Source organism: Rattus rattus, chromosome 2 (assembly GCF_011064425.1).
Source record: "Rattus rattus isolate New Zealand chromosome 2, Rrattus_CSIRO_v1, whole genome shotgun sequence".
In the NCBI taxonomy this organism is placed as follows: domain Eukaryota; kingdom Metazoa; phylum Chordata; class Mammalia; order Rodentia; family Muridae; genus Rattus; species Rattus rattus.
In genome coordinates this window covers 131,959,916-132,103,775 of record NC_046155.1, presented here as the reverse complement: position 1 = coordinate 132,103,775, position 143,860 = coordinate 131,959,916, and the positions used below count along the sequence as shown (strand labels likewise).

At 46.5% G+C, this 143,860-nt stretch overlaps 2 protein-coding genes and 1 pseudogene across 2 annotated transcripts in view; 1 reads left to right on the top strand and 2 right to left on the bottom strand.

Moving 5' to 3' along the window:
* Positions 1–5,394, bottom strand: part of Pgpep1l (pyroglutamyl-peptidase I like) — a 5,676-nt gene extending 282 nt beyond the window's left edge. The window contains exons 1-3 of the mRNA XM_032895114.1: positions 5,308–5,394; positions 2,283–2,399; positions 400–626 (exon numbers count right to left, since the gene is read on the bottom strand). Coding sequence (XP_032751005.1) covers positions 400–626; positions 2,283–2,399; positions 5,308–5,394 — 431 coding nt within the window. The remainder of the gene's footprint in view (positions 1–399; positions 627–2,282; positions 2,400–5,307) is intronic.
* Positions 5,395–11,356: 5,962 nt separating this feature from the next.
* Positions 11,357–33,177, bottom strand: LOC116893251 (annotated as a pseudogene).
* A 30,961-nt stretch (positions 33,178–64,138) lies between these two features.
* Positions 64,139–120,433, top strand: Fam169b (family with sequence similarity 169 member B). Its single transcript, XM_032895113.1, has 9 exons — positions 64,139–64,208; positions 65,773–65,903; positions 69,537–69,636; positions 87,853–87,938; positions 94,140–94,317; positions 113,925–114,107; positions 115,023–115,154; positions 120,194–120,296; positions 120,361–120,433. The coding sequence occupies exons 1-9, from the start codon at positions 64,139–64,141 to the stop codon at positions 120,431–120,433; spliced, it is 1,056 nt and encodes a 351-aa protein (XP_032751004.1).
* The last annotated feature ends 23,427 nt before the right edge of the window (positions 120,434–143,860 follow it).

The window sequence follows — 143,860 nt, the reverse complement described above, 5'->3', positions numbered from 1 at the left end:
CCACATGCCCACAACCACTTGAGTTTCGTTCTTCTGATAGAGAAAGGACATGGCCTAAGAATACGCCAGACAGACATTGGTTCTTGGGCTCATAGTCTAGTGACCAGCAAGTGGTCAGGACAGTATGGAGCCAGCCTTTCAAATACCTTCAGCACAGTGGCTCCCTTACTGCCATCTTCCCTCGGGTATGTCCTTATCCCTGGAGGAGGGGAGAAGGTGCTTGGTGGGGAGGGGCTGTCAGCGTTTGGAGAAGAGGGTAAATTAATTTGTAGTGCCTGTGACAAATAAGGGGAATTTTGGAGTTGCCCAGCCACATGGACAGCGTCTCGAGGAGAGAGAAGGGACTCTGAAGGGCAATCCCTCTCTCACACCTGCTGGCCACACGGACACCTGAAGTACCTGCCCGCATCTCGGGAAAAGGCCACTTCGACATCCTCAACAGCCACACGCCGGCAGACCTCCTTCATGTTGATAACCGACAGCATCACTTCCGGGCCCCCTGGGAGGCACACTCCATCCTCAGGCTGGAAGCCTCTTACATCGCAGTCCCGATAGCCTCGGTTCTTACCACACTGTTCCAGAAAGATGGCCTTGGTGGAGGTGTCCATGCCCACATGCACAGCAAGCTGTATGAACAAACATATCAGAAATCCCAGACACCAGATCACTAGATGTGCAGAAAGGCCCAGGGATGGTGATGGTAGAGCCCTGCTCCCAGATACAAAACCTATCAAGCTCCAAGTCCTCTAGGAGATCCCAGCATCCCTGCCTAGGCCCCCAGTTAATGGTGCTGACACAAAAAGAGCATATCTTTGGGTTGAATTAGGCATGCTACAGCAACTTTTAAGGACTTTTCTATTTCAAATGGCTCGTATGAAGCTGTGTGCTCTCTTTCCCCATGGGTGTGTAGGGGCAAGCAGGTATCTAAGATGACCCTGGGAGACACTGGCTTTTAGCGGAATCATTTATCTTTTTAATGAAACTTCCATAAAGGAAGCTAGCAACCGTCTGATTGAATTTTACTGGACTCTGTTTTTCCTCTTTTGAAAACAGTTGCAGAGGATTTTGTCGTAGTGTTTGGTCAGTGTCTCACCACACTGTGCTGTGTCTGATTTCCTTCATCCTTTGGATGAAGATATCTCATACACACACACACACACACACACACACACACACACACAACACACACAGACACACCACACACACACACAGAGACACACACACACACACACACACAGACACACACACACACACACACACACACACAGACACACACACACACCACACACACACACACACACACACACACACACCACACACACACACACCACACACACACACCACACACACACACACACACACACACACACACCACACACAGACACACACACACACACACACACACACACACACACACAGACACACACACACACACATACACCACACGCACACACACACACACACACACACACATACACACACACACACACACACACACACACACACACACACACACACACACACACACACACTTTTTTTTTTTCGAGACAGGGTTTCTCTAACAGCCCTGGCTGTCCCGGAACTCTGTAGAGCAGACTGGCTTTGAACTCATAGAGATCCACCTGCCTCTGCCTCCCAAGTGTTGGGATAAAGGTATGCGCCACCACACTCAGCACTGTCCCCCTGCTTCCTCAGTGCTTATATTCAGTTACTATCTAGGCAGAGGACTTTTTTGTTTTGTTGAAATGGGGTTTTGAACTCAGGATGTAAACCAGGCTGACCTTAAACTCACAGAGATCTGCCTGCCTCTCCCTCCTGAGTGCCAAGATTAAAGGTGTGCACCACACCAGGCCCCTGGCAGGATGCTTTGAGGGTGGGCAGACCCTGAGTGGACCACCATCAGACCTTCTTGGGCCCAAAGCTCTTTACCTTAAACCCCTCAGAACAGCCAGAATTAGCCATACACAGGGCTTAAATTCAGGACCTCTCTTTTAGGTGTGAGCTATCCTTGAGTCCTGGCTTGAATACAAGATTCCCATTTTGTACACACACACACCCACACACCCCGCCCCCAGTCATCTTTTAAGATCTACCTCATGTGTCAGCATAAACTTATACACAGACCCAGAATCTTATGACAGAAGCTTGTAGTTCACATTCTTGATCGGGCCCCAGGGGAAAGGTGCACTCCAGCCTTCAAACCTAGATCAAGGTCCAGAAAGTTTTAGGCCCTGGGCCCATCATCAGTTTCTCAGACCACAGCCTCTCCAGGCATCACTTACTTGTGGTTGAAATTCTTCCCAGATTGCGGTGAGCCTCTGTTTTACCTCCCTGTAATCCACAGGCAGCTGCAGAGTTTGAAGTTCTATGTCCACCCCTAAGCCCAGCTTGGAGAGTTCCTGCAAAACACGCAGTGGGGTGGGGGGTGGGGGCGTTGCCTCAGTTGCCTGGGCACTCGGACTGTATGCCCAGGTCTTTTCTTAGCCCCAACCCACCCTTCCCGGTATGGAGGGACTCAAAGTGACCACGAACCAGGAAACAGCCACAGCCTCACTGAGCTGTACTCCCTGAAATGGGGGCACCTAGGGAGACACATCTGAACAAACCATGTTTGCAGCACTGAGGTCTGTCGACAGATGAAAATGAGCCAAAGCGAGAGGCTGGGAACACACGTGGCAGCAGCGGTGGCTAGGGTAGCAGAAGGAAGCACAAGAGCCTGAGGCCTTTGGGAAATTGGTATGACGTGCCATTCTCAACAGCTGACAGGTGTCTTGCAGGCCACAAGGCACATAAATCATCTAGCCTTGCACCCTGCTGCTAATCCAAACACCAACTGTGCAGTGTAATCTGATGAGTCCCTAGTCATCCCTACCGAAGGTAAAACAGGGACACTCCACCCCAGGAAGGATGGGGATTGAAACTTGAGAAGACTCCAGAGGCTGGGTGGAGTGCTTAGTCAGGTGTGGACTTCTCCGGGACAATAGGAAGCCATGGAAGGATTGTAGCCAGGAAACAAAGAGTTTAGAGCAATCTCTTAAGCAAACGGAGGAGGTGCAGTGGGGCAGGGCTATCCTGGGGTCAGTTTGAAGTATCCAAAGGGAGCTGGTCCCTCAGCTCTGTGTGCCTGGAATTGGCAGAGAGGTCACAGTGCAGATAAGATTTTAGAAGCAAAAGCCATGGATTTTTTTTTTGTTTTTGTTTTTTTGTTTTTTTGTTTTTTGTTTTAAAGAGAGAACAGGAGAGGGAGGGCAGAGGAAAAGAAGGAAGGAAGGAATGAGGAAGAGGAAGAGGGGAGGGAAAAGCAGGAGAAGGGGAGGGGAAGGGAGGGGAGGGGCAGGAGGTAATGGAAGGCTAGGTGAGGCAGAGAAGGATGTAGGCATTCTCCTTCCAGGCAGAGTAGAAATAGCAAATGGGTTGGAAGAAAGAAAACCAGGAGCCTGAGATCTTAGAAGTGTGTGCATGCCGTTGGTCCCAGTTCAGCCAGGAATGTGAGGGCCATCTTGTGCTTCCATTGCTGCCTGAGCTGTACCTGACTTCCTTCCCTGGCATTTCCTGGCACCCGACCCGTATGTATGCCTTCTGGGTAAGATGATTTGCCCTCGGATCCAAGGCAGGAGAGCCCAGGTACTTCTCAGGGCTCTGGGGAGGTGGTCCTCAGAGGCAGGTGGGTGACCTCTCTCTGTGCTGATCTTCCTGGAGGATGAGGTGCTTCTAGACAAAGGTTGGAACCTCCCAAGCCTCGGCTTCCCTACCTTGTGCAATGCAGACGTAAGTGCCCATGGGAGTCAGGCAAGGCCGTGCAGCTGGAGGGCCACTTGGAGGAGATGTCCTTTGGATCTTGAAGGGTTAGTTTGGAAGTATACAAAGGTCTCCTCCCTGCCTCCTTTCTCTCTCCTTCCCGCTTTCTCTTCCTTCTTTTCTTCCTTCCTTTCTTTTTTTTGCATAATTCTTGTCTCTCCTTCCCCTCCCCTCTTCTCCTCCCCCATCTATTCATCTTTCCCCCAACTTATCACGTGGTCACCGTTCATGAGTCTAAAATAGTTCAGTGATCATTTTCTCTGCTTGACTCCACAAGCAAGAGTAACAATGCGGGTAGGGAGAGAGAGTGTTCCCTTGCCCTGAGGGGGAAAGAAGAGGTGGGGCGGGGGAGGGGGGGATCAGGTATACAGAGATCCTGGCCTGGGTTCCAACACCATCCAGGCTGGAGGCTTGTGAAGAGAGCAGTGAAAGCCATACCTGGGAGAGCTCACCAGGCCTATGGAGAAGTATTACAGAGTCAAGAATAAGGCTAGGCTGAGTGTTGGAGCAAATTGCCTGGCCTAGCATGAACCAAGTCTTGGGTTCCATCTCCAACGCTGAAGAAAGGAAAGGACTGGTAGAGGGAGGAGGCAGGACAGAGGGTGGCCACCAGTGGAGGATGATGTAGCCATTAAGACAAAACGATGGGGTTGGGGATTTAGCTCAGTGGTAGAGCGCTTGCCTAGCAAACGCAAGGCCCTGGGTTCGGTCCCCAGCTCCAAAAAAAAAAAGAAAAAAAAAAAAAAAAAAAAAAAAGACAAAACGACAAAAACCAAGTCCACAGACATTACAAAGACCACTGAAAACCCAACTCCTCTGCGAAGGGAAGCACAGCAACAGGCCCAGTCCCGAGCTCAGAACCGCTTTACTTGGTAAGATGATTCCAGGAATATAATGTACCATCTTTCTGAGTTAATGAAGAGGCCAGTCGTCATCCTAGGCTGCCCCTGAAGGACCCCTGGCACTGCACTAACCACCTCCTCCCTGCAGCCTTGGGAACGGTAGATGCCAGCCCCATCCTACACAGGGGACAACCAAAGTCCACAGGGACACAATTAAATGGAAGACATTTCAGGAAGCAGTGTCAAAAGAGGGATCTCTTGAGAAATCCTGAGGTGCTGGTTAAAGGCGACTCTGCCTGAGCACTGTCAAGTTCTGTCCTCCACAGAGGGGGCTTGCCCCAGCCCCCCCACTATCCTTTATGTGATTCTTTCAAACTGATGTGCCAGTCTAGGCTGAATGACAGGGATCCTCTATCCTGTCACCATCTCCAAATATTCTTGATCATGTGTCCCATTAATAAAAACATTTGACAGGGCATGCTACCCCATTAGCTGGTGTCTGGATGACACAGGGCACGATGCTCACTTCAATATCTCTTCCCTAGTGCTCCGTGGTTAGGATACATGGCACTCGCTCAGGACTCATGCACTGGAGTGGGCTTTGTTGGACAGACGTAAATCTTTAAGGGCCTCTTTCCTTCCTTAACTGCTTTCCCTAATTCTTTACTCTTGTTTGGACCAACATGTCAGCTCCTTTTTGTTTCTGTAGCAGATAAGGGCCTTCGGGAAGGTCGCAGGAATTGTCACTCCTCATTTCCGTGTGGTTCACACTAATTCATTTTATCTACTATGTGTGATGTTGTTACAGATCATTTTTATGAGATTTCTTGATCATAATGTGAGGATTAGTTTAATTAAGGTGGAATAGCCTGACCCAGGAACCCATTAACAGGTTGAAATGCTTTATAATGCACTGAGAGTGAGTAGATGAAGACAGGCTTTTAAAGCACTGTTGCATCCCTTCCCGAGAAGGATCTCTAGATCCTGGGCCTGTCTGAGGACCTGTATAGACACCAAGGAAGGCAGAAGGCCATGCTCTGGCCATTCACCAAGGTGAAGCTCATATTTTTGGTATTTCTGAAGATGTGGAAAACTTGGTAGTTCCTAAACTACCTCTGACTGGTCATATGACCCAGTACCCCACTTCTGAGTATATACCCCAAACTGCAAGTTTGTAGCTCTGTTCACAGTGGTGTAGAAGACGCCAACCAAGTGTCCACAGAAGATGAGCAGGTAAGAAACACAGGCACGATAGGGAATTAGACCGCCTTTGAGAAGATCCTGTCTCAGCTGGGTGGTGGTGCATGCCTTAAATCACTAGAGCAAGTTTCAGGACAGCCAGAGCTACACAGAGAAACCTCGTCTCAAATACACACACACACACACACACACACACACACACACACACACACACACACATAAACAGAAATGCACACACACAAAAACAGAGAAACAAAAGACCCTGTCTCCTTCCTTCTCCTTTCTGCCCCCTCTATTTTTTTTAAAGATTTATTTGTTTATCATATATGATTACACTGTAGCTGTCTTCAGACACACCAGAAGAGGGCATCAGATCTCATTACAGGTGGTTGTGAGCCACCATGTGGTTGCTGGGAGTTGAACTCAGGACCCCTGGAAGAGCAGTCAGTGCTCTTAACCATTGGGTCATCTCTCCAGCCCTGCCCCCTCTATTTTTAATTTAAAACATTTGAAGTATTTATTGATTTTGTCTGTATGCATGTGGATACCTACACACCCTGGCTCACAGTGTGGAGGTCCCACGGCCACGCAGGAACTGGTTTTCTCCTTCCACCATGTGGGTTCTGTGGACCCAACACGTGTTGGCAGCTTTGGTCCCAAACACTTTTACCCACGAAGATGGCCCTCTATTTTGTTTTTAAAGGCAGGGTCTCATGTATCTCAGGCTGGCCTCAAATTCCCTGTGTAGCTGGAGTGGGATGACCATGTACTACAGCCCTCCTGCTTCCACCTCACAGTGAGCTGCAGGGAGATGCACCACACCCAGCCTTGTCTCCCTTCCTTCCTTCCTTCCTTCCTTCCTTCCTTCCTTCCTTCCTTCCTTCCTTCCTTCCTTTCTTTTCCTTTCTTTCAAATTACGAAATGAAGAGATAGGCTCTCACTGTATAATTTGGCCTGAACTAAAGGTCTAAATAAGAAGTTCTTAACCTTGTGGGTTGAGACCCCTTTGGCAGTCCTCTATCTCCAAAGATATTTATATTATGATTCATAAGATTAGCAAAATTACAGCTATGAAGTAAGAACAAAAACAATCTTATGGTTGGGGGTCACCACAACATAAGAAAGGTTGAGAACCATTGGTCTAGGTTTTAGGAATGTACCAGTACGCTCAACGGCATGGATGAATCTTGAATCTTGAAAACAGTATCCTAAGCAAAGCAAGCCAGTCACAAAACTCAATATAGTTCCACTTTCACGAAATAACTAACAGCCAATATCAGAGAGACAGGAAGTAGAATGGTAGGCATCAGAAGCCAAATGGAAGGGGAGGTGGGGACCATGGTTAAATCAGCAGAGTCAGAAGTTCTAGACATATGCTGCTCAACAATATGAGTACAAAAGAATACTAGTCACCAGGTCCTGGGGAGGCAGGAGTGGGATGGAGAAGTACCAGAAACAAGATAGTGTTGAAAGTCAAATAACGATGTGAATGGATTCGCTGAACTTAATGATATATATATATTTAACACCATTTAAAAAACTATGGCCTTGGGGCTGGAGAGATGGCTCAGAGGTTAAGAGCACTGACTGCTCTTTCAAAGATCCTGAGTTCAATTCCCAGCAACCACATGGTGGCTCACAACCATCTGTAATGGAATCCGACGCCCTCTTCTGGTGTGTTTGAGGACAGCTACAGTGTACTTACATACATAAAATAAATAAAACTTAAAAAAAAAAAAAAAACAAAAAAAAACTATGGCCTTTACCAACACCTTCCCACAAAATGTGTTGTTGCTGTTGTTGTTGTTTTGCTGTTGGGATGTTTTTACCTCACTAGTAGAGGTCTGGTCTGGAGAGAGACTATCCTGACAGCACAAGGTTTAACTCAGCAGAGATTCCCATCTTTTACACAGGCCAGTAGTGGAGCTGGGATTTTGAACTAAGCCCATCCACTTCTGTATCTGAAAGCCTGCTACAGGTCTCTCAAGTCATCGGGACAGGTGACAACCAAGAGGAAACAGTCACGTGTGCGCTCACATCTGTGCATATGTCTGTAATGCATGTGGAGGCCAGAGGACAGCCTCGGATGTCTTCAAACATACTCTTTTTTCTTTTTTTTTTCTTCTTTAAGACAGGGTCTCTCACTGGCCCGGAGCTCACCTGGGGTAAGCGGGGCCAGCTTGTCAGTAAGCACCAGGGAAGTCCGTCTCCTCCTCCCCATTCATTGCTGGGATCACAGGCACCCACTACCATGCCCAGCTCTTCCCACTTCGGTTCTGGAGTCTTAAAAATGAGAAAAGAGAGGGAGGTTCCAGCAAAAACACACAAAACAAAAATTTGTGGGTTGTGATTGGCTCATTGGTTGGCTGGTTGGTTGGTTTAAAGACAGGTCTTTCTGTGTAACCTGAACTCTATAAACCAGGCTGGCCTCGAACTCAGAGATCCACTTGTCTCTGCCTCCTGAATACTGGGATTAAAGGAGAGCACCACCACCACCACCCAGAGACAAGATAAACATTTTAATGGACAGAAGACTGGTAAGGACTGTTCCTTAGTCCCCCACACACATACCCTGAGTTAGGGTCCTTTAAGGTCCCATCTAGGGCATCGCAAACACATTAATTGTTACATCTCTTACAGCCTTTCTTGTTTTTAATGACTTTGACAGTTCTGTGGAACACTGGCTGGCCACTGTGTAGCTCGTGCCTCACCTGGAATCAGTCTCCCGCTCCTCTCATAGCAGACTGGGGCCCCAGGGTTGGAGGAGGAAGACTAGAGGCACAGAGTGCCCTTCTGGTGATGATATTTCAAGGGCACAGACTATCAACAAGATTTGTCACTATAGCTGTTGACTTTGATCACCTGGCTGGGAAGTCTCTAAGCCATCTTCAATATAAAATGCTCTTTCCTGCACTTCACAGCCTGGATTCCATGCCAGGAAGTCCTGGTGCAGTCAGCATCTCAAGAGGAGGATTAAGTTCTCCACAGGGCCGGAAGTATCTGCATAATTTATGCACCTGCGGAAGCAACTTAAAGCTCCCTCTCCCACTCGCTAATTTGCATAGAAAATCTATATAATTTTCTTTAGAGTAGTATAGGCTCCTGGATATTCTTTCCTTTTATACTTTAGGCTAGGGTTTGATTTTTGCATTCTTTTCTACCTGCCTCCTATGTGGGGCCTAACTACTAAGGCCCCTCTGTTCTGGGAATACTTCAGAATACTAATAAATCTGTGATTTATTAGCTGTACTAAAAGGTGGACTTAAGGCGGGCGCATTTTAAGTAACCGCCCTTCCTCTGTACATCGATGTACATATTCTTCAGTGGAATTTAACTGAAAACTTAGGCGGACGTTGGTCACCTGACTCGGGCAGTGTGTCCAGTCTCTTCACCGTCAAGTTCCATTCTTGTTTATTTCTGGGAATTTCCACGTACTGCTCTTTGGATCGTGGTTGACCTCTGTTCACTGGAACCACAGATGAGAAGGGACTATTGCAGAAGGCTATACGTGTCCTCCTGCCCCTCACCCTCAGCACATGTGGTATTTCATTGACTTGATGAACTGCTAAAGAAATGCTTTGGTCTCCTGACAGTGGGTGACAGTCACAGTCAAGTTCATCCTACTCTTCGTGCATATGGGGCAGTTCTTATATATTTCAGCTGCTATGAACAATAATGCTTGGCACTAGGTCTCTGGGGTTGAGCTATGGAGAGCCCCCATGTGCTCTTAAGTGGGCCCAGCATGGGAAGCTCTCTGCTCGAGCTGTCTTAACTGAATATAAGAGCAGAGTGCATAGCAGCTGAATAAGAGTGACCCCGGAAATAAGCCCCCAAAATGTCTGGTCTGAACTCAGATTCCAAAGACAGTTCTAGAAAGCTACCTGAGCCTCACCTCTACACTCACGTCCACTCTTGTCCACTCTTATTATAAACATGGCACAAATCACCTCACTGGGATTGTCATACCTGGGGCTCCAACATTTGTAGGGGCCCTCCCAGCCTGGGGTTGCCAGCCAGATACCAGTTGGAAGCTTAGCACTGGACTTGACTCCATTACAGTCCTCTGGGTTCCTTTTCTCCTCAAACTGTATATTTTGTAGTTTTCCTTGGTTAGCTTGGTGCTCTTCATTACAGATCTGCGTAACTATGGTCACTAATAACCAAGCAACAAAGTCAGTGCTAGACTTTTTGGAAATCTCCTAGAGACAAATCTACTAAAGATGTTAATTCATAACTTTTCTATTTAAGCTCAAGTAGATTTTTTGGGGAGAACAAGGGCAGAATGTACCCACAGTCTTTGCCAAAATATCACAAAAATGGTCTCTAAGTTGCATACTGATATTCTGTGTTTTGGAAATTTCTGGTTTCTTCAGAGACTTGCTTGTGTCATGTGATTTTTTCTTTCCTGGAAACTGTCTTGTGAGAGGATGTTTTTGCTGAAGCAGACATGTGGGAGGGTGTTTTGCTAAGAACAGACACATGGTGATTTTCCAGAAGCAGCCTGGGGAAAGGGCATGCGATGTTCTGCTAGAGCGGACCCTCGAGAGAGCAAGAGTGTGAGGTTTGGAAAAGGTATAAATATAGTCCCTCAGACAGTGAACGATGCTGTGTGGTATCGGTTCACCTTGCCATCTTTTGCTGGTCCTCATTTGTTGTGACTCCATAGACAGGAACACAACAAAAGAACTTCCGGGGTGTTCTGGCAGCTTCCTGCCACTGCCTCAGACTTGGGCTGATTGGCTGAGCCTCAAGGTTTCTCCTGGATCAACCTGCCTTTGCTGATTCGTGAATGGTGTTTACAAGTGGATTGAGCTGTCCCTGTTGTTTCGAGTGATCTGTACTGCTAATATTCTGGCAACACAGATTGGATTTGCTCCAAAGAACTATTTCTAAACACATCCTCCTTTGTCCTATTAACCTTTCCTTTCCACTCCCTCTGGTGGGTGTAGGCTAGAAGGGAGGTTAAAGCACTTAAGAATCCTTAGAAAAGTAGGTTTTGAAAAATCTAGGCCTACAATTCTTCTTCTCTAAAACCAGTGTCCCCCGTAATTCAAATCACCCTCAGCACCATCTTCCATGGTCCTATTGGTACTGCCTGTGATGCTCCACTTGAACCACTCAACTATTTTCCTAATCCAAAGTCCACATTCCACCACCAAGAAACTTGGTCAGGCCTAGCACAGCAAAATCGAAGTCCTTGGACTAACTTCTCTAATATTAGCCCACCCTCAGTGACACACTTCCTCCCACAAGGACATACCTCCTAATGCCACTCCCTAAGCATCCAAATATGAGTCTATGGGAGCCATTCTTTTTTCTTATTTAGTTTTTATCCATAATCATAAACTTAACTTTGCAATCTAGCTAGACTTGAAGAGGAATGAGGAAAATATGGAGCCCAAAGAACTTCAGTGAGAGCAGAGATTACAGGATGTGTGAGCAGTTGGTGTAAGGGCACTCTCCTGAGCTACAGAAGGAATGGTTTGATGGGTAAAATGCCCACAAGTCAAAAGAAATTAGAGCTGTCCACAGTCTTCTTGTTGGGTTTGCCCTTCCTGGACCCATGGACGCTCCATGGCTTCCACAATGTTTGTGCCTTCTTTCACCTTCCCAAAGGCCACACACTTGTTATCGAGCCACTCAGTCTTGTCAGTGCAGATAAAAAACCTGGAACCATTTGTGTTTGGTCCAACATTTGCCATGGACAAGATGCCAGGACCTGTATGCTTCAGGATGAAGTTCTCACCCTCCAATTTCTCTCCCTAGATGGACCTGCCACCAGTGCCATTATGGCCTGTGACCTCACCACCCTGCCACATGAATCCTGGCATAATTCTGTGACAGGAGGAACCCTTATAGCCAAATCCTTTCTCTCCAGTGCTCAGAGCACAAAAGTTTTCTGCTGTCTTTGGAACGTTGTCTGCAAACAGCTCCAAGGAGACATGGCCCAAGGACTTGCCATCAGCCATGATGTTGAAGTACACGGTGGGGTTGACTGTGTCTACAGCATGTGGCAAAAAGCGTCTGCAGTGTCTGCAAAGCCTATGGGAGCTATTCTTATTCAAATCACCACACCTAGAACCTGAAACTTAGATCCTGGGCAATGATGATGCAGCTGCTGCATATGTCACTGCAGAAACCTTGGGCTTGCAGAGGGGAGATGGGGTGGCTCAGTGTTAAACACCTGGGCTCATAATCAACAGCATAGAGTCACTCTCTTGGGAACTTCAGAAAATGCCTCTTTTACTGTGAACTTTTAGACTTCATGCTATTTTGCTGCATTTTCTTTTCCTTCCAACATTCTTCTCCCACTTATGAGTGGCCACAACAACAAAAAACAACTTCCCGTGATGGTTTGTCACTAGCTCACCCCATTCTGAAGAGGTGAGATGCTATGGAAATAAACACTTTTTTCCCCTTTCCCATCTGTAACCCACGTGTTCTCAGTCACAAAGCTTTGTACAGATCATTAAACATTGCCTGGGAATGTACACGATAGCGATAAACTTTAATTTTACTGGAAGAATACAAGAGGATAGAAAGAAAGTTACTCACTCCCGCCCTCAGTGACTCAGGCCCTGGAACACATGTTCCAGGCCAGGCCCTCTATGGGGTAAAGATACACTGATGTTGGTCATCACAGAAAACGTGTAGCTTGTACACACTCAGATTGTTTAGGGCATCTCAGTCTGTTTGTCTATCTTTCCGATAGTCAGGGTATGTTATGAAATAGCTCAGCTCTTTACATAGTATGGTCCCTTAGATGGCCATTCCTACTGTGGACACTGTTGGCTGCTTGCCAGCATTTTTGGTGGCTATCAAAAACCAAATACGAAGATGCTAAACCAAAAGAAGAGTCCATTGACATGTTAGGGAGGACACAGCATAACCCAAGTTGACCCATGGGGGTGGAACCACCCTGCACATTGGCAGCAAAGAGTTTGTAACCAACTCTAGCCAAAGGAAGAACACAAGGAAGGGAGAATGGAAGCAAGACCCAGACTCGAGGGCCAAAAAGGAAGGCAAACTGTGGTACCAGGATACTGGGCATGGCCCAGCCACCCTCAGGAACCTCGATTTCCAGATGTCAATGCAGGTGTGTTGCCGGCTGTCACCTAGGTTCCTGTTCTGGTTGCCAACCTTTGGTTCTATTAGAAGCAAGAAGATCAAGCAGACTCTGCTCCAGAATCTGTCCTGAGGAGATCATGGATATGGGCTTCTGTTTGAAGGCCACCATGACGATAGGCATGGGAGAGAGAAGACACCTTTCACTGTTGTGCATTTTAGTTCCTTCCTTTCGTTAGGCCTGGAATTATGAACTACTACTATGACATGTTACAAACAATGCCGATATGGATCTTTGTTTGCTGTTTTGATTTTCAAGACGGGTTTTTCTGTGTAGTCCTGGCTGATCTGGAACTCACTCTGTATACAAGGCTGCCCTTGAACTCAGAGATCTACCTGCCTCTCTACCTCTTGAGTACTAGGATTAAAAGTGTGTCATTGCTGCCTGGTGCTGGTGCAGAGTTTTACCCTCAGACCCACCATTTTCCCTGAGTTTTGTACCATCTGTGGTGGTTTGAATAGGAATGGATAGAGACTCATGTGTTTGAATGCTTGGCCTATAGGGAATAGCACTATTAAGAGGTGTGGCCTTCTTGGAGTAGGTGTGGCTTTACCGGAGAAATTGGATCACTATGGGGGCAGGCTTGGAGGTCTCCTGTGCTCAAGGTAGCACACAGTCTCCTTCTGCTGCCTGTGGATCAAGATGCAGAACCCTCAGCTCCTTCTCTAGCACCAGGTCAGCCAGCCTGTCCACGCTCCCTGTCATGATGAGAATGGACCAAACCTCTGACACCACAAGCCACCCCCAATCTGTGGTCATGGTTTCTCTTCACAGCAATAAAACCCTGACTAAGACCCCTTTTCGTGATAATTTTCTTCTCTTCTGACAAGTGTCCTTTATGCACTCCCCTTGTATTGTCCTTCTGAGAGTAAACCTGGCATTTATGTTTGTGAAAATGTCTTTACTTCAGCCTTATTCTTTTTCTTTTAAAGATTTATTTTTTATTTTAATTATGTACATATGTGTATGGAGGTACGGGGCACATGAATGTAAGTGCTCACAGAGGTCAGAGATCCCCTTTGGAGCTGGGATGACAGGGAACTACCTGACCTGGGTGCTGGAAATTGACTCAGGTCCTTAACGAAAGCAGTCAGTGCTCATAACCACTAAGCCATCTCTCCAGCCCCAGCTTTATTCTTGAGGAATGATCTCCTAGGTACACAATTTCTGTTCAGCAGTTATAATTTTGGCATTTTGTAGGTTATTACTGTACTGCTTTTGAGAGTGTATTGCTATTTTTGAGAAAGTTAGCCTTAGACTAGTTAGAGTATCCATTTTTGTAAGTGAACCATCTTCTCTCTCTGGCTACTTTAAAGCCTTAATCAGTCTTTTGCAGTCTGCAGCTCAACTATGTTTAGGTGTGGATTTTCTCTGTTTTTATGTCTGTGGATTCAAGTATTTCATCAGTTCTGGAATATTCTTTCTTAAAAAAGATTTATTTATTTTATGTATACGAGTACACTGTAGCTGTCTTCAGACACACCAGAAGAGGGCATCAGATCCCATTCCAGATGGTTGTGAGCCACCATGTGGTTGCTGGGAATTGAACTCAGGACCTCTGGAAGAGCAGCCAGTGCTCTAACCACTGAGCCATCTCTCCAGCCCCCAGCCAGTGCTCTTAACCACGGAGCCATCTCTCCGGCCCCCAGCCAGTGCTCTTAACCACGGAGCCATCTCTCCTATCCCTCTGGAACATTCTTAGCCATTGTGTCTTTGTTAGGATTTCCATTTTTGTGAAGAGACACCATGACCAAGGCAATTTTCAGAAAGGAAAACATTGAATTGAGGGCTGGCTGGCTTACAGGCTCAGAGGTTTAGCCTATTATTGTCATGGCAGGAAGCACGGCAGCATCCAGGCAGACATGGTGCTGGAAGAGGAACTGAGAGTTCCACATCTTGATCCACAGGCAACAGAAGGAGACTGTGCGCCCCACTGGGTGTAGCTTGAGCATAGGAGACCTCAAAGCCTGCCCCTACAGTGTTATGTTTCCTCCACCAAGGCCAAACATCCAACAAGGCCACACCTCCTAACAGTGCATTCCATGTAGGCCAAGCCTTCAAACACAGGAGTCTATGGGACCAAAGCTATTCCAAACCCTACACGTTGTATATTTGAATATCGCTTCCTTCCAGTTTCATTTTCATCTGGATTTCTACTTAAAAAGAAATTCCCTTTACTATTTACATTATCTCCCCTACACTTGTTTGCCCACCTTTATGTTGCCCTTTGAATAATATCTTCATATCTATAGTCTAGTTTACTAATTTTTTTCTTCATCTGTTTCTGAACTGCTATGTATGTGTGCATATGGGTAAAGTCTAACATCTGTCTATCTATCTATCTATCTATCTATCTATCTATCTATCTATCTATCTCTATCTAATATAGCTATCTAATTTATCTATCATCTACCTCCTAAGAGATAGCTTATTCACCTGCCATTTACTTAACCTATTTAAATTTTACCATTCCATACCTTTCAGTATGTTCAGAGTTATATATCCATCACCATCAAGAGTTATATAATCAACTATCACCACAATCAGTGTCAGAGCCTTTGAATTACAACCTAAAGAATCCCAAAGAAGTATGTGAGAGGCTCAGTGGGTAAAGGTTTGTGATACCTAAACCTGATGACTGGAGTGAGTTCCATCCCTAGGTCCTACACAGGGGAAGAAGGGCTCTAACTCCTACATATTGTCCTTTGACCTCCATAGGCAAGAGATGGTATGCATATACACAGTCAGAAAGACAGACAGACAGGTAGACAGATACACACACACACACACACACACACACACACACACACACACACACACGAGCTGAGGGAAGTAAACAAAGTAAGCAAACACAGGAAGGGCAGGTAAGGGCAAAGTCTGTGTTCAGGGCTGGGGATGTGGCTTAGTTAGCAGAGCACTTGGCTAGCATGCATGTGGGCTTGTATTCCCAGGACTAGGGAGGTAAAGGCAGTAGAATCAGAAGTTCAAGGTTATGCTCAGCTATAGGGTGAGTATGAAACCTCACTCTAGGTTAGCTTATATGAAAACCTGTCTCACAAAGAAAAAGAAAACAACATTGTAAGTAACAAGGGGCTAGAGATGCAGTCTAGGCTCCACCTTTAGGCCAGACCATTGCAAAGGATCTTGGGCCTAAACCTCTGACTGCTGCCGAATCTTAGGAAGTTCTTTTGTTTTTTAACTATATTTTATTTATATGAGTACACTGTACAGCTGTCTTCAGACACACCAGAAGAGGGCATCCGATCCCATTACGGATGGTTGTGAGCCACGATGTGGTTGCTGGGAATTGAACTCAGGATCTCTGGAAGAGCAGCCAATTTACTCTTAATGGCTGAGCCACCTCTTCAGCCCATGAAGTTTCTTGTGAGAATTTAAAATTCAAACTTCTGGGTCAGCTTCAAGAGTCAGAGGCAGGCAGATCTCTCAGTTCCAGGACAGCCAGGGCTACCTAGAGAAATCCTGTCTTGAAAAACCAAACCACTGTAATGAGATCTGATGCCCTCTTCTGGTGTGACTGAAGACAGGTACAGTGTGCTTATATATAATAAATATTAAAAAAAGAGAGAGAGAGAGAAAGAAAAAAAAGAAAAGTAAAAAGAAAATGTATGAGTGTGTGTGTGTGTGTGTGTGTTTGTGTGTGTGTGTGTGTGTGTGTGTAAGTCTTAGAACCATCCTCGGCTGTCTGCATGTCTGACTATATGCCTTCTGAGAATCCCTAGCCCATGTCTTTCTGTTTTGTTTCACCAACTTAGCCTTGAGCCTCCTTAGCTACTTTTCTTTGCTGCACAAACGGGAGAAGCACCCAGTCAAGACAAACCTTTCTTCCAGGGATCACTGGCTTGTCTCCCCTCCAACATGACTTTGTTTACTAGGAGTCCCATGTACTGGGGTTTCTGAACCGCCACAAGTAATGCTCTCTCTTCTTCCACTTCCTGTGCTGATCTGACTCTCATCCCATGTGCCTGCAGTTGTGAATCTAACAGAAAAACCCCTTGGTGGGAATGGATTACCTGTGAGCATGCCCAACCAGTCCTTGAGACATCACGTGGTCACGTGACTTCCTTAACCATCACATTTGCATATATATAAATTAAATATACATACACACATATAAACACACACACACACACACACACACACACACGGAAACAGAAAACTTGGGCAAGCTTGTTTGCATGCTACTACTTGCAACTGTGGAAACTGAGAGGCAAACCGAAAGCAATCTGGCTCTTTTCCATTGTTCATGGCTGCAGAAAGAAACAAAAGGGTCTGGGACCACTGGGGACACAGCAGAAGTCCTGCTGATCAGAGACTGGCTGCAGAAAGCCAGGAGCTCATGAAAGTCCACTACTGGCCTCTCTGTTACTTCGTGTGCTACAGCAAGGCCTGGCAGTAAGTCCAAGGGTCCCTGGGCTTTTTCATGATTGGAAAAGCAAAAGTCCAAATGCTAACTCAAGGATCAGGAGTCTCTTGCCTGCCTTTGTGTTGTCAGACCACAAAGTCAGTGCCCCAGTGGCCTTCAGTGCAGGACACTAGTGGCCTTGCTGCATTTTTCAGCTAGACAAGGAAACCCTGAGAATAGACTCCAGGCCCCATATTTGGCTTGATCCAACAGAGTGTGGGGTTGAAAGTGAAATGTCAACAGGCAGCTTTCAATACCCTGGGCCTCTAGGTGACACCCACAGGAGGACTGATGGCCGGCAATTGGCCTAGGGAGGTGGGGGCAGGTCAGGGACAGTGTGTGGTCAGAGGACTTTCTCCTGGTCAGCTCCTCCTTAAAAGCAACTGTGCTGTTGACGGTAATGGCTATTGACCCTGTGTTCACCCATGCCCCATGCCATGCTCACACAGGGCAGCGATCCCATCTTAGGAGTGTCCCTTAGGGAGAAGTGTAGAAGTGTAAAATTAAAAATTAATACCAAAAGGAGAAGTAAGGGTCCAGCTACCCAGAAAGAAAAAGTGGGGCCTGTGAGAACCTGAACTTTTCACCCTCCCTTGCTATACAATGGTTCCCGAAACAGTTTTACATGAAAGGTTTCTTTGAATAGCCATAATGGCCCATAGCTTTCGGCCACAATGTTCTACTGGCCGTGTAGAATGTCCCAATCCCTAATCACAATGTCACAATGCTTTGGGAGTGTGTAGTACATGATTAATATGATTTAGCTGTATGGGCAGATTATAGTTTTAGAATTTCCCTCCTATCCCCCTTGTTCCCCCTGGTTTGTGGTTTTTTCCTTTAAAAGCTCTGTAAAAAGTCAGGTCAGGGTCGAACTCCTCTACTCCCTGTGTGGTGTATGAGTCTCGACCCCAGCATGCTGGCCTGAGCTCTCGTTTCATTTTGCTTACAATTAAAACTTCCTCGTGTGATTACAGCAAGTCGGTGTCTGTGTCCTACTGGGTGCTGCGTTCCTCCCGAGACTTGAGTGAGGGTCTCCCTTCTGGGGTCCAACATTTATGGGGGCTCGTCCGGGATCTGCGTGACCACCCAGGGGTCCTAGACCCACTTGGAGGTAAGATTCTCTGTTTTGTCTCAGCGCTGTGTCTGTGTCCTGTCTGGGAATCTGGTGCGATCGCAATTTCAGTTTTGCGGACGCTCAGTGAGACCGCACTCCAGGGAGGAGAGCGGGGTGGATAAGGATAGACGTGTCCAGGTGTCCACCGTCCGTTCGCCCTGGGAGACGTCCCAGGAGGACACGGGGGAGGACCAGGGACGCCTGGTGAACCCCTTCTGGTAGGTCCAGAGGAGACTTTACTCCTTGACGACCGATTTGTTAGGCAAGGTCTGGGACCTGCCGATCAGTTTCAGTGCCTCTGGTCGACACGAGGTCGACGTCGGTTTTGTTTTCTGTTGTCTTTTTTGTTTGTGTTCGTGTGGGTGGTGTGTGTTGTCGAGCTCGACATGGGACAGACGATTGGACGTGTTGGTGTCTGTTAGTGTCTTTTTGACTTTCGTTTCGTGTTTGAATTTAGACTGACGACTGTGTTTAAAATCATGGACCGACAACTGTGTTTGAAATCATAAAACTGTTTGCTTTGTTCGTCGAAGAGTTTTACTTGGTCTCCTTAATGCTTAGTGAGTAAGAAACTTAATCTTGTGGACCCTGCTCTAGTGGCGGTGTGTTGGTTGATAGCCAAAGTTAATTTTTAATACCAGCACCTGTGGGGGTTGGGGATTTAGCTCAGTGGTAGAGCTCTTGCCTAGCAGGCGCAAAGAAAAAATACAAAATAAAAACATAGTGTTTTATCTGTGCTTGTGCTCACAGCCAGCTGTGAAGAACTGGAAAAGATTTAAATTTTGCTTGAGAGTAAAGAATCTTAAAAACAGAGTTTCAGTCGGTATGACACTTAGTGCGTAGCTGCCTAAAAGATCAAAAATGCTGTCAACAGGCTATAAAAAAGGGACAGGCTGTGTTAAAAATGTTACAGGAGGAACTATCTAAAAAGGCTGAGAGCGAGGTGGGAGAGGACCATGAAGAAGACAAGAACAAGAAAAGAATTTTTGACATTTGCTCACAGAAGGAGAGCGCTCATTTAGAGAAGTTCTTTAAGGGAGCCTGCCTTGTCAGGCGGTGGCCAAGGTTAAGATTAATGTTTTTTTTTTTTTTTTTTCCCATGGGCCTTTAAACCCAGTGAGACAGTTTGATAAAGGGCTGCTACTGAGATCCTGATAGCCCCCGGTGAACCGGTTACGATTTTTTTGTCAGCCGCTTATTCTAACAACCAGGTTCTAAACCATCTCTCCATCCTTTTGTTATTAGTTGTTACTAGAAGCTTAGTGTCATTTAGAGGCTGGTTCTCTTGAGAGACAAAGCCACGGAGCTGATACTCCGTGAGGGAAAAATCTAAGTCTAAGAGAGATAGTCGATAACAGATCTGCTGCCTCTCTGCTCACCTTTCCGTTTCATAGACAAAAGCTTGTGCTTATTTATACTGAAGGCCTCCTGGTTTAGCTGTGTGACTAAATGCTGTTTGCCCTCTTCTATTCTCAAGATTCTCTTGAGATGCTTGTTAGTAACTGTTACAGGACTCCTATACCCCGAAGAAAACCTGGTGTCTTCAGACGCCTGAAGGTAGGGAGTGCTCCAGGTCGGCCGCCAGGCTCCAAGGGTGGGTCTCTGAGGGGTTGGAAAGTGCCCCACCAATCTGGCCAAGATAAGGAAAGGGTATAAAGAAAATGTTACAGAAACTTAAAGGGTTAAGTTAAGTTGCTGAGAGTTAATATAAGTTAAAAAGAACAGAAAGCTAGAGAAAAAAGGAGACAAAAAAAAAAAGAAAAAGTTAGAGAGCTAAAGAGAGATAAAAGATGAGAGAAGAACATATACTGGCCACAGTAGTTAGAGAACCTAGGAAGATAGTACCTGGCAACAGAAGAGAATTACTGGCTAAAGATCAGTGTGCCTAATGCAAAGAAAAAGGACACTGGGTCAAGGACTGTCCAAGAAAGAACAAGAGGGGCCACTGGAGAGCTTCTTGGTCCTAGAGTGCTGGCTATGTAAGGGAAGTGTGGATACAGGGACCCAATGCTCTGTGCTCCTATGCCCCCCAGTGGGCCAATATCCAAAGACCTTGAGTACAAGGGGCTACTGACAACGAACAATACTTATGGACTGCCCAAGAACAGTGGACCTTGGCGTGGGGGTAACCCACTAGTTCATAGTCATCCCTGACTGCCCCCATCCCTTGCTCATGAGAAAATTGCTCCCCAAAATGGCTGGGTGAGGCCATGTGTATACATATCTACAGACTATGTATGTGGAGCTTAAGACCTGTCTCAGTGCACCAGAACCTGATGCTGGGAGATGAATGGCTTAGTGCTTTTCTGCCTGAAACACACCGTTCCTGCCAGCCGGACACTAACAATTATCGCCCAATCCAGGACTTAAACTGTGATAGAGTGGCTGATGTTTGCCTTTAAATAGAGTGTCCCAAAAGATGGGACCACTGGTCAGCTGCCATGGACTAGATTCTCCACCGGGTGGGGATAATCTGGTCACCTTGCTGCCCAGTCCGGACCTGGAGCCACCACAGCACGAGTGTCAAGCACTGGCAGAAGCCCATGGGTGGAAGAAAGACCTCTGCGACTGGCTGATTGACGGCTGCTGAAAGCCGAGGACCTTGTCACAGATGGGAACAGTTCTCTTCATGAATGAAGATCAGAGATAAGTGGGTGCTGCCATGGTGGACAAACCGATGTCATCTGGGATGGCTGAACTTTACGCCCCTATAACACATCAGCACTGCAGATGCCTTTGCCATCTCTTGGATGCCCTGGTGAAGCCAACAACTGTGAGTACTATTCATTGCCCAGGAAAACAGGAAGAAAGAGATTCAGTGACATGGGGCAGTAACAAAGCAGATAAAGTGGCTCAGAAAATGGCTATACAGGAGCCTATCCTGGTTACAGGCCTACAAGAGACAGCCACTAGAAACTGGGATTGGACTAAGGGATGGCCTCACTTAGAAAAGGCCCAAATTGCTTAAAAGATAAAGGACAATGACATACTTGAGGGAAAAGCTATATACTTTTTCAGAAATAGATAGAAGCTTTCCTCACCAAACGAGAGACGGCCTCTACAATCATCAAGAAGATACTGGAAGAAATCTTCCCCCGATTTAAAATGCCCAAGGTAATCTGGTCAGACAACAGCCCTACTTTCGTTGCCAAGGTAAGCCAGGGTGTGGCTAAGTATTTAGAGGTCAATTAGAAATTACATTGTATCTACAGACCTCAAAGTTCAGGATAGGTAAAAAGAATAAATAGAACTTTAAAAGAGACCCTGACTAAATTGGCCATGGAGACTGGCGCAGACTGGGTGACACTCCTTCCCTCTTGCTCTCTTCAGAGCAAGAAATACCCCTTCCAGATTCAGCCTTACCCCTTTGATATGGGGCCTCAGCTCCTCTGACTGTATTAGGTGATATTACTGAATCAACATGTCATAATAATAATGATTTGTGTGCCAGGCTAAAAGACCTACAGGTGATACAGAAAGAAATCTGCTCACAGCTGACAACAGCCTATGCCCCGGAGACCCTGAGTTCCAGGTCGGAGACTGCAGCTACACTGAGCCCAGACATTCGAGCCTCGCTGAAAAGGACTGTACCTGGTGCTGCTGACCACCCTGACAGCTGTCAATTCTCAGCCCTCACTAGCCGTGTATTAGCTGTTGGGGCTGAGAGCTGGGACCTAGAGGGAGAGTCAGTCATGTTTGTCCTGGGTTCTATCAAGATAGGTGTGGGATAGGCTTGATTTCCATTACAAATGATGTAACGCTACATACGTTTGTACTCCTAACACTTCTTGGGACTGTGCCTCAGAGATCACAATCTATATAAGTTTAGAAGTTCTAAAAGCTAGTCATGACCTTGGTGTGCAGGTTTAAATAGTGTCCAGATTAGAATCCTGATGCTAACGACTTAGTAAGACACAAAAAAAGGAGTTGAGAATTACTTAGGGCTAAGGCTATCTAGGTGCTACAAGGGCAGCACAAGGACATCTGCTGTTACAATACAAGGCTTATAGAGAATTCAGAATTGCCATTCAGGAGTAATCAAAGACTCCATAAATAAACTTAAAAGCTGTTCAGGTACTGGTCCTGCGACAACAGTACCAAGAGTTACAATGAGATAAACAATCGCTCTAAGGTTAGAGCGATAATAAAAAAGAAAAAGTGGGGAATGTAGAAGTGTAAAATTAAAAATTAATACCAAAAGGAGAAGTAAGGGTCCAGCTACCCAGAAAGAAAAAGTGGGGCCTGTGAGAACCTGAACTTTTCACCCTCCTTGCTATACAATGGTTCCCAAACAGTTTTACATGAAAGGTTTCTTTGAATAGCCATAATGGCCCATAGCTTTTCGGGCCACAATGTTCTACTGGCCGTGTAGAATGTCCCAATCCCTAATCACAATGTCACAATGCTTTGGGAGTGTGTAGTACATGATTAATATGATTTAGCTGTATGGGCAGATTATAGTTTTAGAATTTCCTCCTATCCCCTTTTGTTCCCCCTGGTTTGTGGTTTTTTCCTTTAAAAGCTCTGTAAAAAGTCAGGTCAGGGTCGAACTCCTCTACTCCCTGTGTGGTGTATGAGTCTCGACCCCAGCATGCTGGCCTGAGCTCTCGTTTCATTTTGCTTACAATTAAAACTTCCTCGTGTGATTACAGCAAGTCGGTGTCTGTGTCCTACTGGGTGCGCGTTCCTCCCGAGACTTGAGTGAGGGTCTCCCTTCTGGGGTCCAACAGAAGTACCTGAGCAGACAAGTCACATCACTCAGGACAAAAAACAAGCCTTTCTGCCAGAGGTCGCCTGCCTGCCTTCCCTCCAAGGCAACTCTGGTTTCTTTGGAGTCCCATGCACGGGGGGGGGTGGTGGTGGTGGGTGGTGGTGGGGTGGTGGTGGGTGTTTTCTCAAGAGCCACAGAAGGAACCAGGTTGGCCCTGGTCAGGATTTACCTTCACCGCTTCCCAGCTGGAATTCACCAGGTGCTGCCGGAAGGGCCCAAAACCTGAAACCAAAGATACCCAGGGTTGCTCAAACCAGCCCACAACACCCAGTTACAAGTTCTGCCACCCAGTAACAAGTTCCCATAGGCCCCAGAGAACCACAACCTCGATAAACTGGGGGCTTCCTCAGAATTGTCTGTACGAAACATAGTCAGGGATCCCAAAAGGGAGTGTGTGGGAGAAATGACTCAGAAGTTAAAAGTACCTCCTGCTGGCCGTGGCTGCCATGCTGTGATAAACTGCCCCAAACCATCCTGGGTAGGGTGGGGTTGGTTTGGTTTATGTTATTTCCTGTCAACAAGGAAAGCCAAGGAGGAACCCGGAGGCAGGGGGCGCAGAAGGATGCTACTTACCGGCTTGCTCATACAACTCAGGACCGCCTTCCCCAGGGGTGGCTCTTAGCTTGCCTACCCCTTCTTTATGAATCAGCAAATAAATAAATTAAATAAATGCCCCCACAGGCAGGTATTTAGTTTGAATCTGATGGAGGCAATTCAGTTGAAGTTCCCCCTCTCTTTGGGTGTGTCAAATTGACAACAAAGATAAGCCACCATGCTGCTCTTCCAGAGGACTTGAGTTCAGTTCCCAGCACCCATGTTCAGAACTGCACAACTATCTGAAACTCCAGCTCCAGGAGATCTGTTTTCTTCTGACCTATACAGGCACCCAAACATGGCTCAGGCATAAAAACACAGGCACACATGTTCAAGAGCATGTGTGTGTGCACACACACACACACACACACACACACACACACACACACAGAGTAACAGATCCATAATTGAAAGACTGGTCTGGGGGCTAGAGAGATGGCTCAGTGGTTAAGAGCACTGACTGCTCTTCCAAAGGCCCTGAGTTCAATTCCCAGCACCCACATGGTGGCTCACAACCATCTATCATTGTTGCGATGACCATTTCTGGTGTGTCTAAAGACAGCTACAGTGTATTCATATACATAAAATAAATAGATTTAAAAAAAAAAAAAAAGAAAAGAAAGACTGGTCTGATCCACTTTCATAAGTCCTCACAAGTCCCCACAAGCGCTGGAATGAAATCTAGACTGTATTAGTTGGCTTTTCTCACAGTTGTTACAGAATACCTAACGGAAACAGCTTCAGGGCAGGGAGGATTTATTCTGACTCATGGTTCAGAGGGCCAAGTCCATCACAGTAGGACAAGGTTGTTTGGCTATGAGAAGAAGAGCCAGGCTGTGGGTTGTTCATAAATAGCAGCAGTCAGAAGTGAGTGCTTCTGCTGAATGGGAAGTGGAGCTACAGATGCCAAGGTTTGTTTCCAAGCCACTTCCTCTTTAAGGAGACTCTACTCCTTAAAGACTCCACAGGCCTCTCCAGGACCGCAACCCCAGCTAGTGGCCAACAATTCAAGTACATGAATTTCACATTCAAACTGTAATACAAGCCTTGTGGAGGACCAGAAATAAACCCTTGTGAGCATCCCCAGCGGCTTGTTGACAAAGGCACCAAAGCAATTCCATGGGAGAAGACCCTATTTTCAATAAATGGTATTGTAGCAACGGGACACTTGGGATGACTATTGTTGACTGTTAACAGGATCTAGAATTGCCCGGGAGCCAGGCCTCTCTGCATACAAAAGGAAGTATATTTAGATAGTGTTCACTGAAATGGGAAGACTTGTCCACTGTGGGTGGTGTCATTCCCTGGCTGGGGATCTTGGCCTGTGTAAGTAGAGAAGAGGACTGCATTCATCTCTCTGCTTCCTGATCGGAGACTTCCCTGATACAGTAGACTGCCATTGAACTATGGGCCAGAGTAAACCCTTTCTCTCCTAAGTTGCCTTTGTCAGGGTATTTTCTCACAGCACCAGAAAAGTAATTAAGACAGAAACCAAGAGGCAAAATCCTGCTCTCTTATGGCCGACAGCTGAGACATACACAAATTCAAAATGGAGAGCAAGGCCTTAGATGCAAGAAGACTGAAACTTTTAGAGGAAAGAAAAGTGGGTGGGGGGAGGGTCTCAGGATCCTTGATCCAAAAAGAAAACATGGACTCATAATAATCACAGACGTTGAGGTCGCTGTGGGTACGGCTCATAGGGTGATAGGGGTACAGGTAATATGCACAGGGCCTTGGGGTCAACCCTAAGCACGAAAAAGAAAAGAAAGCACAGACTTAGCAGGTAAAGCGTTTGCCCAGCCTGGGGTTCAAACCTAACCATAAAAGCAGCCATGATGGGGTTGGGGATTTAGCTCAGTGGTAGAGCGCTTGCCTAGCAAGCACAAGGCCCTGGGTTCGGTCCCCAGCTCCGAAAAAAAGAAAAAAGAAAAAAAAAAAAAAAAAGCAGCCATGATAGAGCACATGTGTAACCCGAGATCAGACGTCTGAGGTCATCCTCTGCTACACAGTAAGTGTATCAAGTTGGAGGCTAACCAGAGCTTCAGGAGGTCTTTGTGGGAAGTTGGTTTTGGATTTAAGGTTGTGGTATGAGTTTTGGGAGGTCCAGCTGTGGTTCTGGACCCTCTGCTTCCTCCCTCTCAAGGTTTTCAGACGCCGCTGCACACTGGGTGGGAAGGATGAGACAGAGTCCAGAATGGATGGGGTCTACAGGATCAGGGTGAAGCTGGGAGTGCTGTGTGTGTGTGTGTGTGTGTGTGTGTGTGTGTGTGTGTGTGTGTGTGTGTGTGTGTGTGTGAGAGAGAGAGAGAGAGAGAGAGAGAGAGAGAGAGAGAGAGAGAGAGAGACTTCTCCAACCATCTTCAAAGAAACAGCTCTCTTACACAATCTTGGCTTCTGAGCCTACCTCTACTGCAGTGGTGTGATGGTTTGCATATGCTTGGCCCAGGGAGTGGCACTATTAGAAGGCATGGCCTTGTTGTAGGAAGTGTGTCACTGGGGGTGGGCTTGGAGACCCTCCTCCTAGTTGCCTGAGGATGCTCAGTCTGTTCCTGGCTTCCTTCAGGTGAAGATGTAGAACTCAGTTCCTCCTGCACCATGCCTGCCTGCTCCCGCCTTGATGATAATGGGCTGAACCTCTGAACCTGTAAGCCAGCCCCAATTAAATATTGTCCTTTATAAAACTTGCATTGGTCATGGTATCTGTTCACAGCAATAAAACCCTAACTAAGACAGGTGGGCTTGTATGAATACACTTTATTTGGGGTGAGCCAGGGTTATATATGGACCTTGGAGAGTTGGAAGTTGTTTTCAAGGTAAATGGACAACCTTGGTTGGAGTTTAAAGTTCTGTGAACACCTTCGCTGTAATAAAGAAGCATTCCAGGAATCCCAGGTACTGGCTGGTTTGGTTCTTATCAGGAAAAAGAGGAAGTCTGTAAGTCTGCACAAGGATTCCCACACAAGGTCAGAGAAGGGGAAGACCAGCTGGTAAACAGGCCTCCATGTTGCAACAAGTTAGAGGAGCCACCTGGACATGGTAGATTTCAACCTTACTTAGCAGGGTTTCTCCACAACAGGGTTTCTCTGTGTAACCTTGACTTTCCTGGAACTCACACTACAGACCAGTTCATAGGGATCTGCCTGTCTGCTGGGACTAAAGGTGTGTGCACCACCATCACCACTGAAGAGTCTGTCTTAAAACAAAACAAGACAAACAAACAAACAAAAAATAAAACAACAGAGTTTAAGAGTGTCTGCTCTTTTTAAAAACTCCGTTAAGAGGGAGAAAAGTGATTACAGGGAATAGTCTAAAAGCATATATTTATTGTAGGAAAACTATTTGGGATATATTTAAAAGGTCTAATTAAAGACTAGGCAAGAGAAATGAGGAGTTTGTCACTTCAGGGAACTTACACAGTCACCACAGAAGCACATGAGAGAATGTTTTAACTTCATAGTTCAGAGCCTCAGAGGCTGGTCATGCTGGTAAATGCCCTGCACCTGGGAGGCTGAGGTAGGAGAATCAAAAGTTCCGGGCTAGCCTGGGCTACATAGCAAAATCCTGCATCGAAATAAAATAAATTGTTGTATCTTATCACAGCAACAGTACAAGTAGAACAGTTATTAACAACTTGTGGAAGACATATAGATGGGTTACAGTTAGGGTATTACAAAGAACACTACTGTGAACAATAGTTTCCAGTTCTGAGATTAATGTTCAATTAATAATATTAATTAGTAGTAATAAATAGTAATGTCCATGTAATAATAAGACATTAAAAGGAAATATGACCACAGTGAAATGTGGCAACCATCTATAAAAGCTGGGAGGAATGAGAAACTGGGTCTCACATATTGATGGGAATGAGAGACACCACTTTGCATATGATGATAGATTTTTTTTTTTAAGAACTGATAGTGGACTAATCAACAAACACATCTACACCTGGACAGTGTAAACTATCTATATGTTCTTCCACAGGTTGTTAATAACTGTCCTACCTTTACTGTTGCTGTGATAAAGACAACAACAACAACGACGACGAAAAGCAACTTAGAGGAGAAGGGAATTCATTTTAGCTTATAATTATGTTATAATCCATCACTATGGGGAAGTCAAGGCAGGGAGTTCAAACAACTAGTCATAAAGCATCCACGTCAAAGAGGAGAGAAATGCATTCATGTTCACTTGCTTGTGCTCAGCTTGATTTCTCCACTCTCCTACAGCTCAAGGATCCCCAGTCTATGGAATGATACCACCCACAGTGGGCTGGGCCTTATCAATATCAATCAGTTAATTGTCTTAATTGTGGGCACAGACATACCCACAGGCCAACCATTCCTAGGGAATGTTGACAAGCCCACAAGCCAACCATTGCCTAGGGAATGGTACTGCCTACAGTAAACTGAGTCTTCTTACATCAATTAGCTTGACTAAGATAATCCCCAAAAGACATACCCACAAGTCAACCTAATTCCTCAGCAGTTCTTCAATGGGACTCTCTTCAGGTGATTTTATCAAGTTGACAATTAAAGCTAACCATCAAAACAACTTAACAAGCTATGGAGCGATCCATATTGTAGAATATTATTCTGCCATGAAGAGGGGCCAGAAAGTAGAAACAACCTACAAGTTTATAAATTGATGAGTGAAAACAAATGAGGAGGAATCCATACAGTGAAATACTTTGTGGCAAAAGGACCTGAAGTATTGATACATACTGTAACATGGATGAAATAAACTGTTTCAAAAGACAACATCTTCTAAATCCATGTGTGCTAGATGTCCTGAATAGGAATGGTTATAAAGAGAGAAAGTGAATTTGCCATTCCCCGGGGCTGTACTTATTGAATATGGGCTGTGACATTGATGGGCTCTCTTTTAGCATCTATTTCTCTGTATCTATACTAAGAGGCATCGAAATGAAAACTTTAAATGAGTGCGGTGTACAGCATGAGAAGTGTGAGTATGTATGTGTGCTACACGACAGGCATGTATGCAGGTGTGCACACGGGTGCATGTATGGAGGCTAAAGGAGGACATCAAATGTGCTTTACTATCACTTTTCGTCTTATTGCTGAGACACAGATCCTCCTGTCTCTCCCCCTCTCTCTGCTGGCATCATAGGTTACATGCACGGATATAACTGACTTTTTAGAAATCAGGCTTAGGCAGCAAACATTCTTACCACTGTGCCAGCCAAGCGCTACATCCTAATGAATTCACTCACATTTTAAGATAACGTACCTAGGAACGCATTCCCAAACTTGGATGAGCCTCAGAGGGATCACACTGAAAAAGAATTCCCGCAGCAGATGGCCACATACTACCTGATTCCGTGGTCATAATATTTTTCATTATAAAAATAACTGGAAAAATAGCAAAGAGATTAATGGCTGTCAGGTGAAAAGGTTAATAAAGACTTGACTGTATCAAGAGATGGCCAGGATACTGCTAGGTGTGTCTGGGAGAGAGGATGATGTTATAAGGGCTTGACCTAATGAATGCTTTGGTTTAATCGACTTTTCAAAAAGACATTTATTTTTAATCATGTGCACAGGCCAGAAGAGGGTGTCAGATCCTTTAGAACTGAAGTTTTTTTTTTTTTTTTTTTTTTTTGGTTCTTTTTTTTTCCGAAGCTGGGGACCAACCCAGGGCCTTGCGCTTCCTAGGTAAGGGCTCTACCACTGAGCTAAATCCCCAGCCCCAGAACTGAAGTTTTATGGTTGGTTATGAGCCAACCATGGGTGGGTGCTGGGAATCAAACCCTGGTCCTCTGGAAGAACAGCCAGTGCTCTTAACCACTGAGCTATCTCTCCAGCCTCCACAAATGGTCATCATTCTTTGATGATTTAAAATTTGAGTAAACTACTTTGAGGTGGTAGAACTGTGGGTTGTGGGGCCAGGTTGGAGGGAGTGGGTCACTGGGAACACTTCCTTGGGCTATCCTGGATTCCTGTCAGTGTTACAATCTGCTTCCTGTCTGCCATCAGACGAAACCTTCTTCTCTACTTTTCTCTGTCACCATGATGTTCTCAATCATCAAGTCTCAGATACAATGGTATCTGAATGGAAATTTCTGATGAGATTTATAAAGTAAGCCTCTCCTCATGTTACAACATCACGACCAACATGAAAATTAACTCTGTGGTGGTCGGCTTTGTCAATCTGACGTAACCTAGAATCTCTGAGGAGAGTCTCCATGAAGGATCATCTGCATTGGGTTATCTGGTGGTCATTTCTGTTGGAGACTGTCTTGTTCATTGATGTGGGGGTGGGTAGTTCACTATAGGCAGTGCCATTCCCTAGGCATTGGGCCCTGAACTATAAAAAGAATGGAGAAATCGAGTTGAACATGAGGAAGCAAACAAGAGAGAAAGTACCTATGCATTTCTCTCTGCTCTTGGCTGTGAAGATGATGACGCCACTAGCTGTAAGTTCCTGTGCTGACTTTCTCACAACGATGGACTGCAACCTGGAATGGTAAACACAGATGAACTCCTTCACCCTGTGTCATCTGTTTGTTTTCTGGATATTTTATTACAGCCAAATGAATCTGAAAAGCACACCAAGTGTTAAAATGTGGGAAGGAGGTGTGGAAGAAGCTATAAAGGAGTAGCATGGGAGGGCGTTTTGAGGCGGAGGCAACTCCAGGAAGACTCACACTGGCTGAAGTTGTGTAAGGCTATCTGTGTGCTAATGCACATATGCTCATTCCTCAAGCCCCCGCCCCTTTCTCCTTCCCTTCCTTCTCCCTCTCTCTCTGCTTCTTTCTTTCTTAATAGTACTGAGGTCAGTATGTTGGCCTTAACATTGAAGATGCCAGCATTGGGCAACTCTAGTGAGAGTCGTAAGAAGTTCTCTATACATTTCTTTACAATGTCTTCTTGATCTATATTTCTAAAATGAAAAACGTGTGACTTCCTACTGCAGGGAGGCTAGCCCGTCAGACTAGCCTCATCTCAGGTTGGGCTGCAGGAAGAGTTGAGCATCGTCCTACTTGGTTTCAGCTGGAGTTATGACTGAGGGTTTGAGTTCCTTGCCTGGCTCTCAGTGTATACTTCTCAATTTCCACACATCGAGACTGCAAGAGGTCAGGATACTACATCAGTCTCTGGATCCCTGGGCCTCTGGAGTAGATGGCAGCACTGGAAGGGGATCCAGCTGTGCCTGGCAACTGCTGAGGGTATGGGTCATGGCCCATCAACAGGATTGGTTCACACGGAGAAAAACCTCAGGGGATAGGAAGTGTTTCAACAGAAGCGTCCACCATCTCAGGACTACCATCTGGCTTTGACTGATAGGACACAGTCTTGCAGCTGCTGTGGGAACCTTCAGCCGTAAAGAATGGCGTAGAAAATGTTAAGATAGAGTAGAAAGACTGAGAAGCCAGCTTCCTCTAGGATCATGAAAACCCCATCAACACACATATCACGTGCCTTAGAACCATAATTCAGCTTTGAGAAAACCATCCTTGTTTGTTTTGAATCAGGAAAGACAACTCAGGGAGCAAGGTTAGAAGGTCTTGTTTTGCTGGGCTAAGCCTCATTCACCATCAAGTCTGCCTTGGAGGGGCTGGAGAGATGGCTCAGTGGTTAAGAGCACTGACTGCTCTTCCAGAGGTCCTGAGTTCAAATCCCAGCACCCACATGGTGGCTCACAACCATCTGTAATGGGATCTGATGTGTGTCTCTTCTGGTGTGTCTGAAGACAGCTACAATGTACTCATATATAATAAATAAATTAAAAAAAAAAAAAAAGACTGCCTTGGAGTGGCGTTGGGGAGTCAGCCAGAGAAGTCTGGTAGAATCAGGGAACCAGTGGGAGGACCGCAGGCTTGCCTGGTCTCTCATTTTACTGTTGGTACCGGCCGATACCTTGATCTTAAGGCTGTGTGTTAGAATCCTTGTATACCACCATCTGTCTACATGCCAGTTGTCAAGACAAGATTTACACACCCAGCAGATCCAAGAAAAATGAAGCCCCCCCCCCAATTCAAAACATTGCTAATAAAGGCAGGCCACACTCTGGGACCCAGAGGGCATTTCCTGATGGCACCTCACTCCCAGCCACTACAGGCTGATGAGAGAAATGTAGGGTAAGACGTGAGTCCAAGAGGGGTCAGCACACTTCCATATTTCATTTGAGACAGGCACTGCTTTTACCAAGGGTATGATTTCCTGAGAATGTCAACTGTAATTTGAGCCATTTAATCTCTGGACCCGAAATTTAAAAAAAAAAAAAATTAAAAAGCACAAGGGTGTCTCAAAAGAATGTTCTGTTTTCTCCTTCTGGAAGGCTGATAGTGTGACTCACTGTCCGAAAGCATTTGTCAGAGAAGCTTTCGATTAAAACAGGTGACGGGAATCCTTTATGTTCCCTTTATCGAATACAAGTTGGGAGACTTGAAATGTGCCAAATGTGTCTAACTAAAAATAAATAAAGCTCTTTGGTGTCTGACTAAAAATAAGAGCCTCGTGAGGAAAGAGTAAGCCCGTAGGGACCAGCTGTGACAATGACAGGTGCATGTGGCTGGGGTGACTTCAGATGTGCGCTGAGATGGAGGACAGAACAGTCACCGTTCCTTCCAGGCTAACCTTTTGGGGTTCGGAGGCATTAACCAGAGAGCACGTGTGCGTGTGCGTGTGCGTGTGCGTGTGTGTGTGTGAAGCGGTTCAGCACCGGTGTGTGTGTGTGTTGGTTCAGTGTTTCCATAGTAGCAAAAGCACCACGGGGGTGGGGGACTGCAGTCTCCAAGCCGTGGTCCTTGTAGGATGGTGAGGGTCTGTTCAGTCTGAATCTGCAATTCTACCCTCTTCACTGGGTCCTAGGCTTAGGGACAGCAGGTCACAGCCTAGGCTCCTCCCCAAGGGGCTGAAGGATAAACAAGGTCTGAGTGAACCCAAGTCACAAGTGGGCACCGCCGTGCATGGCACTCAAGTTATTTGTGGCGAAGGGGCTCTGAGGCAGGAAAGCCTGTGTTTTTTTAATAGGGCAGAGCAGGAAGTCAGCTTCCATCTGGAATTCCTACCAACACCAGTTGCCACTCATGTTCCCCTGGGAGAGCTGTTTACAAGCAGTGTCGAGCAAGTGCGCATTCCAGGCCCCAGCAGAAAGCAGCCAAAACCCGGAACGCCGGGAGAGGTGGGCTTACCGGTCACCACCACACAGCGGGACTGCGAATCCATGAGACCCAGCTGCGCTGGGCTGGTCCAGCCAGGATCCAGGACGGAAAAGACCACGTGGGGAGTGTGGCAAGGCCACGCCCTTGGGAGCAGAGCTAGCGGCTTCTGGACACTCGAGTGTCATAGCGCCGCCAGAACTTCTGTGGTCTCAGCTTAGTTGGCTCTGTAGGATATATGACAACAAGGTGCTCGACCTTGTAGCGACCAACTGTCCCAAGACAGCGCGGTTACTAGGACCCACGACTGAAATCGCTCAAGCTAGGACTGCGCGGGTCACCCGCTCGCTCTGTTGTTTGCACATACCTTCTTGATTACCTTGATTTTTTTTTTTTTCGTTTTTCTTTTTCCTCTCGGTGGAAACCCTTGCTGCCCAGAATATTCCCCTGTGTTTGGAAAGTGTGATTTGGTTTGTGATCGCTCTTGAATTCTGCAAAGCATTTAAACAAGCAACCAAACTGACGGTGGGCGGTGGTTGCAAGCACCTGCTGCCTAGACCCGGTGGGTCCACCGTCAAATTGATCTCAGTTTTCTTGTTCTTTGGAGTGGGGCTCACCCCCGCCCGCTTATACGAGAACATACTGCCTCCCACGCATGTCCCCAGCTGCATCTGCCTGGAGCGACAGGGGCTCACCAGCTGGCTGATGTCTGCTGGCTTCAGACTGGTTCATCCTGTCTGTGAAGTGCTTCCTACTGCGCTCTCCGGCAAAAGTGCCATCCGATGTCACCCACGGTCTTGGCATTTCTCTGAGTTCTGGATTCATTTGGGCTCTTTTAAAATGTGCCAGAGAAACAACAAAGAGAAACCGTACTTTGCAGACAGTTCCTCTATTGATGTCTTATGTAGCATGCTGGCCTTTCAAAATTACTGAGCTTTGGTTTTGTTTTTTGTTGTTGTCATTTTTAACTAAAATGCAAGAGAGGAGAGAGAGAGAGAGAGAGAGAGAGAGAGAGAGAGAGAGAGAGAGAGAGAGAGAGAGAGAGAGAGAGAGAACTCATTCTTCTCTAATCTGGGTGAGGCCAGGAAAGCCAGCCTCAGGTGATCTGAAGAGCCCCAGTAGACGTTAACTACTTAATTGGACACTTGAGACCTTCCCTTTAATTGGCGCTGGAGGTGGGTGGGATCCTGGCTTCTTTTGTTACCCGGGGAACAGGTGAAAGCCAGCTCTCTTGCTACCACTCTCCCAGGAGGCTGAGACAGATTCGAAACCCTGGGGGCTTTGTACTGGACCTGGCTGCAGGTGAGGTAGAAATGGGGAAAGAGGTGTGTCTTAGTCTCTCACACTCCTGTGGGTAATTTGTAGACATTTGTCCAACTCCCACTGCTGAACTGTCCCTCCCTGGTCAGTGGCCTTTATCTATTTCCGGTTAGGAGGAATTTGCTTCCTTCCCTGCCACAGTTAAAGCAGCTGACAGACAAAATGTCCCTATTTGTAAAGGTGGTTGCTGGTGGTGCTGAAGCTCCCAGTGCTCCGGAGGAAGAGGCAGGCAGATCTTTGAGAGTTTGAGGCCAGCCTGGGCTACAGAGGAAGTTCCAGGATAGCCAAGGCTACACAGAGAAATTCTGTCTCAAATAAAATGAACAAATGTCACGATGTCATGTGACCCTGTTTACGAATGCTTACTTGCTGAGAGAAAGGAGTCTCTTAACTGCGATTACCAGTTGTGAACAATGCTACTACTCTTTTGATAATGGAGCTATAATGGCTATTGCTGCTGTTATCATCATCATCATCATCATCGTCATCATCATCTAGAAAGGGTCTTGAAGTGTTTCACAAGCTAGCCCAAAACACTTGGGCTCATGTGATACTTCTGTTCCACTTCTCATAAAAGAACTTCTCAAGCTGTGAGAAGGAATTATGGGTATGTGCCGCCATGCCGGGATGATATTATCATTTTTTTGTTTGTTTGGTTGGTTTGCTTGTATTTGGATTTGACGCAGGCCGTTTATATTTTTCCCTTAAACTGGCAAGCGTCCGGGAGTTTCCACTTTCCCAAAATCCATTCATTTTTCTTCTGCCCTAATGTCTTCTCTAACTTCGTGATGAAGTTTTTAAAAATTCCCAACGGATGTAAAACGTTTTCCTTAGTCGCAATGACGCATCCACGGCTGCGTCCATCCTGACCTGCAAACAAACCACAGCGGAAAGCCCGCCATCTTCCTCTAAGAAGCTCTGAGAGGCTTCGATTTCCAGGTCTGGCATTTGCTCTTTCATTTCTCTTTCCACGGCAAAAACAAATGTTCTTGAACAATTGCTGATGTCAAACCCTGCCTTGAGGCTGATGAAATACAGTAAGCCTGAGAGTTTGTAAGGCAAGGACAGGAGAGGTCTGATTTAACAGAAAGCGTGGTAATCTTCCTTACAAGATACTCCCCGGAGGGGAATGTTTGCAATTATATTTGACTCGAGGGCAAGGTGCGACCCTCTCGCTGAACCGGAAAGCAGCCACGTGTTCTCACTGGGGACCTCCGAGACGACATTATCCCCAGACTTCAAATATTTCACATTTTATACCAAACGCAGAACTTTGTGGGATCGGTTTTAAATTCCTGACTGCTGAGTGGCGACTTCCTGCTTAAGCAGGAGAAAGGATTACACGGGCTGTTTATTGTCTTGGAGGCAAACAGCTCTCATGGCAGGACTCAGACAGCGGCGTATAGTTGACATCAAGGAGGTTTCATCAAACCGATCAAATTCCTGCAGGGGGGAGGGGAAACGAAATCAATCATCAGGAAGTGGTTTCCGACAGGGATGCAAACGTAGCCCTCCCCTACTACTTCCGTCTCTCAGACTTACCACTTATGGCTACTGTCAGTCACACAGCCCATAGCCAAATTGCTTCTTGTCAGAGCACTAAATGATTCTCCAAAAAGAACGTCACCTCATATTCAGGAGTCATCTCTCCTACTCCCTTGTACCCCAACGGTGGGTAGCGATAAAGTTTCTGTAAAGGGATTCGCATGAAGTGCTTCTAGCTTTGTGTAGCACATGGCCTCTGGTGCAGTTCTCCAGTTGGTCCTGCTGCAGTGGGCATGTGCTGTAGATGCTGTGTAAATCAGCCCTGGCCCTGCTCCCGTGATCGTGGATGCTGAATTTAAATTGTCCTATAATACTGCCATGTCGTAAAATAGTCTTCTTTTCCTATATTTTTTAACTATCGACAAGTGGAGAGACCATTTTGGGGTCTTGGGGTATACAAAAATAGGAGACTGGATGAATCGGGCTATGGGTTTGTACCACGTGAAATTCGCTAGAATTCAATATTTCTCTTACGGGAACTTTTACGGTATAAAGTGTTGAGATAAATTTTCAGTAAGCTGAATAAATTGGTTATACTAGTACCTCTTTGCAAACAGCTTTGCTCCATGGTTGCTGGCGGCCCCTGGAAATATTCAATGAAAAGTCCCAGTTATAAATAATGTATAAGTTTAAATCACGCGCTGTACGGAGTAGTGGGAGAGAATCTCGCAGTGCCGGGCTCTGTCCTGCCTGGATGTGACCCATCACTGTGTTCAGTGTGGCTACTTTATATATGCTGTCACCCCTTTATCGCTCAGCAGCTCTCTTGGTTATCAGACGGACTGTGGGTATCCTGATACTGGTGTTCATGTAGCTCTTACCTCACTTAATAATGGCTAGACTATTACAGCATATTGTTAGAACTGCCCTATTGTGTGTTGCTAGTTAATGCTGATGACTGTTCACCATGTCTAATTCATAAATTAGTTGCTAGCATAGGTTTATACATATAAGGGAAACACAGAGAATAATACAGGGGTGGGTCAATCCTACTGAGCGCTTTTCCCAGAGGCGTCTCTACAGTAGGGGGCAAGTAAGGCCCTGAGGGAATAATGTATGCTGTCTGTTGACATGGGTACAGCCATGTCAAAGGCCCCAAGGCCTTAGTCCATGGAAGTGGCAGAGTCTTCCCCTGGTAAGGCTGAGAGGGATCCAGAGCCTTCCCAGGGGAAACTCAGAGGGAGGGAAAAGGCTTCCTCTGCTCTCCGTGTAGATGCTGATGGCGTGTGCAGAAAATGTCCCGGATGATCTCAAGACTGCTCTCCTACAGAGATTGTGCCTACCCAGATCAGCTAACCCTGTCTCCTGGATTGTGCTGTACACCATACATACATTCTGCCTCCTAGCTCAGCTGTATGCACGGCCTAAGCATTGCATATAATAAATAAGCTGAGCTTCCACAACGCTGTCACTTCTACCACAGCGAGCCTGGTCCGCCCAATCCCAGCTTCCCTGTGTATCCTTCTGTCTGTCTTTTTCTCATTGCCTTGCTCTCCTAGTTAGGGTTCTGGGACCTAAAGATTAAGTGACTTAGGAGCTTGGAGTCACAGCTCACTCAATAAAGTGCTCATCTGAGAAGCATGAGAACCCAAGTTCAGTCCTCAGTTACCACGTAAAAATTCTAGGCATCATGGAGGTGTGTGCCTGTCATCTCACCACTGAGGGAGGTGAAGCCCAGGGGCTCACTGGCCAGCCAGGCTGGCTGAATTCGTGAGCTCCAAGCCAAAAAAGCTCTCAAAGGAAGTAGGCGGTCTTTTTTGAAGATGATACCCACAAGGTAATCCACTGGCCTCTATATGTGTGCACCACTTGTAAGTGCATTTGAACCCCTGTACATATTTGTGTACACACACACATACACATGCTCACAATTAAACAAAGATTAAGTGACACAGAATAGTTTATCAAAAGCCCACTGCTTTACTCTTTTTGTTAGGTTCATGCAGAAAAGCACTCTGAGTAAATCCAGCAAACACTGTCGCTTTTAAATTATAGTAATGGTCTTTACAGGGAATTAACCAACTCGATGATCAATGTTTTTTTTTTTTTTTTTCCATGTTTATCGAGAGGCAATGATGCTGGCTGGTTGTACAGTACAAGGTGGGGTTTGGCTTCAACACCCCCCTAGGGAAGACCCCAAAGTTCTACTCTACGTTGATAAGAGATACCAGATCCGCACATTGATGGATTTGTGTCTGGGTCCGCCGCTCTGAATGTACCTGATCTTGTCCGGTAGCTTCTCCGCCTCACTTAACTTCTTGTTTTCAAACTCCACACTTAAAAGGGCTTCCCTCTCAGCCCTTTCTTATTTAAGAATTAGTACTTAGGGACTTTTTATAACGTTCTGGAACGACCATTTAAAACTTTTAAAGCAGCCATAAAACTGAGATATTAGGGACTTTATTACAGTAATGGGATGGTTGTCAGCATTCCATAGGAAACTGGTATAGAAGACAATGACTTTCTTTTCTTTTTGACATGGAGTCTCCATATGCTGTCAAAGATGGCCTAGTAAACTCAGATGACTCCCCTGTCTCAGCACCGTCAGTCCTATAGGATCACCATGTCTGGTTAAGATAATGTATCTTCCAATTTCTTCTACGAATTATAATGTAGTTGTTCTTTATTCCATGTTTTAAAACTCTTGCAAGTTTTCTAGAAAATAATGCTCTTCTACCACAAGCTGCAGCACAAAGCTTTAGCTGTGGTCTTTTTAGATTTATTTATTTATTATATATAAGTGCACTGTAGCTGTTTTCAGACACACCAGAGGAGGGCATGGGATCTCTTTACAGATGGTCATGAGTCACCATGTGGTTGCTGGGATTTGAACTCAGGACCTCTGGAAGAGCAGACAGTGCTCTTAACAGCTGAGCCATCTCTCCAGCCCCTTAGCTGTGGTTTTTGTCACATTTTTGGGGTTTATATTAATCCTCATTTTATCACTTTTTATTTTTAATATATTTAAAATTTGTGTGTGTGTGTGTGCATTGATGTTTTGCCTGAATGTATGTGTGAGGGTGTGTGATCTTGGAGTTATAGACAGTTATGAGCTGCCATGTGGGCACTGGGATTTGAACCTGGGTCCTCTGAAAGCTCAGTACTCTCCAGGCCCCTCCTCCCTCTTTTTTTTTTTTTTTTTTTTTTTTTTTTTTTAGGAAGCACATCTCCTTCACTAAATAGTAACAACTGTTACAACAGGAATTTGGAATTTGTTTATTTATTAAAAATCCAGGAGCTGGCAGGGCCAGTTATTTGCGTGCTGAAATTTTACTGTTTAATTTCCCTAATACCTTGGGAACGACTCAACAGCTGTATTTTTAACACAGAGGAAATTCTTGTGTTGATAAGTAAGGCCAGTTGAAGGATGTAGGGATGTTAAGGGTCCTCTTGGGACAGAGGCCATATCAAACACATGGCTAGGTCTTTGCCGAGCTCCTGCTCTTAACACAGATATAAATGGCATTTTTTTTCTTTTATGTTGGCTTAGGGCCCAGGGCAATTTTGGTGTCAGTAGTGATTGTTAAGTGGCTGAGTCTGTTTTAAGAAGATTTAGAAATATAACGTCTCATTTGCGGACAATCTGATCATCTGTCTAGGAAATCTGTGATAATTTCTGAGCCCGTCAGACCTAAGGAGCGGTTGGATGTGAGACTAGCTTGTGCCCTAAGCTCAAAGTTTTGTTAATTCTAATGTAATTAGTAAAGGGGACGAGCCTTTTGTGAAAGCCATCCAGTGTCAACGAGTATCTCAGGGTAAATCTGTCAAGGAATGTATGCAAGGCATTTGAAGGAAAGAAACCAACCAATTAGAGCCTCTTTAACAGCTACTGGGTTTCGATGATTCCGACAGTGCTAACCTACAAAGCATAGGATGAAATATCTATCGTTGCCTAAGTTCATTCGAGGCACCTGTGGCCAGAAGGCGTTTCTGGAAACTTCAGTTGTTTCTTACAATTCAGCCTAGTACAAAATGGAGACCATATACAAGATGGGGGGCTCTGAGATGAAAGTGGTCTCTAATATATACACACACATATATGTTTAGGGAGATAATTCACCTTATAAAGGAAAATATACCTTTTATTTTTTTTAAATTACTATCTGCGTAGGTACCTATGCCGTGGTGCAAGTGTGAAGGTCAGAGGACAATTTTATCAATTCAGTTCTCTCCTTCCGTAGGTTTTTACATAGGTTCTGGAAATTGAGTTTAATTCACCAGGATTGGCTGGAAGCACCTTTACCCATGGGCCCAGCTCTCTCAGGACTGTTACATAAGCAACCTTCTACACATCCCAGACTGGAAACTGACAACAGACCAAAGGACAAAGTACAACCCCTAGCAAACTCCAACTTGGAATCAGTGAGTTTTTTGGGGTTACTTACAGGATTATGGGTGAGGGATTACTAACAGAGCAGAAATGAAGACAGCTGTATCATCACCAAAGCCCACCCCAGCAGGGGTGACAGCTCACAAATGCTGGAAACCTGGAGCACACAGCACAGCCTGCTGGCAGTTGATAGGCTGGAGAGTGGCCTTTCCAGGTGGTTCCATAGGTCTGAGTCTTTTTCTAGGCATTTTAGTCGTTCTCTACTCTTTCCAGGCAATCTGAGGCTAACTTTTTTTTTTTTTTTTTTTTTCGAGCTGGGGACCAAGGGCCTTGTGGTTAGGGGAGGCTACCACTGAGCCAAATCCCCAACCCCTGAGGCTTAGCGGGTTTTACTGTTTATACATTCTTGGGGGAGGCGGGTAGTGAATCTGTTCCTTTTCTGGGATTTCCTGAAGCGATTCTGTGTTGTTTACTTCCTGTCTTTCCGAAGTATTTCACCTGTTTTCTCATTGTTTCCCTTTTCTGTAAACATTTGGATTTAAGAAGTTTCCTTCGAGGCAGGGTGCGGTGGCTCAAGTCTTTAATCCCAGCACTCCAGAGGTAGAGATAGTCAGATATCAGTGAGTTTGAGGCCAGTCTGGTCTACAGAGTGAGTTCCAGGTCAGCCAGGGCTACAAGAGAAACTGTGTCAAAAAGGCTGACCAAAAAAAAAAAAAAAAAAAAAAAAAAAAAAAAAAGAAGAAGAAAGAAAGTTTCTCTCGGGCTGGAGAGATGGCTCAGTGGTTAAGAGCACTGACTGCTCTTCCAGAGGTCCTGAGTTCAAATCCCAGCAACCATATGGTGGCTCACAACCATCTGTAATGGGATCTGATGCCCTCTTCTGGTGTGTCTGAAGACAGATATAGTGTACTCATATACATAAAATAAATAAATCTTTAAAAAAAAGAAAGTTTCTCTCAAAAAAATGGAACGTTTTATTCTAGAGGAAGCTGCTACACAGCGGAAGGGGAGACTATACCATTTCATGTATGGAAAGAAATGGCTGCCGATGTCTCAGTAAATGCTGGCTGTGTTAAACAGTCTAGCCTAGCAAGTTGTGTATGGGAGGCTGAGGGCAGGAGGATGGAGATTTTTTTTTTTTTTTTTATTAACTTGAGTATTTCTTATTTACATTTGGAGTGTTATTCCCTTTCTCGGTTTCCAGGCAAACATCCCCTCCCCCCCCTTCTTTATGGGTATGCGAGGATGGAGATTTTAAGCCTGACTATGGTAAGACACTAATCCGAAGGTTCAAGACCAAGTTCTTAGCATAAAGGAGATTTATTTGCCCTAGGGGGGCAAAGGGCAGAGAATCAGAGACAAAGACGGGAGATAGAGGATGAGGGAGAAAGGGACAAGGGAGAAGGGGAAGGGATATTTATCCTGGAGGGACACAGGACTGTCTCCTGATAGAGGGACAGACGTGGCTCATAGAAAAAAAAAAAGGTAGTTTGTTAAGGTAAAAGGGGAAGCCAGTGTTAGGGCGAGGTGCTCAGTTTTCATTGTGAATGTTAATTAGGTGAGCCAAAGGGGACATTAGATTGCTGGACTTCAATACTTTGATAGCTGGACCTTGGTGGTCAGTCTCAGGAGGAGGGAGTGGCCAAATAGGTGACTGGACCTTGGTGGCTGGCTTTAGGAAGGTAATCTAATGGCTTTTAGCAAGGCAGAGGGAATGGGGAGAAGGGCAAGGCCTTCCAGAGCCACCTTTGTCTTCCCCGGGCTGGCTAGAACCCCTCCTCATTTGTTTGTTCAAATTTAAAGCAGAGCAATATTAATTAATACAAGCATCAGAAGCAAGTTTAGAATTGATTAATAATAAACTTTTGACCTACATGGGAATAGTTTGCGTAAAACCCATTATTATCTCAACACACACACACACACACACACACACACACACACACACACACACACACATGATGGTTACATTATAAAGACACTTATGGCTACTGTTTGGTTTTGGACATGGGACAAGAGACTAGGTACACATTTTGCGTATTATCAAAGCAGCCTGGTCTCCAGGTTCCCCCAGCATCTCCATCTCTTAGTCCCTACCTGGCATACCCTGCCCCAACCTTGAACTTTCCTCTCCAGGGGCTGGGCTGCCCTTCCCTCAGAGGATCTTCCCTGTATGACATTTTGGTGTCTCAAGTCCCTTCTCTTCTCTCTCTGCGCCTTTCTTTCTCTCTCCCTCCTCTGGCCTCTCCTTTCCCTATGGCGACTTCCCTGGTCTTGCTCCTTGGGGGTCAGTGAACTCATCCCAGCAGCTTCCCAAACCTGCCTTTTATATAATCTAATCTGGTTGAAATTGGCTCATTTCTCCAGCGTAGGAAAAAAGAACCTATCAGTTACTGAGAGACACAAACAAATACGGCTACATTGTAAAGACACTTTAAGAGCTCTCTTGAGAAGCCCCCCCATGTGTCTCATTTCCACCCCTTCCCCCTACGCCGATCTTTCTACTACGAACCTTAAATCTAGGTTTAAAAATCTAATAAACTGAGACTCTTCGACACAGAGACTTACTCTGAAATTCCTTCTGGCACCGAAGTAAAAAATCCTGGCGTCACCAGAGCGGAATAAGAATTCCCTGCTACACACAGCGCAGAACTGTGTTGTGTCTCCAGTTACCAAGGCCCCAAGGCCGAGCCTTAAGTATCCCAGATTATTCTCCAGCCTTCTTCCTCTCTCGGAGTCCCCAGTAGTTGGGATCTTAGGTGTATCTCCACTGTAATCGGGTGAAAAGTGAAAATTGAAATCGTTCACCTCGGCATCCTCCCAAAGCAACATTTTGAAACACCTATGTATACTGGAGAAAAATTGTTGACATTGAATACTGCTTTGTTAAAAAGGGTTAATGCAAAGGATTTTTGCACACAGAAGGGAGCCTGGTGGAAAATCTGTCCAGTACAGGCTTGAGGCAATGGAGAGGAGGGTGCTTGCCTGTGTTTATGGTAGTTCAAGAACAGCAACAAACTCACTTTGGGCTCAAAAAACGTTGTTTTTGTGGATTGAACTTTGTGGCGTCGAGGTTTAAGTAAAGAAACCACTGGGCGGTGGTCCTGAGGTGGAGGTAGGGGTGGAGATAAGTGGCCGCAGCAGGAAGCAATGGAGTGAGGTGAAAGCCCCGGGGGAGGTGGCAGGGCGGGGCAGCCCCTGGGGAACTCGAGGTAGAAAGGTGGTGGCACTGGGGGATGGGGGTGGAGAGGTAGAGGCTGACTGGGGTGGCAGACTCTGTACAGGCTGAGCAGGAGCATGGAGGCTGAGGCCGCCCGCGGAGCCACAGGTAAGGGGTGCTGCGGTCCCCACGGAGCCAGTCGAGGGTGAAGGACACGCGGCGGCTGGGGACCCTGGACTTCAGAGTGCCACACACCTGTCGCCACCGCAGCTTGGGGTGCAGTGCGGAGCTGACGGCCTCTGTCTCTCTGTCTCTCCTGTCTCTCTCTGTCTCTCTCTCTCTCTCTCTCTCTCTCTCTCTCTCTCTCTCTCTCTCTCTCTCTCTCTCTCTCTCTCTCTCTCTCTCTCTCTCTTCTGTCTCTCTCTCTGTCCCCCGCCCCTGGATTCATATAAGTCCCAGGCCAGCGGAAGCTGGAGGAGGAACCTCCGAAGCTGATACCCTCGAGGGCCCTGGGCTGGGTCCTCACCCGGATTTCCGCTTCTGTGCACCCCCACCCCCATCCCCCTACCCGCAACACCGGCCTTGGGGACCTTGGACTTGGGGCTTGCTGGCCAGGCTGGGGAACGAGCTCCGAGGTGCTAGATTCCCAGTGGCTGTCTGGAAAATGGGAACCTCAACGGTGGGGAGAAGTTCTCACAGCAACTCACTCCTGCTGTCCAGCAAGGACTACCCGGGAGGGGCCTGGGCTAAGGGGAGAAGTCACGGGAGCCCACGCTCTGGGCCAGAGTCTGCTGGCTCTAGGCACACAACCCACATGCCTCTTCCCGCCCATTTTCAGGGGAAACTGGATTTGAAGACACTTTCTTGAGTGTCTTCTCTGAGGCCTCAGGCATCTTGGTCATAGGAGGCTGGCTGGCTGTGTCGCACAGACAGACACTGCACACAGACCACTTCTTCTACAGTAACGTAAATCAGCCCGGGCTCAGCCTTCAGAGGCCGGCGGGGTGGCCACTGGTTCTAATGACCTACTTTAAATGTCGCAATTGAGTTGTTTTTCTTTTTTCAGGTGCGTGAGATAAGGAGCGAATGTAGCCACTAGCTAATTATATGGATTAGTAAGGATTTAGTTGATCTAGAGATTAAGAAAATGCTTGTCTTTAATTTTGGAAGGGGAACTATTTCTCTTTTGTTTTAGTTTTGTGCGTTTTTTTTTTTTTTTTTCCTCTAGAAAGTTAGTGTTAAAGACTTGGATAGCGAGTGCTGTTTCCAGTTTACAGGCTGGAAAACTAGAATAAAAGGCGCGCGTGGGTGCGGGGCCGGGGGGTGTCTCTGCTTTTTGGATCTTCCTCGTCTACAAAACAGGAGAAGCCCCCCGAGGGCTTATTAGGCACTGCAGCCTCTCATTACACTCGCATCTCTACTAGACGGTCTCCCTCCCCTTCCCAAGAGTGAGCAGGCCCTTCCCCATCTTTGCTTCGGAGAGCTTCCCCTCCCAGGCCCATTTAATGGGGAAAAAAGAATAGTAGTCTCATCTTCTGGAAAAGTATCGTTGGCCTAAGAGAGTTTATGGATTTTCCTGTATTCGCTTCGACCTTTGCTGTGGTTTTGATGGCCACCGATGGCTCAGATGACACACAGCAGTCTCCCATTTATCATTTCCACAGGTGTTCGATCCTAATGGATTGGAGGCTTGCATAGTTGAACTGCTGCCTAAGCTTTGATAGCGGTTTCCAGAAACAGCTTGAGCAAATCTCGTCTATTGGGGAATCCCTTTCTTTTTAGTAGAGGAGCATGAAAGGAAAACTTAGGCTTTCAGGTAAGGCCACATGCCAGCCTCTACTTAGCTTCACCGTTGAAAAAAAGAAATGAGGAAGGACATTTCCCCCGTAGCTGTGTTCTGTGTTCCCAGGAGGGGGCCCAGGAGGCTTGGTTTGGGGGCAAAGGAGATTTGGGGGTATCCACAATAATTTACATCCTAACATCCCCCTCCCCCACCCGTCTCCTCCGTCCCTCCCTCCCACCCTCACTCTCTCTACATGTTTTTAGTTTCCCTGATGCCAAAAACCTTCTTAGGTTCCACTTGGCCATCTGTTGCTGTCATTTTAGCTTAGAACAGAATGGAAAGGAAAGAGAAAGCCAGACACAGCCCCGTCTCATTTTTTTTTTTTTTTTTTTTTTTTTTTTTTTACCTTGAACTTCTTCCCTTAGCTATGAACTAAGGACTGAGTTGCCTCAGAAAGGATTAGTTGAGGCCCTGAGTACGTGGGAACTCACTGCTGGGCCCTGTGTCATATTAACAGTGAGCATAGAGAAAGCCATTTATTTTGCCCTTTGAAAAGTTGGGTTTTCTGATAATCCGTGCTGCTAATAAAGCTGAGGGGGTTGGCAGATAACAGAACTAGCAAGCAGGTGGGACAATTCAAGGGACCTGTGTCGTTTGCAGGGCTTTCTCTGGAAGGGGACAAGAGGGTCAAGGAACAGGGGAGAAGCGAGTGGGGCCTTGTTTTAGAGGCCTTCCAGTGTTGTTTTCAAAGAATTGAGCATGCCAAAGGCCTTATGTGTTCGTTTGTTTTATTTGCTTATTTTGAGCCCTTTACAGACCCTGAGGAACAATACGAGGAAGTAAAGACCTAAGTAAAGGCAGAGCCCTGAAGTGGGGCTGGGGGTAGGGAGGGGACATGTCACAGGACTCTAAAGGGGCCAGACACAGCTACAGTTTGAAAGGCATTTGCAGAGGCAAGAAAAGGAAGAATACTTAGCATTGGTTGAAGGTCTCTCACCTCATCATCCTCAGGTGACCAGGTTTGGTGGCAACCTGCTGCTGCTGAGCCATCTCATTGGCCCCGCCTGTGTGTACTTTTGTGCGTGTGCATGTGTGCTTGCTTGTGTGTGTGTGTGTGTGTGTGTGTGTGTGTGTGTTCAGTTTTAGGAATGCTTTATGTCCACTATAGTCCTGAGACCTTCCCAACCATTACTGTAACTGATCTTTTTGCATCAGACTGAAAGTTTACTGGTGAGGAAACTGAGGCCCAGAGGTAGACCAGGGTAACCTGGTCACTAAGTGGCAACACTGGCATTGAAATGGAGGTTTCTGGTGGGGCTCGGGTGAGTGTGTGTGTGTGTGTGTGACTCAGGGCGTTGGGCTTCCTCAGATAGTGGGAACTCTCCTCTCCAGTTCAAGAATGGGGGTTGAGGAGGGAGGGGAGAGTCCATGTAGTTGGCACAGTCAGTTCGTAAAGGTATTTCAGAGATGACCTCATGTTAACACAAACTTAAGTCACCATTAGTTAGTTCGGATCTTTTGTAGTCCGTGGTGACTGAATGTCCTTGGAGGGGAATGTGGGTTTGGCAGGTTTGGGATCTCAGTGTCTGGGAAACAGGACCTCAATGAGGTCAGGGTGGAGAGGGGCTTTGCTCACAGCTGTCCTGGAGCACCACACTAGGGTCTCCAGTGAGAAAGGAAAGGGAGGGGGCGGAAGTGGTGGGCGGTGTCTAACCGTGTACTTGGCTGTGAAGGTTGTCGGTTGTTTTCTACTCAAGCAGACTTTTGTCTTTGAAAGCAGAGCCCCTGTGGATCCTTCTGCTCAGTGCCCTGAACTCCCTTAGAGGAAGTGGGGGCAGCAGTTCCTCTTAGATGTTGGCAGAAGCCCTCGATGGCTCTGCACCTAAGGAAGGATTGCTGGGAGGGAGGCTCTGCAATCAGGTGTATCAAGCTAGCATGCTTTGGGCAGAGTGTCCTGGCCAGGGCTCTGGCTCTGGGTAGCTTGACCCCTAGAAGGGCCAGTCCTCCCGGTAGCTGAGTTTCTGTGTATTCTCCCTTCTGTGATTCTTAGTGCACCGTGGTGTCTATACTATAGCCGGTTCTTGCTCACAAAGCACTAGGTTCCTGCACTAAACCAGGACCGATGTTTCATGATGCTGGGCTGGATATGGCTGGGCTCCCAAACCCCATCTAAGCATCTTGTTGTGGACTAGTCGGATGGGGTGTATGACCAACTGGCCAGGAGTCAGACTGAGCCCCGGGACAGAGGGCTAACTGGTCTTCACTCTATCCAGGCTCCGCTAATGGCATTTGTCGCGCAGCCCTGAAAAGTTCTGTGTTGAAGGACTGTGGGAAATGAATGGGCTTTGTGGTGGAGGAAAAAGGGTTTGTGGCTAAAGTTGAAGCACTTGATCAAAGGAGGGCAGTCATCTTTTAAGGGTAGTGCAGGTGATGTCATTGCTGCTCAGTGCCTACTGGTAGCCTCCGAAGGTCTGGGTCTCAGAGTACAGTTAATCAGGGCGGGACAGCTGTGATTCTGAAATGTTATGCACACCTATAATCACAGTACCCTGTAGGCTGAAACAGGAGAATTATAAGATCAAGGTCAGCCTGGGCGCTGCACAGTGAGACTTTGTCCTTCCCCCCCCCCTCACCCACACACACACACACACACACACACACACACACACACACACACACACACACGAAGGAGGAGAAGGGGGAGGAAGAGGAGGAGGAGGGGGAGGAAGGGGGAGGAGGAGGATAAAAAACCTAGGCTGCATGCTTGTCTTGACATGTCACCCCCTAACCTACCTTTCCAGAGTTAGTCATCAGCTAGCTTGGATAAGGGACCCAAAGCCCTGTGAATTTAAGGCCATTTCCATCCCTGCTATTCTTGTTCTTCTCCCTGGTCTTTAGAACACTCTCGCTTTGAAACCATTGCACCCACTCATTCAGTACCCCAAAGCTGTGGCCTCACTTTTAAGAGAAAACGGAGGAGCTGGAGAGATGGCTCAGCTGTTAAGAGCACTAACTGCTCTTCCAGAGGTCCTGAGATCAGTTCCCAGCAACCACATGGTGGCTCACAACTGTCAGTAATGGGATCTGATGCCCTCTTCTGGTGTGTCTGAAGACAGTGACAGTGTACTCACGTTAAATAAATAAATAAATCTTTAAACAAAGGAGAGAGATAGCAGATATACATGATGCCTATTGGTTCTCAGGACATCCAAGACCACCATAGGTGTTCATGCCTTCAAGACAGGACAGCCACTAGGCGTTGAGTATCCAGAATGAGCATTATGGGGCCGAGCTCTCTGTGCTATGCGTGCGTTGCCAGGAAGGGATGCCATGTCTCCACCTAGACAACTTGACTTGCTGAAATGAAGATAAATGTGTTGTTCTTGGAAACCAAGTCTGTAACCACGGCTTGAACATTCCACTAACGGGGAGAAAGCTTCGTTTACTTCTTCCCAGCCTTTGCTGAAACAAACTCTAATCTGAATATTACATTCAGTGGTAAGTCCTCGAGAAGTTAGTTAGCATTGTAGAGTCTTCAAGTCACAGAACTCTCGACTGCACAGGACAGACGGCTGTCTGTGTGTACTCTGTAATTCTGCTCCCCGGGGGATGCTTTTTGGTGTATATAGGGGGTACAGCTGTATTAGGTTCAGAGCGAGTGCTATAATGGTTTGTCGTTCACTTGACCTTCCTGTTTCCTATAAGTGCTTTGTGTAATACGGGTGTGCTGTTCACATTTGGACAGAGCCTGTTGGACAAAAAAATAGCTAGGTGGGGGTGGGGGTGGGGGTGGGATAGGATGCTGGCACAGCATGCACAAATCCCTGTGATCCAGGGGGAATTACTTCCATAGCAAGCTTGGAGCCAGGCTGGCATACAGGAGATCCTGTCTGAAGAAAAGAAGCTATACAGATGTGAAGACATTGCTTTATTCATGCACAATGCATGAACATTAGATAAAAAATATTAGCTATTTGGTGTAAAAATACAACAAACAGAATCTACCCAATAAAAACCTAGTTACTTGTTTATACATAACCGTCTGCTCCTAATCATAATTAAACATACTAAGCAGACCAACTTTTTTAAATCTTTTGCCCCCTTTTATATTAAGCGGCATTCCCCTCCACCCTTGTCCCATTCTTTTCTATTTTGAAAGTTAACAACCATGTTTCTCTCCTTTTTAAGTGCTAACCTGGAAATTTTAATATTCATACTTAGTTAATTATTCTGCGATAAGTCAGATTTTAGCTTCCCCTAGAATGAGTTAAGGGCCTTCAAATGCTCTCTCTCTCTCTCCTATTGTTTCCTTCTCTGCTCACAAACTGATGGTTCATACCCATTGTCAACTTGACTAGATTTAGAATCACCTAGGATACACGTCTCTGAGCATGTCTGTCAGGGTGTTTCCAGCGAGGCTGGGTTGAAGAGAGAAGACTTGCCCTGAATGTGGGCGGTACCATCCCACAGACGAGGGGCTTAGATTGCCAGCATCCATCTCTTTCTCGGCTGAGTCTGGGTGCAGTGTGACCCGCCCCGTGTCTCACTCCTGCTCACAGAGCTGTTCTTGCAGCCATGCCTTCCTCTCCGTGGTGGGTCTGGTCCTCAGGCTACAAGCCGAAACAAATCCTTCCTGAAATTTCTTTAGTCAGGTAGTTTGTCACAGGCATGAGAAAATACCGAACACACAAACACCACTCTTGCACTGCACTTTAAGCTTGAGTTAACTTTTTCTTGCTCCTTAAATTAAAATGTTTTATGTTATACGGTCAACATTGGCTTGGACTCTATCTAAGTTTAAATTTATTATCATTTTCCCATACCCATCACTTCCGGACGAGCCTTTCCTTCCAGATGTCAATTTCCTATCCACTAATGTGCATAAGAAATAATTATGTCAGAGGTCTGCTCCCACCAAACTCCAATATATTTCTCAATATTTCTTTATTTCATCTGACATCTTGGAAGTTGTTTTTGCTAGACGAAGGATGAATGCTATTTTCCTTTAGCTCATTAAAAATGACATTCCATTGTCTCCTGTCTTCCATAGTTTTGTGGAAAAGGCAGCTGTCCACTTATTAGCATCCAAGTGGAGAGATCTGTCCTTTCTCCTTTCTTCCCAAATGCTTTTAGGTGTGTGTGTGTGTGTGTGTGTGTGTGTGTGTGTGTGTGTGTTGTTTTTTGCAGTTTGACTAGTGTGTTCAGGTGGGAATTTCTTTGGGGATTGGTTAAGACTGTGGACTCTTCAGAGTAGGTGTCTCCATGAACTCATCTGTGGTTCTTCACGTTTGGATTCCTCCTCATTCTTCTCCTTCTGGAACTTTAATTAGACTGCCACAGCATCTTGTATCTTGCCCCCTGTGCTTGATTTCTCCTTACTCGCTTTCCAAGTTTACCAGCTGTGTCTCACTGTGCTGCATTCTCGGTCACTGTCTCAGCTAAGACATTTCACCTTAAACATTCTACTTCCCTTTCCTCCTCAACTCTTATTGGGCAACGTGAAAGGTTTCGGCCCCTTTTATTCCTAATGGAAGTGTTTCCCTGAGGACAGTTAATGCCAGCATCTCTTAGAGCGTGTGGTTTCAGTGTGGTGTGGTTTCAGTGTGCCGTAGTCTGCTTCTTTAATGGCATTTGTTTCACCATATGCTGAGACTTTTCTTTACTTAGTCTTTTTGTTTGTTTATTTTGGTTTTGAGGCAGGGTGTCATTAAGTAGCCCCAACTGGCCTGGAGCTTGTTACATAGATCACTAAGGCCTCAAATTCATAGCAATCACTCTGCCTTTGCTTCCTGACAGGATTAAAGATGTGCACCACCATGCCCAGGAGCTGAAGAGATTTAACAGGTCAGGTTTGAATGACCTCGAGGCTGGTACCCTTATCTTTAGCTCAAACACACATGTGGCTGAATACTGAAGAAGGTCAAGTTTTACCAATTTTCAATGCACTGTGTGAAAGCTATCCTTTTGAAGGCTTTGCACACCTTTTAACTTACTATGCTTATAATACGTTAGTAAGATTTTTAGTTTCAGAGGAACATACATCATTTTCTTTTGTTGGTATGTTCCTTGACTTTCTGGTAATGCTACGATCATAATAGACTTAGGCTGCTTCCTGGGTAGTTCACAGAGCCACCACATTGAATGCTGCCAGGTGAATTCCAATGGCCTATTTGGAAGGAGGGATTAAAGTACGACATCAGCTTGCCAAAACCTGGCTCGCATGTGTCATCTGTCTTGTCACCTTCGGGGCCATCTCTAGTCTAAGCTGTCTTTGTGCTTGCCTGAACTCTTAGACGTGCCTCTGACTCTGTCCCTTACTCACCACGGGGTGTTCTGGATGAAGCATTAAGCATTCCTTCCACACGCCCACTTCTCCCTTTCCAGTTCTTGCAGAATTATCAGAGCTGACGTCAAATACTAGGAATGTATTGGCAAAAGACCCGAGAGGACATTTCCCAAAGAAGATGTACTGGTGAACCCAGGAAAAGGTGTTCTACATTGCCAACCGTCAGGAAAGTGCAAGTGGAAACCACAGGCTGATATCCCTTTCACCCGACTGAGTGGCTACCGTAAAATATCAACAAAACACACAAAACGAGTGTTGCCGAGGATGGGGAGAATTAGGATCCTTGTGTCTTGTTGATAGGGAAGTAAAATATTATAGCCTTTCGAGGAGAGGGCAAGCGCTGTAGTTCAGTGGTACAGTGCTTGCCTCGTCTGCCTTGGTTTCAGTCTTGACTACTGCTACCTGAAAGGAAGAGAGGAAGGGAGGACGGAAGAGAGGAAGGAAGGAAGTTCTGAAAATAATTAAACAAAATTACCATACGGTCCAGTAATTTCCTCTTCTGGGTAGGTAGACTGAAGGACCACAAGCAGGAAACTGAACAGTACTTGTATCTCCATATGTCTCCTATGTAAGACGGGGAGAGCAACTGAACTGCCCTTTGTGACAAAACACTCTCAACAAAGGACTATCGTTCAGCCCAGAGACAACACGGATGAACTCTGAAGACAGTGAGTGATTGTGCTTAATGAAATGAGTCAGCTGCAGAAGGAAAAGACCTCGAGGTTCCACTCAGAGGACGCACCTTAACAGTCAGACTCCGGAGCTGGGGCGGGTAATGGCTGCAGGGTGCTGTCGAAATGTTAGAATCCAGAAGGTGGAGTGTGCTCGTCCAGTCTGAGAGTGTGAAGGAGTGGACACTGGTGGTGATGACACAGTGGTAAGGATGTGCTTACGGTCACTCAACTGTGCATGACTAAATGGTGACCACAACGGAACTGTCTGAAATAATTATGGAGATGTAAATGGAGATTTCCATTTAAAACTAGACTTGAAGGCAGAGGCCAGATATTCAGTCCACACTCCCCGTACTCCTAACCCCCTCTCTCAGTAACAAGCCCTGCCCGGCATAGAACTCATTCTGTAGACCAAGGTGTCCTTGAACTCAGAGATCCGCTTGCCCCTGCCTCTTGAGCACTGGGATTAAACGTGCGCACCACCATGCCACGCCTGGTGATAGCCAGTATTTTTAAGAGTTCATTTACTATGGTAAAATACACATAACAACTTTTATCACCTTAACTATGAATTGCACATGGTGGTGTGACATTATCCATCGCCACCATCCATTCCCATCTGAACAGAAACCTCGTGGCTGCCAAGTCTCTGGAAACATGTTTCGTGTATTCGGCTGAACTTGCATATTTTAGGTAGCGCATGTAAACGGAGGTAGAAGAATCTTTTTTTCTTTTATGACTGGCTTATTGCCCTCACTGCAGTGGCCTCAAGTTCTGTCCATGACAGTTACTGCTTCCCTTTTAAAACCAAACAACTTCCCATGCTGCATGTACACCACATCTGTACGTGCATCCCTTCCTCGGTGGACATTGCAGTTCCCTTTAGCTTTGGTTTTTTTGAGATCAGCGCTGCTATGAATGGTGTGTGAATTCAGCATACTCTGAACTAGGGCTGCCACGAACGCTTGTCTGACGTTTAAAGTGAGTGACTGATTCTATATTAATTAGTAGGGTGAGCTGGGGAGCTGGTTCAGCTGTTACGACTAACCACCGCCGATGCAGACCTGGCTCTGACTCCTAGCATCTTGCGTGGTGCCTCATAACTACCTGTAACTCAAGTCCTGGGGGGCTCTCATGGTTTCTTCTGGTCTCTGGACATTAGAGACCCACCTGACCTGCAGGCATAGATGTCGGCAGACACTTAATACACACACAATAAAAAGCTTTAAATTAGTGGGGAGGTGAGTCACCAGGGCTCTGTGGGAAATCTCAAGGTCTGGGGGTAAGTTTTTACTTCATTACTGATTGACCTTTGAATCTCTGTTCCCTCACTGGACAAACGGTCAGTGCGCTGACCTTTATTGACTGTGTGGGGTTGATACACATTTCATACAAGACATGCACATGAAAGCCCTTTGGAAAAGGGATGTCTCTGCGAGTGTGAGATTTCGCTGTGGGCTTTCACATGAAAACACACTACCACCCCTCCCCCCATCCTCCCCTAGAAACATTGTTTATCCATAAAGCACAAAATATCATGTTCCTTTTCTGTTCTGTTACAATAGCACTGAGGCGGTACCAAGTTCTATGCAAGCATCAGCATTCTGCCTGCTGTACTTCTCAGCCTTACTTTAGACACACAAGTCTAGCACTCGTGAGGGGCAGTTATTGAGATGCACTCCAGTTGTTGAGAAGCAGATGCTTTCTGCTGCAAATCCCCTCACAGGTCAGAGCCCATTGAACTCTGATGGCTGTTCCTGGTTGTCAACTCGACTGCACCTGGAACGAACTGCGATCCAGAAACAGAGGGCAGATCTTGGGACTGCATGACACAGGCTTTTGATCCGGATCTTGAGGTATAATGGCCATGAAGAGCTAGGCCCAAGCAAGGTGGTACACACCTTTAATTCCAGGAGACAGAGGCAAGCAGATCTCTGAGTTCAAGGTCAGCCAGGGACAGAGCATGTTCCAAGTAATCATAAGCTTAGGTCCAAGTGTGGTGGTAAGGTAACACCTTTAATCTGGGCCACACGTTCTGCTCACGGCCTGTATATGGACAATGAGAAAAAAAAGCAAGGGTTTGTTTTTCTTCTCCAGCTTGCACTTACTTGCCAGCACATCTGTTGAAACCCACTTCTTTAGGATTCCAGTGCATACAGAAGCCCAGCTGAAACACCCAGCCTCATGGACTGAGCAGCTAAAAGATTCTTGCCTTCCCATTCGCAGCTGCCCATTGTTGGGTTAGATGGACTGCAGACTCTTAAGTCATTACCATACGTTCCGTGACTCTAGAGAACCCTGACCACTACAAGCTCCGCCTGTTCTTGGGCGCTGCACATCAGAAGGATGAGCCAAGTACTTGACCATGGGCTGTGGCTGAGTCCTCACCGACACTCTGGGCTCCTTCTACTCTGCCCATTGCTCTTCACAAAGCTCACACGTGGCTTAGAAACCCATCTGTTCCTCTTGAGAAGTTTCGTTGTTTAGAAAGTGACAGGTGGGCACACGGGGGATGTGCTTTTTTATAGAGAAGTCTCAATGTTTGGTTGGGTCTGAGAACTGTCATCCATTGGCATACAATGAAAACACCACAGTGGTGAGGTATTGTTCTTTGTGCTTTGGGTCCTGTGTGGTATTGTAGTTCTAGTTCAGTGCTGGGCAACTGTCTTACCACAGGGCTCCTTCCCCAGCTTTCAGGACTGCCACACATGCTCGGTTTTACTGATACCAGGGTATTCTCATATATTTTTAGTGATTAAATTCAGTATGCTAAGACTCAGGTTTTCTGCTCTTACTCTCTTGATCTCTTACTCTCTTACCCTCTTCTTTCTCTGTCCCTTCTCTTCCCATTCCCCTCATCCTCCTCTATGTTCATGGCCAGCCTCTACCCACTCTCTCACTCTCTTTCTCTATCTTTATTCTTTTCTCAACTCTCCTTCCCATGCCCTAAATAAAATCTATACTGTATATATATAAAAAAACAAAAAAAACTCAGGTCTTCTGTTTTGTCCTGTGCATATAACAAACTCCTCTCCCTTTTCCAGCAAGACTCAGACAAATCGTAACCTCCCAGGTGACCAGCTGGGATGGAGTGGCTCCAGGTCTCATGGGTGAGGACCCTGAACTTGTAGCAGCTGTGTTGAGGTGGCCTTTGGCCACCGTTCATGTGGAAGCAGTTACTAGAGATGTTATTTCCTGTTCTCTGTTCCCCTTCTCAGGGCTCCACATATGTCTCCGAACATGATGCTTCCCCGAACACTAAAGGAACAGAATGGCGCAGTCTCAAATAATGTATTTTTAAGAAGTTTACTTCTGTGTGTGTACGTACTATCTGTGTTTGTGAGTGCCAGTGTGCCCATGGCAGGGCACAAATGGGAAGGTCAGAGGACAACTTTTGAGAGTAAGATCCAGGACTCGAACTCCGGTTGCCAGGCATTCGCAGCAAGCATTTTTACCTGCTCAGCCCTCTGGCTGACTCTTCTCATATTATCTTGAAGGATTCAGGGGAAAAATAGTTTCGTGCTGCTCATTTGCTCAAACACAAGATTCACTGATATTCAGGTTACAAGACGAAGAACCTTCATCCTAAAGGCAGTTAGAGGTTGGAGAGATGCCTCATGGGGAAGAGCCCTTGCCACACAAGTATTGTGAAGATCTGAAGCACACCCTGGTACCCAGGCGAAGGCTAAATGTGGCTGTGTGCATGCCTGTAATCTCAGCACTGAAGAGTGCAAGCACGGGGGGGATCATTTTGAATGGTCACTGTCCATCTGCCTAGCTTCAGAGTCCGAGAGAGGCTGGAGTAGGGCTAAGACTGGTAGAGCAGGACCCCCGATGTCCTCCTCAGGTAGCTAAGCATTCACTCACAGAAGGGCGTGTGCTTACAACATTAACAACTGAGCTTACTGGAAAGGGAGAGGGGCTTTGTCATACACACACAGACTTCCCCCTTCCCTGCACCCGTGTTATATGTGTTTGGGCCAGTGTGTGCATGCTATGTCACAAATATGAAGGTTAGAGCTCTCTCTCTCTCTCTCTCTCTCTCTCTCTCTCTCTCTCTCTCTCTCACACACACACACACACACACACACACACACACACAGAGCAATTAGGAGCTGAAACATTATTATATCAGAACTATCAGTGCAAGGTCGGAAAATTTAGCAGATCCTGGCAATGGCTAAGTTTCTAAAGTTATCTACAGGAGAATTTGAAACCCTGCGTTTATATAACCAACATTCAAAATGAAGTTGCTCAAACCCATCATCTCGTATTAGCTTACTAATGAGAGGTAACCATAGGTAACTCTTTCCTGTCACCAGCATGGCTTATATATTGCTTATTTCACTACAAAACAAAACCAGGACTATGTAAATGTTTGTGTGGGTGTCACATAAAGTCATCTGCATATTTACCGTTTTAGATGAGGGACAAGTGATTTGTTCTCAGCCGAGGCATTGACAAGTTGCAAGTTGGCCAATATTAATCATGCGATAAGGGAGCAACAGGCAGCCTGTCAATCACCAGGCACTAAAACTCTACTGCCAGCCACCTGCAGACCTTTCACAGCGCCTCCTCACCCCCTGACAGTTTTGCTCATCTGCTCAAAAAATTCTAACATATTCTACATTCTGTCTTCCAACTTTAAAAAAAAAAAAAAGAACTTTGCTAAGAATATTTTGGCAATCAGATGCTTTTCAAAAAACAACAAAAATATCCAAGTGTTTATTGGCCTCACCTTCTGTTCTCTACTTTATTGGAAAGAGATATTCTTTAGCACCATAGATGGATGTCTTTCCTGGTGGCAAATTCTTTGTGGTCTGACCCTGGACTTCAGACCCTTGCCTGTTTGCTGTCTCCTTCTGCTCTCATGTTATTCCAAACACACTCCAAGGTATGTTCTGTCATCTGGAAAATGGCACTCTGGGACCAGGTCCCTTGTTAACTAAGTTTGGGAAGCAAATCTGAGTGCTGCAAAATCCCTTCCCTTCCTTTCCCTTCCCTTCCCTTCCCTTCCCTTCCCTTCCTCCCTCCCGTCCTCCCTTTCTTCCTTTTCCTCTTCCTCCTCCTTTTCCTCTTCCTCCTCCTTGTTCTTCTCCTCCTCCTTGTTTGTTTGTTTGTTTTTTGAGACAGGGTTTCACTGTGCAGCCATGGCTGGCCTGGAACTCCATCTGTGGACCAGACTTGTCTCAAACTCAGAGATCTCCCTATTTCTGCCGCCTGAGTATTGGGATTAAAGGCATGTGCCACTACTGCCTGGCCTGCTACCACATTTCTATCATGTTGGCACCAGACTCCCCCCTTTGGTTTATCACTACGTTATCCCAGGCATATCTGTAGACCTAGTGTTTCACAACAAGCATCAGGGAAAACAGAGTTATATACCAGGAAAGGGGTGGGGATGTGCACGCAGACCTTAGATCTTGAGATGTCTGAGGAGTGCAGGGTAATGAATGACTCATGTGATTCCCTGGTGAGAATCATCTTTTCAGTTTTCTTTTTTTCTTGAAGAAAAGCAAAACCCAACATTTGTGTGCGTGCACACGTGCACGTGTGCGCACACACCATGGAGGTTAGGGACAACTTGCAAGAGTTGGTTCTCTTGTTCTACCTTGTGGGCCTGGGATTGCTGGGGTTGTGTAAGGCAAGAAGATGCAATGGGCCACCTTGCCAGTTTCCTTTCTTTTTAAATGCTGTCTTTCCTTCTGAGGAAGATTCAACCATCCTTCCTCGGGCCCTCCATGGGATTTGTTGATTATAGCATGGGTGTCCTGTACTTTATGGCTAATATCTACTTCTAAGTGTGTATTCATGAATGTCCTTTTTGGTCTGGGTTACCTCCCTCAAGATGGTATTCTCTAGTTCCATCCATTTGCCTGCAAAGTTCACAATGTCCTTGTTTTTAATATCCAAGTTGTATCCATTGTGTAAATGAACTGCGTTTTCTTTATCCGTTCATCAGCTAAGGGACAGCTGGGTTGTATAGTTTCTGGCTATAGTGGGAGATGTTACAGGGTTTTTGATCCTCTTGACGCCATCTCCTGAGTGCTGAGGTTACAGATGTGAGTGGTTATAGCTGCTCTTCTGCAGTGCTGGGCTAGTGAGTCCTTTGCGAGCACTCTTCCGACTTTGCAGCATCCCCAGCCCCTTCTTTTAATGTTAATTTAACTTCTGTTAGGACAAGGTCTCGCTATAGATAAATGTATATATCCGAGACTGTCCTGGAGCTTGGTAGGTAGACCAGGCTGGCCTCATACTCAGAGATCCTCCTCCCTCTGCCTCCCAAATGCTGGGATTAAAGGTGTTTGCTACTGTGCCTGACTTTTTTTTATCTTACTTTTTAAAAATTAAGCACATTGGGCTGCAGGTAGAGTTTAGTTACAGTGTGTGTGTTTGGCTTCTGCAAGACCATAAATTCAGTCTCTAGCACCAATAAACAAGTAAACAAATATCAAGATAAAGATGAAATATAATTATCTTCAAGTAAAAATAAGCCCCTTCCTTCTTCCCCCCTTCCCTCCAAAGAGGTTTTAGTATAGCCCTAGCTATGCTAGAACTCCTGCTCTGTAGATCAGGCTGGCCTCAAACTCAAGACACCCGCCTGCCTCTGACTCCTGAGTGCTGGGGTGAAAATATAATTATCTTCAAGTAAAAATAAGCCCCTTCCTTCTTCCCCCCTTCCCTCCAAAGAGGTTTTAGTATAGCCCTAGCTATGCTAGAACTCCTGCTCTGTAGATCAGGCTGGCCTCAAACTCAAGACACCCGCCTGCCTCTGACTCCTGAGTGCTGGGGTGAAAAGGATGAGCTACCATGGCCTAGCCCCCTCCTCCCCTTTTAAGAATGTTAATTTTATTTTAAGCGCATGAGTGTGTTTAGCCTACGTGTATATCTATGCGCTCTCAACAAATTGGCTGGTCTCTGTGGAGGCCAGAAGAGCATGTTGGAGCTCCTGGAACTGGAGTTACAGAATAGTTATAAGCCCTTAGCTCTGGGTACTGAACCCAGGTCCTGCAGACACGCATGCTCAGTCATCTCTCTGGCTCTAGCAAGGCATTCTTTAATGGGTTCTTTGAAGACTCTAGGTCTGTATTTGTGAATTTATTTATTTATTTATTTATTTATTTTTAAACCTCATTCACTTTACAGATGTGTCAGACCCTCCTGGGCCCTCTTAGTGTCTGCTCCCTGCTGAGTTTGCTGTTGCATGTGGAAGCTTTTGTTCTTAACAAAAAACATCTTAGCCTTTTCTGTTTGGCCATGGGCGATAACATCTTGAGTCAGTTCCTGTTTTTTTGTTCCCATTTTTTATCTCAGGGTGTAAACTTGCTTTTCCACTGTGCTCCCTGGGTTTTTTCAACCTGTGGACTTGGGGTATATATTCTGTGAACCTCAGTAAAGCTTTGGCATTCTCGTAGCACAAATGACCCAAGTCTCTGTCTTTTGTTAAATCCCCCAGGCCTACACCCGGTTATGGTGCCGTGCTTGCTCAGGCATCATCACAGATGCAGACCTATGGACTGTATTGTGTTGAATCACATGTGCTTCTGGTCAAGCCCAGTGATCTGGATGAGGTAGCTTTTGGGTTTTGAGAAATTTAGATGTTTCGGGAGATGTCCTTTAGTGTGTTTGCAAAGCACATGTCTTAGGGTTTTAATGCTGTGAACAGACACCATGACCAAGGCAACTCATATAAGGACAACATTTAATTGTGTCTGGCTTACAGGTTCAGAGGTTCAGTCGATTATCATCAAGACAGGAGCATGGCAGCATCCAGGCAGGCATAGTAAAGGAGGAGCTGAGAGTTCTACATCTTCATCTGAAGGCTGCTAGTGGAAGACTGACTTTCAGACAGCCGGATGAGGGTCTTAAAACCCATACCCACAGTGACACACCTAATCCTACAAGGCTATATTTCCAAATAGTTCCAGGCCCTGGACCAAAGATATTCAAACCATCCCAGCACACAAAGCTGTCTTGCTGCATGCTTCTAGACTTTTCCACTGTCTTCCCATGTCTGATGAAAAACTAGTCTTTACTCTCTGCTGAGCCCAGAATTAGCCTCCTTCCTAGGTAGTAGATTCTTCTCTAATAAAGATTCTATTCTAGAATAATTTCACTTTAGAAGAAAATTCACTTGTCAGCAAAAACAACAAAAAAGCCACTTGCATGAGAAAAAAAAACCATACCCACAGAAAGCAAATACACAAGAAAAAAATTTTTGATCTGTGTTACTCACCTAGTTCCTTCTGATGATGATAGCAGAGTTTAGTTTTGTGTCCTTGCATGTTTTTCCCCCACATTATTGGAGCAAGAATTCTTCTTCTGTAATTGAAGAACAACAACCCACATGACTGAAAAGAGAGAAAAGGAAGAAGGTCCTGAGTGACTACCGCCAGCTTTTCCAGTGACATAATGCCCCGTAGTTACTGCCAGGTAGTGGCTTTTAATAAAGCCAAGTTTGTAAGACCAGGACTAGTAAAATTTGAAATATTTCCTTGGTGTGTCTCAGGATAACAGTCTCATCTTAGAAAAATGGTGCTTTGCCAATGTGAAAGCTTTTCCCTGATCTTTGTGGTAAGGGAGTGTGAGGAGAGAGCCTTGTGCAAACGGTATACTGAGTTCAGGATTAAGGGCAGATCGTAGTCTATGTTAATTAGCATTGCTGTTATATTCAAAGGACCATGCATTTCTGGGCAACTCCTTGAACATTAGGCCTTTCTGGATTGACTGATGGCTGACTGGCTGGGCTGTGGATGACAAGCGTCGGAGCAGCTCTCAGAACTCAGGCTTTGGTCAGGGACTGCCAAGCCTTGTCCGTGTTTTCCCTAGAAAAACACTTTGAGGTGTACTATTGTTTTTGTTTTTTAGGGTGAGACTGCCAGCATGTACTCAAGTGAATTCATAAAACCCGGCTTTATCCAGGAATTTCAACTTCTTTACAGTCTGCAGTGAGTTATTTCCACTGTATGCCTTTTTAATAAAAGCGTTTAGTGTTACGCTGTAGATATTACATTCTTTTGGCTCTGGAAAAGTATTTCCTGTTTGGTTCAAGCCATGGAGGCCTGTCAGGGGTTCACATCTGGAACCCACAGGGGAGGAGTCTGTCTTCCACCAGAACCAAGAATGGCCTAACCCAGCCCAGACTTATTTACTTCCCAGGGCCCCCTGGGGTGGGGGCTCTGTTGGGGAGAGTAGCTGGGGGCTTCCTCCTGGGTTGGAGGAGGAGAGTCCCCCTTTCCTGTCCATTTTGAATGTCTATCCCTTCTCCTACTTGGGCAGCCTTCAATTTTCAAGTTCCCCTAGTTTTCCATAAGGCTTGCACAAACATTTTCTGTGTAGAGGAAAGCTGTTGAGTTTAGGGGTGGTGGCGTTTTCCTCAAGGGTGGGAGTGGCATGGCAAATTGGCCAATTGAGGTGTTGTGGCCCAGGTTACAGGGTGTCCCAGGCGTTCTGCCTGATGACTGTCCCATGGAAAGAGGTCTGTGATCAGTTCTACAACATCCTCAGTGGTTAATTTATATTCCCTGCTGCCCCCAGGCAACAGAAAGATAATCAGGCCGGGCCATAGCTTGCTAATTTCAGCAAGCATTAGGTTCATGAGATCCTCCCAGATCTGCTCCTGTGGCCTTTGAGGGAGGCCAGCCACCCCAACTTTCTCCAGGGGACAGGCAGGGTCTTGGGAGCACTGCCTACAAGTTCTTCGAGGGGGTCTTAACCTTCGGGGGTAAATGGTCTCATGATGTGAACAGGGTGTACCACATTCATGACATTGGTCCTAACCACACATGACCAGAAAGTATGCCACTAGTTGGCAAGCACCTATCCTTGGCCCTGGTGGCCTTGGATGGGTGGCTGGGTAGATGGGTGCCTCTGTCAGCATACCTGGTGAGCACAGGGTCAGCTTCTCCACGGGGCTGACACTACATGTTCTCTGTCAATTGTGCACTCCACACCTCACAAGGGGATTGATGGTCCGGATATGACGAGCATCTTTCCTAAAGCATAGGCCTAGAAGCAGCGTACAAATCCAGGTCTGGTTTCTCTGTGCCCTGTAGGCTGGTATTCCGGGGGGTGAGGGTAGGTAATTTTGAGAGTGGTCAATCCTGAAGCTGGTGCCTATGGGACAAAAGAAGCATGAGAGTGTACCCAAGGTCCAAGCAGCTTACCTGCTAGCTTCTCCTAATTTATTGGCATGCTCATTAAATCTTGTTGCGTACCTGTGAGAAGTCAAGTCCTTGAAACAGTTGTTAATATGGGAAGCTTCGTGGAACAACCAACCACATTTCCTAAGTGCTTCCTATGGGGAAGGCCTGAGCATGGGTCTGTGGTGGAGCTGGGAGGGCAGCATTTATGCTTCACAAGCCCCAGCTGCTCTTGCTGAATTAGGAGGTGACTGAGTTATGACAAAATCGAGGGACAAGTTGGAAGGGTTTTAGCTATAGGACAGAGAGGTAGCCAGGCCACGTCATCTCCTATCCTAGGCTGAAGTGGTATTTGAACTCAGGCCTCAGTGACTCATGGAGTCCTTGATTTTGGAGTGCTGGTTGTATCTGGTGAACCTTGAGGATGGAGCTGCAGAAATCTGAGTGTAGGGGCTATAGGAGCCCATTGAGTGCCCACTGCAATGACAAGAGAGCCCTGACTTAAACACTTAGCATAATCTGGACACTTTACACAGAGCTTGGAATCAAACAGGGCCTAGGTTCATCATTCTTCCTTATTTTCTTCCTTGTAAATTGGGGGCAAGCAGGATACAGTGAGAGAAGGCTGGTCACCCAGGTACCTCTTGGCAGCTGGAACCCAGAGGAAGTTGATTGTTGCTGTTAATTATGTGTGGATGGAGGTTGAGGCCTGAGACTCTTACAGGAAGCTGAGACCTTGATCTAAGTGAGGGGTAGACCTAGGACAGGTGCAGTCTGAGTTTGTCTTTGTGACAGACTCGCACAGTCTCTGGGTAATTTGATGTCCTTGGGGAGGGGGGGTCCACCTGGCTCCTGCACTGAGTCATGACAGTCCCAGTAAAGAAGCAGGGCAGGTCTGCCTGGGCATACGGTCTGCAGGACTGCACTGTCGCTCAGGGAATCACTGGTCATGTTTTTGTGTGTAGAGGGCATGTGACTTCTTCACCAACCAAAGACCTTGGCTCTATAAAGACACATCCCTTTTGCATTCACTTAGTCATTGCTTCCAAATAAACCACCAACCCTTGATGTCTTTTTTTTTTTTTTTTTTTTAAAGATTTATTTATTTATTTAATGTATACGAGTACACTGTAGCTGTCTTCAGACACACCCAACCCCATTACAGATGGTTGTGAGCCACCATGTGGTTGCTGGGGAATTGAACTCAGGACCTCGGGAAGAGCAGTGGTGCTCTTAACCGCTGAGCCACCTCTCAGCCCCCTTGATGTCTTTTTTTTTCCAATCTTCTGACAGTGCACTTCTAAGGACAGTGTGTGTGTGTGTGTGTGTGTGTGTGTGTGTGTGTGTGTGTGTGTGTGTGTGTGTGTGTGTGTGTGTGTGTGTTTGTGTGTGTGTGTGTGTGTGTGTGTGTGTTTTATACTTACGCTTTATAAAAAAAATTGAGTAGTGGAAGAATGTTCAGTTCTCCTTCAGTGTCCCATTGGTGACTGGTTTAAAGACAGCCTTTAGACACATGAATCTGCCTGTGTTCAGGTCCCTTGCAAAATGGCCCATTTGTGTGCAGCCTATGGATACCCTAGTCTTGAGGTGACTTACAGTTCCTAATACAAGTAAATGTCATGGAAGCGGTTGCTACCTTTTACTCCGTAGGGAGTCATGGTAAAGGCATCTGTACAAGGTCCTGTGCAATCCCCCAGCCCCCAGCATTTTCAGCTCATGGTGGGTTGAATCCATGGATGCAGGGCCTCCCAATAAAGAGGCTGTCTGTCTCCTCTCAGCTCTGGGCAACCTGCGTACCCATGACATTTGCACCCAGGGAAGTGGGTCTGAGAGTTTGGGCAGATGTAACATGTCCTTGTCCACCCATGGTGGCATCGTGTATGCCTGTGAGTTCTCACACCGGGAGCTGACTGGCAGAGGTAGAAATTCCTCCTAGGCAAATGGAGTGAACTGAAGGCTTGGGCTTTTTGCTCTCAACAGCGTTTTGGATCGTCCGAGTGACTTCTGGGAACAATGGCTCTCCAGAGAGAATGGGAACCTGAGGTGCCACAGAGGCTCGACGCTGGACTTCACGTTCAGTCTGTCCTAATTTTTTTTTTTTTTTTTGGTTCTTTTTTTTCGGAGCTGGGGACCGAACCCAGGGCCTTGCGCTTCCTAGGCAAGCGCTCTACCACTGAGCTAAATCCCCAACCCCTGGACTTCACGTTCAGATCAGTCTTTGTGAGAGGAAGACAGATGGATTAGGAAGAGGAGTAAGGGGAGGAGGTAGAAAGGGGAGAGAAGCCTGTCCCCCTCATAGGAGGCCAGGAGGTGAATCACAGATAGAGACGGGGTGTGGTCCCCTGAAGAAGCCCTGAGTCCTGTGCATGTGGATGTCAGCCAGAGAGAGGCTGGCAACATCTTTTCTGCTCACTGCTGAAGGGGCAACTGATTGCTGCTTCTAATAAGTGGACGCTGCTAATTTGTGTGATTACTCAGGGGATCTGTTTCTGTCAGAGATGGGATAGGAAAGAGAGACAAGGGCTTGCAGAATAATACCTTAGATTAGTTTCCTTGCAAAGAAAGAAGGAGGGATGTGTTCCTATACTCACAAGCCACTGCCCCTCAGTGCCTGGCGACTCATACAGTGGCTGTAAACTAGGAAGTGAGTAGCTCAAGTCACGTGTGACAGACGCCTCAAAGTTGCAGCCAGCCATTCTCTGCCTTTAAGGAACCTGCTTGTGTTCACAGCCCTGAGTGGACCCCAGTGAAGGGTGGAAAATCACTCAGTTGTTTGGAGTGTTTGACAGCGGGGTTTTTAAAAAACAGTCTGGGAGGGAATGGGTGAATGTCAGTTTTTGTTTTTGTTTTGCGTTTATGTGTTTGTATGTGTGCAGATTCATGTAGGTATGTGTTTGTGTATATGCTGTGTGCACATGCATGTGGAAGCCAGATGTCAGACTCAGGTGTCATCCCTCAGGTGCCATGCACTACTGACCTTCTTTTTGAAGACAAAGCCTTTAACAGGTCTGGAACTATTTGATTAGAGAAAGCTGGCTCATGTCTGGCTCATGTCCCTGGAGCCTGGATTATAAGCTTCTTTCCTTTTTTTGGTGGGGTTCAGGGATGGAACTCAGGTCCTCATGTTTGTATGGGGAGCCGTTTACTAACTGAGTCATCTCCCCAGTCCTGACTATGATTGTTAAACCCAACTATCCCTTTAAAAACTCGAAATAGCCAGGTGCATGCCTTTAATCCCAGCACTCTGGAGGCAGAGGCAGGTGGATCTTTGTGAGTTCGAGACCAGCCTGGTATATAGCGTGAGCTACAGGACAGCCAGGGATATGTAGAGAAAAGTCTTGAAAAACAACAACAACAACAACAACAACCATCCCCCCCCCCCAAAAAAAACGAAAAACCAAACCAAACAAAAATCTGAAACAATTAACCTTACTTTTAGTGACGGAGTAAGACTAATTTTGTCCCTGTGTTTTTCTCCTACAGAGGCTTACCCTGTGGACATCCTGGAGGATGACCCGGAAGGCTATCAGGTAGCAGCGCAGACTTACTATGAGTTGCTCAGGGAAGGAGCGCAGACCTCAACAGAAGTTATCTCTCTTTCCACTGGGGAGCAGGTATGCTTACCTTTTCTTGGAGGCCTCGGTCCAATCTAACTTAGAGATGTCATAGAAAAAAAACCCTCAGATTTAGAAGAACGAAGACCAACGAATGAACAAACAAAGAAAGAAACTTCCGGAGGGAATGCTAAAGAATACCTATAATGGTACTTACCCGGACCCGACAGTATAAAAATAAAGACCCAGAAACTCTTTATATATTTTAAAGCTTAGGCCTTTAGCTTGGGCTCGCTCCCAGCTATTTCAACCTGACTAATTCTGGCCTACGTCCCAACCCATGGCCAGGTCTACATCTCCATTCTCTGAATCCGCCATCGACCTCCGAATCCGCTGGTTGAATCTCTCACTTTTGATTTCTTCTCCAAGAGACCCTTTCTCTGCCCGGAAGTTCCGCCCTCCACTTCCTGCCTTGCTATTGGCCGGCAGATCTTTATTAAAGCCAATCAGCAAGTAAAGAAAGATGAGTACAAATTATCACACTGGTGATGGTCCAATTAGCTGTGTGCCGTTACCCAGAGATACACCTTCACATAGTTTTTAACCAAACAAATTCTGCTTTGATGCCAAGGAAACCCTTCACTAGGATTCTGCAGTTCTGAGTGCGAACCTGGTAGGACTGGCCATATTTATATTGCTGGCGGGTCCGCCTCACGAGCTGTGGGTCAGATAACCCGTGGGAATCCCATTTCTACCACTTGTGAGCGCTGCAGACTCAAGTGTTTTTCTCCTCTCTGATCTTGATGTTCTCATTGAATTCAGGGCCTAACACCACTTTCCTTGTGGGCTGGCACGAGGGTTAAATGAGATGCTTATGTAATGCCCAGCAGAATCTCAGTTTCTTCATTTTAAAGTGAGGGAGTCACCCATCTCTGCTCTCTAAGGGTTGATTCAGTTGAGATATGTGACTTGGGATGAACTTACAATGTTTTTGCATCGACAAGATTCTGTGGGTTGTGAATAGCTTTTGCAAGAGGACCCAGAAAACTGGAAATTTCATTTGTTGGGATTGTGGGAAATTTTAAAAATTTTAAAAATAATTTATGTTATGTGTATGTTGATTGTGTATGTGTGCGTGCATGTGCACGCGCGCATGTGTGTGTACACGTGTGCATGAACGCTCATGCATGCACACATGTATGAACATGTCAATGTGTATGCATATGTGTAGATGCCAGAGGACCACCTCAGGATACAACTGTATACAAAATACAATCCATTTTGTATTTTGAGACAAGGTCTCTCACTGGCTTGAAGCCCATAATTAGGCTAATTAGGCTAGACGGACTGGCCAGCAAGCCTGGGGATCTATCTGCCGTTTCTGCCTCCCCAGTGCTGGGGTTTACAGGCATGCAACGCTGCATCTTACTTGTCTTTTTACGAATGCTATGGGGGAACAAACTCAGGCCCTCTGCTTACAAAGTTTGTACTTCCCGGTGCCCTCTCCCAGCCCCGACTGTTTAAGACTGTTTTCCTCCGGTGGGAATCGCCGACCGTACCTACAACATTTGTTTTAGGCGTGGATGATTTCACTCCTGCCAGAAATGGTTGTGATCTGCTAGGCAGAGCTGGTAGAGCCAGTCTTTTTGTCCCAGAGTTAATGAAAACAGCAGCTTGTGTCATTATAAACTGAGTCTTCCTTGAGATTTTGGAGGTAGGGGACCTCAAGTTGTTGAGCTCCAGGGGAGCTTGCTGGCCTCACGTGCTTTTCGCGCCCCCTAGTGGTACTCTAGCAGAAGGACACAGGACTCCATCGGACATTGCCTGATCTGATGGGTGCTGGTGGCAAGGGTGGGGAGCAACAAGAGCTGTCCCCCGGGTTCTTTAGGGCACAGCTTCCCCAATCTGCTGTTACAGATACTTAAGAATAACTTAAAAATATAAACCCCAACATGCAGTATACTCATCAAAGGCATAATGCCAAAGTTACTAACAAAAACTGAGAGGGAAACAGTTGCTGACATGTTTTAATGTGAGGTGACTTGCCAAAACGACTGTGGGCTGCTTCCTTTGTCCTTTCCTCAAAAGAAGGGAGTTAGGCGAAAAACATCATTTAGTTCTTCATTATTTTAGCAGGAGTATGAAGCAGGAGCAGGGGCAGGGGCAGGGGTCAGGGGCAGGGGCAGAGGTCAGGGGCAGGGGCATGGGCATGGGCAGGGGCAGGGAGCAGTGTGCCATTTGGCACACTGAACCATGCTCACCATGAGTGAGCCTCCTCACAGCTTACCCACTAGTGACTTTTTCTATCCAAAGATTCTCTGGCTGAAAGGAACGACCAGGGAGTGGTTTGAGAAGATACGGTGTCTTGACTTTCTTTTCACAATTCTTTTTGTCCCCCCCTTGTCTTGACATTACCCCGTTGCATTTAAAATACTTACTGATTCCTCTGGTTTAAAAAATGCACATGTTCATTGTATGGTGTCGAAGGCCCTCCACGAAGGGCAGAGGGAGCAAAGCCACGTGCGGTTAACTGCCATAAACGTGTTGATGCGTTTCTTTACTTTTACTTTCCAAATTTTTCCTTTTTGAGCCAGGGTCTTGCTGTGTAGCCCAGACTGGCTCTGAACTTGGAATCTTCCTTCTCCATCATTCCAAATGCTGAGATTTTTTGCCTGCCTTAAAACACCTGGGTAAGAGTCCCCTCTGAATAAGCTGTGTCTTCAGTAAGCGTCTTTCCAGGTTGCTGCGATGTTTTGTAAACTTGGTGTTTAACGTTCTTGTAACAGTCACCCCTGCGGATGAGCCCCTCGAGGACATTTCATTAAAGTCCCTCCAAAAGAGGGAGGTGCCAAGATATTTGCCAGCCCCCGGGGATTTGCCAGGAAACAGTTCTCTGCAATGGCGGTGGTCTGCTGTAAACTTTTTACAAGAACCTGCCTGCTTAGCTCAGCTACGTGTTCTTCTCTAATTTTCCTATATTCTCAGTTTTCAAAACAGTGTCTTGACCTCTCTGTGTTAGGAGCTGGGAGCAGAGGGTTGGATGTTTACAAAGAGGGCTTTAGATGGGGCCCTCGGAGGTAATCTGGTTCCTCTCCATTATCAGCAAAACCACCTTGAACTCAGATTTTCCACTGTGGGGCTTAAGGACAGGGCTGAGCCTGGAGGGCTCAGACACAGTACACATTTTTAACGGCTGCTCTCAGAGCTGATGACTGGGGTCACAGACAGCAGGAAAATCTATGGAGGGGGCAACAGCCTGGGCTCATCCTACTGAGCGGCTACCAGAGCTCTAGAAAAGATGAGAATGATTGTTTGCGTGGGATGGAGTGAGGCCATCAGCCTTGCAGATTGAGATCCAGGAAGGTCCAGGATAGAGAAGGTTGCAGGAGCGGGAGTCACAAAAAAGGGTCACCTCTAAGGGTGTTTGATAGTAGAACAGTTGTCAGTTTTCTGGACTGACTGACAGGTGATCCTGGGATGGGAAGGCATGCTGGTGGAATACAGAAGCAAGACCATATCCAGGGTGGCTAAGACTTCCGTCTCTGTCTTTTCCTGCATCCTGCTAGGTTTATCTCCTTTACAGAGTCCCTTCAGTGAGCGCTTCACTAAGTAAGTGCAAGTCATTTCCCATGCCTTGGTGAAGTGAGAGGAGAGCAGACAAGTAATTTGATTTGCCTTTTTTTTTTTTTTTAGGTCAGACTTGAAACTTCATCTCTCTGTTTTTGCACGCTGTACCGTGACGAACCTCAACATAAAATACTGGTTTTGGTTAATCCCCAAGACACAAAGACAGGTTGGTAGTTTTTTTTTTTTCTTTTTAATTGATTTGTTCATTTATGTGCATGGGTGTTTTACCTGCATGTCTGTCTGTGTGAGGGTGTCAGAGTCCCTGGAACTGGAGTTACAGACTGTTGTGAGACGACATGTGGGTGCTGGGAATTGAACTTGAGTCCTCTGGAAGAGCAGCCAGTGCTTTTTTTTTTTTTTTTCTTCTTTTTTTTTCGGAGCTGGGGACCGAACCCAGGGCCTTGCACTTCCTAGGCAAGTGCTGTACCACTGAGCTAAATCCCCAACCCCGCAGCCAGTGCTCTTAATTGAGTCAACTCCTCAGCACCGCATTGGTAGTTATTAATGGACGTTGTTGCGGTATAATTAAAAAAGGGTGTGACTGGTTCCTGTGTGTCACCGCTCCATGATGTCACCGCTCCTGGTACTCTCGGACCTGAGCGGTAGCTCCCTGGCATTAGTTCTGGTACCGTAGGGTCATGTAGAACTAACCTTAATTTATCTCAGCAGCGGCTGGTTTCAGTGTGGTACCATGCCACATTTGCCTAGCCTGTTTTCTGGCCCCAGTGGTCTCTCTGTTCCCATTGCTAGTCACCCTGGCCAGCTGGGAACTCTGGTCCCAGCTATCCAGTAATATCAGGAGTCAACAGAGTGTAATCCGAGAACCAGATTTATATGTTAAATACTCAAGGTACAATACATCCACACAATAAACTTACAGCCAATTGATACGGATATAAACTGCCCACCTAGATAACTCTGCCTACAGAAATCCATCCCAACTACCTTGGCAATTCAAGACCACCAGGATCTAGGTCATCCTTCCCCACCTTCATCTTGATTCTCCCTCTTTGTCCTTCTCTCCCTCCCTACAAAAACTTTGTCCCCGACTTATTCTTTTACTGTTCAATCATGGCCTTCATCTAACTTGTGTCACCTACATAATGACATCAACCTACAGGATGTGGTGTCTATGACCTTGCTGCATATACAGTCCGGATTTTTGTCCTTGCTGCTTTGTTTGTTTGTTTGTTTTGAGACAGGATCTCTGTGTATCCCTCACTGTCACTATAGACCAGGTTGGCTGAGAAATCACACAGATCCGCCTGCCTTTGCCTCACAAGCGCTGGGATTAAAGGCACGGGCCACTACTGCCTGGCGAGCCCTGGGTTTTAAAACAGGGATGTTGATTTTGTAGTGTACAATGTATGGGAGTTTTCCCCGCTTAGGGACCCAGTGGTACATTTTTATTTATCTTTACTGAGACATGGATCGCTTTGCATGTCCTCTGACCACAGTCCAAACCCAGAGCTGCTTGGGGGCTCACTCTTGCCGTTCTCATTAACAGCAGTTCCAAGAGCTGTGGGTAGTGCGTAGGACACTACTGGGACATCCCCATGACCTTGTGGGATGGAAAAGTCATTCTCATCTCCAAATGTAATGAATGAGAGCCTCACAGTGGTCAAGTGGCTTGCCAAAGGCCTCCGGCTAGAGCACGGGCGGGCTCAGTGTTTGCAAAGTGACATTTGGGTGGGGGTTCTATTTCTGAAGGCGACGGACAGTTTGGTCTGTGACTCATTGACCCTCTCCCAAATTAGGGAGAGACTATTTGTGGCAGGCCTCAGCTTCATGGAGTGAGTCCTCTGGAGAGAGGCTAAGCACTGTCAATTGCACCTTAGGCAAAGGTGTGGGGAAAGCTGGCCAGGGAGCCTGGTTGGGAAGAGATCTAGCAGATCTGTCTGCCCGAACCCAGTGCACCAGCGGGGAGGCACCTGGCTTCTGACCTCGCAGAAACCGATCCTTCCAGACATTTTTCTTGTTTATTTTGCCTTTACGATGCTAAGGATTGCCTTTTAGTAAGATGTAAATAATCATAGCACCCTGGCAATACACATTTTAATTAGTTAGGCCTCTCGGGATGATGACATTTTGGGATTTTAGGTCTTTCACTGTTTTCAGAGGAGGAGATAGTTCTCCAACTCTCCACCTCCTTGGGAGAAATGCTTTTCACCTGACTCTGCCTGGAGTTTTTGGCTCAGAGGATCCCTTGCTCCTCTGAGGTCACAAAGTCCAAGGTGATGTCTTTGAGGACAAGCGGTTTAAAAGTATGTAGGACTGTTCTTCATGCTCTCTTCTTGCCGTGAGACAGAAGTGCGCTCAGTTAGCTGTCTGGGTACTGGGGCAGGGGGGGGGGGCTGTTGACAAAGCCTCCTTATTGCCCCAGGGCTGACAGGTGATGTTAGAGCTCTCCATCCAGCAGAGCCACGGCTGCCCTGAAGAGAGGGCCCTGATAACCAGGGCCGGGGAAGAGGAGTCCTTGAATGTACTTTTAAGACAGCTCATTTAAGAAAGTGTCCAAACATCAGCAGCCCCCCACCCCGTTGTAGACATTGACCAAGAATCTGGCGTAGGGCTTTAAAGATGGTCTGCATGATGCAAACCTACAATGGATTCTTAGAAATCTGTTTCCCATTTGCACTGTACTTAATTTTCTTGCCTTTTAAGAGTATACCCTAATCCATATTCATAAGTGCTAAGGAATCTCGCTGCGGGGCCCCATGCTCCGTATGTAAAAGTGCTTTAAATAAAGTTTCCCAATGACTTCCTGCTGCCGTGGGCTCCTTTGTTGCTGGCTGCAATTGTCATTGGTTTCAGAGGACGCAAGAGGGGTCCTGAGGTCTTCAGAGAATGCACATCTTGGAACTTGAGGCTCGCAGACCCTATAGTGTAAGGACTCTGTCCAGTCAGTGGGTCCCTTACCCTGTGCTAAGCTGTGTCTTTGGAGAAGGAAGCTGCCGTCTCCTTGTGCCATTTCCTTTGTCCTGTGCCATTATCTTTGCATTCTGGGGAAGGCAGATGCGAGTTTAAATGGAAGCTAAAGGGATCAGAAGCCGTTTGATCGGCCCTGCGTATGAGTTAATTATTGATAACTGTGTGTGAGTTAATTATTGATAAGCCGGTTGACTCCATTACAGTGGCTTCCGATAAGTCTGTAAGCAAATGAAAAACATCCTGGAAGGGCAAGTTCCCCAGTGGCAAGCAGTTGATGCTGATGGTATCTTATTCAAACTCGGGCGATGGCACAGTCCACCATTTTCCCTGTAGGGAATTGCAAATGCGGTTTGCCTAAAGGTGGCTCCGGAAACAGGGCCTCTTGTCTCTGCTGCGTGCCAGTGTTTATTCTGATTTTCTACATAGCAGCTGATTTATATTCCCTAAGGGGAAGTAGACATAGATGCCCAGCAGCCCCCTTTCCTAGCCTCTCAAGGGCCTTTATATACTTCCATATTATTTCCCTTATTTATTAATTATTAATTAATGCCAGGTGTTTATGACTATATAAAATAAGTCCTCAGGCCAGATCAAAGGCGACTTCCCCCATCTTTGTTAAATCTAAAGCACTCACCCTGGGTTCCATGATTACCGCCCCTGGTGACCTTTGCTTTTCTTATTTCTTCCTGTGTCCTGACTATGCAGTAGGATGAGGGTGGAATTGGGTGTCAAGTGAAGCGAGAGGAAGTCACGCATGTGTCAGCTGGGCTACATGTTATGCTTCCCAGGGTGTTTGTGGAAACTGGATGACTTACAACAGAAAATACGGTACTTTGGGACAGTTCCAGCAGTGAGCAGGGTTCCCACTGTCGAAAGCAAACCTTGGTCTACACCTTTGCATGTAACTGTGTGAGAGAAACCCAGGGTTAATGCTCACACGTTAACTTCTGGCCAAACTCCGTGAGCTGGAATTGTGTCCCCAGCATATCCTGCTTGCCACACCACGGGCGGTCTCATGTGACTCTGAGCTACACGAACTGTAAGGTTGTTCCTCTACAGACCCCAAAGTGCCTATTGTATACTCGGTCCCAAAACACCAGCCGATTAGGGGCAGGACATGTGGCCATCCTGGGTAAAAAAGAAGGTAGCCATTCTAGAGAGGGGAGGTGCCAGGAGCCAGCCATGATCTAGTGCTGCTGGAAGGGAAGACAGTGTTTCTAATGATCTCTGTTGCCAGACAGGCCACGTCTGTAGCAAATGGCATTTGTCCATGTGTTTTAGAGACAAAAGGAGGGCTGGGGCAGTGTCTGAAGAGGCCAGGCTGCAGATAAGGGATTCTCATGGCGGAGGTGGAGAGATGGCTCAGCAGGTACTTGAGCTTTGACCAGAGTTCGAATCCAGCATAAACAAGCCAGGTGCCCCACACACTCCTTGAACTACAGGCCCAGGGGTCTGATGCCCACTTCTGACTTCTGCGTGTACTTACACACATTCACATTGTACTCACAGATACTTAAAAACACTATCTCACTCCACCACTCCCAAATCATAGACTTATACCCCACACGCATGCGCACACACACCACATTCATACAGTCACAGCACTCTCATACATGCATACCACATACACTCGTTCACTTATAACACACACACATGCTCACACACTCACACCACACACACACCATGCTCATACATTCACAGCACGCTCACTCACACTTACAAACACTATCTCACTCCACAAATCCCAAATCATACACTTATACCACACACACACATACACACGCCAGGCTCATACATTCACAGCACACACACACACACACACACACACACACACACACACACACACACACACACACACCAGGCTCATACATTCACAGCACACTCATTCATTCACACCACATACCACACATACACCATGCTCAAACATTCACAGCACACTCACACATGCTTACAAACACTATTCACATACCATAATTCATAAATCAGACACTTATACCCCCTCACACACATACACACCCCACTCGGTCATAGTGCACTCATACATTCATACCACATATATTCCCTTATACCACCCACACACCCACCCTCCCCACACTCACACACACACCACTCACATACACCACTTATGCGTTCACAGCACACTCACACTCTCATACCACACACACAAATGAATAAACAGCTGGAAGATAGCCTGTGAAGATATATTGAAATCCCAAGGTCCAGGGCCCTGCAAAGTAGGTTTTAGGCACCATGACTGCCTTTCAGAAGGAGAGAATGGGTCATCTTTGAGTAATTATATTTCAATTCTAGATCTAAATTCGAGATCAATTTATCTCAACTTCAAATATATCAACCATTCGATTCTAAAGATTTCATTTTCATTCCTGAGACTGTGTCTTGCTTGGCTAACTATTATTCCCATTTTAAAGCAGGAGGGAGCAGGCTTCTAGCCCAGTGTTGTGAGCTGGGGTGAGGTGGTTCTTCCTGACTTTGGTCTGTGTAACTGTGAAGCCTTGTGGGTAGCCAGGCTGAGAAGAGGACAGGTGCAGACAACTGAATTACTGTATCTGGGAAGCTCTGGTCCCTGCACCCTGGGCTGGTCTGGTCCATTTTGGGATAGCTTGGGCTACAGGGCATAACTTACTGATATGCCTGCTGTGTGTCTCCTTTCTGACTTAGTGCCTCGAATATCTGGGCCATCCAGGGTGTGTGTGTGTGTGTGTGTGTGTGTGTGTGTGTGTGTGTGTGTGTGTGGTCTTCTCTTCTCACAGGATGGTTCTTCTCAAGTTTGGGGTTTCTCTTTTTCCTGCTTCTCATTCTCTGGCTGTTGCGCCTGTTGTTTCCATGATGTTTCTTCCACAAAGCGGATCACACAGGAACTTTTAAAGCCATGCCTGATCCTTCCTCAAAGCCACTGCATCACCTGCTCTTCCTAGTCCGTTCCTGACTTCCTATGCTCTTGGGAAGAATAGACTTCAATCCCAGGATCATAGCCTTAGGTTCTGGCAGCTGTGGGACAATTCTGTGAGTCTAGAGCCACTTGCCTTGGCGGTGAGGATGACCCTCTATGACTGCCAGGTCTTTGACATTTGTTTTGGGGTTCTGTTCTACACATCTGTCTTAGCTAGGGCTTTACTGTTGTGAACAGACACCATGACCAAGGCAGCTCTTATAAGGACAGCATTTCATTGGGGTTGGTCCACAGGTTCAGTCCATTATCACCAAGGCAGGAACATGGCAGCACCCAGGCAGGCATAGCACAGGAGGAGCTGAGAGTTCTATATCTTTATTTGAAGGCTGCTAGTGGAAGACTGACTTTCAGGCAGCTTGGGTGAGGGTCTTAAAGACCACACCCACAGTGACACACCTACTCCTACAAGGCTATACCTCCAGATAGTGCCATGTCCCAGACCAAGGATATTCAAACCATGACAATATCTGCATCTAACCTGTTTGCCTTCTGTCCCTACCTACCTTCCTTCCTCCCTCCCTCCCTCGATCCCTCGCTCCCTTCCTCCCTTCCCTTATTCCTTCTTTCTTTCCTTCCACCCTTCTCTCTGTCCCTCCCTTTTCTTTCTATCCCTCTCTGTTTCTGTCTTTCTCTCTCTTTCTTGTGTGTGTGTGTGTGTGTGTGTGTGTGTGTGAGAAAGAGAGAGAGAGAGAGAGAGAGAGAGAGAGAGAGAGAGAGAGAGAGAGAGAGAACGTGTGTGGATGTCAGAGGACAGCCTTGGGTACAGGTCTTTATAATTCACCTTGTTTGAGGCAGGGTCTCTATTGTTGCACAGTGTCTGCCAGGCTGACTGGCCTGAGAGCCTCTGGGGACTGTCCTGTCTCTGTCTGCCATCTCCTCTTAGGTGCACGTGAGCACTTACCTAGTTTACGAAGTGCTGTGGCCCTCCCCGTCAAAGCCATACAGGGTCTTTGGGGACCTGGAGATAGGTCCTTCCCTATTGGATACAACCTGCCTCCTTTATACTCACATCTTTGTGACAGAAGACACTGTCAGAAGTCAGGCTTCTCTGGGAGCTGCAGGACCACATCACTGTCGTACTCCCCCCCCATCCCCCGATACTTGCTGATAACCTTGTCAGGTTTTCTTTTTCTTTTTTCTTTTTTTATCTCTCTGACAATGTTTGTTTTTATATACTTTTTAATTAATAATTAATTAATTAATTAATTAAAAATTAAAGCAGCGAGATGTTAGTTGGCAGGCTGGCAGGGCAAAGACTGTCCAGAAGCTGACAAAACATGATAATTGAGTCATGTGACAGAGACACAGTACCAGAGTGCTACGGAAGTTTTTGGAATGAGATGGCATTGTTGGGGTCAGAGAGAACCATGAGTAGTTCTCAGCAGGAAGGTAGACGTTCACAAGGAGTGTGGACCCCAAGAAGATGCCTACCGTTACTTCCTTGGCCCTCTGTCTCCTGGTGCCCAGGTCAATAATGGTATCTGTTCTTCATGTTCACAGAGGCCACTGGTTCCTGTGACCTGCAGGGCTTAGGGACTTGGGCCTTTGGCAGCTGGCATTCCTGGTCTTGCTCCAAAGCAGCCCCCCACCCTGTAAACTCTAGCTGTGAATCTTAGAGGTTTCCTTTTTTGAAGGATTCCAGGCTTCTCTCTGTAGTTACCATATTATGTTCCTGGCCATTGCTTACCCTGGAGGCCATGATGGAAGGGTTAGGGAGAGAGCACAGAGATCAAAATATGTCTGGTGACGTTCTAGAGAGTGGGATGGGATGAGGGCTGCAGGCAATGCAGTGCCCAGCAGATTGCCTGTTGGGGGTTGGAAGGGACGTTGGCTATGATCAGGGACTAGAATGGTCGTCCCTGGAGGCTGCCAGTAGCCAGGTGAGGGGCTCAGTGGGCTAGCCTGGCACAACTAGGGAAAGCAGTACAAAAGGAGCACACTAGGGTGTGGATGAAGATGAGAATGAAGGAGGTCTAGGTCTGCATGTGCTGGCACCAAGCTCTGTTACTTAGGAGAAATGGTGTCAGGTGAGAGCAACTGGAGTCTTTTTCTGAATGGTCTGTGGGGTAGCAGTGGTAGAGAGGAGAAAGAGTAGAGGGGGCTCAACCTGGATGCTCTCCTGAGTGGAACTCCTTCTGTAGGTATCCACTCAGTGTGGGACACATTCGCTTGAAGCTCTGTACATGTCACTCCCCGGGGCTCTCGTCACCCCTCGCAGCGGGAACTTCTTGGGGAGATCATAAGCACTCTGAAGGTAGGGATGGCCACTCGGATCATCTGGCTCTGTGTGGTGTTTGTCAACCCGAGAGAGGATGTCTGACACGTGTTCCTGAGCTTTCTGTCCAGGGAGCTGTGAGACACAGCGGTGGCCCAGGCTCTGAAACAGCAAGCCAGACACTTCCAGAGATGGGAGACTGTGGCGATGGTTAAACAGCTGTGGCTACACATTGACTTCTCTCACGAGACTGTCTGCCTTTCCCCCCTTGGCTCCCAGGACATTGTGTGACCAAGCGTAACATTCGCTCTTGAAATTGCTGCTAATTTATTTACAGTGTTTGGTGATTGCACATCATGTGCACCCTGAGAAAAACAAGCAGGGGATTGAAAAATGATGATTTCTTTTTTTCCTGGAAAAACATGTCCATTATAGCCTGCAGTGACAGCGAGTGCCAAGCTAAACATTCAGATGAAACCGGAGCCTCTGTGTAGACAGCCCTCTGAGGGGCCGTCTTAGTCCAAGGAAGATTGCGACACTAAGACCAGACCTCTTTGCTGCCTTTGGGCAGGTGCTTGGTGTGCAGAAGTGGGGGGGTCAGATGTGAGTTGCACCCCAGAGGGACCTGGAGGGCTTTCTCAGAACAGAATGATCTTTCTGAGGCACCCCTCACTCCTCAACAGGCTATCTCGACTCTGAGGAGGGCATAGAGAGGGAGACTTGGGGCAGTGTGGGTAGATCTGTGGATTTCTTAAAGGGAGGTTGGAGGGGCGGGCCCAGATCACCCCAGCTCTCTTAGCAGAGTGAACCTGTCCATTTGATTCTCCAGATGAATGGTTTATATGCCCCTAATAAACTCACGGGTGGTGCCTCTGGGAGGTTTGTCCTTATAGCAGAGTCAGCGGAGGAAGAAATACAATTGTTCTGGCTTGGGACTATTAACTCTACCACATCCCCAGAGTCCAAAATAGAGATGCTGAGTCGGATGTCTCCCTGAGGGTCCCCTGGGTTAGCGGGCATCCTGCTGGCTCCCGTGACCCAGCAGATCTAGCATTTGTCTGTTTTAGCGGGTGCATGCATTTTAAATCATACAGAGATAGGTATCATCCTGGGGTATACCAGACATCTAAGTGGGATAGGTCAGACCAGTTAAGGGAGTAGAGAAGGCGGGTTCTGACTGGAAACTCAGCTTCCTCATAGATACCCACATCTCTGGGCAGCCAAGATGCTCTACGGCTGTGGACACCTCCAGCCCCCAGAACCTTGTTTTCATTGGTCGGGAAGCAGATCAGAGAGCTGCTCACAGTGACAACCATGTATTTTGGGAACACCTGCTGGCCGTGGCTTGGGCTTCCTTCTTGTATTCGCTGTTAATTTATGGTACTCACTGTGAGATGGATTTAAACCGAGGGAAAGAGCATACCAGGAAGATATGTCATTCATAGCAAGGAACGTTTGGTATTTGGAAACTATGAAGGCCAAGGAAAATATTTACAGTGTCCGCTGTGGGGCCTTTGTCCTGAATGCCTTTGTTTCCATCCACGAAAGGTTTCTATCAGTGCCACTAGGGTGTCTGTCTGCGTCTCCGCGCTTTCCGAAACTCTGGGAAACTCGGTGAGCTTGCTTTGGTCCACCTTGGCAATTTTAAGTTTCCTTTCCTAGATAGACTAGAGTTTTTTTTTTTCCCCCTTGCCCTGCTATTTCTTAGTTCAACTGTACTTCAGGAGTTAGGCACCACGCCCTCCTTCCACTCCATCTTCCTCGAGTTAAAATCTAGACCCGTGAAGAAACAAAATCGCTTGAGGCCAGAGAAGCCTGAGAAACATGGGGTGGGGGGGATGGGAGGAGTGTGCTCCTGCAAGCCAGATGTTTTCCTCTCACGACAAAAGGCACCCAAGTTCAGGGGCATGTGGGGAAGAAGTGTTTTCCTTTAAGGACAACATCTGTATGGAAATGGTAGCCCGAGTAATGCAATGTGACGGTTGCTATGTCAACTGGTGTATTTTCCCCTCCCCTTAAATTATTGACCAGCACAGTCAATGTTGCATAAAAGTCATGCAACTCAGTGGAATGTGTTTATGTGGCGGCCTCTGCCAGAACTTTTCATCACTTTTTTCCCCCAACTGCATGCATTTGTTTTTGGGAAAGATGGCCTGTCACTCGGCTTTAACTGTGTTCCCCCGCCCCAACCCCAACCCCAACACAGATATTTCTAAGATGTGTAACAGGCCAGTGGTGACTTAAACTGCAGGGGAGCGATAGAAAGGGAAGTGAGGAGTGGGGGACCGGAACCCTTTTAGCTGTGATGAAGAGGCAGAGCTTGTGTGTGCACCCTTTGCAGATGGTCGGGGAGGTAAGATGTGTGTTTCGGGGCGGATGAAGGATGCTTGTTCCTCTTAAATCTTTTATGGAGATGGCATGGGACATGAGCTCTGTCTCCTTTACTCTGGGCTATGTGTTCTGTTGCTTCCTGGCTATCGTCTCCTTGCTATCTGTGTAGCCTGGGGTTGTCCTCAAATTCCTAGTGACCCTTCTACCTCCACGTGAGGGGAACTGGGAGGGTAGACACGTGCCGCCATTGAGCCTGGCTTTCTTTGTTGTCTGCAATTGGCACTTGATGTCTCCCCATGGCCCTCGAGTCTTCCTGGTTAAGTCACCTGTTTCCTTCTGCTCTAGCTGGCTGCCTGCTTTGCTGTCTGGGATAAAACCCACTACCATGGGTCCTTTCTGTCCCCAGTACCTCCGACTTTGTCAGCGGGATTGCTTTGGGCTAGACCCTCACTCTTGTGGTTGTGTTACCTTCAGTCTCCTTCTCTCTGACCATTGTCCTAATCTATGCTTTATACTTTAAACACTTCATTCCTGGAAACAGCACTTTTAAGCACACAGCCTTAGATGCCACAGTTTTGATCTGGGAAAGCAGATATTAACCAGCCTCCTTGTCTGCATCCATATATGGCCACCCCCAAGGTCAGTGTTTGTGCTACTCTGGGGCATACATTGCAACGGTCGCCTACAGGAACATGTCCCAATTACCCAGAGTTCTCATCTACATTTTGTGAAGCTGGGCACCTGCCTCTATTTTTTTGGGGGGGGGGGCTTGGTCTCTTCTGTGTCTTATTACAAAGCCTGATACCTTGATCCAACTACTGTTGGTCTCTAAGGCTGGACCCTGTCCCTTGGCTGGCCACCATCTTGTGCCTCAGGCTTGGTCTTGGAATGTTGTCTTCATCCTTCCCAGACAGTCTTAAGATGCATGTCACAGTGTTTGTCATGGCCAGGTCACCCTGTTGGATCTCTACTGCTGAGCACAGTACCTGGCCCGTAGTTAGATTTGCTGAACAGGTACCACGTGCTTCACTTCCCTCCGTGGGGAAACGACTTGACAGTGTTGGCTCTGCTGAGCTCTTCCCTTCCCAGACTCTGCCACTCAGTGCCTGGGCCCATTCTCTCATTGATCTCCTGCTGGCCCCTCCTGCCTGGCCTGGCCCCAGCTCTACACCACTGTTTTAACCTGTGTGCATGACGCTTGGAATGGGGGTTTCAGCACCAGTGAGACTTTCCGGATTCACATCTTTTTCCAGTGGCGCCATTATCACACATACGACCTTACGCGGGCGTCTCAACCCCTGAACCTCACTTGGAAAACAGAATGAACCTGTGTGGCTACCGCACCTCTGCCATTACACCAGATGCTCACCGAGTGTTCAGACAATGCCATTGTGTCAACTGTTACTACTTTGTTAGAGGGATGGAATTGTGTCTCTCCTCTCCTTCCTTGGGGTCTGAGTGGCTGTCAATCATTTCCCGACCACACCCCAGACTGGCCTTAGTCCTTCTTCTGCCGTTGGCGTTGGTGTGGCCACACCTCCTGGATTCTTTCTTTTCTCACATCCAGAGTGCCCACCTCTGCTGGCCACGGCCTCACTCATTCTTCTGGTCCTTGCATATTCTCCTGGATTCTTGATTGCGTGATCCACCTTTCCTCCCCTCCCCTCCTTCTGCATATAGCTTGACTGTGCTCCTGTTTTATTCTGTCTTGTGCCCAGGCCGTCTCTCTTTCTCCAAGCTGGGTGTTTCCTAGGATAGAGCTCACATTTGATTCCTCAGTGGATGCAGCGAGTCTGTGCACGTGTTCCTCATGGGTGTGCTTCTTGGGCAACTGACACTGTAGAATTTCCACCCATGGCAGGACTGCGTACCATTTTGGTGCCTCCCGCTGGAGCAGGTTGGAGGAGGTGGCAAACAGGCATCGGAGCCATCTTTCCCTGATGAATCTTGTCGTTCATCACAGCACTCTATGCTCTTTGCTAAGTTTGCTCATTGCTGTGGCCTGAGAATCTGTCTTGACTTCGGGCTATCACAGCCCGTCCTCTCAATCTGGGCACGCAGAGGGGTTCAGGATACCACAAGAACATGGCCACAGCATCAGATAAGCAGGCCTTACAAGGGGCTCGTAAAGACTGGAGTGACAAACATAGACCATGTATGGAGCTGAGCTGGGTCGTCTGCATATGTTACGCAGTGTGGCTTGGTGTTCTTGGTGTTGGGACTCCCAACAGTGGGCATGGTGTGGGGGGTGGGGGGGTTGTAGTGACACTTTTGAGAGTCCTGGAATTTCGATTTCTTTTAAAACCACAGAAGTGTTATAAGAATGTGCTCTCATTTCCATCCCAGACGTAGGGACACGGGACTGCTTCAGGCTGTCTACAGCAGCTGTGATTTGCCTCGTGCTTTAGCAAAAGTGTGGTTTTGCCAGCTGCAGATAATTTCTGAGATTGTGCAATGTTTGGAATTCTGGGAGCTTTTCAGAGGGCACATACATGTGAGGGCCCTGAGAGGTGGGGTCAGTGGTTATTGATCATTTAAGGAGCTTGGTTGTGGTTTTCTAGTAGCTGTGGTTGAAGAAGAAACAAAAGGAAAGGAATTAGATTAAAAGATTTTCCTAATTCCTCTCTCCCCTCTATCCTCTATCTAGTGTTAGGGGGTGGAATGGGGGGAAGGACCCCTGCTAGTAGCAAAGACCAGCTACAGGGGGTGTCTCTTACTCTTGCCTGCACTTGGAACTCTTCCTCCTACTGGGTTGCCTTGTCCAACCTATTGTTACTGTTAGGCTATTTGGCCTTCCCGGGAGACCGCCTGCTCTTTTATTTGAAGGGAAATGGAGAAGGAGTAGATCTGGGGCAAAAGGAAGGTGGGCGAGGAACTGGAAGGAATGGAAGGAGGGGAATGTAGTGTATAAGAGAATAAAAGAAAAAAAAAAGAAAACAGCAAATCTCAAAGAAACAAATAATTGAACGATAGATAATTATCAGGGGATGGGGAAGATGAGCTATTGTTCAGAGGGTATAAAGTTTCAATTTTGTAGGATGGCTGAGTTCTCAGGCTTGGTGACCAAACGTTAATAAATTGCATTTCATATGTGAAAACATCTTGGCATGGTGATACATGCTTGTAATCTCAGTGGTAGTGATGAGCTTTCTGGCCAACCAGCCTAGTCCAGTTAGGGAGCCCCAAGTTCAGTGATAGACCCTGCCTTAAGAAATAAGGTAAGCATCACCTGCTACTGACCACAAGCCCCTCCCCCTACACACACACACACACACACACACACACACACACACACACACACACGCACACACACAAGCACACACACAGAGTCTTGTACACACACAGTCTTGTTGGGAGGTACTGGGCAGACGAGGTGCATGTCCCAATCAGAAGTACCATGATGAGCTTGATGCTGTCTGATAGAAGAAAGGTCTGGTGACAGAAAAAATGTGTGACGAGTATCTCGTCATTTCATTGGAGGGGATGGACAGGGTGCAGACAGTCAACAGTGGAAGACAGACAGACAGATGGACAGACACACACATCTCTATGCAGACCCAGAGAGCAAGTTTTCCAGGTAGAGATGACCTGTTACAAAGCTTTCTTATTGCCTCATGGAAAGTGGAAGCGACAGAGGCCTTTTCACACTGCTCTGCAATGTTTTAAGGAACACCGGAGAACATTTCTAGGAAGCACAGGAGACCGTCTACACTTTGGGAATGCAGTTTGGTGAGGCACATTCACCCGTGGTACCTGTGATGGAACCAGGGCAGAGGGTGCTGTGTTGAGCTAAGGATGGGGTCATAAAGCTAGTAATGGAGGAGCTGGTATTTGAGGCCCGGCTGGCTTTAAGTCTATACTCTCCCCGCTGTACCAGGTACCCAGGGCCTTGCCCACCTCTTCTGCTGAAGTCTTTCAGAGGCTGGGAACTGAGTGAGTAACTCGAGGCCTTGCCGAACTGGCCTTTACAACTGTCTCTTCTTTATTTCTTCACCCAGTGGTTTGAGTTGTCCCGAGTGTGGCTTTGCACTTGCAGGCATGGCTCCATGTCTCTGCTGTACATTGGCAGCCCATCTCCTCTGCCCGCTGAAGCCTTACCCAGTGATTTGGACTTGTGGAGTTCTCTGAGGACACTGTCCCTTTCCCTCTCTGCAGAGCTGTCTTCTCTGGGTCCCCATGACAGTCAATTTCAGCACCCCCCTGCCTTGGTCAGAGCAGCTAGCTGGGCTCTGTCTTCCTCTGCAAGCTGCCAACCTCTGGAGTAGGACGGAGGTAAATTCATCAGTCCCTGGGGCCAAGGTTCTGTGGACAGTTGGAAGCTCAGCCAAGGAGAGCTGAATTTACTTAGTCCCCTCTTGCCCGGGATAAATCTGGGCCACCGGGAGTTCACTTGGGGACTTCACTGTCTTAACTTGTTTGAGAAGCCTTGGTTTGCCATAAAATAAAATCCATCAGCAAAGTCTTCCTTGTGCTCTCTGTCATCTGTCATTTGGGGAGAGAGAGAGAGAGATTGAATTGGTGCTGAAGCCTTGGCGGTGCCTTTCACGATGACCTGGCCTGCTGGCTCCTCTTAGCTCGGGACAGGAGGTGGGGTGGCTGGGTAGGATGGGGAGCGATATTTGGATCTGCTAGGTGGCTTTTGCTTTTTTGAAACATAGGTGTTTCTGTCTCCGTTTTGTTCCCCTTAGTGCTGCCTGGATCCGGGGTCTCTGCGTACAGGCCCCGTAGCACCTGTCAGTCCCCGGTGCTGTCACGGGTCCCTGCGGTCCTTGCCAGCTCCACTGTCTGCATTTCCAGGCTCTCCCTTGATCAAAAACTGCTGCATCCTCCAGGCTGGTTCTGGTTTGAGGCCGGGTTTATTTTAGACTGCTAAATTTGACCGGACTCCACCACGCTCATTGTTAGTCGTTGAAGAAGAGTTTTGAAAAACGTCATGCCGCCATTTGAATCTATTCTGTAACCGCCAACAGGACTAATGAAGGCTTTGCTGTGCGCCATGAAACTCCGAAAGGTGCTGTGTCAACATGAGCTGGTGTTAGAGGATCGGACATTTGTGTTACGGGGGCACAGTCTGTTAGTAAACCGAACAGCTTTGCTGGCTTGCCCTGTCCAGCCGGGAAATAATCCTCGTGGCTGTCGAAAGCCCCTGCAAGTTCTAGTAGCTGCCATTTGGGGAGTTAATCACCCTGACTAAGAGAAGGTGAGCATCAGGCATTTAATTGGCTCTTCCCTCCCAGCCTGCTGCATGAATTTTGGAACCACTGTCAGTGAAGCTAACAGGCAGGGAGAAGGGAGGCTGTTGGTCTTTGGAGGGGGAGGGGCAGGTTCTGAGACAGTCTTGACTAGCTGGCTGGTGCCTTGTAGCCTGGTCCTCACAGATCCCCACTAACGTGTCTCAGACAGCAGAACAGGGAAAGGAGGGGGAGGTTGCTGGCCCTGAGCGGTTCTCATTGTTTTACAGACTCAAACCTTTTATGTTAAATGACTTGATTTTTTGATTCCGTTGTTTTTGATTTCCCCCAAATCTTCATCTAGAAAGGGGTTGAAAGGGAAGATGCATTTAAAATGTTACATTCTCATTAAATCTATTAAATACATTAAAGTTTTAAGAGTTAAAATTTAAAATTTAAAGTCGTGTGGCTTCCCAAACTCTTGGGATCAGGTACCTGGCTTGAGAAGTAGTTTTAAGGGGGTTGGAGAGATGGCTCAGTGGTTAAGGGCACTGACTGTTCTTCTAAAGGTCCTGAGTTCAAATCCCAGCAACCACATGGTGGCTCACAACCATCTGTAATGGGGACCCGATGCCCTCTTCTGGTGTGTCTCGAAAGAGCTACAATGTGCTCATATAAATAAACAAATTAAAAAAAAAAAGAAGTAGTTAAAAAAAACCCTATCTATTAAAAAAGGCATAAAAGATAGCAGAAAGCAAGCAAAGGAACTTTTGTATGAGAGATGAGAACAAAGAGGCAGAAGCCAGGGTGAGGCTTGCCTTTTCCAGGCCTGACCACTAAGTCCGGATGGACTGGTGAGACTGGAGTGGGCCCAAGTGAGGGACCACCTTGGTCATCTGAGGCAAGGGGATGAATAAATGGGACAGGAGCAGAAAAGCGTGGAGTAATCCACTCATGGTTAGCAGGCAGGGAGCACATACGGCCTGCCAGCCTTATCTGGGCATTTCTTAGCAGCTTCCTAGACACCTGGGGTGGTGTGCTTGGACCACCCTAGTGAGGCATCTGGGGCAGGGTGAATGTGTGTCAGACCCGGCTCTGAGCTGTGCAAATCACCAGGGCGGCAGCACAGTTAATAAGAATGAGATGGAGGAAGGAGGGCTCCACCCCGCCCCTGAGTCTTTGCTCCAGAGCCTTCTTTCCCAAAGGTAGCCCCTCCACTCATGGTCCACCCCCTTCTGAGGGTCATGTTGCACCTCTGGCCTTTTACTGGATTTATGGTCCGAAGTCCAGAGCTGGACCCTCCATCTGCCAGTTGTCTTCATGCCACCTCCCTCTCAGAGCCGCAGTGTCCTCAGAACGATGCAGCTAATAGCTTCATCATGGGGCTGGAGGAAACGCACGGGAAGCAGGCAGGGCGAGTCTAGTGCCAGGGCATTGCTCAGGCACAGGAAGTAGTTCTCGTCACTCAGGGCTCCTAGATAACGTTCGATCTTGTGATGCATGGGGAGTTATTAGCTGTACAAATGACTGGACATTATTTAGAAAATTATGCGTGTGAGTATTTTCCCTGCATGTGTGTCTGGGTACCAGATGTGTGCCTTGTGCCCACAGAGGTATGGGCTCCCCCAGAACTGGGTTTGTAGAGGATGTGAGCTGTGTGTGGGGGCTGGAAATCTGAGCCTAGGTCCTCTGCAGTGGCTTTGCTCTTAACTGCCAAGTCCTTTCTCCAACCCCAAGCGACTGGACTTCGATATATGTCTCTTCCTTTTATCTTATTTATTTATTTTATCATTCTAATGGGCATTGATTGGTGTTCTGCCTCCATGTATGTCTCTGTGAGAGCGTCGGATTCCCTGGAGCTGGTGTTACAGACCATTGTGATGCCATGTGGGTGTTGGGAATCAAACCCAGGTCCTCTGGAAGAGCAGCCAGTGCTCTTAACTGCTGTGCCATCTCACCAACCCTTGACATATGTTTTGAATAAGAAAAAAAAATAAAAACAAAAGGCAGAGTCTTCAAGGCTGGCCTTGAACTTGCTATATTGCTGAGGGTGACCTTGCATTTCTAACGTTCCCGCCTCTGCTCATCCGTGCCCCTACCCCTGTCCTTGCCCATGAATGCCGGAATTGCGTCATGTACACCACTGAAGTCTACATACCGAGTTTATGTGATGGATTGAACCCGGGGCGTCATACATGGTAGACAAGCATTCTACCAAACTGAGCTATATATCCCCAAACTTAAAAATAAATGTAATTATGAACTCATTGAGTGTGTCAATATTGGTTTGTATTTTGTTTTATTCAGTGCCAATGAGTTGTTTCTTTTTTTCTGAGCCACAGAGAGGCCACCTGTAAAATACCTGACTTGTCCCTATCATGCGACTCTTTTAATTTGTGTTTTTATAGAACTCTATAACCCTTACTCCAGGCTGGGAGATTATTTCAGTGGTAGAGCGCTTGTGTAGCATGTGCAGGGCCCTGGGTTCTACCCACAGCATCATAATGCATCCCGAATGATTAAAAATGTCACCCAGTTCCCCCCCACAAAGCACGCAACTTGTCAGCCCATGCCATCGAAAGTGCCACCTCAGGGGCTGGGGATTTAGCTCAGCAGAGCGCTTACCTAGGGAAGCGCAAGGCCCTGGGTTCGGGTCCCCAGCTCCGAAAAAAAGAACAAAAAAAAAAAAAAAAAAAAAAGTGCCACCTCACCACCAGTGCGTTTGCTGTGTGACTCACGCCTTTCTCTTGGTTTTCCTTTCAGTTGTGGCTGTTTACTTAAAGGAATCCTGGTGGTCCGTCGAACACGTCCTAAGAACTTCTGATCCCACACGGCAAGGGCTCATGAAGGTGAGGGCCTATGATTTTAAAGGAACATCTGCAAAACAGGTTTTCAAGGTCTCTTTACCTGGGCCCGTGATAATAAACTAAAACGGAATACCAATCTCAGTTTTTTTTTTCCCCCAGACAGGTTTTCTTTCTTTTTTCTTAAATATATTATTTATTTTTAAGTGCGTTGGTATTTTTACCTGCTTGTCCACCTGTGTGAGGGTGTTGGATTCCTGGAACTGGAGTTGCAGACAGTTGTGAGATGCCATGTGGGTGCTGGGACTTGAACCTTGGTCCTCTGGAAAAAGCAGCCAGTGCTCTTAACCACTGAGCCATCTCTCTAGTCCAGTTCGTAAGCTTTAATCTGTTCCATTTCTCTGCTGTGTTGAGAAGTTTTTCTATCGAGTATATTCAGGTCATAGTTATTGATAGATTTAGAAACAGATCCGGTTCTGTCCGGCATATTTGTTGGTCCAACTCCTTCATTTGGGCTGGTCTAATTTCAGAATCGTCAAACTCTCTGTTGTGCACACAGAGACACAGGTTTGAGTTACACAGTCTGTGAGTTGTTTATTTGAGTGTAAACTTCGGTGCCTCTGATGTTCGGCCTTGGGATGGTGAGGGTGGAGTCATGGGGCTTCTCAGCATGCAGGAGAGTAGCTACATTCATCTGGAGTGGGACTAAGGAGGGAGGCAGTAATCAGCCCGTAGATCTAACCGTAGATCTAACCGAGGGCCTCATAACTACCTGTTCACCTGGCCGCCATATTGATTTTAGTTCTGTAGGTGAGATAAAGATTCTTTACCATCTTGAAAAGGCATGTCTTTCCGCAGTGGTCTAGAAAACTCCTTTCTCCTTTCTGTGGGGTTCAGTAAGTGCTGAATGAAAGGTCAGCATTTGTTCACTTTCAGTTTGGAGAATGACTTTATAGTGTCCTTTGTTCTACTGAACAGTTAAAGCATTGTTTCTAACTGGGCTGATGGCTCAGTGAGAACCTTTGTTTTGTGAGCTTGAGCTCTTTAGCTGGAATGTCCCGCAGCCTTGTAAAAAGCCAGGCATGACTGGGTATACCCACTCATGGGGGTGGAGACAGGTGAATCCTGAGCGTTCCCTGAATGACCAGCTGAGACAAGATGGCAACCTTCCTCCTCAGGGGGAGCCTGTCTCAATGCAGTAAGACCAAGAGTGACTGAGGAAAACACCCAAGGTCCTCTCTGGCCTCTGTGTGGGTGTTAAGTACCATACCATAGCAACACACCAACCAAACACACACAGGTTGAAAATTTTAAATTAAGTCCTGTTTTTTAAGCAAGTTTTGCTGACAGGTAATATTTACTCAAAAAAAAAATACAATTCCATGATGTTTAATAGTCTTTTTTTAAATATAGTTTTTATTTATTTTATTTATATGAGTATACTATAACTGTCTTCAGATACATCAGAAGAGGGCATCAGATCCCATTATAGATGGTTGCGAGCCACCATGTGGTTGCTGGGAATTGAACTCAGGACCTCTGGAAGAGCAGTCAGTCAGTGCTTTTAACTGCTGAGCCATCCCTCCAGCTTTTAATAGTCTTAAATCAATCACTGCATAACATTTTCATCATTCTAACTCTGTTTTTGGCTGAATGACAGTCCAGCGTATGGACTGATGACATTTTATTATGGAGCCTTTGGCTGACGGATGTTGAGTAGTGCACACTTCTTAGCCTTCACGAGCCTTTTTGTATGACTTTTTATGAGAACATGCATTTTGAATTTTCTTGCGTATAAACCTGGAAGCATAATTACTGGTCACATGGTATCTCTCCGTTTCATATTTTGAGGAACTGCCAGGATTCCCCGCACAGTTACCGTACCACCTGACTGTCCCACTGGCAGTGACAGTAGGCTTCGGTCTCTCCATGACCTCAGCAATGTGTATTGTCATCTGCTTCCTCTCTTCTCCGTCTGTGGTGGTTTGAATGGGAAATGTCTCCCAGGGTCCCCTGTACTCGAACACTTGGTCCCCCGTTAGTTGCTCTGTGTGTGGGGTTGTATTTAGGAGACGAAGCCTTGCTGAAGGAAGTGTGTCACTGGGGGAGGGCTTTGAGGTTTTAGAGGCTTGTCCTATATCCTGTCCTCTGTCTCTGCCTCTCTCTGTGTCTCTGTCTCTCACTTTATCTCTGTCTCTGTCTCTGCTTCCAGGTGTATGGGTAAACATGTGACCAGCCAGTTTCCTGCTCCTGCTGCCTGCTTTCCCCAACTGTCGTCATCTCTTTCCCACCATGATGTCCCCTGTCCTTCTGGAGCCTTACAGTACAGTAACACTTTTCTGCCTTAAGTTGCTTGAGGTGATGGTGTTTCATCACAACAGCAGATCAGGAGCTCACATACCGTCCTGTAGGTGTGAAGTGGTACCCTATAGATGTGTGGTTGTGCAGTCCCTGATGGCTAAGGATACTGAGCATGCTATTTTATTATGCTCGCTGGCCATTGTATGTTGTGATGGTTTGTATGTGCTTGCTTGGCCCAGGGAGTGACAGTACTAGAGGGTATGGTCTTGTTGGAGTAGGTGTCGCTGTGGCTTTAAGACCCTCATCCTAGCTGCCTGGAAGTCAGTATTCTGCCAGCAGCCTTCAGATGAAGATGTAGAACTCTCAGCTCCTCCTGCACCATGCCTTCCTGGATGCTGCCATGGTCTGCCTTGATAATGGACTGCACCTCTGAACCCATAAGCCAGCCCCAATTAAATGAGTGTTGTCCTTATGAGAGTTGCTTTGGTTGTGACGTCAGTTGACCACAGTAAAACCCTAACTAAGACATATGTCCTCTCAGGAAGAATGACTTTCCTTAGACCACTTTCGGATTGGGATATTTGGACTTTTGTTGTTGAATTGTGTTCCCCACAAATTCTCTGTGGGGGTGTTTTGTCATGTGATTGTGATTGAGAAATCTGCATGGCTCTTTTCCTGTTCTGTAAGCTGCCTGTTTAGAAAGATTACACCTAGGTTTAGTAGACTCAGTAGATGTTATTACAGACGCTCTGCAAGGTTTCCTTCCAGAAAACTGATGCTGCCTCGAGACTCAGCAAAGGAACGAGGTGTGCTGTTGCCCCACCCCCTTTGTCACAGGAGGGCACAGTGGCCATTTGGTGACTGCTGGTGCCGAGTGCTGAGCAGACTCTGATTAGAATGTTCCAGAACGAGAGTGGTTGCTTTTCTCACTTCCCATCTCTCCCAGGTTTAGATTAGGAGTCCTCCCCCAAGTTTCTGAGCGTGCGCTGTATGTATGTTTATGTTCTGAACAGAAAGAACTTAGCAACCTGTGCCGTGACATTCTATGCTCTCACCCCACCCCATACATTAGGGTATTTCCTTCTGTCCTTGGTAAGATTTTTGTCTTTGTTTTTTTTAAATAGGTTTTGTTTCTTAGCCACTTATTTTTCACAAATTACTAGAAACAGTGTCTTAACGCTATCTTCGCTAATGTAATTAGTGGTCCCAATGAGAACTTAGAAATGGATCTTAGTTTTATGTTTTGGGAAATGCTTCTAAGTCGAAATCGGATGTCATGCATTTCTTTCTTCCTGTAATGGAATTTGACAAATTAAGCACACTCCTCTCTCTGCCTTCTTCTCCTGCCAGCGTTTGATTGGATGTTTCCCCTCTGCCACATGTAGTCTGCTCCCTACTCTACTTTCCCTCTGGTTTCATAAGTTGAAAAAAAATACAGCCTCCCAGATGGTACCCATTAGCTCTGAGATCAGCTATTTCTTAAAGCCGAACTTCATCTGGCTGCCTGGGTCTGAGACAGAAAGGAATGGGTCAGGTCTGCACATCTTCCTAGAGCTGGCTCCAGATGAAGGTGCCACATCTCCACATTCTGCACCAACGAGGAAGTCTGTGGACCCCGGACACTTGGTGCTGGACGCTAGGGCAGTGCAAGCTGCCTTATTATTAATTGTTTTAAAAGCAGACAAGTGCGCCAGTAAGGCGGGCCACTGGCTAAAAGTGCTTGCCGTGATGACCTAAGTTTGATTCCCCCAAATCCATGTTAAGGTGGATGGAGAGAACTGACTCCATGAAGTTGTCCTGTAGTCTCCACATATGTACCATGTGTCTACCTGTGCGCATCATGTGCTACTGTGCATGTGTGTGCATGGTATATGTATGTGTGTATGTGTAAAGACAGAGCAAGAGATGGAGCACACAGACACACAATGATAACAGCAGACAGTGTTTTAGAGCTCACTCAAAGTCTCTCACCCCGCGAACTGGATCTCAAAGAATGACCGGGGTCTCCCAGGAAACGCAGACTGAGATCCCACAGCTACAGATGACAGTGTTGATGTTGAGGAGGACGATAATTTTAGAGTCTGGTATTAAACATAAACCTAGGGTAGGTGGTTTATTTGGTAAAGTGCTTGTCATGCAGGCACGAGGACCTGAGTTCAATACCTGGAACCCACATTAGAGAGTGGGACATGGTGACACATGCGACCCCAGAGCTGGAGAGTCAGGGGCACATGGATCCCTGGTCAGCCAGCCTAGCCTACTGGGTGAGTTCCAGCTTCAGTGAGAGGCACTAACTCAAAAATTAAAGTGGACAGCACCTGAAGAGTGATATGTAATGTTGGCCTCTGACATGTGCATGCACACACATGCACACACACACACTCACATCTACTCACACACATCCACACACTCACAGTCTCTCTCACACACATACATTCTCTCTCTTGCATATGCACACATCCACACCCACACACCAACACATAAACACACTCCCTACATAAACAGGAACATACAACATAAATAAGTAAAATTGATGGTAAACCCGTGCACTGATGTTTGCAGCAGATGGTCCCTTTCCCAAAGCCTCTCAGGTCCGGTGGACGAGGAAGCAGGAGGGACTTAACTGCTGTCTGGACTTGAGTAGGTTTGCTGTTTGGGATGGAGCAGCCCTGGTCTGTGAACCCCAGCCTGCATCTTGAGTTAGCCCTAGCCCAGCTGTCTCAAGTTGTCTTTGGAAGGAGACAGTAAAATCGGTCCATGCACTGGCTTAACCTTTTTGAGCTTCAGTTTCTGCACCTGTAAGCCAGGCCCTGCACAGCAGATGAGAGTCAGGTGACAACATGTGGATGGAAGTCACAGGTTGGGGTGTGGATCTAGAGATACTGTGGGTCCACACACACACACACACACACACACACACACACACACACACACACACACGGCACACACATACACGCACATGTGTGTACACACACACATGTACATACACGTGTACACACATGTGCATACATGGACACACATGTGTGCACACACATACACACATGCACACATACATGCACACACATGTGTACCACATTGGCTGTCACGTAGCAGATTTGTAGGAAGAAAGCCCAGCACCATGAGACAGTCATCACGTCAATAGCTGGCTGCCTTCAACCTCTACACTGCATTTTCTCAGTTACTTGTGTTGCCTCAAGGGCTGTTTGTAGGATTAATAGGTCATGGTCTGGCTGTGTAGACAGACAAGGCCATGTAGCCATGTCTCCTGTGAATCCAGAAGAGAGGCACGATTTCAGGTACACATTTGCCCTTCCTGGGCCAGGTGCTCAGAAGAATCATAGACGGGAATGTGCTGTCATTTTGGCTTGTGTAAGAGAAAGCTTCCAACTGGGTGGGCCCAACTTTGACCACAAGGCGGTTTCCTTTCTTGGATGACTCTGCTATGGGTGGACGGGAGGATTCTCTTATATAGCTTAGCTCAAGGTGGGCCTTGAGTCCGTGTAATGCTCTTGGGTTGGGACTCCAGGATGTGCTTGAAATCTGTCTCAAGTTTTGAAAGTCTGTGGCTTTTGCTGTGGCAATGATCCCACTCTCTCACCCCCTGCCGTTCATGGGCAGGGTAGGGATGTCACTGTGTTAAAATGGCAGATTGGGTTATTTCAGGACACAGACCATCTCATGGGATGGTTGACCTGGTTGCCCTGGAGGCAGCTTCCTATTCTGTCATCCTTGGCAGAACCCCTCTGTCAGGCTCTTGTGGACTTACAGACCTTGTCTGTGGACCGGAGTCTTCCCTGATACTGTTACTTCTTCCTGCCTTTAATAAGTCAGTGGTATTGAGACTTTGTGTCAATCACAAGCAGCCTGCCTCACCTGGCCCTACCCCCAGCTGCCTTCCTGTCTGGTCTCACTTGCTGGGGGCCCCTCCTTCTTTTTCCTTTTAAGGTTCAGTCCTTTGGGGAAAGGATTGTTCTTTTTGTTCTCAACACCATTGTTTTTGGAAGACTGGAGAGAAGGCTGGACAGCGATGACATGTTTTTCTTACCTCACCCTGCGAAGGAGCAAGCTAAGGTTCTGTGGAGAGATGGAGCCGCGGTTGGATTTTACTCAATCAAGATGAAAGGTGAGGGACACGGCCTATGAGGTGGAGGGTGGGATGGGCATCCAGGATGTCTGCCTGTCTCTGCAGAACCCCCTGGGCACTCTGTTGGACTCTCCTGGCTCAGGAAACCCAGCTAATTAAACTTTTGTGTAAATCAACCCAAGGCATGGATTTCATGTTCACATCTCTGTAAGCCTTCTCCTGAGTTCCCAGGAAGAGCAGCACGGCCCCATGATAGTGAACAAAGGACATGATTGAAGGCTTAATGCTTTTTTTTTTCTCTTAGTGTTAACAATTAGCTGTCAGGAAAATACTATTGCTGATAGCTGGCACGTGTGTAGCAAGCATCCTAGATGCCAAGACTTTCAGACATTACCTCAGAAGACAAGACAGGGAACTGGCCACAAAAAACAAGGTTAGGTTAGACAATGGCAACTTCCTTCTAGGGCCCTGGGCGAGCATTAGGCGTTCAACCATTGGGCTGCAGGTATCTCTTTGTCCTTTCAGATAGCCATTTTCTTTAATAGTTTTTTTTTAAAAAGGCTATCAACATCTAGCCTAGCTGGTTCCAGCATCACCACCACTTACTTCTTATAAAATTATTCATTTTAAAAATTACTTAAAAATTATGAGTGTTTATTTGGCAGGTGGAAGGGGCAATGGCGGAGGTGAGAGGGCCAGAGGATAACTTGTGTGTGTGTGTGTGTGTGTGTGTGTGTGTGTGTGGTCTGTCCTCTCTTCCCACCATATAAATTCTGTGGCTCAAACTCATGTCATCAGGCTTGGTTGGTGACATTGTGAGCAAGCTCACTGGCAAGAGAAGTATCAATTTTAGCAACAATTAAATTTCCCAGAAAATCCCCAATGGATGTGCTATTTTTGGAGGTAAGTGTTCTTGGTAGATAAAGAGGCTGAGTTTTGTTTTGAACCATGTTCACATTGTGTGTGTGTGTGTGTGTGTGTGTGTGTGTGTGTGTGTTCTACTTGTCCAGGGTGGAATGAAGTCCCTTCCTCTCTTCTTCCCTTTCTGCTTCCCCCTCCATCTTCTGTTGCCCAGAGCCTCATGCTTTGTTAAATGTCTGCTGAGGTCAGTTCTAGGTGCTTCAGTAGCTTCCCGTGGACGGTCACTGGCCCTGTGATCTCAGTTATCATTTTCCTGGCTTATTAGTTTTAGTTAGACTGCTGGGCCTGGAGAATAATTAAGACGAAGGGGACCCACTTATAACTCATCTTTCCTAAAGCATGTTGTCATCCTCCTTTTTAAAAAACAGCCAAGCCTGACTCTGTAAGGGAATCACGTGCAGTCTGAATGCCTAACCTTGCTGATCTGGTCGTGGGTCTCCTGGCAGAGACAGGTCATAAGTCATAAGGGTGTCTTAGGGTATTGCTAACTTTTATACGACTAGTTGATTGTTTCCTTTTTATTTATTATTTTAATATTTATGTCTGGATCATAAATCCATAACTCCAGTCCAGGTCAGATGCCCTCTTCTAACTTCCATGGTATCAGACATGTGTGGTACACTTACATTTATGTAGATAAATACTCATACTTTTTTTTCTGAGACAAACTTACGCTGTGTAACAGTCCCGGCTGCCCTGGAAGTCCTCTGTAGATCAGGCTCACTTTGAACTCACAGAGATCTGCCTGCCTCTGACTCCTTAGGGCCACAGTGAAAGGTGTGCTCCATCACGCCTGGCCTATGCTATCGTCTTAACTGCTGAACCATCATCTCTCCTCCCCACCTCCTTTCCATTTCATGGCACAGAGAAAAACATCGTTGTTAAGCTTTCCTTAGAGGCTTGGCAGTGAGTTCATCTGGTCCTGAGCTTTTCTCCGCAGATAGACTTTTTGCCGTGGCTTCAATACCATTGCCTGTTCATGAATCTGTGTAAGTTGTTAAGACCCTTTTGATTTTGGGAGATCATATTCGTCTAGGAATTTATTCATTCTTTTTCTAGATTGTCTAATGTTTTTTTGGAATGTACGTTTTGCAGTTTTCCCTAATGGTTCTCTGGTTTTGTTGAAACCCATAGTAACTCCCTTTTTAGCTCTACCCTTTTATTTATACGTGTGCTCCTTGTCTCGGTCTCTTTGTCTCTCTGTCTCTACCCCTACTCTGGGTTCATTTGGTCACAGGCTTGTCAGTATTGTTTCTTTTTTTTTATTTTTTAAAATAATCCACTTGTGTGATTGATGCTCTCTTAGACACCGTTTTATTGCTTTCTGCCTGGATATTTATTGCTGAATTCTCTTTGGGTTTAGATTCTTCTTGTTTTTTTCTAGAACATTGAGGTCATCAGGCTGTTTGCTGAACTCTTTCTCGTCCTTTACTATAAGCACTCACAGCTCTAAACTTCCTTTCTTTTTTTCTTTTTTTAAAGATAGTCTGAGCTGTATCTGAAAGATTTTGGTAACCTGTCACAGTGGGAATTTTAAAATTTCCTCTCTGATTTCTTCAGTGACCTACTGGTCATTCAAGGATGTAGTGTTGTGTCTCCTCCATGTTTTTGCATAGCTCCCCCCTGCCCCCCTACGATTGACTTCTATTTTCTTGCGCAATATTCTGGTAAGACATCATTTAGATCCTCTTGTACTGGCTAAGTTTGAATTTTAGCTGGAATGTCTGTTTAAAAAAAAGTTTCCTGAGACTATGGGCTGAGACAAATCTATACTGTGTATCTTGTGGATGGGATATTATGCAGCTGTCAGGTGACTTTATTTGCTCTGTTCTGTGGTTTAACTTTTAAGATTTCTTTGTTGACTTTGAATTAGATACCCTCTCTGAGGATAAGCCTAGGGTGTTGAAATGCCCCACTGTTACTGATGGCATCAGGGACCTGTCTGACCTCTATGTTGGTTAGCATTTGCATGTTGGAATTGGGGGCTCTAATGTTGAGTGCATGTATTTGCAGTTACTACAGCCTTGATGAGTTGTTCCCTTTAGCTATGCATGGCATTCTCCTTATCTCTTCTGATTGAAATCTGTTTTCATATTTTTGAAGACATGGTCTCATGCGTCCAGTATGCCCTTGAACTCCCTATGTAGCTGAGGGCGACCTTGCACTTCTAGTTCTCCTGTCTCCCCAGTGCTGGGATTATAGACCACCCCCCCTCCCCACCCCCGGTCATGCCCGAGCAGTGCAGTGCTTTGGAGTGAACCTGGTGCCTTGTGTGTGCTGGGCGAGCACTGTGCCAGTTTAGCTAAATCCTCATCCCTAATGTTGTATCAGATTGTATCAGATACCAGCGTAGCTATGGCGGCTTGTTTTTGGTTTCTCCTCCCTTGATAGATTGTTTTCCATTCCTTGACTCTGTCTAAGGTTATTTTTTACCAGTGAGTTGTGTTTCTTGGAGACAACAGATGGTTGGATCTTGTTTTTCTAATCCACTCAGCCAATCTGCGTCTCTTTCGTGCTGACTCGAGGTCATTTACATTTAGAGTTATTAATAGTGGTGTTTAGATGACTGTTTTTCCTCTCTTCCCTGTTAGTCTTAGGAGTTGACTGGTTTGCTGTATTGGCTGTGGTGGACTTCTTCCCAGTTCTCCCTGGTTCGTCTCTCCCTCTCATGAAGTTTATTCTTCCCAGTGTCCTTGGGATGGTGAGTTCCTTTTTCCGTGTGTTCTACAGTGCTGTTGGGCGGCCACGAACTTCCTTGGTGTGGGCTTGTCTTAGAATGCCCTGATTTTTCTCTTTTCTACTTTTAAAGACAGTTTTGCTGGCTTTAGCACTCTTGGTTGGCAGTTACTTAGTTTCAGTTCTTGAAATACACCATTCCCTCCTTCCCTGGCCTTTAGCATTGCTGTTAAGAGACCCGGCCTTATCCAGGTGTTTTGGCCTTTGTAGGTAATTTGGCATTTTTCCTCAAGAACTTTTAAATACCGTTTCCTTGTTTTGGACTTTTGACACCTTGACTGTATGTTGGGGGAGATTTTTCTCAGGTCATATTTTTTTGGAGGGTGGTGGTGGGTTCTCTTGTGTTCAGATATGTATTTCTCTATGGGAAATTTTCTGCAATAATTTCCTTGAAGTAAGCTCCTCTTTCTGTGGTGTGGTGGTTTGAATAGGTACAGTTCCTGCAGACTGATGTGTTTAAATGCTTGGCCAATAGGGAGTGGCACTCTCATGAGGCGTGGCTTTGTTGGAGTAGGTGTGGCCTTGTTAGAAGAAGTGCGTCAATGTGGGGTTGGGCTTTGAGGTCTCCAATGCTCAAGCTATGTTAAGTGAGACATAGTCTCCTCTTTGCTGCCTGTCGATCAAGATGTAGATCGCTCAGCTACCTCTCTAGCACCGTGTCTGCCTGGACACCACCATGCTTCTCACTGTGGTGATATTAGAATAAACCTGTGAAATTGTAAGCCAGCACCAATGAAATGTTTTCCTTTGTAAGACTCGCCTTGGGTCATGGTGTCTCTTCGCAGCAATAAAACCCCAGATGTCTTACCTCCAGGTTCTTAAGTTTGGTTACTTGATAACATCCAGAATTTTTGGTTGTTGTGGTCATGCGTATTGGTAGAGGCATTTTTAAAAATGTAATTTATTTACTATTAGGTGAGAGGGAGTCACACAAGTGTCATGGCATACAAATGCCTTGGTGGGTGTGTGGAGGTCAAAGGATAGTGGGCAGGAGTCCATTCTTATGTAGATCCTGGGAATTTAAGTCAGGACTTCAGGACTGGTGGTAGGGGCCTTTCCCCACTGATCTACCTCACAGCCCAAAGCCTGCTTGTTTGGCCAGTTTTGCTTATTGATATTTGAAGAAGGCATCCATCTGCCTTGTCCTCCAGTCTTGATGATTCTTCTTTTGCTTGCTCAAGTCTGTTGGTGATGCTTCTCACTGTTTTTTTTTTTTCCCCATAACATTTTTACTGATTGGGAATTTCTCATTATGCACACTGATCACACTTACTTTCCAGTCTTGTCTGATCCTCCTCCACCCATGTGACCTCCCCCACAAATAGGAGGAGGAGGAGGAGGAGGAAGGAGGAAGGAAGAAGGAGAAGGAGAAAGAAGAAGAGAAGGAGAAGGAGGAGGAGGAAGAAGAGGAGGAGGAGGAGGAGGAAGAGGAGGAGGAAGAAGAAGAGGAAATCCAAGTCTACTTTGTGTTGTCTATGTCCTCACTGTGCAAGGTCAAAATCCCAGTGACCAGCCCCTTAAAGAAAACTGAGTCTTCCCCACCTGCACCCCCACTAGAAGCCCTTGATTGTGGAGAGCTACACTTCAGCATCCTTATCACAATTTTTAAGAGTTCTCTTTGATGGTTTCCTGTCTAGGCTTTACTTTTTGGGGAGTGGGTAATAGTGGTAGGGGTTGTCGCTAAAGCCTTCTATGTCCCCCTTTCTCAACTGTGAGTCTACAGTCATTGATGCCATTGCAAAAGTAGGTAGCTTCCGTGCCCTTTACAGTCAGTGGGAGCACAGATCATGGTTTCTGGCAACAGCACGGACCACGGATATCCACACGGTCTTGGCATCAGTACATGCCATGACCTCAGCATGGTCTCCGGTGGCAGCACAGACCACAGACATCAACATGGCCCTTTATTGTTACATAAGCCACAGACACCAGTATAGTCTTCAGCAACAGCCCAGGCCAAAGACATCATCATGGCCTTAAGGTGACAGCGTGACCCACAGACATTCTCACAGCTTTCAGTGGTAGCCACGGACATGAACACAGCCCCCAGCTGCAGCAGGACCACAGACCTAAACATGGCCCTTGGTGGCAGCATGGACCTTGAATATACACGGCCTGAGGTGGCTGCACAGGCTATCCACATCCACATGGCCTCTGTGGCAACACACGGCTTTCTTTCTCACACTTGTCATTCATTGCCTTGGAGCTTTGCGTCTCTCCACTGTGTAAGCACCTCTCCATTCCCCCATCTTTCCCTCCTCTCCATTGCATATTCATTTGTTGTAGTGGCATTGGGAACTGCAGTGTCACTCAATATATACATATCTTCCTCAAATAGCTTAACATGCAAATATTCATTGCAACAAGTCATTGGTCTGGTTCAGACTTTCTGTTTCTGATGCACCGTAAATGCTGAACCATTGCCAGGATTTGTCTCAGATGTCCTGCTGTTGCCCAGAGCCAAGTGATCTTGCTGCAAGGCGGAGTGTCCTGGGGTAGCTTCAGTGTGGGTTTCAGGTTGCTGCAGACCTCCTTGCCTCCCCAGGGCTCAGGGCTCTACCTTTGTGTGTGTAGCCTGTGTGCAGCACCACTACCCCTCTCCCCCTACTGCCTCCCTCTGTCTCTCAGCAGGGCAAGCAGCATGGGAGCCTCAGCAGCTCTCAGCTGGGGGCCAGCCAGGCCTAGGACTGGCCCTATTGATTGCTGACATCTGGTTTTTCAGGACTAGCTCTTTCCTGTGCTCCAGCAGCTTGTAGATGGAGTAGATGTTGGGCTGGATCTTGGGCCTGGATAGCAGCAGAGTTGGTCAGTCCCACGCAAGGCTATCACTGAGCTTTTCATTTGATTCATTGACCTTTTTTTTTTTACATTTTTATTTTTCTCCCAAATCTTAACTTCCTTATAGAATGGTCTTCCATTTTCTGGCTTTTCCCATCCACATTGCTGCTTTTCTTATGTTTCTTACTGCCTTTTCTGATATGTTGCTGATTTTCCTCTCCAGATCCCGGATTGTGTTTATTTGTTTGTTTATATCTTCATTTACATTATTGATCATTTTTTACCAGAAAACTTTGAGAAATCTTCACCCTACTTTAGGGATTCCATATTCCATATGCATCTTGAAATCACCCAATACATATATAATGCTGAATAGTTCCATGTGAAATATTGAGGCATTATAATGTGTGTTTTTGTTTGTCCCTCATTTATCCCTTATTTATATTGTTTATACAGTATTATAACCATTATCTCTCTCCCTCTCTCTTATCTCCCCCTCACTATATATATATATATATATATATATATATATATATATAAAATGTTAAACCATTATAGTTTGTTTTTTTTTGTTACAAACTTATTGGTTTTTAATTTAAAAAGTAGTAATACCTTTAACATCAAGTAAGAAAAGAGTATATGACTCAAACCTGTTTCCTCTCACAGCTCCCTCTTCCCTTTCTATTCTGCCAGCTCTGGTTTCTACCTGTTGCCATTTTCCTTCAGGCTAAACTCCTTTCTTTAGTGTTTCTTGTAGTACAGTTCTGCCGACAACAAGTTCTCTGAATTTGTTCATCGAAGTCTATTTTCATTCTCATTCATGCTGGGGACATAGCTGATCTGGATGAGGACTTACAAGAGCTTGCACCCGCCCCAGCGGTCTGTGGGTGACTTGACGTCCTGTTTGAATTTTGTGGGGCTCATTGTGTTTCTTAAATCTGTCAGTATTCGCTGCCATATCGTTCGTTTGCTTTTTGAGACAGGGTATCACTTTGTAGCCCTGGCTGTCCTGGAACTCACTGTGTAGATCAGGCTGGCCTCAAACTCACAGAGATCCACCCACCTTTGTCTCCTGAGTTCTGGGATTACAGATGCACACCACAATGCCCAAACCACTTTGCCATTTATGGAGAATTTTTGTCCATGACTCTTTTTATTCAAATACTTTTTTATCCTATTTTCTCCTTTTTTTTGGGATTCCAATTATATCAGTATTACAGTGATTCATGCTTTTCAAGTCTCTTTTTCCTTTTTTTTGAGATTAAGTCTTTTACAACCCAGACTGACCTCAAACTTGATACATAGCTATTTTTAGTTCCTTCTCTATTGCTATCAAGAGATACCATGACCAAGGAAATTTATTAACAAAATCATTCAACATTTTTTTTTTTTTTTTTTTATATAAAATTTATTTATTTCATGTGGGTACATTGTCACTGTTTTCACAGACGCCAGAAGAGGGCATCAGATCCCATTACAGATGGTTGTGAGCCACCATGTAGTTGCTGGGAATTGAACTCAGGACCTCTGGAAGAGCAGTCAGTGTTCTTAACCACTGAATCATCTCTCCACTCTTTTTTTAACAGTTTTTTTTTAAAAACAAAATCATTTAATTGGGGTGTTGCTTACAGTTTCAGAGGTGAGTCTATGACCATCATGGTAGGGAAGAGGCAGGTAGGCATGGCACTGAAACTGTAGCTGGTAGCTGAGAGCTTACATCTGATCCAGAGGCATGAGGCACAGAGAGAAAGGGAGAGAGGAGAGGGAGAGGAGAGGGAGAGGAGGGAGGAGGGAGGGAGGAGAGAGGAGGAGGAGGGAGAGAGAGAGAGAGATTTTGACCTGGCATGGAATTTTGAAACCTTAAAGCTTGCCTTCAATAACACACCCTCCTTCAAAAGGCCACACCTCCTAATCCTTCCCACAGATTTCCACCACAAGGGATTAAGGGTTTAATTATATGAGCTATGGAAGACATTCTCATTCACACCACCACAGTAGTCAAGGCTGGCCTTGAACTTCTGCCCTGCCTGTCCTCGCCTCTTGATTACTGGGATTATAGATATATTCTACCTTTCATGGCTCTGAGATTTTATTTTCATTTAAACATTTCCATGTCTTATTTAGTTAGATATTTCTATTGATCTGTATCAGTTTTATCTCCTAAATATACTACTCAGACCATTGGTAAGTTTAGTCATATTCAATTTTAGAATTTCAGGTATTACTTACAGTTTTATATTTTTTTTGTTGAGATTTAAAGTCAATTTCTTGATTGTCTTTTCATTAATTTTATGGATGAAACCAATTACCTTAATTGAACATATTTGTGAAGTTGCTTAAAAGCCATCCCCCTTCCCCGCTCTTTTAAATCAGTTATATTGAGTAACTACTTTTTCTAAGTATGGGTCATACTTTTCAGTTTCTTTGCATGTTGGTTGCAGTAAAATTACTAACATGAGCATAAGAAAACATACAAATTCACTCTGGGGAGGACCATGGGCCAGGCTCTAGCTACTGAAGACTGTGCAGACCACCCCAACATGAAGGTGATTTTGCTTTGAGTATTTTGATTCTATGATGCTCTCTCTCGCTATATCTATCTGTCTGTCTGTCTGTCTGTCTGTCTGTCTGTCTGCCTGCCTGCCTATCTATCTATCTATCTATCTATCTATCTATCTATCTATCTATCTATCTATCTATCTATCTATCTATCTATCTATCTATCTAAGTATCTATCTAGTCAGTGGTAACTTCAATTTGAATTCTGATCTTCTTCTGGCCATAGTGATGCATGGCTCACTCCATTCCTCTTCACCACACTGGGCAGAAGCAACAAGCCAGTGGAGCATGCCTGCTTTGAGGGCACCAGGGGACTCCCTGCAGGGTGCTGTTTGGGAGGTTAGGCACGTAGACTTTTCAGTTGTCTTTGTCTGTCTGTCTGTCTTTCTGTCTGCCTATCATCATCTATCATCTTTCTCTTGCACACATAAGCCTTTAAATATAATTTGAAAGATGAACAGACAAAACTCTGGGCTTTATAGTATTGCCAATTTTAATCCTTGTACAGTAAAAACGAAACAAGCCATGGTTCCCAATTCCTTCAGCTGCTCCCACCTCACACAATCCCTCCTGAGACAGCCCACCTCCGTTCTTGTCACCCATGTCCCGGCAACCATTGGTTACTTTCCCATCACTGTGGTTTTTGAGTTTCATAGTTTTGCCTTTTTAAAGAAGATCACGGGTCGTTTAGATCTGTATCATTTAGCTTTTCGAGACTGGGTTCTTCCACTCAGCATCATACCTTTGGGCACGGCGCCATTGAGATTCGTCTCGGTCAACATGGGTATCATAGATTGTGCCTCTTTATTCCTAAGGAGTGTGTTCAGTTTTCAAGTAAACGAGTGCCTGTGTATAGAATGAACAGGGTTTTCAGGTGGACTTCTCATTGGAAGCAGTTTGCCAATAGGCTGGTTTGCATTTCTCAGATGGTTTAGTGGTTCTGTGATTGGTTTTCTTACAAAATAGTGACACTATTGTCATTTTATTACTTCATGCTGGAATTTCCCCTAAATAATAAAGAAATTAGTGGGTTTTACTTTAACTTTTACTCTCAGACCACCAGTCCCAAGGCTGTTATGTTAGCATTTAAGGGAAGAAAGTACTAACCGTATTATGGAGTGGGGCAGAGATCGATCTAAAAAAGTACTTGTAAGTATTATACACATGCGCAAAAATCTACAAAAGAACAAACTTGTCTTCCAGATTTCTAAAATCCCAGTGAGAAGGAAAGCCATGCAAACAAGAGTGTCAGCTGCAAGTATTAAACAGGATGGTTAGGAACTTGGACAACCTGGGAGGCTATGAGGATGGCCTCACCTCAGCCTTCTTCAAACCCTGCTTCAACCTTCTCAAGATGTTCAGGGCTGCAGTCACCTCCTGCACTGCGGCCCTTTGAAAGCAGGACTCCCTTGTGCCATCTTCTGGTCTTTTGTGGCCATCATTATTTTTGAATAAGATTTTATTAGTACACAGATACTCATACAATTGCTTTTGTACTGTAACCTCAGAGCCCAGGAGTTGCGACTAAAACCTGAATCCCAAAGGCCAAAGTATTTTTTATGATCATCTTTACAGAAACATTTTGTTGACCCCTATTCTAGAGAATAGATTGTAAACATCTCCTATGACAACAAAACAATTTAATTAAAATTGTATTAGTGGAATTCAGGAGCATTTAGAGTTTTGGCTATCATCTTAAAACTGCTTAACTGCCCTGGGCTCCAAGGCTTCTGTCTTACTCTTGTAGAGTGGTCTCAGGAGAGACCCAAAAGTATGACTATAACTAAAAGACTGTGTTAACAATTAGCAAAAGCCAGCCTGCTTAGCCATTTCTGTTTTAGGTCAGGTTCAGGAGTATCCCAAGGTCTTCATTATCTGCATTCAGGTTCTTTGATTGGCAAATGATCTAAATTTGGGTTTTTATGGTCCACAGAGCAGCAGCCGTCCTCAGTATATTTTCTCCCAGGATTTTCAGGACAAGCTCTATCAGGGTGATTGACATTCACCCCTAAGGCCTGCGCTGCTATCAACTCTACTCTTGGTTATTTTGTATCTATCAGTGCCACAGCAGAACTCTCTGTGACCCATCGTGATTCTCAGAAACTGCTGGGCAGGGTAGTTACAGTATCTGTCTTTGTACTTTTAAATCTTCTTCCAGAAAAACTTGTCTGAAGAAGACATGGTTTCTTCTGTTATTTGTTGAATGCCTATTCCTGGCTTTCCTAGTTAGTGGTCCACCTGTCAATTCTCATTAGGGCATTCTGAGAAATCACACAAACATGTGCGCGCACATACACTCGTGTACACACACACACACACACACACACACACACACACACACACACACACACACACACACACACACACCCTTCCTTTTTCTTTTTTCTTTTTAAAGGACAGGGATTCTCTGGTTAGCCTTGGCTGTCCTGGAACTCTCTCTGTAGACCAGGCTGGCCTTGAAATCAGAGATTGCTCTGCCTCTGCCTCCTGAGTGCTGGGATTAAAGTCATGAGGCACCACCCACCATACCTTACTTTAAGCCCTTTCCTCGTTGTTTGGACATTATTGTTGCAGACGGTCTCCTGGCTCCATGCTGGTTCCTCTTTGGTGAGTTTTCTCTGCTCCTCTCAAAGGCTCTGTCTCAGGTCTTCCCGTGCTGTTGGATTTCTGATTGTACGTGATGCTGGACTGCATCTCCATTGCATTAGAGGTGATCACATGACTGTACATTTCCTTCACAGGATTCTGGTGCCCATATGATCTAGCCATCTGTGGTGACCTAAATAAACTTTGTCTACACTGTTGAACCTTTGGAGTTTATTTTAATTTGTGTGTTTTTTGATATTCAAATGATTTATCCAATATCTTTCCCTGTTGTTGACTATCTTTTTTAATTCCCCGGAATGTTCTATTGCACATAGCTCTGGGGGAAAGCTCCCTCTCTCTCATTTTCTGTTCCTCAGGAGTTTTTAATTTTTGCAAGTTTGGTAGAGCATATCTCTAAATCACCTGAGCCTGGTGATTTTCGTTAAGTGTCAGACGGTTTTAAGCTATTGATGTAATGTTTTAATGCTTGTAGGGCATTTTAGTCTCTCTCTTTCCTCTTGAGTCAGTTTTGTTAGGTTGTGCTGTCCTTAGAGGCGTTTACTTTTTATTTATTTTCAGGTTTATTGGCATGTTCTCCTACCTTTTAAATTTCTGTGGTACCTCTAGTGATGTTGATACAGGATTTTTGAGAGCAGCAGGATATTTCATGTACATTTCCCAAGGTTAAAGATACCAGACACTCACTATGGTCTAAGATCATTGTCACACCAGTGGTGACTAAAGTTGTCTGAATATGCAAAGTGGAAGCAGATATTATTAAAAATTATTATCAATAAATTTTTAAGAGTGAGAAAATAAGGAAAAGTGAGAGAAACCCTGGAGATTGGGAGGGGCTCCCAAAAGAGGAAAAGACCCTGAACTCTGTCATGTAAGGGGTCTTACTGGGCTATGGCAGATAAAGGCTTAGGTATTCCTTATTCAGATTGGCTGATTCTCTAGGCTATAGTGAGCACAGCAGAGGGAAGGCTCACTCACTCCATGCCTGCACCCCTAGCCCAACCATGACTGTGATCATGCATTATTATATACTGCCTACCCATTAGGGGTGGTTGAAGCCCCTCTGTCTACTTCTGACTGAGTTATTAGGTATTGATCTTGGTAGCTGACACTGTTATTGTCTCTGATCTTGCAGGTGTCTTGATAGATATCAATTAGGTTGTTGATTGATATCAATTACGTTGTTCTTTTCCTTTTGAAATCTCCACAAGTACACGACCAGCTGGCAGCCTTACCTTGACAGAGAGTTAACTCTGTCAGAGCCACCAATATACAGCAACCATATACGTCTATGTCCTTGTCTGTGGAATTATATAGGGTCTTTATCCCAAAATGGAAGCAGGCTTGTCAGGAGCCATTTTTACTTGTAATTTAGTCTGTTGCCATTGGCTGCATTCGAGCTAAGGATATGTAGAAGAGATAAATAGTATCAAGCATGCATTCCCCAGGGAGGCGCATGGAAGCCCAGACACCAGGCCCACCAAATTCTCCTGGCTTCTTCGAGCCTGTCTGTCTGCCTTTTGCCAGGTCTGGCTGGCTGTCTCACGCTCACTGCAGGCTTCCTCTCATTCTTAGAGCTGGCTTCACTGTTCCAGTCCTCACGTCTATTCCACTGTAATCTGTGTGAGCAGCTCGTAGCTTTTGGGATGGGACCTTTCTTACTACTCAGAAGGAGCTGGCTTCTGCATCAATATCTCTCTTTTAATTCCTGATGAACTCTATGTATTGTTTCTCTTTTTTAACTTTAGTAACTTTTAAATTAAAAAAACCATTTCTTCTGTGTCTTCGCTTTCTGTCTCGTTACTTTGGTGTGTCTGTGTACAAGTGTCTCCCCAGGTATACACCTTCAAGTGTTCTGGTCCCTCAGTCTCCACCTTATTCCCTTAAGACGGGGTCTCTCACTGAACCGGGAGGTAGGCTGGTGGGCTGTAGGCCCAGTGAACTTCCTGTCTTTGCTAAGTTGTTCACAGCTGGGTTTTTACATGGTTGCTGGGGATTTGAACTCAGGTTCTCCTGCTTGCACACAATGGATCTTATCTACTAGGTTGCCCAATCTTCTCCATCTTGGACGATTTCTGCTCTTTTCACTGTAAAATAGATACAGTGGATGAAATCATTCCTGGGGTTTCTCCCAGTATTTCCCCGAGTCTTTCTATCCTAGCTATGAGCAGAGAGCCAGTTCACTGCAGGCATCTTCCTTCTTCGGCTTGCGGCTGTAATGGAGTTCTAGGAAAATTGTTTGGTAAATCATTTTACATCACGGATTTTACTTGATGACTTTGAAGATATGATCATTCTTTAGAAAGCACTGTAGAGTAATCTTGCTTCTTTTTCTCCAGAAGTTGATTTTGAGAAGTTTACGGAAGCATTGCAAAGACAGAAAGGCCCTCTGTGCCCTGTAGATATATGCCCTCCCTGATATATGTAATCATAGGATGGTGTTCAAGGTGAAGAAATCACCCTTGGTTGATTTTCTATCAGCGTCTGTTTTCTCTTCTCGGATCAAGAGGACACCCAGCACCTGCAACCCCTGTCAACTCTCCTGAGCCTCCTCTACTCTGTAACTGTTGGTTCCTCTTGTATTTCATCAGCTGGACTTTGGAGGAGGTCTGGTCAGTGGTGAGAACAGGCTCTCTCGATCAGCTTCAGTGAGACAGCTTATTTTTATGAGGGTGGGGTGGAGGGAAACAAAGGCTATTTAAGCCTTTGGGAGGTACATAGTTATGGGCTATTGGGGTGAGTATATATCATTGGCTTGGGCCAGGGCACAAGGGCTGCCTCATTTATATGACCTTATAAGGGCAGAGGATGTTTAACTTGGCTACCAGACCATGTGACCTCCTCTGGTGGGGCAAAGGCTCAGGGCTTGTGCACCAGGACAGGCAGACCCAGGGAGGCAGGGAGTGATTCTACTCCTGCAGTCTCAGGATGGGATTTCTGGGATTTGGATATGCTGTGATCCCACGCTCGCTCTAGGCCTGCTTCCCATGGGTCCCGGGCCCCACATCCTCAGGTTATGGGTTGGGAGGTGTGGAGTAACCTTGTCACATGTTGGAACCTGTGGGATACTGCATGACCATCAGGATTGGTGCTAACACTGATCAATGCCTGAGTTAAGGAGCGGGGAAAGGAACATTAATCACGTTCTGTTGTTGTGACAGAACGCTGTGAAGATGTCTTGAAAGGAGGAAAGGTTTATTTTGTCTCACAATTTCGTGGTCATCTGGCTCCATTGCTTCAGCCTTGGATGAAGCCTCTCCACACCAGCTGTGGAGCAAACCTTCCACACCAAGCTGTCTGGGAGACTCGTAAGGCCGCCATGCTTTTGCCACACCGGGGTTATCATTTTCCTGCTCACACTTATTTGTCATGATCTCTTACTTCCGAAAACGTTTTCACACATTCGTCTGTGTGTATGCATACATGTGTGTTCATGTGCATGGGTGGAACAGAGGATGTGGAAGTCAGAGGACCACTCAGTTAATGTGCCCGTTTACAGGGACATGCCATTTTACATAGTTATGAGGTGCAGGGTGATTCCTTGAGATGTGTTCTGATCAAATCTGGGTAACTGATCTCTGTAAAAGTTCTATGTTAGGAGTTATCTATCGAGTTCCTCTTTTGTCGCTGCTTACAAAGCACACAGCTGCCGACTGTACCTCCCTTCTCGTACGTGCTCTCGATGTGTCCTTTAAGATAATTTTTTTACCACAGTATAGATTTATACCTTATAAAACTTGCCTAAACTAAGGATAAATGTTGGGGAAAGGGCTATGGAACTATCACCAAAATCCAGCGTTAGGACATTTCTGTTGCCAGTGGATGGTGTCTGCCCGCCTTTTGTCGGCGTCTCAGCCCCACGTCATAGCCGAGTTGCCTCCTGCCCTGCCAGCTAGCACGGGTCAGGGTTTCAACTAGTGCAGAGTCTCGGAGCTCGTGCAAATCATGGCTTATGTTCTGTTCCTCTTTACTGCCACGTGAGTCTGCCTTAGGAATATGGTCTCCTTTTCTTGTGAAGCCCTTGGCTGATGAGTGGTTTCCCTTTTACCACTGTGATTGGGGTGGCTATAAACATTCCCTTCCTTGTTTGCATGGCAGTATTTCTCTTCCTCTTGGGCAGGCTCCTAGGATTGCTGGGTCCTTTGGCAGGATTGTGTCTAACGTTTAAAGGAATTTGCCAAATGGCCGTGCAGTCTGGCTGAGCCACTGAATGCTTCCATCGGCCTCACGTGAGAGCTCTGATTTCCACGCATTCCTCTGGGCACTCACTAGTGCCCAGCCTTTTGGTTCTAGCTGTCCTAGCCCAGGGAGGTGTCTTGCTGTGGGTTTAGCTTCCATCACTTTCATTATGAGTGATGTTAGCTGGTTCGCATCCGTAGTCATGTGAATGTCTTCTTTATAGGAAGGTTTGTTTACGCCTTTTGTGCAATTTTAATGAGGATTTTATTTTGTTTTTATTGAATTATAAGAGCTCTTTATGCTTGTTCTCAGTAAGCCTTTTCTCAAATGAGAAATGTGATTTGTAAACATTTCTGTTGACAGTCTATGCTCGGCCCTTTGTTTTTCCTAATAGTCTTTTGAAGCAAAAAAATGTAAAAATTCTGATGAGGTTGGAGTTGCCAGTTAATGGTGCTTTTGTGGCTGAATCTATGACCTCCATAACAGCTCAAGGCTTTGAAGACTTTTTTTTTTTCTATTTTCCTTGCTAAGAGCTTTAAACGTTTGTCTCTTATCCTTGTATCTGTGATTCGTTTTGAATTTGTTTCTGTAAAAGATGTAAAAAAAAGATTCCAATTTCAGCTCAAAACAAACAAACAAACAAACAAACAACTAGTATACTTTGAAAGTAACACTCCTTTCTGGTGGGCTCAACATAAGGCTTAGTGTCCTGAGCCATGTCTTCAGCTTCTAGTACGTTAAATCAGAGAAGATTTAGAGCAGTCTTAGGTGTGTAGAAAAATCTTTCGGCAAAGTGCAGGTTTCTCCCATTGCTGTGATAAATTACGAGATCAAGGGCAGCTTCGAGAGAGAAGGCTTATTTCACGTTACCCTTCTGGTAACTTAGGGAAGTCAAGGTAGCAGGAACTGAAGGTGGGTAAGGGTACTGCTCCTTACTGGCTTAACTCCCATGGTCTCTCATCCTGTTTTCTTATAGCCCCCAGGACCTCTTGCCCAGGCGTAACGCCACCCACAGTGGGCTGGGCCTTCCTCCATCAATCATTCGTCAAGAGAATGCCCCATGGACATGCTCACAGGCCAGCCTGATGCAGGCAATTCCTCAGCTGAGAAGCCCTCTTTCCAAGCAACTCTAGTTTTTGCCAAACTGACAAAAAGTAGCCACACAGTGTGGCTAGGATAGTGCATGAATTTGGTCCATGAATTGACATGGATGTACACCTCAGTTTGTTTGGACTTTCATGAAAGACCCAACCCTCAGATACAAGCAACAGGAGTTTATTTTCACCTAGCTCTGGAGGCACAAAGTGCAGGTGGCAGGTGTTAGTAAATCTGTCCTCTCTGGAGGCCGCTTGGTGGTTAGCATGCATCCACTTTCTCCACGTGTAGCTTTGCTGCATTTCTCTTGGTCATATTTCTTCTTATATGGACAGCAGCCATGTTGGACAAGGGCAAAGCCTCATATGAACCCCCGCTCTATCTTTTAAAAGCATTTTATCTAACTACAGTCATTCTGGAGGGTTTGGAACGTGAGGGGACACAAGTCAGCCCGTATGTCACATTGTTGCTAAGCCAGAGGCCACAGTGTACAGGAGGACTCAGCCTTAGTGTTGGATGTTCTGTGTATCTAGACAAATGTTTAATGGTCTGTGGTATATAGGGTAGTCCGTGTCCTGAGTAGCCACAGTGCTCCAACCTAGCAGCCTCTGAAGATTGGCCAGAATATCTGGCAGCTGTATGTTTGCCCATTTATGGGAGCTTCTTCCTTTACTGGGAATGGACTGCCAGCAAGTGAGCAGCGCATTTCATGTACGTCAAATTATTCCACTGTTATTTGTGGCAAAAAAAATTCCCACATAATCTGTATTAATTTGTGTTGATTGACATAGAAGAGTTGATTTCTGGGTCTGGCAAGATGGTTCAGTGGGTAAAAGCACTTACTGCCAAGCCTGATGGCCCAAGATCTAGCCCCCCCATATCCCATGTGATAGAAGGAGAGAACTGAGTCCTACAAGTTGTTCTTTGAGCTTTATACATCTACCATCACATATGTGTGCATTCTTACATTCTCTCTCTCTCTCTCTCTCTCTCTCTCTCTCTCTCTCTGCCATTGATCTGTAGTTCTTTTTGGCAACGTCACACTGGTCCCCCCTGTCAAAGCCATAAAATGGGTTTTGCTAGATTTCCAGCTCTGTTCCTTTCCAAGCAACGCTGGTTGTTCAGGAATCGTTGCATTTCACATAACATTTAGAATAGCTTATCAATGGCTACCAAACCACGGTGGGGTTTTCCTAGGGCTGGCTTTGAACTTCCAGAATGATCGTGGGAAGAATAGTGGGGGAAAGAACTTTTGGGTCCTGATCCATTGACACGACCTTCCTCCTCATTTATCTAGCTCTCCAGTTTCCCTCAATGATTGATTTACACTTTCGTCTTCAAGGCCTGGGCGTCTTTTGTTCAGTGAATTCCTAAGGCTTTTCTTTAATTCTATGGTTAGTGGAGTTGCATCTCTATGTAAATTTAAACCTTCTTAGTTCCAGAAGATTTCATATTCGGTTGACGTTGTTCTCATCCCATAGAAGCCGAGCTGTAAATTTCCAAACAGTCATATCTTTTCAAGCATGTCGAAGGAGAGATCCCAAATATTGTTACAGTTACTGCCATAATCGAATGGAGTTTCCTTGTCGGATATAGACCATGCCCTTGCTCATGGCATAAAAGAGTATTTTCGTGTAACCACGGGCTCTTTGGTTTGGCACTTTGGGCTGTGCTTAGCTGGATGGTTTTGTAGTCTTGATGGGTCTTCTGTGGATGGGTGACCTGTGTGTTGGGTAACTGCCTCTGCCTCTTGGGCTAGCTAGAGGTAGGCTGGGACTAGCAGGGCTCGGGGTCACATTTCTTTCATCAACAGGTTTGTCTACACTTGCCTTTATGATGGAGGTAGGTGTCTGAGAATTTGAGGCACGGACTCCATGAGACCCGGGCTCTGTTAGTACGTCATCTATCACTCTGCCTCGTTCTGTGGCTAAAGTGAGTCACAGGCCAGTAAGACTAGACTGGATGGGAGAACAGATCCCATTTCTTGATGGGAATAGCTTTAACGCCACACACAAAGTTGTATGGACACAGGAAGGGAATCCTTATGGCCATGAGAACAGTGTTGCATAGTATTGTGTATCGGGCAATTCAACGTCTACTCAGATCGGAATCTTTCCTTTTCAGGGAAGAGCGGGAAAGTATTCCCAGGTGCAGGAAGTTACCCGATCTGAATCTTGGCAGTAGGAGAGATGACAGCCATGTGGATGCTAAGATTGGTGACGGTACAGTTGAAGGAAGGTGGAAACAGAAAGGGTGCAAAATCTGGCCTCTCCTGCTTTGATGCAGGTGCCACTCATGAGTTTTGGACGGCAACAGATTTTAACTGAACCGGACACCATAAGCCTCTGCTGAAGTAATTGAAGCAAATCATTACCTGGAGATGGATCCGATTGGTCTCTCTGCCTTCACTGTGGACTGGCTTCACCTATACAGGGAGAACCTTGATGTTGCTTAGATAAACCTTGGCTCCAAGGGTCTCACTGAGAGAAGAGGTCTGGCTAGGTGATGCTTTGGCGGTGCCCAGTCTCCCGGGCTAAGCCCCCATGACCCATTTTCTGTGCTGGGAGCAATTAATTATGTGGGTCTTTGAAGAAAACACTCAGGTCCACTAGAGACCTGGTGTTTTGGAGTGATCTGGTATCTTACTGTCATTTGTTCAGTTTGTGAAGTTAATTCTGCCCCAGGTGGCACCAGTGACCCTGACTAGACCCTTGAGGTCTGGGTGAGTCAGCATCCAGCCTGGGGTACAGCGTATACTTCTTGCTTTCCCAAAGGTAGCCTCTGTGGAGATGGTACCGGCGCATGCTACCTGCTGCCTGTCTTTGACACCGTGTTTGTAAGGAGGAAGAACCGTTGCCAAGGCCTGGGGACAGCCATGCTGAGGGACTTCTGTGACACCTTTCACGGAGACGAAGCCCTGGGTATCAGTTGTCCGATATCTCCTGCAATGTACAAAGGTAACCCCCACCTTGTGTCCTCTGTGAGCATTTGAGTAGTGGTGACCGCTAACACTTGTGGACGGGGGTGACGCTGAAGCAGAAGAGTCCTCTGGGTAGATGTGGTCTGAGGCTTCTCCTTCCTATAGCCTCAGCGTAACCACAGACTTCATGTTCGGTTTGCAAAGAGGACCTTTCTGAGCCCGAGAAATAATTTCATTTTTAAAAAATGCAGATGGTCCCTGACTCACCACGATGCCACCTAGGATTCTTCAGTTTTATAGTAGTGTGAGCAAACATTTAATTGGGGCTGGCTTATGGTTTAAGAGGCTCAGTCCATATCACCATGGCGGCAAGCATAGCCTCGAGAAATCAGATCATCTTGTCATGGCGCTGACAGCCTGTGCGATCTGAGGAGTCTGATTCCAGAATTAAAACTAACTACGGCGTGAAAATGTTTAAACTGACACTTGTACTAAACACACACACAGACCCTTCTATTGCTGTCCTCTCCTAAGTGTCCCGGCCTAATACCTAATTGATGCTGCAGCATCTGCATCTCGTCGTGCGCTGAAAGGCGAGATGGGACGCCCACGGGGGATTGCACAGTGCCCGTAGCATCCCATTTATGTAGATGTAGCACCTTTGGATTTGGTGCTTCAATACCCACGGACACTAAGGGATGGTTACCTCCCAGTTGCAGCCCTGGGAACTCAGTGCAGGGTGGATGGAAGTGGGAGCGTGGGGTGAACAGGGATGATTCTGTACCCGTAGGGAGTTGGTGAGAAGGGTTCAGGCGCAGCAGAACTGGGGCAGTGAGGAGGTGGAGGGTCGCCACAGAAGGGCTGGGAGGGCCACATGCAGGGACTCGGAGAGAGCTGGCTGGCTGAACCAGCCTGGTGGGCGGGAGTCTGACTCATGGTTTGCCTCTCCCAGTCCTCAGGCAGTTCCTGTTGACCTGTCCAGGCGAGAGAGGGCGCTTGTGGGAGGTGGAGCCCCCTGGGGCCTGGGGCCAGCGTGTTAACATCTGGTTCAAAGTTTATCTTCGGGAGCGGACACGTCAAGATGGTGAGTGGGATGGATATCTGCCTAGGGGTCTAGTCACTCTAGCGTCCATAGCTGTCCCAAATGGGGAGTTTCACTTCCACTGACCGAGTCTGATTCTTTTAGTTGTTATGGCTCTCGAGTATGTAGGGGAACAGAGGAGAGACTGAGACCTGACTGGGGTATTTGTTCATTTTCTGTTTCTCCCCATGACCATCTCATTTGCATGGCTCCAGAACATGTCCCTCAGTTTAGGAACTGGAAGCTCTCTCTAATGGTTTCCCTTCCCCAAATAGACTAGACCCTGGAGATATCTACGAATGTTCTCCTTTCTGTTCCTCTCTGCGGGGCTGAGGATCAGGTGCAAATGTTATTTTGAGGGAGTAACATGCACACTCGGTTGGGAATTCAAGAGTGGGCTAAGGTTTGCCTCCATAAGCCAGTCTCTGTCTGTCTCCTGTGCACGGTCTTCTGCACAGGCACACGGTGATATTGAATGGTGCTGTGTATATCATCATGCACGTACATGCGTGTGTGGGGCATGGCTTGCTAGGTATGTGCACATGTGTGTGGAGGCTGGGGGTTGATATTGAGTTCTCTTTCTTATGTTATTCTCCATTTTATTTATTTATTTACTTAGGTTTCTGAGACAGGGTCTCCCAATGAATCTGGTGCTGACTCAGCTAGAATAGCTCTAGGGACACCCCTCCCCGCCATGCTGGAGTTGTAGAAGTAATCCACTGGGTATGACTTCTACATGGTGCTGAGGATTCAAACTCAGATCCTCCTGCTTGTACAGCAGGCACTTTGCTGGCTGAGCCATCTCACCCCAGCTCTTCTCTTCCTCCCCCTCCTCCTCCTCCTCCTCCTCCTCCTCTCCCTTTCTCTTCCTCCTCCTTCTCCTCTTCCTCCTCCTCCTCTTCTTCCTCCTCTTCCTACTCCTCTTCTTTCTCCTCCTCTTCCTCCCCTCCCCCTCCCCTTCTTCCTCCCCCTTCTCCTTCCCCTCCTCCTCCATTTTTCTTCTTCTTTGTTCTATGAATTTCATATATGTACATGATGGCTAATGATTTTCTCCATCCTCCCTAACTTCACATCCCTCTTTTAAAAATTGTTTTTAAGATTTTTTTTTTTAAATCTCTCATTGCATCCAATTAGTGCTCTCTGTATGTGCGTGGGGGTGGGGTCAACCACCCAAGCCCAGGCAGTCTACAAGTGACCACAGTCCAAAGAAAAGTAGCTGTCCCTCCCCAGCCCCCACCGCTCACCAGCTTCTGAGCTACAGCCGGGGCCTTGCCAGCGCCTCAGTCATCCCTGCTGGTCTGACTGGCCTGACCTTGCGAGGTTGGCGCAGTGGCTGTGAGTTCACGAGGCAGCCATCTTCAGCTTTTTAAGGGCCGGATGCTATCATGCTCTACAGATGCGCTGTTCCTCTACCATTGACCCTGCTGTTCTCAGACCTGGGTGGTTCCAGACAGTGCCCCGCTTTGTCAGTGAGGTTTGAATAGTGGGTAAGGGTGCAAGGTAGGGCTTTGATGGCAGCTTCCTCAGGGAAGGCAGAACCTTCAGATGGCCAGAGGGGAAGGAAGACATGATTGCTCCAGGATTTGTAGATGGCTTTCTGACTCCCACCAAGTTTTCACATCTGGACAGGTTCCATGTAAGCGGCTGTGTGGGTGGGGCTTAGGTACTCGGACCTTCCAGCCTCAGGTACCTCTTGTCCTCAGTGCCCAGCATTTACATGTACTGCCCCAAGTTAGATCAGTAGCTTTTGTTCCCTTCCGTGACGCGGGCACCCGTCACATTCATCTGGATGCTTCTGCAGAAGCCGGTGGCTCATTAGGGATGGATGGGCCGGCGTATAGGCTGCCTTTCTATGTGGGTGACTGCTTTACCTCAGGTGGTGACAGGCAAGTGCCCGGGACCTTATTGATGGTAATAGCGCTAGGTCTTGCCTTAATGGCACCCTTCAGCTGTAAGGCTTAATGGGTCCTTACAGATATTAATGAGGTGAGGGAGTGCCAGGGAAGGAGGCTGGCAGAGCCATGACTATGATCCTAATGATGCAGTTAAAGGACTTGCCCTGTGGCACTGTGTTAGGAGGGAAGGGAAGCCAGCCCGTGCCCCTGGGCATGGGGCTCGCGATCCGAGTAGGTTTATAGCAGAGCTGCACAAATGAGGGTCCAGCTTTGTGCTCCGACATACACAGCCAATCCTTGGCTGGGAGTGGAAAAAGCAAATGCACCTCGGAATGTGAAAATTGGCTGGCCAGAGGGGCTGGGTGGGGAGGAGGCTGTTTTGGCCTAATTGGGGAGATGGCTTCTCCTGGAGAATTCCATTGGGGTTCATTTTGAGAGTTAGGAGCCTGTGTGGTCTAGTCAGGGGAAGCTGATCTGGAAATCAGATGCTAATCCACTCTGAGAGTCACCAACTCCTACTCTCAAATAGCGAAAGTGAGGACCTTCACAGAGAATGTTCCAGAAGTCCTTTGCAGGAGGAAGAGTCATTCTTATAATTAACCTATAATTAGATTACTCAGATTCTGTAGTTTTTGAGAAAAACAAAACTAAAGGGTCTTTTCATTCTTTAAATCCTGGCTTGTTTCCAGTGTCACCCTCAGGGCTCCCAGGCATCGTGGGGCAGCCTTTAGCCACCTCATTGATGCACGCGGGGTTTTCCCAGCTGATAAGCAGGGGCTGTGGGATATAATCAGCAATCAGCACCGATGCTGGGCACCCTGCTTCCCTCTTTGTGGAGTTCAGCGAGTGCGAGTTGACTAGAATTTCTCACAGGTCTTGCACATTCCAGAATGTTCTCTACCTTGGGCATCTCACTCACCATGTCACTTAATTTTAATCTTCAGTTAGCCAGGGATACCTAGCGTTCCTTCGTTAAATTCTTGAATATATTTTCCATATTCTAACTCTTGCTCCCGTATTTCTGCTATTCTAGAGTAGGGGTTCGCAACCTACCTAATGCTGTGGCCCTTTAATCCAGTTCCTCACGGTGTGGTGACCCCCCCCACCATAAAATTATTTCCGTTGCTGCTTCGTAACTGTAATTTTGCTCCTTTTATGAGTCAGAGTGTAAATATCTGATACATAGGATATCTGATATGAGACCCCTGTAAAAGAGATTGTTCGACTTCCAAAGGGGTCATGAGGTTGAGAACCGCTGTTTTAGAGGGTCTCTACCGCTTTGTGTGTGGGGAAATGAAATAGGAAGCAAGTACACAACACCCCCCCCCCCACCACCACGCACACTGCTTTTGAGTTTGGAGAAGTCATGGACGTGCGCATTTCGAAGGGAGAGTCTCCGGCCCCATGCAAATGCTTCAGAATGTGTGTGAAGTGGCTTCATTTGTGTTCTGGGTCTTTTTAAAGTTTGCATAGCCCTGACTGTTGATAACATCTGTGGCTTGTAATGACCCTGGAAATTGTTAGATTTTTTTCCCCCCAGACTGTTTGAGAGAGGAGTGTGTGGGAAATGTCTCCCCCACCCCTCTCGGTTACATGGGAAACCTTTGAAACTTGACCTATAGTATCGTAATTCCCTCTGCCGTGATTTCCTAGTCAGTATGCACATGCCGAAAGTCTCTTTACTGGGAGGGGGGCGGGGCGAAACCAAATATGTCAACAAGGAAATGTTCTTTTGCTAGAAAAAAATGTTGCTGGAAATGTGAAATCAAAACAGTTTTTCCTTTTAAAATTTCACAATTTTATTTTCTTTTTTTCTAGATGAATTTATCGTGTTCACTTTGTCACGTACCAAACAAATAAAAACAAACAAACAAACAAACAAACAAACAAACAAACAAACAAAAAACCCTAGATGGATTAAGTACATAGATGGAGATGCGAATGCTTTGCCATGGAAAGGGAAGCCTGCTTTTCTAAAGTCAGAGGGCCAGCAAACTGGAGTCGGAGACTTGTTGCAGCTTGTTCTCATTAGCTGTACGTTACATAGTACAGCAGCAACAGCAATTTTACGGTGATCCAGTATGCCTGGGAATGTGGCGAGCCTAAATAACCGGCTTAGTTTACTGCGAGGAGATTATTGTAGAGCGCTGTTTTGGGCAGGTTTTATGGCTCCCTCTAGTGGCTATCATTATGCACTGCAGTCCTGAAACGGTGCAGGCTCTTACTGATGTACCTGACTGTCTAGTTCCCCAGATAGGTTATCTTTCCAATTCGTGTATTAAAAGTTATGGGACATTAGTTGGTTAGGAATGAAATGCAAGTAAACATTTGATTCTTGTTAGCGTGAATTCTCTCACTGCACACAAAAAGATAAGGAACAATGGGAACTTGAGAACGCTTTCATCTACCCCCTCTGTCCACCCATGTATTCTTTCATTTGATAACAGTGCGGGCAGGTACTTTCTTAGGCATTAAAGAGTAAGCAGACAAGACGTAAGAGGCCTCTGTATTCATTTATAAACTACTAAGTCCACAGGAAGTTACCCTTTCCTGTCTGATGCAAAAACTCTGTGTTAGAGAGATGAGTGTGCTGAAAGGGGTTTTAAATGCTTAGAATTAATTTTTTAAAAAAGATTTATTTATTTTATGTATGTGAGTATACTGTCGCCATCTTCAGACACACCAGAAGAGGGCATCAGATCTCATTACAGATGGTTGTGAGCCACCATGTGGTTGCTGGGAATTGAACTCAGGGCCTCTGGAAGAGCAGACAGTGCTCTTAACTGCTGAGCCATCTCTCCAGTCCTTAAATTTTTTCCAAACCAAACTTTTATTAAGATCTAATACCCAAGTGATATAGATGACCTTGAACTTCTGGTCCTCCTACCTCTCAAGGTCCCAATTCCAGGTGGGCACCACCACGCATGGTGTGTGTGATGCTGGAGATTGAAGCCAGAGTGCTGTGCGTGCAGAACACTCTCCTAGCTGAGCTACATCCCTGCCACTGAACCACTACCACTTTCATCCCTGACACCTTGCAGCTGTCCTCAGAGAACAGCAGTGTAGCCAAGATCAAAGCGGAGAATGGAGTGGGGCCCCAGCATCGATGTGCAGGGAGAGGTTCGCTTATCCTGTTCTCTTGTTTAGGGAGCACTGTGCACCCTAAATGTTCTGAAGAGGACATTGACACTCCCAGGCAGACTTCTCAGGATGATGGACCCACACACTTTAATCAAGGAGAAAGCCACAGGTACAGTCTCAATGTGTCATCCCACAGCCTTTCTCTCCCCTTAGCGATCACTGGCCTTTTTTAGTGACCGCCTGGCAGCTCCCAGCTCCTTGGATACCTGGTCTGCAGGGCTCCTCCCTGGCAGTGGGCCATGCTGATGTCGGGGATAGAGGGAATGGGATAAGAGGAGACCTTTACAAGTACACTTTTTGTTTTTGTAGCTCCATCTCTCAGACAGACAAGCACTCATGAAGTCAGAAGGAAACTAGGAGCCTGACCCAGGCATCCTTAGAGAATTAGTGAAAAATCTAAATTTTAAATCTGGCTGCAGACCAGCATCTTTAGCATAGAACAAAAGCAAAGCAAATCCACCTTGCTCTTTTCCCACTGCCTCCCCACTCTGGCTGCTAGAAAGAGGATGAAGTTGGGAGTTTTCGTCCTCCAGGGTGACTGGAGTCTTGAGGGGAAATAGGTTACCAAGTCTTTCGTAACATCTTGGTGCTCAATATTTGATAAGATTTTGGTGTTTTTCCTGAAGCCAGCACACTGGGTGATTGCTCTGAAATCCTTCAAGAGTCAAGTCTAAGACCTAACTCTTGTACATGTGAAGCAACAGGACTCATTCTGTTAAGCAGATGATTTCTGGGGCAAGATTCCGCAGAGGCATAAGATATTCCAGTGAGTCTTGGCTCATCTTTGAAAGTTGTACATGGGTAAACATTTGCCCTCAGTGAGTTCTGTTAAAACACTTTCCACTTGTATATAATGCATTGACCACGGTCACTGCCCCGTTACCCTCTGTTTTTCCCATTCCCCTCCCACTGACCCTCTTTCTTCTCCTAACTCTTCCTCCTTATACCATCCCGATAGACCAATGAAGAAAATGTCCCACCCCTTCCTTCAACCAGCAGCTGCACAAAGCTTTGTATAATCTCGGTGTATTTATGTACTCCTGTGAGTCCAGCCCAAAAGAGGTAGAGGCAGGAAAATCAGGGCATTCTTAGCTTCATAGAGAGTTCAAGGACATCCTGGAACACACGGGACCCTGTAACAAATAAACAAACAGACAGACAGACAAATAGACAAAAAAGAAGTCTAGTTGTGCCTTGGTGTCTATGGGAGTTGGTTTCAGGACCCTCCTTGGATGCCCAAGCCCCCGGTGTAAAATGGTGTCCCTGTTTCACTCACCCTCCCGCACACGTGACATCATCTCTAGATGGCTTGGGCACCCAGTGCAGTGAGCACCACAGAAATAGTTGCTCAGTACTGTTGATAATGACCTGGGAAGTGTGGCCATGCCCAGTACAGCCTGAGCGGTTTTGGAGTCTTCTGACTTGCGGTTAGCTGAGTCTGTCCATCAGATGCTGGTGCTGAATGCATGGCCCTCTTGCTCTGCTCTGACCTTACTCAAGTCCTATATAGGCTGGCCTTCGGGTCCATCCAGCAAATATGTACACAATGTGGACCTGCCCTGTCCAGCATGACCTCATCACGGTGTTTGAGGTGAATGCTTTTGCCTTATGTTCTGATTTCATTGGAGAACCGGAGAGGACACAGAACGACCAACAATGTATCAAAGCTTGGATGCCCCTGAGACCCTCCTGGGATGAGATGGAGGGGAAGGGAGCTCAGAGGACATTGGCAGCCTCTGGGCTGGTTGGTGAGCCATGGCAGAAGCGTGTGAGGAACTTGACACCTAACTCCTGAGAGGTCCGTCTGGATTCCCCAGGATCTGAGCCTGAGGGTGGGGTCCATTATCTCTGGCTCCCCTTGTAGAGTCTGAAGAACTCAATGGGAGCCACTTTTGAAAGGCAACTGATGGCAGATCCAAGACTTCAGAAGCTCATTCCCTTACCACTGCGTCTATTCCCCAGGTGTATAGGAGGGAGATGCATGAGACCACGCGAATGAGTGCATCCCCTTTCCCTTGGTGGAAATTGTCTCATGGATGGACCAAGGTACCCATCCATGTTGTACATTCAGCCCTGCAGTAACCTCAGACCCTGACACCAGAGTGTTTCAGGGGGGCTTGTCTGTCACTTCAGAGCTCCTTGAGGGCAAGCACCAGGGCTGGATAATGTCAACTATGCCAGGGCCATAGGGTAGCTAGCCACTGTGGGCCTTGGACTGCATTAGGGCCAGTGTTGCCTTCAATGCTATTGCGTCCAGATGTCTGGATGTGGGAGGAGGATTTCTCCCAGAGAAAGCTGGCCTGGCACTTTATGTTCCTTGAATGGTCAAACAACATACTCTGTGGGGCCTTACAGTCATCAAAGTATTCAGCTCTTTGCTTATTTCTTATTTCTACATATATACACACATGCTTGCATCATACATGCCTACACACATACATCTCTCATTTTCTCTCCTGTTTCTTTCATCTCCTCTCTTCCTCTCTCCCCCTTCCTCTACCCATTTATCTGTATATATGTGTGTATACATACTGTGATGGTTTGTATCCACTAGGCCCAGGGAGTGGTACTCTTAGAAGGTATGACCCTGTTGGAGTAGGTGTGTCACTGTGGATGTGGGCTTTTAGACCCTCATCCTAGCTGCCTGGAAGTCAGTCTTCCACTAGCAGCCTCCAGATGAAGATGTAGAACTCTCAGCTCTGCCTGCCCCATGCCTGCCTGGATGCTGCCATGCTTCCTTGATGATAATGGACTGAACCTCTGAACCTGTAAACCAGCCCCAATTAAATGTTTTTATAAGAGTTGCCTTGGTCATGGTGTCTGTTCACAGCATAAAACCCTAAGACACACACACACACACACACACACACACACACACACACACACACACACACACACACACCATACATGCACATGTTCTCTCTCTCTCTCTCTCTCTCTCTCTCTCTCTCTCTCTCTCTCTCTCCTTTGATCCACTTCTATATCCCCTACCATCTGTCTCTCTTGCTTCTTCCTTTCTTCATTCTTCCAATCACCCATCCACCTATCTAACCGGTATGCTTTCTGTGGAACAAACTGTGTTGTGCTTGGGACATTAAGCTGAGGCTTGGTTTCAGCCTCAGGGAGGTGCTCTCTCTGGGTGGGCTGCCCTTGAGTGTCCCCTGCAGTTTCTCTTTCTCTCACACTCATTGTGAAGAGGGAGGGGCCCAACTGTAATGAAGCAGAACTTGCAGCTCCATATTGGGACATCACGAGGCCCCCCCTTTGCACATGGGGTTTGAAGGAAGCCCAGACCACAGACGTGAAATGAGCATCCAAGGGGTGCTTTGTGTGGGAGCCCACACATCCTTTAACATGGAGTTTGTGTGTTGTGAAGATTTTGTGTTTTCTGTTCATATGAAAATTAACTGGGATTTAATAACATTATTGCTCAGTAAAGACCTTCTATGAATTAATAACTTAACTGTGGGATTTGCAAGGTGCCCATGGAGTTAGGAGAGGTTCTCTGGATTGGAGAAGTACACTCCCTGGTGGTGGCACAGTGGGTGCCATCCCTAGGTTGGTGCAGGTGCTGTCTAGGAGGGCACCTAAGGATCTCTTGCTTGTCCCTGTTTGGAGAGCCAGTTTATACAATGTCATCATTCTGTTTTTACTCAGTTTCTTTAGGAACTTGCCTTCCCCACCCACTTTGAGACAGGGTCTTACTGTGTAACCCAGGCTACACAAACACACCATTTCTGTCTTAGTCTCCAGAGTGCTGGGATGACAGTGCCCAGGGTGTTTCTATTAGTTTTTTTAAAACGATTTATTTACTTATGTATGTATATAAGTACACTGTTACTGTCTTCAGACACACTAGAGGAGGGCATCCGATCTCATTACAGATGGTTGTGAGCCATCATGTGGTTGCTGGGATTTGAACTCAGGACCTGTGGGAGAGTGGACAGTGCTCTTAACTGCTGAGCCATCTCTCCAGCCCTTTTATTGGTTTTAAACAGTTGTTGCTAATATAGTTTACTGAATGTAAAAGTGATTTTCAGGGCTTCTGCAGCCACTGCCCAAAAGAAGTGTTGTGTCCATTGGCACCCTTTCCCTAGGTGTCCCATCCACACTCTCTGCTTACAGAGAGGCCTACTCTGAGCATGTCACATAACTGCAGTCTTATCTTAGATTTTATCGGCAGCTGGCTCTCTTCACTTAGGATGACAATGGTCAGAGGTCTGCCTATGTTACAGCATGTGTCAGCACTCCTTTCCTTTTCAGGACTGAATAATATTCCACCACATGGAGATATGGCACTGCATTTGTTCATCCACTCACCAGCTGATGGGCTGTTGGATTGAGTTCTAGCTTTGTCTGAAATAATAATATTGAGATTATTGCTTTAATTTCCATTTTCCCAATTGTCAAATAAACTGGAAACTTTTCAGATTATTTATTAGCCATTTGTGTTTCTAGTGTTTCTTCTTTTGGGATTTATTTGTTCAGTTCACTGGCCAGTTTACTCAATGATTATTTTTGGTGTTTATGTTTCTCAGGGTATTTTTTTTTATATTGTATATACTAACCTCCTGTATTATGGTTGCTTTTAATGCCAGTGTATCACAAACTAGAATCACCTGACTAGGGAGCCTCACTTGAAGAAGTGTCAGCCCTGACTGGTGTGGCAAGACCTGCCCTGATTGTGGGCTGCACCTTCTGGTAGAGCCTGGATGAAAGGGTTTGTCAGAAGGAAGCTCATCTCTATCAGCACACTTGGCCTCCTTCTGGTGGCTGAGTGGATTTACCTATTGCTGCTGCTAATTCCACCACAGACAGCAGAACCGTTGTTTCCAGTGTCATTGTGGGCCAAGGACCAGTGTCTCCCCAGGAACCTTACAGGTCTCCAGCACCAGATTGGGTCTGCTGAAGTGCCAGGCCAGGTGGACTGAGAAGCTCCCGCCAGCTCCCCTCTCCCGCTTCAGTGAGAGAGACCCTGGGACTCCTACTGCTGGGGCACCAGCCTCACGGACGGAGTAACCGCCAGGTATGCAGCTTTAGGTGTGATCCTGGTGTTACTATCTAAGGCTGACTGTACCGGCTGGTTCTGTGTGTCAACATGACACAAGCTGGAGTTAACACAGAGAAAGGAGCCTCCCTTGAGGAAATGCCTCCATGAGACCCAGCTGTAAGGCATTTTCTCAACTAGTGATCAAGGGAGGAGGGCCCAGCCCATTGTGGGTGGTACTGTCCCTGGACTGGTGGTCCTGGGTTCTATAAGAAAGCAAACTGAGCAAGGCAGGGGAAGCAAGCCAGTAACATTCCTCCATGGCCTCTTCACTAGTTCCTGCCTCCTGATCTGCTTGAGTTCCAGCTTGGCTTCCTTTGGTGATGAACAGCAATGTGGAAGTGTGTTCTGAATAAACCCTTTCCTCCTCAACTTGCTTCTTGGTCATGATGTTTTGTTGTACAGAAATAGAAACCCTGACTAAGACACTGATCTTCTAATCCATCTCTCTCTCTTTCTTTCACACACACACACACACACACACACACACCTGTGTGGTCATGGTGTCTCCACACAGCAACAGAACAATAAGACAGAAGTTGATACCACATTCTTCCAACAAACAGCATGGTCAGTCCTATCACATGATATTGCTGTGATAGGCTTGACCATGCTGTTTGTTGGAAGAATGTGGAAGACTTTGGGACTTTGAATGCTCTAATGCTCTGCACTAATTAACTTGAGTACTGGAAGAGTGACTCAATGGAGCATCCTAGTAGGATCATGGAGGAGAGAGTAGGGCTGAGGATGATGCAGACTCTGCAGGTGCACCTCAAGAAGTTTCTGAGGGCAAGAAATATTAGCAAGAGACCTAGAGAACGTGCTTACACTTTGGCAAAGAATGTACATGTCTGCTTTCTGGCCTTGCCTTAAAAATCTTCCTGAGCATTGTTGAAGAATTTTAGATTCGTGTCCTTGGCGGAGGAGATTTCAAGATGGCCTAGTATTGACTGCATCACATGGTTACTAGCAGCCGCTCTTAGGCAGATCCCAATGAAAAAGAAGGAGCAAGGCAAAGGGAAATAAAAATGTACATCAGGGAAACGAAGCCAAACTCTGTGCTCAAGGAGATAGTTTTTTTTAAAAGGCTCATTTTAAAAATGGAATGAAGGGAGTGTAACTTCAGGGCAAGACCCCACCCAGCTAATCTGCAACTTAGAAAGAGATAAAAGATTTGGAATATTTTTAGGCTAAACAACAAAGGAAAGTTTACGCAAATGCAAGTCAGTGACTGGGGCAAGTCCCAGCACCAGCAAGCAACAGAACTTGGCGGCCTCAGCCATAAACCTTTATGAAGTTCTGGCTTTATCAAGGAATATGATATGGGAAAGGGGCTCTGGAACCTTCCTCTGTGGCTGAAGAAAGCCAAGGAGGCACAGGAGTCCCTGTGTGAAGGCCCAGAGAAGCCATTATGTGAAACTGTGAAAACTAAGCTTGGATTTTATTGGAAACTTCAAAAAGTTGGAGATGCCAATGCCATGGGATACCTGCCAGGAAGAGCTGATAACAGGGAGTGGAACCATCCCAAGAGAAAGAAGTGGGCTCCAGTCAACGACGCTGGGAGGAGTTGGAGGTCTGAAGAGCACTTTGACATCAGACATGGAGATGCAGGATTTGGAGTTTGCCCAGCTGGCCTTCAGTCTTGATTCGGTCCAGTGTTTCCTCACTGAGCTCCCTTTCCTCCCTGTTGGAGTGGTAATGTATGTTCTGTGCCACTGTATGTTGGAAGTATGTAATTTGCCTCCTGGTTTTTTAGGAGGTCACAGTTAAGAGATTGCAAGAGTCTCAGAGGTGGCTTTCGACTTTAAAACAGATTTGAAACAGAAAGACTATGGGGATTTTGGACTTGGACTAAATGCATTTTGCATTATGATATAAGCCAGTGGGGCCAGGGAACAGGATGTGGTAGTATGAATAGGAATGGTCCTCATAGGCTCATTTGTTTAAATGCTTGGTCCCCAGTGAGTGGAACTGTTTGGGAAGGATTATGAGGTGTGGCCTTGCTGGTGTAGGTGTGTCATTGGGGGTGAGCTTTGAGGTTTCAAAAACCCAGGCCAGGCCCAGTGTCTCTTCCTGCCTGCAGACTGCTGCTGCTGATGCAGCTCTCAGTTACTTTTCCAGCACCATCCCTGGCTGCCACCCTGCTCCCAGCTATTGTGACAATGGACTGACCCTCTGAAGCTGTACGCAAGCCCCCAATTAAATGCTCTCCCTTGGTGTGTCTTCACAATAGTACAACAGCAACTAAGGTAGTGTATGTTTTTTTTTTATTTTTTTATTTTTTTTTTTATTAACTTGAATATTTTTTATATACATTTCGAGTGTTATTCCCTTTCCCGGTTTCCGGGCAAACATCCCCCCCCCCCCCCTTCCTTATGGGTGTTCCCCTCCCCACCTCCCCCATTGCCCCTCCCCCAACAGTCTAGTTCACTGGGGGTTCAGTCTTAGCAGGACCCAGGGCTTCCCCTTCCACTGGTGCTCTTACTAGGATATTCATTGCTACCTATGAGGTCAGAGTCCAGGGTCAGTCCATGTATAGTCTTTAGGTAGTGGCTTAGTCCCTGGAAGCTCTGGTTGCTTGGCATTGTTGTACATATGGGGTCTCGAGCCCCTTCAAGCTCTTCCAGTTCTTTCTCTGATTCCTTCAATGGGGGTCCTATTCTCAGTTCAGTGGTTTGCTGCTGGCATTCGCCTCTGGATTTGCTGTATTCTGGCTGTGTCTCTCAGGAGCGATCTACACTTCTGCACTTCTTTGCTTCATCCATCTTGTCTAATTGGGTGGCTGTATATATGGGCCACATGTGGGGCAGGCTCTGAATGGGTGTCCTTCAGTCTCTGTTTTAATCTTTGCCTCTCTTCCCTGCCAAGGGTATTCTTGTTCTTTTAAAGAAGGAGTGAAGCATTCACATTTTGATCATCCGTCTTGAGTTTCATTTGTTCTAGGCATCTAGGGTAATTCAAGCATTTGGGCTAATAGCCAGTTATCAATGAGTGCATACCATGTCTTTCTGTGATTGGGTTAGCTCACTCAGGATGATATTTTCCAGTTCCAACCATTTGCCTACAAATTTCATAAACTCGTTGTTTTTGATAGCTGAGTAATATTCCATTGTGTAGCTGTACCACATTTTCTGTATCCATTCCTCTGTTGAAGGGCATCTGGGTTCTTTCCTGCTTCTGGCTATTATAAATAAGGCTGCGATGAACATAGTGGAGCACGTGTCTTTTTTATATGTTGGGGCATCTTTTGGGTATATGCCCAAGAGAGGGATAGCTGGATCCTCAGGCAGTTTAATGTCCAATTTTCTGAGGAACCTCCAGACTGATTTCCAGAATGGTTGTACCAGTCTGCAATTCCACCAACAATGGAGGAGTGTTCCTCTTTCTCCACATCCTCGCCAGCATTTGCTGTCACCTGAGTTTTTGATCTTAGCTATTCTCACTGGTGTGAGGGTGAAGGTGTATGTTTTAGGACACACACACACACACACACACACACACACACACACACACACATCACCATCCCATTGGTTCTGTTCTTTTTGAGAATACTGATTTATATATCCTGTCTACAGAAGGCAATCTGAACACTTGAATTTGTAGTTCTCCTTGTAGAGAGTAACTGGTCTGTAGCTAGAAGGCGCTCCTTCCCCCCCAAATCCCGGGGTAGGGGATAGAACCCAGGGCCTCCCGATGTCTAGCCAGAGTGGCTTCTACCCTGCCCTGCAGATGGCAGTTTTAAGCTAGGTCCTTGAGTTTTCATTTTGAGAAGTTGTGTGTATTAGAGTTCTCTAGAGAAACAGGTAGAATGAATCTATATACGGAAAGGAGATTTATGATACTGACTCATAGGTTATGATCCTGTTATTCTAACAATGGCTGCCTAGGAATGGAAGGTCCAAGAGTCTCGTAGTTTTCCAGTCCTCAAGGCTGGATGTCTCAGTCGGTCTTCAGTATGCAGTGGGATCCTGAAGGTGTAGATTGTAATGTCAGTGACGGAGTGGACTTGCCAGCGAGCATGAAGGCAGGCAGGCAGAGAGCAAGCTTCCTTCTTCCATGTCCTTGTATAAGCTGACAGCAGAAGGCGTGGCCCAACTCAAAGATCCAATTAGAGGTGAATCCAGGTCTGTCCTCCATTTCTAGGTTTTAGTTACTTCCGGGTATAGTCAAGTTGACAACCAAGAATAGCACCACACTGAGATACACGTTTTCTCCATCGGCTCTTCCTCTTTGGTGCTTTCGCTTCAGAGCACAGAAAACTGCTGTGGAAGAGGGAGAGAAATGAGTGGCTTCTGTCCTGAGCTTGAACCACCACACAAGAGCAAGGAGTCCCAGAGTGTCCCCAGCTGGCTCTGGCCAGGAGAGCCCCAGGTCAGCTCCAGACAAGACATCAGGAGGGAGTGATTTCCTTCCGTGCCCCAGTGATCGAGGTGCTTCTGTGAGGGATCAAAGGCTGCTTAATGGAACTGGCTAATCCTTACAACTTCATTTCCATCAGACGTGGTGCATTTGCTTGAGGCTCTGACAAAGAGTAGACAGAATGGGGAGAAGCTAGTCAGCCTCAGGACAGCAAGCTTGGTGATACTGGAGACAGAAATGAAGGCCAGAACAGGATGCCTCCTGTGCTTACAGTACAGTGGCCATGACTGCCTGGTGCCGGGCCCTCTGAGGTGGCGTTCAGGGAGGTTCTGGGATGTGGGGACATGGAGTAGGCAAGCGGTGCTATGATGATTGATTCATTTTATAAATGAAAATAAATACTTAGGGTTTCTTGCTCTTTTTCTTTCGAGACAGTTTTTCCCCCTATGTAACCCTGGCTGTCCCAGAGCTCCCTTGTAGACCAGGCTGGCCTTGGACTCAGACCTGCCCTCCTCTGCCTCCCAAGCGCTGGGATTAAAGGTAAATTTTTTCTGTTTATGTTCTTGCTAGCCCGAGTTGGTCTTGTACCAGCCAACTCCCTGCCTCAGTCTCCTGAATTCTACAGGATTCTACAATTTCCATGTTAGAAAAAAAAAAAGTGTGTGTGTGTGTGTGTGTGTGTGTGTGTGTGTGTTTTGTGTGCACATGCCTGCATGCTACATATTAGAGCCAGGACCTTCTGCCGCTAGGCCAGTGCCTAGATATTGATCTATATCTCCAGCCTCCAGAAATAAAAGTAAGCTTCATTTTAAAACTGGCCGAAGCTTAAAAAGTTTGATAAAAGTTGCTTCATCCTTCTCAAAAGCTTGTATGTGCCAATGTGCTTCCACCTCCTCTTGTGTGGTACAGGATTCCTTCCGTCCTCGTGACAGTCGAGAGGGGAGCTGGGGAGAAGGAGTGCCACTCCGTGATCTCTCTAGTAACATGTGGTTGACAGGAGTCACACCAGGGTTTGAGTCCAAAGACCTGGCCCATTGCCTTTTGATAGATAACATTGCCCAGACACTGCAGTTCCAAGCCTCACGGGCATTGTTGGACATGTATGAACCAACAGCCAGAGAAGGATCCTCTGAAAGCTCAAGGGCCAGTGCCAGGGACAGAAGTGTTTGTGGGACAGAAGCGATTGCTCGGTAAATGTCCCATCCACCTCATTCCGACTGCAGGCCGCTCCAGCTCTTCATTTATTGCATCCCCATCTGTGGATTCAACAACTCCCGGAATGTGTGTTGTACAAAGTTGCCAGTGTCGCCAAACATGAAAGCCTGTTTCCCCTGTCATTATGCCCCCCAATGACACAGCTTAACAACTATTCACACAGCATTTGCACATTAGATTCTGGGTGTCATCTTGCAATGGCTTAGTCTTTAGGGAGGGTCCGTGTGAATTCTATGCAAATACAGCATTTAAAAAAAAGATTTATTTATTTTATGTATGTGAGTACACTGTCGCTGTCTTCAGACACACCAGAAGAGGGCATTGGATCTCATTACATATAGTTGTGGGCCACCATGTGGTTGCTGGGAATTGAACTTAGGACCTCTGGAAGAGCAGTCGGTGCTCTTAAGGGCTGAGCCATTTCCTCCAGCCCCCCAGTACAGCGTTTTATATGAAACACTGGAGAGTCTCAGATCCTAGTATTGGAGGGTTGCTTTAGGACTGATCCACATGGGATTCCAAAGGTCTGTATTTAGTCCTGACCTGCAGAATTTGCACTCGGGTGTGTAATCAGGATCCCTGCACACCATGCTTCATCTATGTCACAGACTCCGCCCTGTTGAATGGCAGAGAATGTAATCCCGGTGACTCCACACTCCTTTCAGAATCACCTCCAGACGGGACTGAACTTCTTTCTTCTTGTCACCTACTAGAAGGGCAGAGGCTCAGTGATACTGAGCATCGTCTGAGCTTGCCCCAAACTGGTGGCACCTTCATGGTTGTCCCATCATCCTTTCTGGGCTCCCAGTCATGCCGGCCACGGAACTGAGCTGGTGACCTTTCCCACCTGGACCCTGCCTGTGACCGTATTAGCACTAGTCCATGATGGTGCCACCACCTCCCCTAGTGCTAACCATGAAGTTACATCATGACTTGCTGGTTTTCTTCTTCCTGTCTGTTCTGTTCCTGTTTCTGTCTGCGATCATTTGTCTGCCTCTCTTCCTGAAATGCAATACCTGTGCTTTGGGGCCCATTTGGAATCCCCAGACACCCACCCCGCAGCTCTGGAACCCAGGCCACTTCTGCAGTGCTATCTTCTAAGAAAACCTCAGGTAAGCTATTGTTAGCTGAGCACCTACTTGGTGCTAGACTGGGACCCTGCATGCAGAGGGCCTCGGGAACTCTGAACACGGAATCCAACCCTGGAATGAGAGCAAGCTCAAGTGACACGTTACAAGATGACTGCGGAACACAAGTGCCATGCTGGAGACTGCTTTTTCTAAAGAACCTTCTGACTACTCGTCCTGATAGACTTCGTACACATCTCTGCTTCAGCTAGTGAGGGCTCACATCATGTGACTTGGATGGCGTCCTGGAGAAGACTGAGAGCAAATAGCAGCATTCGAATCTCATTTTTCTCAAAAACGAAGTTGTCAGCTTAGTTGACCTATCACCCAAAACAAAACATAAACAAAAACAAAAACAAGCAAGCAAACAAACTAAAAAACCGAAACAAACCAGGCTGGGCACACAAGCGCTCCTGGGTCCCGGGAGCAATACCTGCAGTTGCCACACGATGGCAGCATCGCACACTCCCTCATCTTGTGAAGTCCCAGAAGACACTTCACCATCCCACCCGCAAGCATCATTAATAACAGTATGTATTTCGCTCCGGGGAAAGAAATAGGGAGTGCCAACGTACCACTCCCCACCCCTGCCCCCGTGCAACAGAACGCATCTGTTTTAAAAAGGGACTAGGCTGGGCCAGTCCGTTTCCCAAATTTGAATGATGTGACAAGATTAAATGCAGTGGTGAATGAGGCCTTCAGGCTGCCTCTTCTCCTCCTCTTCCTCCTCTGTCTTCTTTCCTCCCTTGTCTCTTCCTTCCTCCACATTCTTCCTTCTTTCCCCTCCCATCTCCTCTCACTGATAAATACATTAAGCATGCACCAGGGGCACAGACTTCACAGTTCTATAAGTTTGTCACTAACTTCATAAACTAGGCCACAGGTAAATAAATAAACTCCTTCACAAATTACCTCAAAGAGCAGGAGGCACCCGCTGTGAGCGGCCCGGAGGCGGCTTGCTTCTCCAAGCCTGACTTGGGATGCACAGAGCTGTGGGATCCTTCCCATTTCTCCTGCAGCTCCCTTCCGCCGGCCTCCTCCCTCCGCACACAGGGCACAGTCCTGACAGCTTCCAGAGGGAAAGGGAACCGGCGGTCAGAGAGACTGAGCATCCCTCTGTGATTTTGGGGTAGGGTTCTTTTCTCTCTGGACTGTCAGTCTGGGCACACATTTGCTTTCAGGATTTTGATTTTTACGTTGCCTGCCTTTTTCTTCTTAGCCTTGGCAGCCAAGTGTTTGGGAGCCGTGTCGCCTCTTTGTAAAAGGACAGCAATGGTCCTCTTGCAGGATTCACTGGGAAACTGGAGGTGTATGGGCGTTTGCCTTCTATTTGAGGATGCCCGGAGGATGCCCCGGTCACACCTGCTTAGGACAAAGCAGCTGGCAACAATGTGTCCAAGATCCTCCCAACCACTGTGCATCAATGCTCCTCAGAGCTCTCACGCTGAGCTCAGGGTGCTTCCCTCCTATTGAAGTTCAACTTGTGGGCATTCTTTCCACACAAGTTTCCCCTCCACGGACCGGTTGTTAAGCTGAGGGCTGGCACAGACCCTTGGACATGGTGAGCATGTTCCCTGTCCTCCTTGAGCTTTCTGGCTAGTGCAGCATCCTCCTCTAGAAGAAGCAATAAGGGGTCTAGCATCCTAGTTTCAACCTAGTGTTGACCATAGCATCCTAACATCCATATGGTCTCAAACCGTGCTGATGCCAACGGATTAGCAGAGTGAACACAGAGGCTGCTACCATGAAAACAGAAGATGGAGAGAGTATGGTCCTCTGTTTCTGGCTGCCCTCAGTTCTATTCCAATACTAGAGGGTGGGTTGGAAGCAAAGAATCCAACTGGGGTATTCAGACTGGATTAGGAGCTCCATGAAGCTAGGTCAGGGATTGAAGCAAAAGATCAAAGCCAATTGCAAGCTTGGGTTGATGGGAAAAGTCCCAGGAACACTTGGATTCTGTCAAATCTGGTGGCCTTCTTGGTATGCATCCTTTAAGGACATGCCCTGAGGTGGGTGGCCTGGGCACAACCTGGTGAGTTTCTGTGATGGTTTGCATGTGCTTGGCCCAGGGAGCGGCACTATTAGAAGGTGTGGCCTTGTTGGAGGAAGTGTGTCACTGTGGGGTGGGCTTGGAGACCCTCCTCCTCTCTGCCTGGGTATGTTCAGTCTGTTCCTGGCTTCCTTCAGATGAAGAGGTAGAACTCAGCTCCTCCTGCACCATGCCTGCCTGGATGCTGCCATGCTCCTGCCTTGAAGATAATGGATTGAACCTCTGAACCTGTAAGCCAGCCCCAATTAAATGTTGTCCCTTATAAAACTTGCATCGGTCATGGTGTCTGTTCACAGCAATAAGACTCTAACTAAGTTTCCCAGCCAGAGTTCTTAGTGATAGCTGTGTAGGGCAAGTAGGGGCAGAGGTGGGAATCTCAGGCTGCTCTGGGACTCTGGAACGGAGATCCTCAGGGTGGCCTCTAAAATTCCTCTACAATGGGGTGTGGCGATCATCCCCTGCATGTTCTTGAATGCCTCTTCTGTTTCAGGAGCTCCTGACTTCCCATGTAGACCGGCCACACAGGAACACATCTGAACAATGGCTAAATACAATGATGATAGGCAAAACGGCAGGTGGGGCTGTGCTCAGCCTAGGAGTGCCTGATTGCTTGGGACCCCTGTGCTACTTGATCTCCGTGTCCATCATTGACCCAGCAATGATCAGAAGAGTGGAGAGTCAGGATTCAGGGGTGGCTAATTGGCTCAGGACAAGAGACGCTGGAAGTCACAGAGGATAGTGAGTCTGGCATAAGATCGCATCTCAGCAAGCTTGCGCTAAGGATGCAGTGGCCAGAGAGTGGCCTCTTGATGGCAGAACAGAGACCAGACTGTAAAAAGCTATGGTGAGATTACATTTGAGGATCACAATTCACGAGTAGTGGAAATAGCATCAGAATATGCTCTAGAATGATTGGTTAGCCCTGACTTGCTCAGGTTTGTCATCCTAGCCTAGATGCAGGGTGCTTCTGAGTAGTGTGTGATGACCAATGTTAAACTAAGTAGTTCCGCATTTACTTTGAGGCAAACCTTTATTTGAGACCAGTGGTATACATTTTGATTGGCAGTTTCCTTGGGAGGCTGTTTCATATAGTGAGGTTGTGGCTGTGTAAGAGCATTGGGTAAGCTGACTTAAGAAAATGTAGAGAAGAATCTCGCAGGAGCACACTGGAGTATACAGTATAGCACACTGCAAAGAGCTTTGTGTTCATTTAGCCTTCCATTTCCTCCCTCCCTTAAGCCTGTGGCCGTTTTCTCGGGCTTTGCAGTTTTCAGGACAGGCGACCTTAAAATGTCAGGGATCCATTTCCCACTGAGCCTTGCTCTCCTTGTCTGCAAAGCCTGAACTTTGACATAAGGGATCTTGGGATGTCAGGTAGTTCCATGAGCTGAAGGAAGGTGAGGCTTGCCAGCAAAAAAGCATGGGCAGCTGTCTGCACTTTGAGCACTATCAACTTCTGGTATCTGTATTTTCTTCCAGAAGTTGCCCTGGATGTTTGCCTGTTATATCCCCTGTACCTGACCTCATGCAGTTTAGTGGGGTGCATGGCATTCCCTGCACAGGAGTGGCTCAGGGTAAACAGTTGGCTTCAGACAGGTGGAAGATTGATGCCATCTGGGGGAGGGCTAGAAAACAGAACAGGAACCAGTAGACTCCATTTTCTAGGATTGAGACCCTGGATCTGTCTTTCCCAGAAGCCAGAATCATCCCTAGAGTTTTCAGTTGTGACAGTTAAAATTCTCCTTTGCCTACTGTTAGAGTTGGTTTTCTGACTCTCAAAGAGTCTGGACTGGTGTATTAGTTTTCTGCAGTCCACTGACTTTTGTAGTGTGATGGCTAATCTTGGCTATCAACTTGACTACATCTTGAAGTAGCTACAATCCAAGCAGCTGGGCAAGCTCTGTGAGGGATTTTTCGTAATCGGATTATTCGAGGTTGGGAGACCATAAATCTGGATCATTTGAGGGTAGAAGAATCATCTAAATCTGGGCCACATCTTTTGGTGGCAGCCAATATACAAGGGCACGACGGAAGCTTTGGATTTTTGCCTGCTTGCCTTACTCTGTCTGAGACACTCCTTTGCTGGAGTACTACTTCTTCAGGATTCTGATATAGACCAAAAAGCAGTTGCAACATCTAGCCCCAGGGATTGAACACCCACTGTATTCTCGGCCTTTCCATCAGGGGACAGCCTGGCTTGACTAGCCAGACCATAGTCAGTAAGTAGCATAATAATTCCCCTCTTTAATATATATATATATATATATATACACACACACACACACACACACACACACACACACACACACACACACACACAGAGAGAGAGAGAGAGAGAGAGAGAGAGAGAGAGAGAGAGAGAGAGAGAGATTCATTCTATCAGTTCTGGTTCTCTAGAGAACCCTGATTAAGAAAGGAAGATGGTAGGTGGAACTACTGAAGATTGACTCTGTCTGGGCTTGGGGGGCATTCTGTGTCACTATGGAACTCAGAGTATGACCTTTGTGGGTCCTGGAGCCTTTTGTCTTCCGGAACCTTTCCCTACATAAGAATGTTAAAAATTACATTTTGCTACTTGGCTGCTATAAAGTTAAATAATATCCAGGACAGACTGCAGTTTTCCCTTCATATCAGGAAACTTTCGTGAGCCTTAGGCACTGTGCTTATTAGGTGCCTAATGCATAATCCCCCTCAAGGGTATTAATTTTTTTCCCAATTTGTCTGTGTGTATTAGAGGGCAGGCTCTCAGAGTATTAACCACTCCTGATTGGATGAATGCACTGGAGCTATCTTTTGGTCCCACTCCTGATTGGATGAATGCACTGGAGCCATCTTTTGGCCCATGTATCAGACAGAACTTAGTGCTGAGGACTGCAGTATAAGGAAGGACAGATGGAATGGTGTTGGTCAGACCAGCGCAGAAGCTGTGCTGTGTAGATAAATCTAAGCACAGATCGCCTCCAGTATGAGCGTTGTAAAGATGTCAGCCTTGCCAAGGTTCTGGGAGTGCAGATGGTGCCCCTTCAGGCTTCACTGGCTACTTGGGCGCTACATTTGGATCCTTTTGCCTTTGCCCTCCAAGGGCTGGTCCTGCCTGCTGCTGTGCGGGGTTAGGAAAGACAGGTCTGGTTCTCAGCGCTGTCTCCATCTCTTTGTCCTGCCCCTGAGCTTTTTCTAAAGAGTTGTAGGTCGAGAACTGCAGACCTTTGTACAGCCAGAGCAGGATCAGTGCAGAGCAGAAGAGCATTATAGACACGCAGAGAGTAGCGTAGCCTAGGTAGGAAAGTAGATTCCCAGGCTCTACCCTAGACGGCAGCCCGTAGTTCTGGCTGACTTCCTGGATGCTCTCTGAGTTTCTACTCAAGGATGCAATCTTTTGGAGAAAGTTTCTCTAGGAAGGCCTCCTGTACCAGTCATCCTGGGCTGGCCAGCTCCTGTCCATGACCTGCCTGAAAATTGAGGGAACCCGGTTACAGTGGCAGCCCTTTAGGACTTTTAGCAATAACAAGATGAATAGGTTTTGTGAGCAGTTTTGCCTTTCGTTTCTTACGGAGGTGGAAGCGAAAGCTGGTGGGTTTAAGACTGTAAAATATAATTTACTATGCAGGTCAATCCTCAAGGTCCAGGAGATGCATGGAGCAAGAATGGCCACTAGATGGAGCTGCTGCACTTTCCTGTGGACTCTACACATCGATTCTACTTAAGGTTCTCCTGGATCCCACTGGAGTCCTAGTTTAAAAAAAAAAAGACAACGAAAAAAGACACGCCACTTCGAGTTGAGACCTATTTCACTATGACACCCAGGAAATGGCTAGGGGAAACACTGGGTAGCAGGAAAACCATGCAGAATGTTACAAATCTCCCTTGTGCATAGCAGGCTCCCCTAGCTCTTCTCCACTCCACTCCACCCTGGGCCTCTAGGGGTGGCAGAGTTCTGTGTAGGAATACTTATAAAACTGGAGACAGGCTATTTCCTTTTACAGGGAGCTTTCTGATCTGATTGAATGCCTCCTCCCTTTTTGTGCCAACCTTGATGGAATTGATTTTGGCAAGGGACCCTCTAGAAGGTCTCAAGAGAAAAAGAGTCCTATTTGGCTTTGGGTATGCAAGTGTGTAGGGGCAGCGGGGTCATAGGGTCAGGTTGGAACTGGGCTTAGACTAATTTGTGCCAGAGCACAGTGTGGGCACAGAGACTGAGCGTGGGGCTGCAGGGACCTGCTGGGTGATTCAGTGACAAACCCACTTCACCGGGTGGCAATGAACTTTGGAGCCATGATAGTAGTAAGCATGAAGACAACCATCCAAACTACCTCATGTATTCCAACCTCTCAGCAGCTAGGAGAAAGAGAGCAGTGTCCTGGTTCACAGATGGGAAATACCGACACTGGGAGCTCATGCTTGAAACCCAGGGAGGGAGGGCAGGAGTAGGGTTTCAAGCCAGGCCTGATTCTAGGTACTCTCTCTTGGACTCACTGCCCTCAAGGATCTTGTAGTTGAGATTGCAGGAAGCTTTGTTGTCTCTATGGAGGGGGCTTCTATAGCTGGAGGGCTTGTTGGGATTAATTTCTCCTCATTGTTGTCCATGCCACAAAGGAGCCGCATGGCCCCAGAACATGCTGTGCAACTGGAAGCTCCATCTATGGGCCCAGTGGGCTCTGCAGGCTCTGCAGGCCCTGTGGCTGCCTGGGGGAAAGGATGCCAGCTCACAGAAGTAAAACATTGAGAGTAAAAGAAGGGGTTCAGCCCTTCTACCATGTCCCCACCATCCCCAGCTTCCCGAGAGACTTAGCTGGCAGTCAGTCTTTAGAATAGGATGATCCTCTGAGGAGAAGCCCCCCCATATTACTGCATGCCAGGGGAAGACCCCTGTACCAGACTGTGGTCAATCAGAGGAGAGATGACAATGGAGGGCATGAGACACAGTTGCCAGCCACAGGGTAGTCTCTTCTTGATGAGTTTACTAGTTTGGGGGTTCACTCTTAACATTCATTTTTCTTGCCACTCCCTGCCCCGCCCCGCCCCACCCTGCCCCACCCTGTCCCACCTGACTTTCACTTTCACACCACCACCAATACGATTGATCACCTCAGTGCTCATCTCCTCCACTTCCTACCGTGGCTTTACCACATTCCCCAAGTGCCCTAATCTATGTTTCTGGGTTTGCTCCTCATGAGCTCTCACTGTCCTCTCTTACAGTCCTTTCTTTCCCCTCATAGCCTTGAAGCCTGATTCCATTTGGTGACTAATGTGATCCCCACCCCCATCTTCTTTTGAGAATTTTATACATTGTATTTTGATATTCACCTCTTAACTCCCAACTCATCCAAGACTTACTCCCCCTTCCGTAACTTGGGTTCTCATTTTTTTCTATATAATATTTTTATTGACTATTTGGGAATTTCAACACATCACACTCCTCTCCTAGGTCCCCCAGGTCCACCCTCCTTGTATTTCTCTTCCCCAAAAGAAGAAAAAAAAAGAAGTCTAATTTGTGTTGTCCATATTCTCACTGGAGCATGGCCACACTCTCAGTGGACAGCCTCTCAAAGAAAACTGGGTGCACCCCCCATAAAAAAAGTCACAGAGTCCGATTTATGCAGCACATTTGCTCCTGGGTGTGTGGTATCTGAATGTTGAGTAGCTGGGCGGAGACTGATGCCTTTGTCTGCTTTCTCCTCCTCTTCTGGTTTGCAAGCTCCCAGCTGTGCTGGGGCCTCTAGGACCTAGTGTGGACATGAGACATTTGGAATGAGTGATGAACTTCCCCTGGGTTTCAAGCTGGTACCCACCCCTACCTGATCTCAACTTGATGCAAGCTTCCTGAAAGTTCTCTGCCTCTGTCCAAAGGTTAGATCTTCCGAACCTAAATGAATTCCAACCAAAAGACGTTGGAATTCATTTAAAATTTGCAAGAGTTTCCAAGATGTGAGTGCTACACGGAACTTCCACACACCCTTTGTCCAGATCAGAGAGCCGCCTGTCTGCCCCTGAAGTGCTGGGATTACAGACAGGGCAGGCAGCACACACCCAACTGCAGTCTTTCTGTCTTTCATAGTCACATGTCACAGGGCATCAAATTTTACAGATGCAACACTTTTATCCTCTATCTTGCTTTAATTTGGTCACTTGGTCTAATAATATATGCCCTTTAGAGCAGTCCTCTCCTGTGCTCCCTCTCCCCCAAGCTCTCCCTCCCTAACTCCCCTCCCCCCACTGCACAGGAGAGCCTCTGCCCCTTCCCCCAGCACAGGGGAGCTATTACATCTCATTGCTCCCTTGGTCTGGAACAACCAACATGGAAACATTCCCTTGTTCTTTGTGACATTGATATGTTTGTGCATAGGGTACTTCTGCCCCATGCCTCTCTAAAACTAGAAGGTTCTTTATTTTAAATTAAAATTTAAAAGGGGAGGGGCTGGAAATAAGACTTTGTGAGCTAAGTTTTAGCCTTAGCACTTTCGAGGTCTGGTGACTTGAGTTCTATCCCAGGAATCCACAGTGGAAGGAGAAAACTGACTCCAGAAGGTTGTCCTCTGACCTCTGCATCATGGCTTAGAGCTCTTATGGTCATCACACACAAGCATGTATGTGTGCGCACACACACACACACACACACACATACACTCACACAGGCACGTGTACATATGTATGTGCATGCTTATATGTACGCATAGGCATACACATATTTTATTGTCAAATAAAATCAATTTAAAATTAATGTTCTTTTACTGAACTTGTCTGACACGTCTTCATAATCTCACTGGAACCTCCTGGAAAAGACCTGACTCCCTCAGTGAGAGGGTGCACTCCAAAGAAGCAAACCTAAAATCAAATGACTTATAGCTTTCCCTGCTGCCGTGGGGAGGGTAGATGCATCGACACCAGGAGGTGGCTCTTTGTCAAAGAGGGCTCTGGAAAAGGATTCTCTCTTCAGCCATGGCGGAAAACCCTAATGAGCCCTCTGGCTTCAGGCACCAGTGAAGCCGAAGAGTTCCCACGCTTCTCAGGCCCTGTTTCCTGTCCCCGGCTGCCAGGGCCACACTATAAAGCCCTCTCCTAAAAGCAGCTGGCTGGGAACAATGCACCCTTTACCTCCTTCATGGCTCAGTTGCGTGGCTGTAAACACTACACAGTGTGCTCTGCCAGGGCCTGGCCTTAAGGGAACAGTCTCGAGGTTCCCTTGGGCCACCTCTCTTCGCTTGGTCTGCTAAATGCCATTGTTGTCAAAGAAGCCAATAACTGGGTGTCATCAGGGAGAGTTTGTAGACAGTAGACCATAGCATGTGCACAATCCCTGGGATTGATAGAATAGTCACACCTTATTGGTGTATGTATTTTCTGTGTGGTCCTTGCTGGTTCAGAACCCACAATTATGGCTAGGGCTCAAATCTCATTCTCTCTGGTTTGCTTGGGTCCTTTACCTGCTCCAAGACTCATTTGTGATCCATGAGGGAAGGACAGTGTGTAACTTCCAGCCAATGTGGGTGTCATGTGCTTACCTCCCTGGGCTGCCGGCATTGAGGGGCTGGCATGCCAGGAGGCAGAGGGCTGGGGGAGCCTCTGTGACCTAAGCCCATAATGGGTACCATATGAGCTCAGGTCAGCAACCCTTGTCCCCTTTGACCAATGGAGCAGGTTTGGCATTGTTTTAAGAGCACTTTGAGTTTGTTTTAACCAGGTAATGGTAGGGTAGGCATAGACCTACGGCTATGAGTTTTCTATAAACAGCTGTTCCTGGACATTCGAGAAGGAGACTGAGGGAGAAAAGTGAGAGTGGAGTTGGCTGGGTCATTACTTGTGGTATCTGCTGAAAGAGAAAGCAAGGGGGACAAGCAGACTTAGGGGGCCTGCTTGAGTGATAGCCAGAGGTGCTGGGCCGTCCCACATCTGACATCTGGTCCTAGTGATTATGGCAGGTGAATAGTGAGTTACCTAGGGGGCGATGTGGGGGTGCATTGGTTAGTTTACTTTGGTGGCAAGTTGTTGACTCTGTAGGGATTACCTAGCCCTGGGAGGGAAAAGTCTCAATGTCAAAGCACCAATATGGCAAGACGTGGATGTAGTAGAGATTCTTCCCATCCCTGCACAGGGGGAGGGCATAACTACAGAATCCATTGGCAAGGCTGCTCTGGCTCCTTAGGACCAGGGCCAGTGTGGATGACTTTCTAGAGTACACGCCACATGACCCAAAGCCGACTGCTTGAGTGATCACGGAACAGCAGGACTCTTCCTCAGAACTCAGCCTCCAGTCATCAACTTCCTCCATCCCCATCCCTCGCTCCATGGTTACCAAGGGTGGACACTGGGAGATGCTTTGGGCATGGATGCTGGAGCAGTAAGCTGACTTGGCATGGCATGACGTCTCTCTGGAGTCTGGGTTCCCTCTGAAGGCAACATAGAAGAGGGAGAGGGACATTGTGTGAAGTGTTGGGGGAGGTGTGTGCGTAGCTCAGCTGGCTTAGTGGTCATCTTGGATAGGACCACCCCAGGTCACTTGCCAGCCGGGACAGGAGAGTCAAAGACCCTGCACTGTGTGTGTGTGTGTGTGTGTGTGTGTGTGTGTGTGTGTGTGTGTGTGTGTGTGTGTGAGATTGTTTGAGTTCTAGCAGTAAGGGTGAAGGTCAACATGGAAGGCATTGATGGTGTGTATTTGGGGAATGGCAGGAAGATGGATAGTCTTTTCTGTGATGGCCACTGACTAGCAGTTGTAGGAAGTGCACACCGGATCAGCTGGTTTGACATTAGCAACTGGACTTGGGTCAGAAAAATGATAGAAAACTAGTAAAACTCTAACAGAGAGACTAAACATATTGTTCAAACAAGTCCAGCATGCATATATATATGTATGCATGCATGTATGTGTGTATGTATGTATGCATGGGTGTCTGTGTGTATATGTGTGTATATATGTATGCATATATGTATGTATACATGCATGTATGTGTGTATATGTATGCATGCATGTGTATGCATATGTATGCATGTATGTGTATATGTATGCATATCTGCATGTATGCATGTATGTATATGTGTATGTATGTATTATACACAGGGAGTGTGCTGTATGCTACCCATTTTCTTTCTTTTGCCTCTTTCTTGTCTCCTCCCCTCCTTCATCCACTCTGAGGCAGTTGGTGTGTTTTGGGGTCTGAAGACAGACAGCAAGTTGGTAAAGTCCAAGCCTCTGCCTGTGTGGAGTTCATACTTAGTCTTGTTGACCTCAGCATGTATATCATTATGGATACTTTTTTTGTGTCAAGGGATTGCCTTGTGCATTACAACACGCTTCATAGCGTCTCTGGTCTTTACCTATTAGATGCCCTGACATCCCCTCTATCTGTGTGTGTGTGTGTGTGTGTGTGTGTGTGTGTGTGTGTGTGTGCTGTGTATGCACTTGTGCACTTGTGCATCTGCTGGAGCATGCACTTGTGCACATACTTGGAGGCCAAAGGAGGACACCAAATGTCCTGATCTCTTGCTCTCTGCTTTATTCCTTTGAAGCATGGTCTCTCACCAAATCCGGAGCTAAGCTACCACCTAGCAAACCCCAGTGATCCCCGTCACCCCCAACAGTCCTGTGGTTACAGGTGTGCATGCCCATGTCTGCTTTTAACTTGGGTGCTGATCTTTGAATTCAAGTCCTCAGGCTCACATAACCAACACTGGCTCACAGAGCCACCTCTCTAGACCACTTTCCTCCACTTTGGAAAGAAAATGTCTCTAGATGCTGCAGGATGTCCCCTGAGTCTGATTGGTGTCCTACTGAAAGTCATCTGTCAGTAAAGTAGGCACACACATGAACGCATGCGCACTGTACAACTGACATAGATGGTCCCAGTGTCTACACAGGGTCTGCTCAGAGGTCTTGGACAGGG

Excerpts from the sequence above, each read along its gene's own strand:
- Fam169b (XM_032895113.1), top strand. The coding sequence starts at position 64,139 with ATGTCCTTGTCCACCCATGGTGGCATCGTGTATGCCTGTGAGTTCTCA. Across the intron at positions 65,904-69,536 it reads CTCTTTCCACTGGGGAGCAG|GTCAGACTTGAAACTTCATC; the intron begins GTATGCTTACCT and ends TTTTTTTTTTAG. Across the intron at positions 115,155-120,193 it reads GGAGCGGACACGTCAAGATG|GGAGCACTGTGCACCCTAAA; the intron begins GTGAGTGGGATG and ends TCTCTTGTTTAG.